Source organism: Lutra lutra, chromosome 1, assembly GCF_902655055.1.
Source record: "Lutra lutra chromosome 1, mLutLut1.2, whole genome shotgun sequence".
Lineage (NCBI taxonomy): Eukaryota > Metazoa > Chordata > Mammalia > Carnivora > Mustelidae > Lutra > Lutra lutra.
Genome location: NC_062278.1, coordinates 165,514,528 through 165,656,603, shown reverse-complemented (window position 1 = coordinate 165,656,603; position 142,076 = coordinate 165,514,528). Strand labels below are relative to the sequence as shown.

The 142,076-nt window shown below is 47.4% G+C and overlaps 4 protein-coding genes and 1 long non-coding RNA gene across 9 annotated transcripts; 1 reads left to right on the top strand and 4 right to left on the bottom strand.

Moving 5' to 3' along the window:
• Nucleotides 1-23,473: 23,473 nt before the first annotated feature.
• LOC125107949 (uncharacterized) lies at nucleotides 23,474-24,931 on the bottom strand. Its single transcript, XR_007129711.1, has 2 exons — nucleotides 24,196-24,931; nucleotides 23,474-24,139 (listed from the first exon to the last, which is right to left on the bottom strand). It is a non-coding gene; the product is annotated as an uncharacterized LOC125107949 (long non-coding RNA).
• A 5,426-nt stretch (nucleotides 24,932-30,357) lies between these two features.
• On the top strand, nucleotides 30,358-32,568 carry GP9 (glycoprotein IX platelet). Its single transcript, XM_047743463.1, has 3 exons — nucleotides 30,358-30,606; nucleotides 31,327-31,454; nucleotides 31,555-32,568. The coding sequence occupies exon 3, from the start codon at nucleotides 31,566-31,568 to the stop codon at nucleotides 32,097-32,099; it is 534 nt and encodes a 177-aa protein (XP_047599419.1). The 5' UTR covers nucleotides 30,358-30,606; nucleotides 31,327-31,454; nucleotides 31,555-31,565; the 3' UTR covers nucleotides 32,100-32,568.
• Nucleotides 32,569-43,750: 11,182 nt separating this feature from the next.
• RAB43 (RAB43, member RAS oncogene family) lies at nucleotides 43,751-80,513 on the bottom strand. Its single transcript, XM_047743454.1, has 3 exons — nucleotides 80,185-80,513; nucleotides 49,980-50,163; nucleotides 43,751-47,780 (listed from the first exon to the last, which is right to left on the bottom strand). The coding sequence occupies exons 1-3, from the start codon at nucleotides 80,386-80,388 to the stop codon at nucleotides 47,530-47,532; spliced, it is 639 nt and encodes a 212-aa protein (XP_047599410.1). The 5' UTR covers nucleotides 80,389-80,513; the 3' UTR covers nucleotides 43,751-47,529.
• Nucleotides 78,286-114,280, bottom strand: ISY1 (ISY1 splicing factor homolog). Of its 2 annotated transcripts, XR_007129707.1 has the most exons (13): nucleotides 114,139-114,280; nucleotides 112,036-112,058; nucleotides 110,910-110,961; nucleotides 110,091-110,156; nucleotides 108,811-108,853; nucleotides 105,992-106,104; nucleotides 99,062-99,179; nucleotides 93,827-93,949; nucleotides 92,931-93,052; nucleotides 88,346-88,432; nucleotides 87,769-87,955; nucleotides 84,071-84,076; nucleotides 78,286-78,311 (listed from the first exon to the last, which is right to left on the bottom strand). XR_007129707.1 is itself a non-coding variant. In XM_047743438.1 (11 exons), exons 1-11 carry the CDS (start codon nucleotides 114,139-114,141, stop codon nucleotides 87,848-87,850), a joined length of 858 nt encoding a protein of 285 aa, XP_047599394.1. In that variant the 5' UTR covers nucleotides 114,142-114,280; the 3' UTR covers nucleotides 87,227-87,847. The 2 variants fall into 2 exon arrangements, 1 of the variants encoding a protein (XP_047599394.1); XM_047743438.1 differs by lacking the exons at nucleotides 78,286-78,311; nucleotides 84,071-84,076 and having other exon boundaries at nucleotides 87,227-87,955.
• A 14,863-nt stretch (nucleotides 114,281-129,143) lies between these two features.
• On the bottom strand, nucleotides 129,144-141,664 carry CNBP (CCHC-type zinc finger nucleic acid binding protein). 4 transcript variants are annotated; one of them, XM_047743399.1, is made up of 5 exons: nucleotides 141,497-141,664; nucleotides 131,695-131,832; nucleotides 131,505-131,597; nucleotides 131,127-131,328; nucleotides 129,144-130,143 (listed from the first exon to the last, which is right to left on the bottom strand). In XM_047743399.1, the coding sequence occupies exons 2-5, from the start codon at nucleotides 131,816-131,818 to the stop codon at nucleotides 130,026-130,028; spliced, it is 537 nt and encodes a 178-aa protein (XP_047599355.1). In that variant the 5' UTR covers nucleotides 131,819-131,832; nucleotides 141,497-141,664; the 3' UTR covers nucleotides 129,144-130,025. The 4 variants fall into 4 exon arrangements, with proteins under 4 accessions (XP_047599355.1, XP_047599362.1, XP_047599372.1 ...); XM_047743406.1 differs by having other exon boundaries at nucleotides 131,127-131,325; XM_047743416.1 differs by having other exon boundaries at nucleotides 131,716-131,832.
• Between the last annotated feature and the right edge of the window lie 412 nt (nucleotides 141,665-142,076).

Sequence of the window (142,076 nt, the reverse complement as noted above, 5' to 3'; positions counted from 1 at the left end):
GCCCTCTACAATACCCACCACCTGGTGCCCCCAACCTCCCACCCCCCACCCCTTCAAAATTCTCAGATCGTTTTTCAGAGTCCATAGTCTCTCATGGTTCACCTCCCCTTCCAATTTCCCTCAACTCCCTCTCCTCTCCATCTCCCCTTGTCCTCCATGCTATTTGTTATGCTCCACAAATAAGTGAAACCATATGATAATTGACTCTCTCTGCTTGACTTATTTCACTCAGCATAATCTCTTCCAGTCCCGTCCATGTTGCTACAAAACTTGGGGATTCATCCTTTCTTTTTTCTTTTTTCTTTCTTTTTTTTTTTTTACAGCTTTATAAACATATATTTTTATCCCCAGGGGTACAGGTCTGCGAATCGCCAGGTTTACACACTTCACAGCACTCACCATAGCACATACCCTCCCCAATATCCATAACCCCACCCCCCCTCTCCCAACCCCCTCCCCCCATCAACCCTCAGTTTGTTTTGTGAGATTAAGAGTCACTTATGGTTTGTCTCCCTCCCAATCCCATCTTGTTTCATTTACTCTTCTCCTAGGTTAATTGTTTTTTAATACACATTAAAAATCAATGCTTAGCTGTTTAAAACACACACACGCTGCTGTTCATCTGGGCGCCATCTCAAATGGCCTCGAATGCTGGTGAAGGCAGGAGCTCCCCATGGTTGGAAGACATATGGAAATATAAAACTCCATTGTGAATATGGGCTAAGAAAATGTATTTGGATGGATAGATGTATGGATGGACAGATGGACGGACAGATAGGTCAGCAGATGAGCAGGCAGATGGCTAGGAAGACCTGCAGACTCGCTGGGACACGGCATAATGAAGGCCGGCGGACACAGGCATTCCTCCTCAGCCGGCCATCTTGTTTTTCTTCACGGGACTCAGGGCCCCTCTGTGTTTCCTGATGAGTGAATTGGAGAATGGAATGAAGGCTGGGGAGGGGGTCACACTGTAAAGCCACAGTCCTGTGGGGCACAACCCAGATTTGGCGGCTCCCCTGACCCCTCTCCAGCATGCCAGATCCCATGACAGATCCAGTGGGGAGTCTGTCCACTGGAGACCCGGAAGCCAAGGGCCAGAAGCTGCAGGACTGGAGGAAGGGAGAAAGGGCAACATCTGGCCTTTGTCAGATTATGCAAGCCGCTGGGCTGGTGGCCCGCTGTGGCCGTCAGCCTCTGACAGGAGGGAGACATTAGAGGTTCACCCCAGGCTCCAGGCAGTGCACAGATGTGACCAGCTGGAGACAACGCCCAACCGCACACAAGGACTCAGGCCCGTCTGGGAGTGAGTCTGCGAGGGGACAGTGGGCAGCCTCCAGGGCCCATCTTTTCCCACAGAACCTTCTCTAATGCCTGCTGAGTGACAGGCACCTCTACAGTCACAGGAGTCCCCTCTTCCCCCAGTTCCTCCATGGCTCCCAAAGGAGAATGGCACAGAGGCGCGGAAGGGCTCCCAGGCCAGGGAGGCATGGAGCCAGGGCGCTGGGCCTTCTCAGTCCTGGTTTGGAACGGGAGAATCTCTAGGTCCTCACAGGACTAACCCCCATTTTAAGGGAGAAATAACAGCTTCAGGGTTGGGAGCAGACAGAAAAGAAGGCCTCGCTACAACTGACTCACTTTGTTTTGTTGTTGTTTTACGTATTTTTCTGGTTACTTTCTATGCATGACAATATATTGGTTTTTCACTACTAGTAATAATGTTTCCTATTAAAGGAAATCCATACAGTAAGCAAGAGGGTCAGTGATCAAAAATGTCTGTGGTTGGGACACCTGGGTGGCTCAGTGGGTTAAGCCTCTGCCTTTGGCTCAGGTCATGATCTCGATCTCAGGGTCCTGGGATCAAGCTCTGCATCGGGCTCTCTGCTCAGCAGGGAGTCTGCTTCCCTCTCTCTCTCTCTGCCTCCCTCTCTGCCTACTTGTGATCTCACTCTCTCTGTCAAATAATGAATAAAATATTAAAAAAAAATGTCTGTGGTTTAGGAAACTTGACCTCATCCTTCCACTTTGAGGGTCCACTCCTCAGTGATGTGGGCAGGGAGGTTAGCCCCCGATCCACAGGTAAAGCTCATTGGAGCTGGGACTCCGCCTGGATCTTGTGGCTTCAAATTGAATGCTCTCCTCTCTGTCCTTTCTGGAACAATCTAAGATTGTTCCCCATCCAAGTGTTCCCCATCCCCCGGGATCCCCATCCAAGCTCTGGATTGGTCCAGGTCTTACCTGCCCTTCTTCCTCACCCCCACTATTATCAGTGGTTTCATTCAATCAGTTTTTACTGGACCCCTCTGTCCCTGTGCTGTACGCCCAGAGGAAACCCCATTCTGATGAGGGACACAGATCCTAACAGGACACCTGAGAGCATGTGAACTCTGGGAGTCCATTCAAGAGACAGGAGAGGATGTGGCATGTACATTAGAGAGGGGAGAGTGAAGGGCCAGTAGGATTTTCCAGACAGAGCTTCCTAAGCTGGGTGTACACCCTGAAGACAGAGGAATCTATGTGATCTGGGGCCAATTACTCTGTTCTCTGCACCTTAGTTTCCTCATCTGTAAAATGGCAGCAAGAAGAATCATTCCTCCTTAGAGTTGCTGGGAAGGCTAGATGAATTGGCACAAAAATACTCAGAACAGTACAGTGTCCGGCACATAGTAAGGCCATATAGGTGTTAGCTGTGCTTGTCATGTGCAAAGGCCCTGAGGCTGACACACAGGAGGTTTAGTGCACCTGGCTGCGCTGTGTCCAGTGGTCATCACCAGCGATCAGGCTGGAGGGGTGGGTCAGATCTCGGAGGACCTTCGGTGTTGTGTTAGGACACTGGAGTTCTTCCTATTGGCTGCAGAGAGCATTTTGAAAGAAGAGAGATAGGGCCAGAGCTGACCTCCACTCCCTTTGGCACCGCAGTGGGGATTGGAGGGGCAGCACTGGGGGTGGGAAGAGAGCAGAGGGACTTCTCTGCACCCACAGGGCCCTCCTGAATGAAATGTGTTCTTTCTTCCTTGGGATCTTTGCTTTGCAACTTCAGAAACTCCTCCATGGAGGGGCTGGAGTATCAGAGGATCTGGGCTTCTCTAGTTGGCCATGGGAAGCCACAGAGGGCTTTGGAGCAGGATTGGAGCTGTCTTCCAGAAAATGGCCATGGTAGCAAGTGCTGATGGCCCAGGAGTGGGGTAAGAGGAGAGATGTAACGTGATACAGCGTCAGCTCCGTGACCTTGGGGCTGATGTTTGTAAGGAGGCTGGATCTGCAGGTTACGAGATCATTCAGCAGGGCCACAGTGACCCTCTGCCCCATACCCAGGCAGTTCCATCTCCTCCCCCAACCCTCAGGGACCCATTCTTATGGGAAACCCTACTTAAACCTCTGGGCCATGTGGTCCAGTCTTAGGGCCGATAGCGGTCAGATTTCTAGGCCCAGAAAATCCTTTTCTCTTTTTCTTTAAGATTTTTATACCTAAGTAATCTCTACATCCAACAGGGGCCTCAAACTCACTACTCCAAGATCAAAAGTCACATGTTCCACCGACTAAGCAAGCCAGGCAGCCCTTAGGCCAGAAAATTCTAACAAAGCCTTTCACAAACCAGGATAATCACTCCTGAATCAAGAAACATTATACAAACATGTTCTATCGGATCAGATTGAACCATTTTAAATTCCCCTTTTGCAGGTCAAAAAGCAGCAAAAGCAATTCCATAGGGTTTAACCTAATACCTGCAAAGCTCCACTGGCTTCCACCATTTATAATATGTGGGACTTTCCAAGGCCTGGTGACACAAGGGATGGAGCAATAGAACAAGGTCAGGCTTTGGAAGAAAGACCCAGGTCCAGATCCCTGCTGGCCCCCCACCCTCTTTGACTTAACCTTCTCTTCCTTTGAGAGCTACCAGTCTCATAAGTCCAGGGGAAGAGCAGGACCCAAAATAGCACACAGAAGCCCAGCCCAAAGTTGGGGTACCCAACCAGGGTCTGTTCAGCCCCTTCTGACCTGCTGTAAATCCTCGTCTCTAGCCCTGCTGGCCCCCATCTGTCCCCAAACACACCTGCTGCCTTTACTCCTCCACTCAAACCTCTTTTATTCTACTCAACCCCAAGTCCCCAAGTCCTCTAGGACACCCTCCCTGCTCTGTGGACCCAGCGCCCTCCATGCCTATGTGAGGGTCTGGCCCTGAGTCTAGTGTGCATGGCCCTGAAGAGTGAAAACTCTGGGCTCCCTGCCACCCAGAGGTCCCCCGAGGGCAGGGGTGGCACTCCTTCTCCCCCCTTCCTCCTTCTCACTTCTGTCCACATCTGCACAAACCCAGGCAAGGGAGTGATCACAAAATAGCATGACACCACGGCCCTTTGCTGAGCAGCCTCCCCGCAGCACCCCTGGGCTGGCACTGAGTGATGGTCCAGACTGTCCGTTCTCACGTATGACCTCCACTTTGCGTGGCCAGGTGGGTGGTGGCGCTTTTCACTAAGGGGAAGCAGAAGGAGCAGACAAAGACATGGCGTCTGCAATGCCTGTGGGACATCCAGGTGGAGACCCCAAGGCAGCAGTTAAGCTGGGTGAGGTTGTCAGAACACTGGATCCCAGAAGCCAGGCCCGGAGGTACCTTTGGAAGTCATCAGCGCTTAAGGTCACAGCACTGGCTGAGACCCCTTATAGAGTGAATGGATAGAAAGAAGTTCTCAGGTGGAGTCTGAGGGCACAGCAGCCAGCAGAGAGGCATAGGGATGAAAAGGAGGAACTAGCAAAGTAGACAAGGAGGAGTGCCAGGGAGGGAGGCACTCCTAGAAGCCACGGGAAGAAAGTGACCAGGTGAGAGAGTCATTTAGAACTCACTGCTCTCTGTGTAGTAGTAGTCATGAAATATGCTCTAAGAAGTGTGCCCTGTGAAATGTACACTATGATGTGTGCACTCTGAAATGTACACTGTGAAATGTACACCATGAAATGTAGTGTTCACTTCACCAGCCAAAGGAGAGAAGCACTGAGAAGCCACCGTTGGGTCTAGTAGCACAGCAGGGATGGGTTTGACAAGCTGAGGTTGGAACAGCAATGTGTAGCAGAGGCAACTCTTTCAAGAAGCTCTGCTCTGTAGGAGACAGAGAAAGGGGTAGTAGCTGGGGGAAGCCGTATGGTGGGGAGGGTTATTTTGTTTGGTTGGGGTTTGGTTTTTGTATTATAGTAGAGACACTACAGCACATTTATGTGATTATGGGCATGGTCTTACAGATTGAATCAGCAGGGTAATGACAGACTCAGTTAAATACCAATTACTAGAGAAGTGTAGCACACCCTTTGTCTCCCTAGGGAAACTCTGTTTCCCTGCAGCCGCACTTTATTTCTTGGAACACTCCAAAGTATGTCCTCATCTGTCCCACTCTCCACATTCGGTTCTCAGTGGCTTCCTCTTCCTGACTTTTCCAAGATGTGCAGTTTCATTTTACACACCCTTTGTACTGGGGTTGTTACACCTGATAGTCTGAGAGAAATAAGGAATGAGAGATTCTGAAGAGATGAGAGAGATGTTGGTGCACAATGAGGGAGGAGGGAAGGACTAGTTTAACAAGCAGCTAGTTCATTGTGAATATTTTCATGTTATGACAGATTCGTTTTCATTTTTTCCTTGACTTTGTTACTGCAGTGACATGGAAAGTAAATATTCAAAAAGTGAGGACCTTACACTATCAAGAAAACAGATTGATGAGCAGTTTCTCCAAAGCCCAAAGAAGAGAGATACTTTAAATTTTGATGCAGTTAAAAGTAACTGAAACAATTAAGACTTTTTAAAAGATCTCACCCATAATAAGAAGTCCAGAGGTAGGTAACTCCAGGACTAGTAAATTCAGCAGCTGAAAGATGACAGGGCTCTTGTTTAAGTACTCTATAATTCTCTCAGCCATTTCCTCATGGTCTCAAGATGGCTGCCATAACCTCAAACATCATATCCACGTGACAATGTCCGAAGGCAGGAAGGAAGGGATTTGTTTGCTGATCTTCTTATTAGAAGAGACACAGATCCATTCCAGAGGCTCCTCAGACTTTGCCTTTAGTGCAAAAGGTGCTGAGAGAGTGAGTGTGTGTCATGGAAGGCTGACTCTAACATGCCAGGCCTAATGTGTTAGGGAGCTAGTAGGGTCAACCGCAGAGACTACCCAGTGTCTTCTTCAGGCCTATCATACACAGCTTACCCATGCAGTCTAAGCAGTGGAAGAGAGTGGGTCCACATCCCACACTCTCCTGCGGGAAGCCGGCCGAGTCCCCTCCTCTCTCTCAACACCTGTGTCTTCTCCCCTGCCCACAGGTCAGAGGGCACCCAACTCCCCATCTCATCACAAGCCAGCCCAGAGCCGGAAGCCAAGAGTGGTGACCCTCCAGACAATGGGACCAGAAACCCAGACAGCCCTCCAGAGGGAGCCTGGCAGTCAGACAGTGGTTCCGGTTCCGGGAGCAGACCCCTGGACGAAGGTTTGTCCCCGCCCCGCTCAGACTTGCTGCCGGGCTCACAACTGGTCGGCTGTGCCCAGTCCCAGTCCCATGGCCCTGTCGGCACTGAGGCTGCCATCTGGCCTCCAGACAGAACCCTTCTCTCCCTGCGTGCTGAGGCTGGGCTTCCCAAGTCCACAAGGGCTCCCTCCTCAGGCTGCAGAGCATAGACATCCAGTGGGAGAGCGTGGTTCCCAGGGACAGGCTCCAACTCAGTGTGCGAAAAAACTGTCTCCTTTTAGTCCCACGCAGGGATGGGTTGGGTGCCAAGGGAACTGAGGTGGAGTGAGCACCCCATCATCAGAGGTGTGTAAGCGGGGGCTGGATGGTTCCCCCCCTTAAGAAGACAACAAAGAAACCTGTTGTCTTAAGAACCTGGGCCTGGTGGGTGTGGAACCTTCATGTGGAAAGAGGAACCATGCTGGCTGAGAACGTGCCCGGTACACTCCGGGCTCAGTTATGGGCAGCTGTGGAGGTGCTACTGGGCGGTGTCCTTCCCATTCCTCTTCAGATCCCCTCACCTACCCCTGCCTGGGCCACCTGGACGGTGTTAATGACTGTGACAACAAGGATGCCACACACATACACACAAACACACGTGCACGTACACAACACAGGTACACACATGGTGTCAGGAAATTGCCAGGATGGAAAATGAATTGCCAATATTGGGAATGCAGCTCACACAACCAAAAAGTCAGGGACCAGTCCCTTCAACCCTGGTTCTGTTCGGTCTGTTACAGTTTCTACTGAAACAAAACAGAACGGCCCTGCGCCCACCCAGTCGGGGCTGTCAGGCTGGAGAGATGGGTGTCCCAAGTCAGGAGACCTGAGTCCATGGTTCCCAGACCTGCCAGGTGGCCAGGATCACCCTAAAGCCTCTTAAAAATACGGAGGCCCAGGCCCACCTCAGCTCTGCTGCTTAGGATTCTCCTCTCCCCCTGCAGGGGGAGGAAGACACAGTTTTGCTGCTCAGGGCACTATCTGTCCACAAGGATCAGGCTATTGTCACTGTCAGACTGGCTCAGATTAATTAAAAAGTCCAAGTCAGCTTCAGGCACAGCCAGGATGTCACGGAATGTCACCTCTTGCTGCCTTGCCTGCTTTCTCCCTGGGGTACCCATTGTGCAGAAGAAACTCCACTCAGACTGACCAGACAGCCCCCCACGAGCTCCAGACCCACACCCTCCACCTCCCGGGCCAGAAGAATGATGGCATTTCTCTTCCCTGGAGGTTTGACTCTGATTCTGGCCTGGCTCTCCTTAGCTCATGCTGGGTCCCCTGCCTTGGCAGAACTAGTCATAGTTCACACTAGGCTGAACTCGTGTGTCTCCTGGGCTAGGGTGGAGGGGGAGCAAAGGGAGGGCTGCCCCTCACCCTCCCCTAGACACAGAGCCTGATACTGGGCGGCACAACCCAACTGAGGTACCCCAACTAGACACGGGGGGTGGTCAATGTTGGCCCCAACCAGCCACACACAGGGTGTGTGTCACACAGGGTCACACATATGACAATCCTTCCTGTACATCCCCCAAACGGTAGAGGTGCGCAGCTCCCTGAGAGCTGAAAATTGGCTCACCCTGGTGCCCGTGCTGTGCAGAACCCTGACCCCAGCCCCTTGGCCTCCCTGGCTGGGACGGTCACACCCTAACATGGAAATAATATGCACCTCTGAGAGCGCAGACAGGCCCTGGCTGGTTGTGTCATCTTAGAAAGCAGAGAAGAGAAACGGCTTCTCGCTCCCCGGGACCCTGTATAAAACCCCAGGGAGGGGCTCCAGCTGGCCAGCTCAGGGCCTGGGCCACGCCCTGGGGATGGGCCCCATCAGCCTCGGTGGCCTCACTGGTCGGGACATGGAGAGGGTGGGAGTGCGGCTCTCTGGAAAAGGGGCGGATGGTGCCAGAGCCTGTCCCCTCTGTGCAGCCCACCCACACCTGCCCCTGGGGAGGGCTGCCCGGTTTCCCTCCCTTTGTTCCTGGTGCCTGAGCCCCTGCTTCTCTGGCAGTGGACGGGCAGCTGTTCCGCTCAGTGGAAGGCCAGGCCGCCTCCGATGAAGAAGAGGAAGGTGAGGAGAAGTGGCAGGAAGAGCGGAGCTCACTGGCAGAGATCAAGACACTGCTGGCGTGCCTCTCCAGCTGCAGGAGTGGGTATGTGTGCTGGGGCAGGGCAATCCGCGCTGGAGGCCCAGAGCCCCTTCCCAGAGCTTGACCTTGAGGACCAGATTCAAGTCCCGACTGGATCATCTCCAGTTCCCCAGACACTCTGGCCCCTGGTCCACAGGAGGAAAGTGAGATGATGAGCCCCCCAGCATATGCAGGGATGAAATGAGGTGACTGACAAAGGCACGGAGCTGCCGTTCCCACTGGTTCCCTCACACTCCCCTGGCCGCTATCCCAAGACGTGGCCCCAAGTTCTAGTGCTACTCCAGGACATATCAGATCCTTCCTTCCCCATTGCTCCTGTGAGAAACAGCGCTTACAATGCCTCCTCCAGCTGACCCCCTGGCTTATTGAATCCTCACACCCACCCTGGAGGGAAGAAAGATCCAGATGCCTGGGGCACGGCAGACAAGTCGCAGACTTCTCTGAGCCTCAGCCTTCTCATCTCTAAGATGGGCCAGCAACACTTGTCTGGCAGAGGTTTTTGAGGACTTGCTATCGCAGCTATAAAATGCCTAAAAGGTGCCTGATCCCCATTGGTTCACCCCCAAGAGCCAGCGCAGGCTTTAATTATATTGTACAGTGCTGTCAGTGTTCCAGGTGATTGTTATCCCCGACCCCTAAGTCAACAGCAAGCTTTTATGAAGCACCTACTACGTGCTGGGCAAATCTGGAGGCACCGAGAGAACAGCAATAAGCAAGACAGCACCATCCCGATAGCAGAGCCCCTATTCTAGTGAGTGGTGACAAGTGTGAGGAGAAAAGGTGAAGCATGGGGGAGGGACAGAGGGTGGTGCAGGAAGATGCTGGGAAGGTCACTCTAAGAAGGTGCCATGTGAGCAAAAACCTGAAGGACACAAGGGAAGGGCATTCTATAAAGAGGGAACAGCATGTGCAAAGGCCCTGAGGCATGCTCTAGGGGCAATGAGGGGGCTACTGAGGCTGGAGCACGGTGAGTGAAGATGAATGGGATGGAGGTCAGAGAGATTGCAGGGGCAGATTGGAGGGGGGGCTTTGGCTTTTCCTTGGAGTAAAAAGGGGAGCCACAGGAGGGTACTGGGCAGAGGGTACCATGGCCTGGCTTAGTTTTCAAGAGACAGGCTTGGCAGCAACACCCACATTCTGAGGCTGGACCAGACTCTGCAGAGCCACTCCACAGTGCTGGTGCTCTCCTTTGCCGCAGGTGTGATGACCAGACAGCCAAGAAGCTCACGACTTACTTCAGCCACATTGGCAGTGGTGACCATGCCTGCACACTGGGACAGCTGGAGACCCACATCACCACGCTGGTGGAGCAGCTGGGGACCCAGAGCTGCCGTGGCAAGGCCCTGGGGACACTTGGGGAGGAGGTAAGCTAAGCCCCAGAGGTCGAGGTCTGGATCAAAGCTAGAATCTCTTATAGCTGGAAGAACCCCAAGGGATGTCAGCCAAGTACTGGGCCCTGTTCACAGATGAGCAGACCAAGACTCAGAGAGGACATGCAACTTGCTTTGACTTAGATTTAATGAAGAATATTTTGGTTGCAAGTCAACAGAATTAACTCAGATTAGCTTCAGTGCAAAACTGGTATTTAATAGAATATGGAGCTGGCAAAAACAGCAGAGGAGATGAGATTCAGGAACAGTGGGATCCAGTGACTCAGACGAGATTGTCTCCATCTATCTTTGTCTGCTCGGTGTTTCCCAGGTCCTGGCCTCGTTTCCCCCTACTTCAGAAGGGCTTCCTCCATGTGGTGGTCAAAGGAAAGGCAGGACCACAGACAGCTCCAGGCTCCCATTGACCCACCCAGGGGAATTAAGAGCCTGATATATAAAATCTCAGGGAAGAACTCCAGCTGACCCAGTCTTGGTCATGTGCCCATCCCTGGCCCAGTCCCTGTGGTAGGCAGGCAATGTTCAGGGATTAGCAGCTCCATCAAAGTCAGACGACAGGGAGGAGGGACTTTTTTCTCCCCAGGAAAGTTACTGAGGGTTATGGGAGGGAGCTGGCAGGCAACACCAATAGCAGGGTGTCTCTGTTCCAATAGGAACACTTTGCATTTTTTTCCATCTCTCTACTCCATTCCCCAGTAATCAAGTACAGAGTGTTATTGAGAGTTACCATTTCACAAAGCCCTAGCCCACTGCACTTTTGCAAACTGTTGTATTGACCTAAGGAAGTTTTATATTTATATATCTGAAATTCAAAATCCGTACTGTTTGTGACATAGTTGTGGTCTGATGTGGTTCCAAAAGGCATGGCCACCACCCCTTTTCTAAGTAAATTCCAAGGAAGTGGGGGTTAGGAGAGTTACTGAGGTATGTGAGTGGTGTCCCCAAGCCCACCTTCCAGTCCTATCTGTGGTGGGCACCGGCACCATGCCTTCTCTGTCCTACCCAAAGCCCAGAGTGGACCCAGAGTGTCTGAGGATGCCACACCTTCAGCTGCTTCTCTTTCCCTCCATTGGTGCCAAGAATAGGGGCTGCCTCTCATCTGGCATCCCTGCTTTAAAAGGCAGATAGCCACATGATGCTCTGTGACTGCCCCCTGGTGAGTATCCTGGTAGGACCCATGGTCTCAGGGCTCAAGCTGGCCCAATCCAGGCCCTTCCTGGGGCTCTCTCTCTTGAGGGAAGTGGAAGAGTGGCTGGAGAGTGTCCTTCTCAGCTCTGAACTCTGGAGAAGAGGCTTGAGGCTGTCCTACCATCTCAACCCCCATTGTGGCCCTATCCCTGAGCTTCTCCAGCTGCCGGTCTGTTCTGGGAATGACCTAGAGCCTGCCAGTGAATTCTCTTTCTGTTTCTCTAGCCAGATAGTTTTCTGTTGCTTGCAACCAAAAAAAAAAAAAAAAAGAAGAAGAAGAAGAAGGGAAAAAAGTATTAAAAATAAAAGAAAGCAGATGAATATAGAAGAAGAAGGGAAAATGGAGTCCTCATCTAGAAAACGAAATATACATACTCTTACATTAACACCACTCACTATGTGACCTTAGGCCAGACATGTATCCTCTCTGGGCCTTGGTGCCCCCACTGGGAAGATGGGTGATTTTATCTGCTCAGTCCCCTGGCAGGTGCAGGGAGAGAGGGAAGATCGGAAGAGATGACCTCCGTGAAAAGGTCAAGGCAAGTCATGGGCCCTGCCTGGAGATGGAACAGTGAGTGCTGGGCAGAGGGCAGCAGGGTGAGTGCTGAGTCCCTGCTGGCCCCCACAGGCAGAGCTGCAGCAGAAGGTGGAAGAGATTGAGCACCTGAGGCTGGAGCTACAGATGGTGGAGACAGAGCGGGTGCGGCTGTCCCTGCTGGAGGAGAAGCTCATGGATGTGCTGCAGCTCCTGCAAAGGCTCCGGGACCTGGTAGGCTCATGGGCGCTGGCACACCCAGGGCAAAGGGAGGAGCTCTCACCAGCCTCTGCCAGGCACTTGGCCCGGAGTTTCCTCACGTTAGGCAGCTGTCAATTTCACTTTCCAGGTGCAGAAAAGGAGGCCCAGGGATGTTATAGTAAAAAGAAGGGAAGGCCAGTCTGTCCCGCCCAAGGTGGTGTTATTCACTTTCTAAAGCTGATCCAACTTTGATTTCAAAACCAGAGAAGGAGAAATATAAGAAAGGAAAATTATAAGCTAATGTAACATGGAAATGTGGATGCAAAATATTAAATAAGATATTCGCAAACCAAAATCCAGCAGTGTTCAAAGAAATGCAACATGACCACATTGAATTTAAAGTGATTTAAAGATCAGTGATTTAAAGATCATTTAAGATCAACAAATCTATTAACGACATATACACATTGTAGATTAAAGGACAAAAACGATATGCTCATCTCAATAGATGTAGAAAAGTCAAGAACAGTCTTCTTTTATCAGCGAATTAAGAACAGTAAGGACTTCCTTTACCAGATACAGAGTCTCAGCCAACTATCTCTCACAGGCTTCACACTTATTGGTGAAATGTTGGAAGGAATGCTTCTAAAGTCAGAGTCAAGACAGTGATGCCTGTCATCACTGTTTGTATGCCAACTAGAGAGTCTAGCCAATGCAGTAAGACAAGAAAAAGAAAGAAAAGTTGTAAGGATTAGACAGGAAGACAAAGCTACCGGTGATCATATATCATACTCATCTATACAGAATACCCAACAGAATCCAGAGGCAAATTATTGTCATTTCTTGGCCAGGTAAATACTAAAATGTCAGGACACAGAAATCAATTGTGTTCCTAAATAGCGTCAGAAAATCATTAAAAAACTTTGAGAAACCACTAAGCTGGGATTATAGCCACTGTAAGGTGGAAGGAGGATTTAAACCCAGGTTGCCGGCGTTTTAAGTGGGTTCTTGCCAATGCACCAGATTGCCTAGGACAGAACGACCAAGGCCAAAGCCAGGGCAGCAGAGCCTGAGAGAATGGCTGAGCGGCAGCCAACACCAGCAGAGAGTGAAGGCGGTGGTTATCACCACAGCTCCAGGCCGTACAACCTGGGGGTAGAAGCTGGTTCTCCCACCTCCTCTTAGCTGGGTGGCTTTAGGCAAATTTCTCATTTTTTCTCAGCACTGCTTTTCTTCACTGGTTAAAATGAGCCTAATAATAGGACTTGTTGCAAAGATTAAATGAGCCAATGCGTAAAAATGCGCTTATTTGTGTTTATTTCCTAAGTGCCAACTTTACTTTGGCACAGAAATGATAATCCATAAATATGTGATCTTTGAGGGAATGGATGCTGCAGCCCACACTATCCACCCACCAAAAGTCTTTGAGAAGCCCATCAAGCAGTGTGGCCAGGCTAAGGGTAGGGACCCAGGTAGGGATGGGGGGGATAGTGACTCTATGTGCCCCCCAGGGAGCCTTACAGAAGCTGTAGGGGCCATCAAGTCCTGCCTGCTGGACAAGGACACCGCAGCCACAGTGCAGTCCAGCCCTGTCTCCATTTCTTTTCAAGAACATATCGAAAAGAGCCCTGGGGAAGATTTTGCTGAACACACTGGATGCTTGCAAGGACGCCCCACCCGGTAGGAGAACTCCCCCATCTTTCAGAGCCTGGACAGTGTCTGGAGAGCAGCCTGACTCAGAACTCTCTGCCCTGAGTGTCTTGTCTACAAAATGCCACTGTCATGACTCCTCTGACTGCCTGTGATGTGCATAGTGCATAGTGAGGAACGAGCTTTAGAAAGTTGGAAAATGCTATTGGGTGTCCCAGGGAGAAGAGCTAAGCAGAAGCCAGCATGGTCAAACCTCCAAGGGCGCTAGGCAAGTTCAGTCACTGGGCTGAGTGTGGGCTCTGTGGAGGCATCCCATGTGGTTTTAATCCCCCAAGTCATGACAACAGCCTACTGGAGAAGGTGCTGTTATTGTACCCATTTCACAGATGGAGAGACCAAAGCAGAGAAAGGTCAAGTGCCAGCTGTACCCAAAGCCTTGGGTCTCTCCCTTAAGCAGTAAGCTAAGTGGCCCCCATTGTTTAGACAAAGTTCAGGGCAGTAGGATTTCATCAGTACCAGATTGCGGCTGGTGAAATCAAGAGTCAGGCCAAGCTCTCTCCTCAAAGGGCCTCCTATGCTAATGGGGCAACCAACTGGTGATGAGCCTTTGCTCACTGGCCTCACAAGGCATTCCAGGGCAAGGCTCGGGTAGGTCCAGTGCCCTGGATGGTCCCTGGAATTGAGAGGGAGGTTAGAAATTGTGTGCTAGAAGGCCCCTTCTCTGGGGCCCTCAGTGGGAGAGAAACAAGAGGGGGAGGTGGCTAGGCAGGACTGGGGAGGGCCCCAGAAAGGAGGAAGAGTGGCTATATAGGCCACAGTGAGCAAACTGAACTACCTTCCCTGTCCACTCTTTCCTTCCAGAGGGGCGATGTGGACCCGTGGCCATCCTGGATGCCCTGCGCCAAGCTTTGGCTGGCTGTGAGCTCCTGCAGAGAGAGCTCTCGGCACCAGCCTCCACAACTCCTGCACTAGCCAACCCCCTCCTCATCTCCTGCTGAGGTCACTGGCCCAGCCTAAGGGCACCTCGGTCAGCCTGACCTCCATCAGACCAGCCTCCAGATCAACCTGACTGTGACCAGACCAGTTTCCTTGACCAGCCTGACCACCATCGGATGAGCTTCCACGGCTACCCCAACCACCATCACATCCTCAGAACCCTAGAGACCCTGACTCCTGAGACTGGGCTCAACCCCAAAGCCTCCCACAATAGAGCCTGGCAGACATCATCTCCTTGAGTTCCTCCCAGGTTCCCTCACAGCCCCTGCATTCCTGGTGCCACAGTTCACATTCAAGTCCTGGGGCTGCTGGATCAGCCCATACCTGCTGTTGCCTCCCCTGCCCACTTTCTCACACAGCCCAGCCCAGGATCCCTTCCCTGGTCTCCTGGGGTCTTTCCCCCTCCCAGCACTGTCCCCTTCCTCTCACTGCTGCGCCCAACCTCCAGGCCACACCTGGCCCACTGGGGAATCCCCACACCCCCAGAAGTGCTGAAGACCAGGTAGGGCTGGGGGAAACACAAGGTGGGGATGATTACTGCAAGTTTCTGGACGGAGGCTGCCCTTGAACTAGCTGTAGAAGAGAGGTGGTATTTAGATGGACAGAGAAAGGATTACAGGACCTGGGATGCCTCTTTCCCAGGCAGATAGCGGGCACTGGATTTCACGGAGTCATGCGAAGGAGTAAGACAAGCTGTCTGGTCTCACCTACCTTAACGTCTCGTAGGAGAGAAAGATACATTGGCAAATAGTGTGACATGGGTGAAATCAGAGCCAGATCAAGGTAAAATATTTGCAAGAGTTCAACCAAGAGGGGGTCATCTGAGCCAAAGAGGACTGATGTACTACAGAGTGGAACCGTAGGGGTGAGGGCAGGTGCCCGGAAGGACAGTAGCAGGTCATAGGGGGACTTGATGGCAGATGACAGACTGGGACTTGCTCCCACAGGCAATCGGGAGCCATTGGAGGATTCTGAGCTGCCTCACAGAGGGTAGGTGGAGGGGACTGAAGAAGAGGCAACTGCAGGACTACAGGAGGAAGGCGGCACTAGGAGCCTGGAGCCAGAGCTATGGGACACAGGAGGGGATCGTGGGAGAAGGAGGATCAAGGGGTACCCAGTGGGGAGTCTGGGAGCAGCAGGCACTCCAGAGCAGGGTAGCAGGGATTGGAGACAAACAATGCCTGACTGGCATTCCTGACCTGTCTGGTCTCAGACACTCAGCAGCTTGGATGGGGCCAGGAGGCATCAGGGAGCCCCTCCTGGGAGTCCCTACCCAGTTTCCCTATGGATCCTCTGGGAATGGAATGAAAGAGGCCAAGGCCAGTGGCCACTCCTGAGGGGCCACCCTACCCTTGGTCCTGTAGGGTGGGCCAGGCTTTTTTGAGAAAGTCCTCAGGACTCCTCATGGGCCAGTGGGCAGGACTGGGCAAACACGAGTAGAACTGTGAGTTGAAATAGATGAATCCACTATTGTATCTGGAGACTTCAACTCCTCTCTAACAGAAATGGACAGATCCAGCAGGCAGAAAATTGGTAAAGACAGAGTTGAACTCAGCAGTGCCATCAACCAACGGGATTTAATTGACATCAATAGACGACTTCATCCAGCAATTGCACAGTGCACGTTTTTCTCAAGCTCACACGGACTATTCTAGGATACACCACATTCCAGGTCACAAAACACACCTCACAAATTTCAACATATTCTGTATGCTCTCAGACCATACTAGAATTAAACTAGAAGTCAATCAATAGAAATAGGTAGAAAATCCCAGAATATGTGGAAATTAAACAACACACTCGTAAATAACACATAGGTGAAAGAACAAATCTCAAGGGGGACTTAACAATACTTGGAACTAAATGAAAATGAAATACAGTCTACCAAAATTTGCGGGATACAGCATCAGATGCATATTGGAAAAGCAGAAGATCTAAAAAAAATCTAAGTTTCCACCTAGAAAAAGAAGAGCAAATTAAATCCAAAGTAAGCAGAAGAAAAGAAGTATTTTTTTTTTAATTAGAGCAGAAATCAATGAAATTGGAAATAGGAAAACAGAAAAACAATGAAACAAAAGCTAGTTCTTTGAAAAGGTCAACAGACTCAATAGGCCTCTTGCCAGGTTAATTGAGAAAAAGAGGGAGAAGACACACACTGCTAACATCAGAAATGAATGAGGAGATAGCACTATAGTTGAATATTATATGGATAATAAAGTAAAATTACAAATAATTCTAAGCCCTCAAATCAGATAACCTAGATGAAATGGATCAGTTCCTTGAAGGACACAATCAGCCAAAACCCACACAAGAAGAGATATGAATAGGCCTCTATCTATTAAAGAAACTGAATCAATAAGTAATAACCTTCCCGAAGAGAAAGCACCAGGCCTAGATGGGTTCACTGGTTAATTCTACCAAACATTTAAGGAAGAAATTCTTCCAATTTTCTGCAGTATCTTCCAGAAGATAGAAGCAGAGGCAATACTCCCTAACTCATTCTGAAGCTGGCATTACCCTAATCAAAACTAGACAAAGATATTATAAGCAAAGAGAACTACGGAGCTATCTCTATCATGAACACAGATACAAAAGTCATAAGAAAATTAACAATTTGAATCCAACAATATATAAAAAGAATTATACACCATAACCAAGTGGGATTCATCCCAGGTACGCAAGGCAAGCTCAACATTCAAAAATTAACTGTACTCTATCACATCCACAGGCTAAAGAAGAAAAATCATGTGTTTATATCAATAAATGCAGAAAAAACATTGGACAAAATCTAACACCTATCCTTGATAAAACAATAATAATAACCGTCAACAAACTAGGCATAGGGAACCTCCTAACTCGAAAAACCTAGAGCCTTGGGATGCCTGGGTGGCTCAGTTGGTTGGACGACTGCCTTCGGCTCAGGTCATGATCCTGGAGTCCCGGGATCGAGTCCTGCATTGGGCTCCCAGCTCCATGGGGAGTCTGCTTCTCCCTCTGACCTTCTCGCTCATGCTCTCTCTCACTGTCTCTCTCTCAAATAAATAAATAAAATCTTAAAAAAAAAAAAAACCTAGAGCCAACATCACACTTACGTGGAGAGAAACTAGGTACTTTCCCACTAAGATCAGGAACAGGGCAAGGATGTCCCCTCTCCCCACTCGTTTTCAGCATCTTGTTGGAAGTCCTAGCCAAGACAAGAGACAAGGAAAGGAACTACAAGGTGCTTTGGACTGAACATTTGTATCCCTTCAAAGTTCATATGTTGAAACCCTAATCCCCAATGGGATAGTAGCTGGAGCTGAGGCCTCTGGGTGGGGGGCAGGAAGAGGGGGATTGGGTCAGGAGGGTGGAGCTCTCATGATCATTAGTGCCCTTCTACATGAGACTGCTTGCTTCCCCCTCTCTCGGTCTCTGCCAGCAGAGGATACAAGACAGTGGTCATCTGTAAACAAGGAAGAGGGCCCCCACCAAGAACCCAAACACCCTGGCACACTGATCCAGCCTCCAGAACTGTGAGAAATAAATGTGTGTTGCTTAAGCCTCCCAGTCCATGGTGTTTTGTTGCAACAGCCCTGACTAAGTCAAAAGGTACACAGAATGGGAAGGAAGAAATACAACAGTCTGTGCACGGATGACATGATCATCTAAATAGAAATCCAAAAGATTTCTTTTGGAACAACAACAACAACAACAAAAATCCTGGAATAAGCAATTATAGCATAATTTCAAATATAAGGTTACTATACAACAGTCAACTCCTTTCCTATACACAAGCAATAACCAAGCCTGGGTGGCTCAGTGGGTTAAAGTCTCTGCTTCAGCTCAGGTCATGATCTCAGGGTCCAGGGATCGAGCCCTGCATTGGGCTCTCTGCTCAGCAGGGGGCCTGCTCCCCCATGCCTCACTCTCTGCCTGCCTCTTTTCCTACTTGTGATCTCTGTCAAAAAAATAAATAAAATCTTAAAAAAATACTCCACACCATTTACATTAGCACTCCCCAAAATGAAATATTTAGATATGAATCTAACAAAATATGTGCAAAATCTATATGAAGAAAATTATAAAACTCTGATAAAAGAAATCAAAGAACTAAATAAATGGAGGCATAGTTCATGTCCTCGGACAGGAAGACTCAGCATTATCAAGATATCAGTTCTTGGGACACCTGGGTGGCTCAGTCGGTTAAGCCACTGCCTTCGGCTCAGGTCACGATCCCAGCGTCCTGGGATCGAGTCCTGCATTGGGCTCCTTGCTCAGTGGGGAGCCTGCTTTTCTCTCTGCCTCTGCCTGCCACTCTGCCTGCTTGGGCTCTCTGTCTCTCTCTCTCTGACAAATAAATAAATAAAATTAAAAAAAAAAGATATCAGTTCTTCCGACTGATCTCCACTCTGTGCAGCCCCAACCCAAGTCCCAGCAAGTTATTCTGCAGGTATTGACAAACCAATTCTAAAGTTTCTATGGGGAGGCAAAAGACCCATAATAGCCAACATTATATTAAAGAGAACAACAAAGCTGGCGGACTGACACTACCTGAATTCAAGATTTGTCATAAAGCCACAGTAATCAAGATGTGTGGTGCTGGGATTCCTGGGCGGCTCAGTCGATTAAATGTCTGCCTTTGGCTCAGGTTATGATTCCAGGGTGCTGGGACTGAGTCCCACATCCAGCTCCTTGATCAGCGGAGAGCCTGTTCACGTACACTCACTTTCTCTCTCTGACACATCAGTCAATCAATCAATCTAAAAAAAAAAAAAAAAGACATGCGTTGCTGGCAAATACATCAGTGAAACAGAATAGAGAGGCCAGAAAGAGACCCACACAGATACAGTCAACTGATCTCTGACAAAGGCACAGAAGCAACACAAGACAAAAATAGACTTTTCAATAAATGGTGCTGTGACAAATGGACATCCACACGCAAAAAAAAAAAAAAATTAGACACAGACCTTACACCCTTCTCTAAAATTAACCCTTCACAAAAATTAAAGTGAGTTACAAACCTAAATACAAAACACAAACCTAAAAACTCCCAAAATATAACACAGGAGAAAACTTGAGGATTTTACGGCCTTTTAAAATACACCAAAGGCATAATCCCTCCAAGAATTAACTGATACCCTGGAATTTGTTAAAATTAAAATGTCCTGCTCTGAGAAAGATGATGTCAAGGGAGTGAGAAGAGAAGCCACAGACTGGGGGAAAATATTTGCAAAGGCACATCCGATAAAGGACTGTTATCCAGAAGAGACAAAGAGCTCATAGAACTCGATAATAAGAGAGTTAACAACCTGATTTCTTTTTCCACTGGGCAAAGGCCCTGAACAGACAAGTCACCAAAGATACAGAGATGGCAACTACATGAGTGAAAAGACGTTCCCCGACAGAAGTCACTGAGGAATCACAGATTAACACAAGGCGATGCTGCTCCACACCTCGCAGAATGGCCCAGCTCAGAAAGGCAGACAGCATCAAATGCTGGTGAGGATGTGGAGCAACAGGAACTCTTGTTCTTTGCTGACAAGAATTCCACACGGGGTACGGCCACTTGGGAAGACAGTGTGGCATCTTCTTAAAAACTAAACATGCTCTCACCACATGATCCAGCAGTCATGCTCCTTGGTTTTTACGCCAAAGAAGTTGAAATGTACATTCATACAAAAGCTTGCATGTGGATGTGTAAGAGCGGCTTTATTCACAGTTGCCAAAACTTGGAAGCAGTCACAATGTCCTTCAGTGGGGGAAATGGATACAGAAACTGGGGCAGGTCCAGACAAGGGAATACTAGTCAGCACTAAAAAGAAATGAGCTAGGGGCGCCTGGGTGGCTCAGTGGGTTAAAGCCTCTGCTTTCGGCTCAAGTCATGATCCTAGGGTCCTGGGATCGGGCCCCGTGTCGGGCTCTCTGCTCAGCAGGGAGCCTGCTTCCTCCTCTCTCTCTCTCTCTGCCTGCCTCTCTGCCTGCTTGTGATCTCTGTCAAATAAATAAATAAAATATTTTAAAAAATAAAATAAAATAAAAAGAAATGAGCTATTAAGCCCCCAACAAACATGAGGGAAATGTCAAATGTGTATTACTAAGTGAAAGAAACCAGTCTGAAAAGACTATATGCTGTACGAGTCCAGCTAGATCACGTTCTGGAAAACGCAAAATTATGGAGTAAAAATATCTGAGGTTGCCAGAGGTGGGTTGGCAGGGGAGGGATGACAGGGTGGAGCACAGAGGAATCTAGGGAAGAGAAACTATTTTGTATGAGACCCCAATAGGTATATTTGTCAAAACCCATAGAACATACACCCCGACAGTGGACCTTATTGTAAACTGTGGACTTTGGAAGATGATGGTGTGTCCATGTAGGTTTATTAGTTGTCATAAATGGACCACCCAGGTTTGGGCTGGTGATAGTGGGTATATGCTTACAAGCAGGGACAGGGAATATAGGGGAACTCTACACTTTCTGCTCAATTTTGCTGTTAAAAAATTAACTCCATTGGAAAAAAAAAAAAAAGGAGAATGGGCACAAAAGGTCTCTCAGCTGTGTTTGCACTTAGCCCTGGTGTCAGGGGCCTCCTGGCCCCTCACCTTTGCTGATTTGCCTCTCAGCGCCTGTTGAAGACACTCTCACATTCTCGCCCCACAAAAACTACGGGATAATAGATAAATATGTGTTTTTGCTGCAAGCTGCCCGTTGGGTCGATGATTTGTTACAGAGCAGGAAATAAGATAGATTACCTAATTTAAAAAAAAAAAAAGGCTTTATCAGAACACAGGATAATCCGGGTGTTTGGCTCTATTAGTCATCACTGTCATCAGAGGCCTGACAATAATCACTAGCAGGTTGCAAAGAGGACAAGGGGTCCCCAGGCCCAGACCTAGCTAACCCAACATCAAAATGCACGCTGGCCCCGAGGGGCAGCAGGAGAGGGTCTGGGGGACCAGTGGGGCAGGGGAGTAGGCAACCAAAAGTCAGGAGGGTGACAGGGAGTGTAGCATGCGTCAGGCAGGCTCCAAGGCCCCAGGGCATGCTCCATGGAACAAATTCAAAGTTAAGACAATTATGAATTTCAAGGCAGCAGCCACAGAGCATTACACCCCAATCGCAGGGCCTTTCAGTGTTCAGCTACACTGGTCACTGGTTGTGTGCCCTGAAGCTGGCGCCAGGTAAGCGGAGAAGCAAGGAGTAGCAAGCCTTCTAGAAAGACTTCTTTGGGATTGTTCAAATGGTCTGCAATTCGTTAAGGTTGCTTTTCTGGGGGAAAAATGTTTTTGTAGGAATTTAACACCCTCTCTCAACCTTCTGGCAACAAAATTTTTCTGTTGACCTGAAATTGCCCCCGCTGGTCCAACTATCCTGTAATTCCATATTCTTGCCACTAGGTGGCGAGCGCACTCATTGAATAGAGGAATAAACAGGCTTCAAAATCACCCCTAGCGCCAGGTCTTGTAAGTCCGGGATTGAACTCATTTGAACACCCCTCCCTGAGATATTCGCTATATCTTTGCACCAAGTGTGCTATTGCCGCCTCGATATTTTTTTTAGACTCAGTCCACTTTTTAAATTTATGGAAATGATTTTAGGAAGGAAAGTCGACATGCTCTCATTTAATTGAGAAAGCCATGCCACCTGCCATACAGAGAAGGTAACACTGCAGTCAGTTCACAGAAAATACAATGACCTGTTGACTTCCAACCAGACGCATTTGCTGAGCCTGAAGGGACAAGCAAGGGTCAACATCTCAGTGGTCAGGGGTGCCAAACTGGACTGTTCGACCCATTCAACCGAACCCTCTGACACCACAGACAGATCCAAGGGCGTCAGGCCCACGTTTCATGCCCTGGCGGCATCCAGGCAGACCCTCGCCGACAACTAGCTGACCCAGCACAGACCGTGCCAGGCTCCAAGCAACAGGCCTCAAGGGCCTCATACTCACTTAGCCTTCATGGCTTCCCAGGGAGGCAGGTTCTTTTATGCCTCCATTTTACAGACAAGGAAACTGAGGCAGAGAGAAGGCAGAGACTATTTCCCAAGATCACGGAGTTAGTAAGCCAGTCGTGCTACTCCACAGCCTGGCCCCTAACAGCTTTCTGGACAGACATGTGTATCCACATAGAACCAGCCAGCAGAGTTTCTGGTCCAAGGGGCCCCAGCAGCTGGGGCAGGAGGGACCCACTGACCCCTGGTCGTACACAGGCTAAAAATGCTAGGTAATAGTTTCCACTTCTTACTCTCCTCTGCTTCTCATCAGAAGAAAAAAAAATGTTTCAGGGGATAATGAAGGATCCTCCCCTCACCCCACGTGAAGGTTTCTGAGCAGATTCCTTTGTAATACAATGACCAGACCAAGGCCCCCTCCTTTGGGTCATGGAATGGGAAAGGAGTGGCTCTGTCCCTCGTGTGTCTCAGTATGTATGTCCGACGCATGTGTACCACCCGAAATCCCTTAAGAGACTCAACTGACCTTCGGTCACTCCACACTCTGTGAACCTCGTGAGTTACGCCACAATGACTGGGATCCCTGAGGAGCAGCTGGACTGGTGGGCAGACAAGCAAACAGCAGGGCCACTAACTCAGCTGGGGGAGCAGGTCAGGGAGGGCTTCCGGGAAGAGGTCATGCCCTAGGTGAATCTTAAAAGAGAGAGTGACAGGCAAAACTGTGGGGGTGGGGGTGGGGGGGCGGAGGAGTGGAGGGACTCCCAAAAGAGAAAAGTACAGAGAAGGAAACCAGCATGTGGGTGGTGAGTAGCGACAAAGATGACCTACCATGAAGCTTCAGGTCAGGAAGAGTAACAGGGGAGCCTGGAGTGAATGGCCAAGAAGAACTCTGCAGAGGAATTGGATTTCATCCCAAAGACACTGAGGAGCCATGAAAAGATGTTGAGCAGGCAAGTGTCAAAGTCAAAGCTTTTATCCAGGAGATAAAAGTCCTGGAAAGATATGGTCTGGCTGGAACCAGAGGAGAGATGGTCAGCAAAACTGACAAATGTGTATTATGCCCGGACTATGTGCTAGGCATAGGTGTGGTTACGAACAGCGGTTAACGGAACATAGACACTGTCCTCTTGAAGTTCACTTTCACTGAACACAAACATTTAAGAAATGCATAGAAATTTAGGGGCACCTGGCTGGCTCAGTCAGGGGAGCGTGTGACTCTTGATCTTGGGGTATCAAGATTGTGACTTTGAGCCCCACGTTAGGTATAGAGATTACTTAAATAAAAACCTTTTAAAAATCATGTTTTAAATGCATAAAAATTTAAAAACAAGATAATCCTAGGTCATGTTAAGTGCTGGGAAGAATTAAATGGAATACTATGGTGAATAATGGAGAATTTCCTCAGCTGGGGGGGGCACTTTGAGAAGGAGGTCACTTGACCTGAGACATGAATGATGATCAGGAGGAAGCCATGGTGGAGTTTGGGGGAAGGGTGCCACGGGCAGAGGGACCAGCAAGTGCAAAGACCCTGAGGCAGGAAGATACTGGAGTGATTGAGGGACAGAAAGAAGGTCCGTGTGGCTGTAGATTAGCAAGCAAAGAGGAGAGTGCATTACAAGGTCACTTGTATGCAGTTTCTCTTGCTGCATTACAAGGTCCCTTTATGCCTTGACCCCCACCTAGTGGTGGGGGTCAAGGCATAAAGGGCCTCATGAAACATGGAGGAGGTAGAGTTCATTGTGGTTGCAATGGGAAGCCAAGGCAGCTAAGAGAAGACTAGGGCGGTGGCAGAACAGGGGGTTAGTTCTGAATATATTTGGGGGGCTGAGACAACAGGAATTGCTGATGGGTTGGGTAGCAGGTAGAGCCAAATCTTTGGAGGAGTTTTGTGGTGGAGAGAGGCAGGAAAAGTAGTGGTAACTGGAGGAAAATGCAGAACTAAGAAGGGTTTTTTTAAAAGGACAATACTATAGGCCATTTTTAACCTAATGGGAATGATCCAGTAAAGGATAAATTCCATGATGCAGGAGAGTGGGTAGCTGTGGGAGCAACGTCCTTGAGAAAGTGAAAGAGGCTAACCTTAAAAATAAAACCACCGGTTTCCTTGCCAGCAAAAAACGGGTTGATTCGGGAATAGCACAGAACTGCAAGCCACACAACCAAAGTACTACAAAACCTTAACAAGTCCATATAATAGAGGAGAGGAAGGCTCCTTTATAGAGAAAGCGGTGGGGGGCGGGGCGGGGAGCTGGGAGGGGCTGTTAGAAACAAAAAGTCCATTGGAGTAAACTGGGAGCTCAAAGTGTAGTGGCTTTTCATTGGCTGAGTTGTGATGGTCTCCCATTGGCTGGGCTATTGCAGGGTGGGAGGAGAGGCGGGGGAAGAAACCTTCCTTCCACCTGCTGGGACAGTAAAGTAGCATCCAAGTGCAAGGTCCCTCTCTTCCTATCCGGTCTACCATTGACCAGAGAGGTAGGTGACCAGAGAGGTAGGGCACGAGCACTCTCCCTGCCAGCCTCCCCACTCCGTTCTACACTAGACTTCCTTTCGTTCGTTTTCACAAAGGGGACAGAAGGCTGAGCCCCAGAGCCGTTTGTCCTTCATACTGGTTTTCTCTTGCTGCTGTAAGAAATCACCGCACACTTAGAGGCTTACAGCAACACTCATTCCTTATCTCACAGTTTTCAAGGGGCATAAGTGGGCACAAAGTGGAGGTGGGTTCTCTGCCTGAGGTCTCGCCAGGCTGAAATGATGGTGCGCCAGCCGGGCCATCCTCCTTCCCAGAGGCTCCGGAGCAGAATCCACTCGCTGGCTTATTGCAGCTGTCGGCACCATCCAGCTCCTGCTTTCTAGAAGCTTCCAAGCAGCAATCACGCATCCAGTCCTTCCTGTTGTCGAAAACCGACCTCTATGGTCGGGAGCCGAAGTAGGACACGAAGACGGAGTTTGGGAATAAAGAGGAATGATGGTTTTATTTTACTTTGCCAGGTGAAGGAGGCTTCAGCCGGCTAAAACCGCAGACCCGCTAGGGGTAAAAGGCTGAGAGGGGTTTAATCGGAAAGTCCACGATATGGGAGGTTTTGCTAGAAGTCCGGTGCGTTTGCCCGCCACGCTTGTCATGTCTCCCACGCGGTCTGACACTTGGCGCTGGCACAGGCCGCGCGAGTCTCGTTACGAAGTGGCCATACTGAACGAAAGGATCCTCCAGAAACACAAGTGAGGAGGGGGCGGGCAAGAATGCGGAAGAGAAACCCTTGTTCCGTTGAAGTCGAGTTCCCTGCAGCATTAGCGTGCCAGTCTTCATTTCCACCCGCCTTCCCGTGTGTGCGGAGGGCCCATTCTCACGGTCCAGACCTCTCCGACTTCCCTTTCTGCGGCGTCTCTCTCACTTCCTCTTCTGCCGGCGGTCGCAGAGAGTTCTCTGCACTTAAGGGCTCACACGTCTAGATCAGGTCCTGCTGGAAAACCGCCCTTTTTAAAGGTCAGCTGAGCCGCAGAACACAGCACAGCCACAGCAGGGTTGTTTCTTCGGATTCACCAGTTCTGAGGACTAGCGTGAAGGATCTTGAGGGGACATTCCTAAGGCCTGTCTCATTGCAGCGGGTCGTTTTGGTGCGGTAGCAGGCGGGAAGGCAGAATGTGTGAGGACATGCCTCCACTGCAGGCCGACTGGCAGGTTTGCCCTCAGAGGAAGATGGGGGACAGTAACAGAAACCTGAAGACAGGCTTCACCGAGATAAAATTTTCTCTCTCTCTCCCTGGAAAAGTCCCAAGTAGGCATGCGTGAGCTGGATGGCAGTTCCAGAATCATTAAGGACCCAGGCTCCTTCTATCTTTTTGCTCTGCCATCCAAAATTCAGGGCTACGCCCCAAGAACCAAGATGGCTTTACCAGCCCCCACCTCCGCCGGGGGAAGCAGAACCATCACTTCTTCCTCTTTTCCTATTGGCCCACACTTGGTCACATGACTACATCTGAAGGCAAAGGAGGCTGGGAAATGTAGTCTTTAGCTTAAAGGCCACATGTTCAGCTAAAATTCTATTTGCGTGAAAGAAGGGAAGAGTGGACACTGAAGGACAGTGGTCATCCCTGGGTCAGCTTGTGAGGCCATGCCGTTGAAAGTATAAAAGTACTGTGATAAGGCCACCAGCCGGGAGGCCTCAATGGGGCTGGAGAAGGACCAGAGTGGGTAGGCTCAAGGACTTGTGCTGGAATGGGGAGGTGTAGTCCAGAGGTGGGGCACTTGTATCAAGACTTCGAGGAGGAGCAGTTGCTGATGATGACCAGTCTGGGGTAGGACCGTGAGGGTGAGTGGCTGTGGTAGACCTGAGGACAGGAGCACAGCTCCGGGAGAGGTCAACAGACTATGAGGCCAAGGTGACTAAGAGTCATCTGCATGAATGCTGGAATTACAGAGAGGGAGACAATGTTCATGGTGGACAGAAAGCCCTGTGCCCAAAGTGAGGGTCACCTAGAAGAGGAGTAACCAGGATGGGGAGCAGCAGGCAGGAGCAGGTGGCCAAGCAGACAACATGCATATCAAAAGAGCTGGGGTTTGAGTGAGGAAGAGAAATCCCAGGAAACAGCAAGAAGAGGCAAGAGGACAGGGTCCTGGGGGAGAGCTGGGTTCCCATTCTAGAAATGGAGGAAGATGTCAGAGGAGGAGTGAGGGGGTGAGGGTTACTTGAGAGAAGTGGAAGACAGGCCAGAGAAGGGGACATGGAGTGAGTAGAGAACCACCCCGAAGGGGACAAAGTCCACAGATATGCAGAAGACAGTTGGCCAACTTGGCGGTTCATGGGATTTGGCAGTGGGGGGAGGGAGGACATCCCTAATGGTGCCCCAGGTTTCCGGCTGGGTGACTGGGTGGTTGCAGGTGGCCCTCTCTAAGGTGGAAAACACTGAGGGGGGCTGGCTTTTGGGGGAAAGACACCCAGGTTTAGGCCATGGTGGGTATGAGCCTCCTGTAGAACACTCAGAGGGGATGTCCAGGTAGGACAGGATGTGCACGTCTGGGCTGGCATTGGAGATAGTTGGGCAAGCAGGGGCAGCTGTACTGGAAGCCAAGAGAGAATGTGCATGACTGAGATAGGACTTGGTGCCCTCGGGAAGTAGCAACTGTATCTGGGTTCGTTGTCAACCCAAGGGGCTGAGGGAAGAGAACAGGGAGCGTGCTGGGGTGTTCAAAACATGCACACACACATACACATGTGCACACACACACCAGATTTTTCCAGAATAAAGGAGGTCATAAGCATGTTTACAGACTGAGAGGATGGAGGGGGCAGGCAGAGTGGGCTTCCATAAATAGGGATTGGGGAGGTGACCTAGTAAGGAGCCTGAAGGGGCAGGAGTGGAGAATGCCTCAGTTTCTCCACAGGAAAAATGGCATAGGATACTGGGTCAGCTGACTTGGGCAGCCCTGGAAGAAGGAGCATCCCCACCTCAGGAAGCCCGAAGAGCTGCCCTTCTCCCACCCTCAGCCCCCACAAAGTCCTGTCTGACCGAGATAAGGAGAGCAAGGCACACTCTTCATGCCCAGAAATTCTTAAATAAAAGTTGCCATGTCCATACAATGGAACTATGGCAAACACTGGTGACATATGTGGGTGTATTCGCAGGTGGAAAAAGGAGGTTCCAGGAGAGCGTGGGTCCCAAGTGACCCAATTCAGGGTAAGAAAAGAAATACGCACTGGAAAAAATAAATAAATAAATAAAAGGCAGTCTTGCTTGATATTGGAATTGAGGGACATTTTACTGTTTTCTTCTTGCTCATCTGAACATTCAATTTTTCCACCACAAAAATGAGTTTTCATGTATGCTGCTTTTTGTTTGGCCTTTTTTTTTTAAGTTGTATATGCTAAAAAATAAGAGGGAAGTCTCAGAGGTCCAAGAGGAAGAGCGTGTGCCCAACTAGGTCAGGAAACACAACCTGGGGGCTGGGGGGCACCCACTCACCGGGACTCCTTCCCCACATGCTGTAAAGGCATGCAGGAAGATGAAGATGGGACAAGCCCAGGCGTCCACAAGTGGGAGAAGGGAAGGTCCGTGGAGGCTGAGGTTCCTGGTCTGGGGTCCAGGTTCTGATGAGAGTGGTCACCAAGTACCTGCCAGGTGACCCCAGTGACAGCGGTCATAACTCCAGGGGACCGAATGACACCTTCCCTCCCCGCCCTGATCTGGGCCAGGGATCAGAAGGTTGGGGAGGCTGGCCCTTTGGGCATCACAGGAAGGTCAATGCCCAGCGCCTTCTCTGGAGGGCAGAGCTGGGCCGAGTGGAGGGCGAGAATCCAAGCATCCTCCGGGGCCAGCAGGAGAGACCCCAGCCTTCTGGCCATGGGGGAGGACAGAGGCTAGCCTGAGAAGGGCACACAGTAAGAAATAAGGAGGCCCAAGTCATCCTGAGCAAGGACAGTTTATCACAGTTTGTTCTACCAGAACGGGGTATTACTTCATACTCTTGTGCATTTCACTCTTGCTGCTCAGCAACACAATGGAAATTCCTCCAACAACATGATTCATGTGGTTTTATTTCATTTAGTGTGATGTCTGTCTAATATCCCGTGGTGTGCATGACCGGTAACTGTTCCTTTCGTTTCCAGCTTTTTGCTGCCATTAACAATGCTGCAATGCACAGCCTTGGGTACTTAAAACCAAGCCCAGCCAATCCCAGGTGTCCTAGAAGCAGCAGGCCATGCATGGGGCCACGGGACCATGGGGGCAAAGGAGTCTCTCAGGGAGTCAGGCTTCCCCTCTGAGTGGTCTGCCGGCATCTGCACAACGAGGGGTCGGGTTAGAAGATTGGGGTCCTCCTGCTGATGGAATCTTTCAGAGTCAAATTGCTGGCTCACCCCGGCAATCAGCCGGCGCAGACTAAGGAAGGACCTGTGAGGTGCAGGCGCTGACCTCGGTGCATGGCTTGACCACGGACACAGCCCTCAGGGAGCTGCTGTGCTGTCGGGGAGAAGCAGATGACGGATACACTGATGAACGGGAGCATGCCTTGAAGCGAGCTCCAAGTTGCGAGATGCTAAAAAAAATAAAACACCCACACTCTGTGAACATAAGGCACGCTCGTGTGGGTCTAGAGTAGTGTGCAAACGGGGTGTTGAAAGCGCCCCTGAGGGGCGCCTGGCTGGCTCAGTCTGTTCAGCGTCTGCCCTCAGCTCAGGTCATGATCTCAGGGTCCTGGGATCGAGCCCCACGCCGGGCTCCCTGCTCAGTGGAGAGTCTGCTTCTCCCTCAGCCCTTCCTTGTGCTCCCTCTCTCTCTCTCTCTCTCTCTGTCTCAATTAAATAAACAAAATCTTTAAAAATAGATAAATAAACTGAAAATCCACTTATCTTTTAAAGAGAACTCTGTATCATTAACGAAAATGGAAAACTGATGTCACTACCCCGTAGTGACAGAAATAAATAAAATGCAGATTAAAAAACAATCTTAAAGTCTAGCTAGAGACCAATGACTGATGGAGACGAGCCATGGGCCTGCAGCATCCCATGAAAGAGAAAGATCAGGAGGTTATTAGAAAGTGCTGAAGATGCAGTGACACCAAAAAGTGACTTTCTCCTTGACCTATTCCGAAGAACCAAAGAAAATCCAAAATGACATTGTTCTCCCGCCATAGGATTCTCTGCCCACGGGAGCTGCCCCAGCCACATCCTGCATATGCAAGCAGGACAGGGATGATTGCTCCCATTTTACAGATAAGGAACTAGGAGATTTGGAGGCCTCCAAGGCCTCATCTTCCTGGAAGCCTTCCCCACCTCCTGAGACCTGATGAGGGGCCTCCTTGGTTCTCCCCCAGGCCCAGCGAGGCACTGGTAGTCCACGGTGATGACCTGTAGGACCCCCTTCTGTAAACAGGGGCTGACCTACCATTTAGGGCCCAACTCCCTGGGACCCCAAGGGCCCGCTGCCTCCGGAGACAGCCCCCCAGGGCTGCATGCGGGGGATAAGCCAGGCTATTTTCATCATTTCCTTCCTCCCACTCCAGCAGCGGCCACCAGCGGCTTTGCATAGAGCTGTCATCTCAGCCTCAACCAGGACAATTCAGGGCGCAGAAAGGAGTGCTGGCTGCAGGCCTACAAGTAAGTGGTACTCTTATTACCCAGGACCACCTCCCACAGCGCGCCCCCACCCGGGCGGGACGGTGGGAGAGGAGGCCAGCCACCGGCCCACCTCTGTCCCCCCTTCAACTTTCCCCTCCAGAAGACGGGCAGGGAGAGGGCACCGGCTCTGAGACACTGGCTCCTTGGTTGATTCAACTAATTTTCACAACCTGCTGTGGGCCAGGCCCTGAGGGGAGAGCCTGTCTTAGGAAGGCGAAGCAAGTCAGAGACCCAGGCAAGAGCCTGGAGCTCAGGAGGCCTGAGTTGGCCTCGGTTCTGTGACACAGACCGCCAGGTGACCCTGCACGGGTCGCACTCTGTCTCCAGGCCTCGATTTCCCCAACTCTGAGTGTTAGCCTCGATGCGTGGCTTTCCAGAGGGAGCCCCTTTGGGGGCTCCTCCTGGTCCCCATCTCAGTGTCTTCATCCTGCTGTTTTGTACATGGGTATCACCGAAGAGATCACCGGGCCACAGGCCAGCTGCGGACATCGATGGCGCAAGGTGCTCTGTGAAGTCTGCAGCACCAGCCTGTCCCCGGGCTTGGGCATGGGGGCTGCGAGCAGCCTGGGGGCCGGGAGTCGGGACTGGGAAGCATCTGGCAAGCATTTGCAACCCTCCCCACCCCACTGAGGAGGGGCTGGACCTCCTGGCTCCTTCCCAAGAGCCCTCTTACCCTCATTCCCCGCCCCCACCCCACAGCTACACTCACCATCCTGCCTTCTGAGTGTCCTGGGAGGCTCAGCGAGGCCTGGGTTGGGCACACTTCACCTCCTGCCGTCATTACCACCCCATTCCACAGAGGAGAAGGCTGAGGCCTGAGAAGGGAGGTGAGTTTTCCTTTGTCCCAGGTTGGTCCCACTGGCCGTTGGCTGGCAGGGGGTGTGGGCTGCCAGGCTCTCCGTCCCCTCACGGCCACTCTGCCCACAGCCAGCCTGCCAATGCCTGCCTGGGGGGCCCTGTTGCTGCTCTGGGCTGCCGCACAGGCTACCAACGACTGCCCCACCGAGTGTACCTGCCGGGCCCTGGAAACCATGGGGCTGTGGGTGGACTGTCAGGGACAGGGGCTCACGGCCCTGCCTGCGCTGCCTGTCCACACCCGTCACCTCCTGCTGGCTAATAACAGCCTGAGCTCTGTGCCCCCTGGCGCCTTCGACCACCTGCCCCAGCTGCAGATCCTCGACGTGACGCAGAACCCCTGGCACTGTGACTGCAGCCTCACCTACCTGCGTCTCTGGCTGGAGGACCACACACCCGAGGCCTTGCTGCATGTCCGCTGCGCCAGCCCCGAGCTTGCCACGGCCCGCCCCCTGGGCCAGCTCACGGGCTTTGAGCTGGGGAGCTGCGGCTGGCAGCTCCCAGAGTCCTGGACCTACCCAGGGCTCTGGTGGGATGTGCTGCTGATTGTTGTGGCCATGCTGGGCCTGGCTCTCCTGGCCGGCCTCCTGTGCACTGCTACAGAGATCTTTGACTGAGGCCATGTCCCCAGGGTCACCCTGAGTCCCTCCCCAGGCCCCGCCAGGCCTGGGCATCAGGGCCACCAGTAACTCAAAATAAACTGGCTGCTCGACCATTTTATCCAAGTTCAGAATTTTGGTTATTTTTCCTTTCAGCACCCAAGTCTGGCTCTTTCTGGAAAACTGGGTCCATTTTGTTATAACCAGATACCAACTGGGGCTTCTCTGTCCCCCAGTGCGGGGATTGTCCCATCTCCTCCACACCAGCTACCCTCCATCCCAGTCTGTGGACATCCCGAGCCCTTCCTCCGGGTCCCAGGCTGTCACAGTCCTCACGCTCTCCTCCATCCTGGCACCTACTTCCTGCATGGGCCACTCCAGAGGGGCCACGCAAATGTCACATCAGCGTTTAGCTCCTCTCTTAATTCCACAGAAAGTGTGCTCTCCCCCCACCACGGCAGCAAGCAGAGCAGGAGGCACGGAAGAACGTGGGTGGGGAGGAGGAGAGCCATTTCCTTCTCTGACAGACATAACCTTGAAAGGCACACACACCACTGTTTCCTTTTGGCCATGAAGACACCTGCTCACTTGGTCCCATCCTTCCTCGTCTTCTCTGATAAGCTTTCTCTCCTCTTCCTCTTCTCTAGCCCTCTTCTTCAGAAACAAAACAACAAATTCTTCCCTTTCTCATGGAAACTCCAGCGGCTGACACCAGACAGCCGCAAACTGGAGTCCTACTTCCATCCCCAGCAATGGCCACCAAATTCTTCAAATAAGACACTTCTCTCCCTCAGAGGAATTCTGATGCCAGCAGTTAAGCTAATAATCTTTTCTCCACCATGTGAGAGAATATTGCTGGGTCTGTTCTGGCCACCCCAAACCCCGATATAATTACACTGAGGCCCTTCCCTCGAGGAGACCCATGCAGTGGACCTGTGGCTCGGAGGGTCCCGCAGGGAAGGCCAGGTGGGCACAGAGCCGCAGAGTGGAGCAGGAGGCCCAATTTGGGGGTGGGGAGGGGCGTTAGGGAGAGGTGGATCCTGCGGCAAACCCGTGAGCGGGCGTTCTACCTAAGGCTCCCTACAGACTGTGGACCTGAGCACCAAGTCTTCCCAAGCTTCCAGGGAGGGTTGGAAATCTACATCTGTGTGGGACATCTCGGACTCAAGTGTTAGCAACTAAATCCAAAACCTGTTACGGAAATACCAACAGCACAAATAAAACCCAGTAATCGGCTGGATGGAGTCCACGGGCTGGGAGTCAGTGATTTCGGCAGTCGGATCAGCTGTCTCGTGAGAACGGGAAAAGCTGGCACTGAGGATGTGTGCGGCCCCGCATGAAGGACGGGCCGTGGGCCCTTCCTCTCGTACCCTGGGAGGAAGGTACTGCTCCCTCACACTGGCCAGAGGACACAAGCCCAGGACCTCTGACAGTCACTTCACAGGCCTGATCCCTGACAGCTCCCCTTTCACACCTGAAAAGTGCCACCTTGAAAGCTTCCTGAGACTAAGGACCTTCGGCCCCCCAGTCTCTGGGCGGGGTGCCCCTAAATTCTGCTCGTGCTCCTTCCTGAGCCCAACACCTGCAGACACAGGTCTGGGCACAATAGCGATCATAAGCCTTGATTCTTCCAACTGAGCGGCTGGTCCCGTGAGAACCTTCCAGGATCCCGAGGAGCACAGTATCCCCAGTGCCGAGAATGATGTCCCCGTGGGCATTGGGAGAGGGACTGTCAGCAGCTGGGCAGGCATCTCCCACGGTGAATGGAGGATTCAGACGAGAATCCCCAGGGAGATAGGTGCACTGGGAGATTCAATTTGCCACCTGCATTGTCCCAGTGGTCTTTGGCCCAGGCCAGCAAAGTGGCCACCACAGAGCCACGTACACAGTCCCTGCCCACTCCCCAGCCACCAAACCAGCAACCACAGATCCTACCACCACGACCAACCATCCCCCACTGGCCACCGCTGTCCCCTGCAGGACCGCAGTACCCCACTACTCCTGATGCCAGGAACACCAGCCCCAGCACAGCCACTATTGACGTCCATGTGGCCTGCCCGCAGGCCTCACATTTGGCTCCCCTCATCCTCTCCACCACGGCCACAGAACGTTCGCCCTGGAAGGTGACACTGTCTCCCACCACCAGCCCTCTGCCGCCTCCGTCACCACTAGCTCCACTGCATTTTCAAAATCAAGCCACATGGGAAGAATTTGCTGAGGCGACTTTGACCAGCTGCTGCCACCAGTCCCTCCTTGCCAGCCACTGACCCCTCCACTGACTGCACCAGGGGGGCTGTTCACCAGCAAGCCTTCTGCCCTGCTCCAGGCTCCCGCTCAGTTTGGCTCCCTGGGGCCCGCTGGGAGCCCCATGCTAGTCCTCTGCATTCCTCTGGCCAGTGGGCGAGCAGACAGAGTGAAGGGGAAAGCACGGATGTTCCTGGCCAGGCCTAGAAGTGGTAGCCATGGCTTTTGCAAGCAGTCATTGTCCAGAACCAGGAACCGGCCCCGCCCTAACCGCAGGGAGGCATGGCACAGTGCTCTTCCTGGGCGCCCAGCCATGGCAGCAGGTGGGCCTCTGGCTACCGCCCGCCCTAACAGGTCTATGTGAAGCTAATGGTGCTAGATCAGAAGGCGGACCCAGTGTCGAGAGGGTGTCTACAAAGGGTGGGCTCTCTGGGGGTTGGGGGAGCACACACTGAGTCCTGGCCCTGAGCCGCAGCCACACCCAGCCGCTGACACAGTTCCAGGGCGCACGTGTTTTGTATATACACTCAGCTGCACCTCCTGTGAGTGCATGCACGCAGTCTCCCAGCCAGGACCTTCACCATCTCCAGCCCCTGCAGATGACACGTCTAACAAGATGAGAGCTAATTCCTTGGTAAGCGAAGAAGAATGCGCTCCATCTCTTGAAAAGGGCCTGAGAGGGTACCCGGGTGGCTTAGCTGGCTGAGTGACTGCCTTCAGTTCAGGTCATGATCCTGGAATCATGGGATCGAGGTTTGCATCAGGCTCCCTGCTCGACAGGGAGTCTGCTTCTCCCTCTGACCTTACCCCTCTCATGCTCGCTTGCTTTCATTCTCTCTCTCTCTCTCAAATAAATAAATAAAATCTTTAAAAAGAGAGAAAACAAAACAAAACCTGAGCCCGCCTTGTGTGTGTGCCCGAGATGGCAGAATGTAGAAGACTCTTGTCCCTGCTCAGCTCTGCCCCTGCAAGGGAACAGTTGAGTCCGTGGCCTGGGGAATCTTTGAAGAACAGCATCCGAATCCAAAGACATCCCTGGGCCTCTGATTGGCAGCTTTCTAAACAGCTCCAGGGCTGGAATCCTCATTTTCAAACACTACAGGTGGTAGGCAGTGATGTCTTACACTTCAGACTTCGCGAAATGTCTCAAAATCTTGGGAAAGTCTTTTTTTAGCTAGATCTCTAATGAAGTGGGTTAAATTCAGAGAGGAAAGCTAAACTGTATTACCTTCTTAATTTAAAAAAATTAAAATACCTCAAGGTTGTCAGGGCAACCACACAGAAGGATCCAGATGGAGCCCTTGACAGCCCCAATGATCCTGTTTCTGTTCAGACTCTTACAGGGACAGAGATAAAAATCCTATTTCTTTCTTTTGGGTCTGCGTATCCCTACTAAGTAGAAAAAAATGTGAGGTTTACAAAGACATCATGAAAGGAGAAGTGGGGCGCTGAGGTTCAGCCAACCTGCTGGGTTCCTTATTGAAAGCTTCAGGGTGCCGACCTGTGAGTAAAAGCATGAACAGGAATGCAGGCACTTGATGCTTTCGGTTCTAAAAGGACTCCACGCACCTGCATCGCAACCTGAATAACTAGCTCTTACTTTGAGTTCAGAAAGTGTGGTTACCTTATAAAGTCTTTTAACCAAGTCTTTGTATATATATATATTTTTAAAGATTTTACTTATTTATTTATTTAACAGAGATCACAAGTAGGCAGAGAAGCAGGCAGAGAGAGGAGGAAGCAGGCTCCCTGCTGAGCAGACAGCCCAATGCGGGGCTCGATCCCAGAACCCTGGGATCATGACCTGAGCTGAAGGCAGAGGCTTTAACCCACTGAGCCACCCAGGTGCCCCAGTCTTTGTATATTTATGTAGGATCCTTCAACAAACGTGGATTGTTTTATTCTGTAACTGAAGCCACCCATTCATTTTGTCTTTAAAAGGTCAGAGTCGGGGGTGCCTGGGTGGCTCACTTGGTTGGGCGTTTGTCTTCGGCTCAGGTGGTGATCCTGGAGTCTCAGGATCGAGTCCCGCATCAGGCTCCCTGCTAGGCAGGGAGTCTGTTTCTCCCTCTGACCCTCCCCCTCCTCATGCTCTCTCTCTTATCCTCTCTTTCTCTCTCAAATAAATAAATAAAATCTTTTTTTTAAAAGTTTAAAAAAATGTCTGGAGTGGGGACTCGGGGGAATGGAGGGAATGGGGAGTTGTTGGACGAGTATGGAGCTTTAGTTTTGCAAGAACTAAGATTTCAAAGCTCTGGAGGTGGATGCTGGTGATGGTTCCCCAACCACTGAAATTGCTTAACACTACTGAACTGTACACTCAAAAATGCTGAAGACAGTAAATTTTATGTTATGTATATTTGATCAGAATGTTTTTAAAGTCTAGAGTGATGGTTCTCAAATGTTTTTAGCTGTGAGACGTATTTTCCCATGAACCCTTAAGCAGTACCTGGTATATGAAATAAAGTGGCTCATTCTGGTTGGAGGGGGGTCTAACCACTGCCTCTCCTCCTTCTCCATCCCTGCCCTTTGTGGGCTACTGAAAAGCTTCAAGACTCTTAAAAAGCCCCTTTATGAGACACCAAACTAGAGTATTAAAATTCAGTTTAAAAAAAAAAACAAGTATGAGAGGGGCGCTTGGGTGGCTCAGTGGTTTAAGCCTCTGCCTTTAGCTCGGGTCATGATCTCAGGTTCCTGGGATCGAGCCCCACATCAGGCTCTCTGCTCAGCGGGGAGCCTGCTTCCTCCTCTCTCTCTCTAGCCTCTCTGCCTACTTGTGATCTCTGTCAAATAAATAAATAAAATCTTTAAAAAAAAAAAGTATAACAAAGTGTCACCGAGGACATAAGGTCTGAAACATGAAAAGAGGTACCCATTTGTGAACAGCAAGATTCAGTCCTCCCAGATTAGTCTCTAAAGTCAATTTCACCCAGTCAAAATGCTGGCAATAGAACCTGACAAATCAGGGATGAGACCGAGACCACCTGAACCTCCTTAATCGATCTTCATGAGAGAGGTAAGCAGAAAGCCAGATAAAGCCAGAACTGCTGTTTGGAGAGGCATTGGTGGTGCATACAGAACCTTCCCGAGACTCTGCTTACACTGGGCATACTGACCACATGGGAAAGTCCCCGCTCCCTGCCCCAAGCCCCACCCAGATGATTGTAAAAAAGGGATAAACCCACAAGGACCAGGTTAATGAAGGAGACAACTGTAGGAAAGTGATGTCCACAAGCTTCTGTAAGATGGAGAGTAGGCAGAGGAACCTCAGCTGTCTGGGCAGGTGAGAAAAGCGCCCCCGCCACCTGCAGAGGGACCCCAAGGAGGGGCAGCCCCATCATCCCCCAGAACCCCCAGGAGGCTCTATGCTCCCTTTATGCAATTGGGATATGACTTTTATTCAGAAAGGAAACCAAAGAATTTTTTTTTTTAAGATTTTATTTATTTATTTGTCAGAGAGAGAGAGGGAGAGAGAGCAAGCACAGGCAGACAGAATGGCAGGCAGAGGCAGAGGGAGAAGCAGGCTCCCTGATGAGCAAGGAGCCCGATGTGGGACTCGATCCCAGGACGCTGGGATCATGACCTGAGCCGAAGGCAGCTGCTTAACCAACTGAGCCACCCAGGCGTCCCAAAACCAAAGAATTTTTTAAGGTCTGCAAGATGACACCACTTTACATTATTTTCATTTAAGATAACAAAATTAAAAAAAAAAGATAACAAAATTCAAATGTAACAAACTGCACCAATGAGCGAAACGACACTGATGACACGATACTCTAAAGCAGCAAGGGTGTGCCAAAGCCATCATGTAGATCCTAAAAATATTTCTGTTATGCCTCGTTTACAAGCTCTTGTACCAAAGCAATCGGAATAGTTCACATCCAGGAAAAACACACAGAACCTTTAAAATAGAATTTATCCTTTTATTAAACAACTTTGTAGAAAATCGTACATTAGGAAGTAAAAGTTTTTTGTAGCACCAACCACTTTATATTTTAAAAAGGTAACAATTTGTGCAAAGAGGAATTTGCTTTTATTTCTAGGTTACACAGATTTTAAGATCAGATCATGGGAGAGGCTAGGGGCTGAGAACCAAGCGCTGGCTGAAAATCAGGCTCAGAGCATTTGGAACCGGCAGGCGCCCTCTCCAACTTCCACCTCAACATGACCATCATTTTGCCCCAACCCTGCAGGAGAGAGGAGATGTGCTTTCAGAAGCACTGAGAAGAGACTCCAGGCCTGGAACCACAGGCAGGACCATCGATCCATGGGAGGAGACAGAGGATCCTTACTGCAAAAACAGAAAGGCCTGGGAGAAAAAACTTCTAGGCACAGACATCTGAGGACCCCTCCCTAGTGGAAAAGCCAGATTGGCCCCAATTACCTTATAGGAAGAAGCCACCCCATCGTGGGACCCACACATTCAGCTACGCTCCCCAGAAGCTTTCAATACAGGAGGGACAGTTAGGGGTGACCAGGCTGAGAAAAGCTTCCAGTGTGATCAAAACAAATGGCAGGAAGAAAAGAACACTGAGCAAAGAACAGGAGAACACTTGAAAACTTGTTTTGGAAACAGCAAAACACCCCGTGGCTCCTTGAAGTAATGAATGACTCTAGGTCTGGGCAGAAAACGCACGATATAGGCCAGAAAGCAAAGTAGCACTCAAGACCAATGCGCCATGGCAAAGAACTCGGGAGTCTGCTTGAAAGGAGTCTTGGTATCCAGAGATGGAATAAATAGAGCACTGAAAAGAACGATGACTTCAGTGGATTAACCCACTGAATGTGTTCCTTCACTGAAACACACACACAGGGTGCCTGGGTGGCTCAGTGGGTTAAACGTCTGCCTTCAGCTTGGGTCATGATCTCAGGGTCCTGGAATTGAGCCCCACATTGGGCTCTCTGCTCAGCGGGGAGCCTGCTTCCTCCTCTCTCTCCCTTTGCCTGCCTCTGCCTACTTGTTATCTCTGTCTGTCAAATAGATAAATAAAATCTTTAAAAAAAAAAAAAAGTGGTGTGCCTGGGTGGCTCAGTCAGTTAAAGCGGCCGCCTTTGGCTCGGGTCGTGATCCCAGGGACCTGGGACTGAGCCCTGCATCAGGCTCCCTGCTCAGTGAGAAGTCTGCTTCTCCCTCTCCCTCTGCCTGCCGCTCTGCCCATATGTGCTCTCTCTCTCTCTCCATCTCTCTGTCAAGTAAATAAATAGAATCTTAAAAAAAAAAAAAAAAAAAAAAGTAAGACCAAGGACCAAGGAAATAGTCTCTCTCCTTTAAAAAAAAAAGAAAAAGAAACACACACACACACACTCGGTATATTTTAATTCATTGAAGCCATATTGGCTCAAATAATTCCAGCTAGTGTACATGGAAGGGACGACTTTAATGGGAAAGTTGAACAGAAGGAGTTAGATGGTGCCATTTTTTTTAAAGATTTTTTTAAAGATTTAAAGATGACCTGAGCCAAAGGCAGAGGCTTTAGCCCACTGAGCCACCCAGGTGCCCCGATGGTGCCATTTTTGCGATCCCCTGATGAAAGGACTGAGTCAGGCAGCGATGGTTAACAGATAGTAAACAAATTAGGTGAAAGGCCAATGAGGAACCTTACGAGAAGGCCCGAGTGGGCACCATCTGACCCCCTTGATCAATCCTCAACACATTGAAAGGGGGACACCCTGCCCTTACGTGCTTCCTGGCATGATCAAAAGCACAAATCACATCACCCCTATTCTTGCCAAGAAGCCAACTGAACCACCCGTTTCCAGAAAGTACAGGAGAGAGAAAAACATACTAAAGAATCCCACAGGGGTGTAATCCGCCAAATTCAAAACGTGAGAGGGGATGCTACAGGCATATGACCCAGTTTCGCCAACGAGTGAGTGGCATGAAAAAAATAAAAAAGAAGGGAATGCTACTCTAGGTTAAAAAAGACCTAAAAAGAGATACACACCCAAATCTGATAACTAGCAACAACAACCAAAGTCAAAATTAGAAAACTTTTTTTTTTTTTTGAGCAATTGGTGAATTAGCATATGGACAGATCGAGAAGGACTTGGAATTATGATTACTTTTGTTGGGTGGGGTAATGGCCTTAAGGTTCTGCTTGTTTGCTTGTTTTTAGATTCACAGTGACCAGATTGGGTGAAATGCATCCCGTCTGTGACTGGCATCATGGTTTCGAATGTTACGTTGTTTTCATGACTTTTCTGAAGTACACTGTGCCCTTCTATGACAAGTGTAGTCGGTGTTGATCATAGAAGACTGGAAAGTGTGGAAAGGCAGAAGGAAGACCCAAGTTCCCCAGTCCTTCGCTGAGATTGTCCTCCACCTCCAACGCTCAGACATATGGTCTAAAATACTCCGCAGTGAGGGATGGCTGCCTCCCAGTTTCCCCTTGTATAGAAATAAGGCTGTTGTGGACATTCCTGTGCATAGAGGTTTTATTGTTTTTAAGATTCATTCCTGGAGATAAATCGCCGTAAGACTTCTATTATTTTCAGAAACGTCCACTTAGAATCGTGTCCCTTTTGTCAAATGCATACCTGTCAGTTCAGCCACATTCCCACCCCACGGAATCCAAGGGTCCCTCCCAGGACTTCAGGGGATTAAGGCACAACCCTCCGGAGGATGGAAAACACACTTCAGGGGTGAATGGGCAAGAACTTTCACGCCTTCTTTTCTAGGAAAAACCTAAAAACTTCTGAGACAGGAAGGCCTGCCCAGGGGCCACCAGTGGGCAGGCTGTGTAGACCAGCGTTCCTCCAACTATAACCTTACGGATCTTACTATAATCCAGATTCTGAATCAGGACCTCTGGCATGGACACTGAGATCGTGCCTTTCTAACCAGCTCCTGGAGGACACCGGGCTGCTGGACGACTACACGTCGAGCAGAAGCCTGGAGCATGCTGGCCCCACTTACCCAGCTTCCAGGACCTAACTCACCAGCCCCCGTTCACCCTCTCTCCTGACCTCCTCCGCCAGATCCGCATCGCCTGACATCCCCTCAGCACTGCACCAGACCCTCCAGCTCCCTTGTAAGTACTGTTGACCCTGCACTGATGAGTAAGCAGCTTTGAACTGGGAACTGGGAAGCTCCATGTCTGCAGCTAGCTAGTTCCCTGGAACCGCACTGAAGCAATGGTCGCAGCAGGATGCCAGGTGCAGAGTCCCCACTGGGGACAGAGGCCTGAAGCACAAGGCTGCCTCTCAGGGCAGAGGCTGGGGAGGCCCCCAAGGTGGCCTGGGTCAGAGCACACCACGGATGCCCAGGAAGCAACAGTCAGGGCCAAGCCTGCCCTCTGGGCTGGGTCTGCTCTTTCCAGTAGAGGATAGGACAGAGCAATCTCTGGGGCTGTGTGTGTGTCGGGGTAGGGGGCACTCCACGTACTCTGTAGGGATCCTGGGAGGGTCTGGGAGTCAGCGTCAGGACCAGGGGGCTGTCCTTTGGGTCTGGGCCCCAACTCAGACTGTGTGTCAAAGGGAGGCCCTGCTTGGGGAAGCCTGTGACACAGTGAGGAGTTGGGCTTTTTGGGCGGGTCTGGGGGTCTGCCTGTCAGGGGAGCAGCAGGGTCAGGGAACAGCAGAGCCCCATGTGGCTGGGGCTAGCCAAGTGTCAGGGGAGAGGCTAGCCAGGCCATGGCAGGCCAGGACAGGCCCCTTGAGGGAGCCTGAAGGCAGCAGGGAGCTATGCAGATCCAAGCAAGGAGCTGAGCTGAGCAGTATGTGACCTGCCTTAGGAAAGTGCATGGAGCCCGATGTAGAGACAGGAGGCAGGAGGCAGGGCAGGCAGAGGCTGGCTGGGGCGGAGGTGGGGGGTGGTGGGTGGGGGGTGGGGAGTGGCTGCATGGGAAAGGCAACGGAGGGTGAGGAGAGGGGTTGTGACTGGGGTGGGGGAACCTTGCCTCCTGGCTTCCCTCAAGGAAGGGCTGGCTTGTCCCCCCTCAGCTGAGCCCCTGGGTGAATGTGTGCAGGGAGCAAGGGGGAGATGGGGTTGCAGCTTTGGGAACCCCCAGGGGAGAGGCAGGGCCAGGCTCAGCTCTGGGACCTAGGCCCCTGGCCTTAGTTTCTCTGTTTTAAAGCCCAGGACTTTGTCCCAGGGTCCGGCAGTGCTACTGTGCAGGCAGAGGCAAGCGAGGGCCCTCATCACAGCCTCTTTGGGGTGTGTGGCGGCCTGGCTCAGACCACTCCCTCGGGGGTTTTTCTTCCAAGGGGCACTTGTAGGCTTGGGGGCTGCCCTGCATTCTAGGACAGCAGGAAATCCAAACCGCAGGCATTTCTTCTCCCTGGAAAAGGTGACTGGAAATGCCTGGAGTGTGACCCTTCTGGAAGGTCCAGGCTCCAGGGCTCCACCATCAGTCAGTGGAATTACCAGGCTTCTAACCCCTGGGACAGAGCCAGACACCGGGGCCCCTGCTCCAGCCCCACTGTGTCCAGAGCCTGTCCCAGCTGGGGTCTTACAGTGGCTTGCTGGGATGCAGCAGTACAGGAATGAGTGTCCCATATCTGAGGAAACCGAGGCCCAAGGCCCAAGGTCACGCAACTAGTCACAGCAGACCTGGGATTTGGCTGGAGGTTGGTCTGACCTCCACGATGTCCGTTTGTCATAAAGCGGGGCGTGACAGACCGAGTAGAGACCAAGTACAGTAGGACCTGGCCACAGTGAGCAGCCGCGCCATGCAATCTTTATCTGGTCCCCATGTCAGCAGAGACGCCCTTCTGAGAATGACCGGGAAGAGACCCCAGAGTACCTGGGTGGGCTATGAGTTCATGGACTTCCTGGTGCCAAGAGTCCAGTGAGGCACCACTCCCTACTATGTGCCTGAAACCATTCTCAGCCCTGAGAACATAACAGTGAGCAGGACCGGTCTGGCCCTCGAGGGGGCTCTGCTGACTAGGAATAAAAGTTCTGACTTGTTGTGGCTTCAATGCCGGGGCAAGGAACTCCCTAACCCCCGAGCCGGTTGGCTCATGTGCAAAGAACAAGGATAGTAACAACTTCCCACAGGGTTGTGGATCAGAGATCCCAGGCCTGGTGCCCCTGGTTATCGTTCAATCATACGCCTCAATCTGCCTCTGCAGCTCAAACCCGGCTGAAGGCATCTGAGGCCCAGAGAAGTGCAGTAACTTGCCCAAGGTCACACAGTTATATCCCTGGCAGAGGACTCAACCCAAGCTCCTTCCTGCCCCTAGGCACTCACTGCTTCTCTGCTAAAGGATCCCACATGGGTCTGGGGCAGAGAAGTCTTAACAGGACAACAGAAGGCCTGTAGGCAGTGCGTAGGCCCACCCCACCCCACCCTACCCTCACTCTGGGCCTGGAGACTAGTCAGGGAAGCCCGCTGGGCCAGTGGAACCATCTGTGGAGACATGGCCACCTGGGCCAGCTCTAGGCTCAGCAGTGGAGAGAACCAGTCTTGGGCACCATCGGCTCTTTGCAGAAATCTGTTTAATGGTTTAGGAATGTGTACATTCTGGCTCTGCCGTTTCCATAAAGGCAACTTTTCTATGTTTCAAAAAAAATAGATTTGCTATAAAGATTTATGTATCATAAATAGGAAATGTGAAAAATCCCCCCCCCCCCCAACGCAAACAGCATCCTTGGGCTTAGCGGAGGCCCTCCCCACGGCCCAGCGGTCCAGGCCAGCGGGGTGTGGAGCGTCCGAGGCCCCAGCCCTGGCAGCCCTCCTGGGAAAGAGTAACTGAATTCAATATGAATTAGGAGCTTCCTCCAGCTCCGTGCCTTCTGGGGCCTGATGTCCTCGAACCCCTCTTCTGGAAGGACAGGGCCCCACCTCTCCGGTTCGGTAATCATGATCCGTGTCCCTTGTCTTCTTGCTCTTCAGCCCGTGTCGCACTGGCCGCACCCCCGACCACAGAGGGTGCTCTCCCTGGGCCTGCTGGCTGCCAGGACACTTCCACACCCTCTGTCCCCTGCCTCCTCTCCCACACCCTACCCCCTGCCCCGACCTGTTCCTGCTCTTGGGTAATTTATAAACAGAGGAAGAGTTGAGGCTCTCTGGCCCCAGAAGCCCCAGGCCTGCTGCGGGAGGAAACCGAGGTGGGTTGTATTATTTCTCAACACTTCCCCACTTTCTCGTACCCAAGTCCGGGTCCCCATGTGACAAAAGATGGAGATCCAGGAGACGGTGAGGCCCCTGCCCGACAGGGCCCTACAGGCAGGCAGCCCAGCCGGTGTGCAGTCAAGGCCACACCAGGATTGGGCCCTGAGCACGAATGTTTGTATCTGGGCCTGAAGCTTGTAAATGGTCTATTTGAGCCTGTAGGAAATGGTTCCCGCTGAGGCAGAGGGTGACAAAGAACTCATTCTTTGCCAAGGGATACTGTGAGTAAGGGACCAGCTTGGGGTGGGGCCAGTTCTCAGAGGTGTCCAAGTGGGTCATTTGTGGGACTCTAAAAGACACAAATAAAGGCTGGGTGAGTGGGTGAGTGGGTGGGAAGGGGCAGCCTGGACAGAGGGTGCTCCTGGGGGACAGAGTGCTAGGGAGAAGCCAGGGCAGAGCTGTGGAGGCCATGGGCATCCAGATTGAGCCTGGACCGTATCCCGAGGGTCCCTGGTACCCCAAAAGGTGAGGGGACAGCATCAGTATGACCTTTTACTACTGCCACACTGAGTGCAGCAGGAGGGTGCCTCAGGCTGCCCAAGCTAGAAGCCCAGGGGCCCAGGAGGTCCATGAGGTGTGCTGGGGAGGCCGGGGCCTGTCCAGAGCAGAGGCGGGGGGCAGAGTGCAAGTGGGATCCTAGCACTGTGCTAGGGTAGGGAGAGAGAGTGAGGAACCTAAGACAACCCCTGGATTTCTAAGCTAAACCCCTGGAGGCCATAATGGCAAGACACCCTGGGACTGAGAAAGGCAGGAAAGGGAAGTGTTTTCAGTGTTGCTAGGTGAGCTAAAAGCTGCCAGTGGGCAGAAACCTCCCTGGTCCTAGCTGGGCCGGCTGCTCTCTTCCCTTCTCAACCAAGCCCCTGCAAGGTTTTGGCCTCTAACCCTGGGGTCTGGAGCAGGAGGATGGTTCATAGTCCAAGCCCCTGTGACCAGCCAGCTACCTGTTGCTGTGCCTCCCCAGGGCGTCCCTGTGAAGGATGTGGAATGGAAGGGCCTCCTGTGTTCCATAGCGATCCAGCCCTCAGGTGCAGAGAGACAGCAGGTAACAAGGGGCAGGATCCGTATCTGGGCTCAGCAGGAACTGAGGCTGCAAGTCAATCATGGGGGTAGGCCCAGACCTGCACTCCAAGGCCCCCTGCACCCTCGCCACCGCCCCCCGCAAAGCAGCAGGTCTTTGCAAGGTCAGGCTTCCTGAGATTTCTCTTCCAGCCTGCACAAACATCACCCCCCAAGCAGAGGTCATGGAGTGGAAGACCTCTGCCCTTGGCCTGAATGTGCATTAGTCACAGACACATTCTACTTTGCAGTTAGAGCCCAGGCACTGTGGTGAAGGGGCCCGGCAGACACCAGTTCTTCCTGCCAGCGGCTGAGCTCCAGGACTCACTCACCCCATCCCACTAGCAAGGCCACTGAGGATGGAAGCCAGGTGGCCTTCTTGCTCTCAGGTGCCACCCCACCCGGCCACCAGTGGGCTGGTTCCCCTCAGTGCAGGCCCCTGCTCAGTAGCTCCTGGCCCAACCAGACCACATCCTTCCTCTCCAGAACCAGGCTCAGCCAATCCCAGGGCTGCCTCCCTGCCTGAAAGGGAGTCACCAGCCCTGCTTGTCTTGGTCTCGGCCAGGGAAGCCTTCCATGCCCAATCCTGCTTCACCAGACTGCTGTGGGTCTGGCTGCTGCAGAAGGTCTGGCTTCTGGCTCTGCAGTCAGGCCTGCCTGTGAGAGGGGGTGACGACGGCCAAAGGACGGGAAGTGGAAGGCAAGGGAAGTCAGTTGGAGGCCTGTGACCCACCACTGGAGGGCCGGGGCTGGGCCCAGGGCGCTGCCTGGGCTCCACATCCACGGTGTGGGCTTGTGATATGCCAGATGGCTCTGATGGCAGTGTCCTTCCTGGGGCTCCATACAGAGGGGGACCTAAGGGACTAGACCGGGCTGACACGGAGGGCCTGGGTGGTACGGGAAGATCACCTGCCTCCCCCAGCTCAGTCTCTGTGATCCTCTGAACTACCCCCAGAGGCCGGTGTGCTTCCCAGAGCCCCCGGAGGAGGACATGGCCAGACCCAGAACTGCCAGGGCCTTGCCTTCTTTGTCCCAGAAACCACAAACTAGACTGGGAGCAGTGGGCGAGCTGTCACTCTACGGGTGGCAGGAAGAGCTTCTGCACAGGTCAGACTAGGGACCCCGAGGATCCCTCTCAGACCTTAGCCTCAGGGATGCCAGCTTTTACTTTTCCCTTAAATGTCCACATTCCTATTTCTTTCCCCCAACCCCCCAAGTTCTGAGAGTCGGTGCTGAACAATCAGCTGGTTTTGCAACCTGAGTGGCAAAACTTCGGGCCCCAGGTCAGCAGACAGTCCCTGCTTGGCTGCAGGCCCTCACCCCATGCTCATGCCGATGCAAACAAGAAGCTACACGGAAAACGAGAAAACTTGAGAGGTCTTGCTAAGGCAGCAAGCCAAACCCCAAGCTATCTCTGAGCTTAGAGCTGGCAGTGAAGAAAGGAAGATGGTTCCTTGCCCAGAAGGAGCTAGGGCTTCCCTGGGGCTCAGGAACCAAGTCTGTCGGCCTGGTTGCTCTCATGCTCTGAGGCTCACGCACAGAGGCCCTGGAATGACTCCGAAGAACGCAATGCACCAGCTGCATCCCTGGAGGCAGCCACCTGCCGCCATAGCCATAGCAAGATGCAAGGTGTGGAATGGTCAGAACCAGTCGGTGCTGAGCAGGGGAGGCACGTCCTGGCCCCTTCTCCTATGGTGGTCCACCCCAGCAGGCCCAGAGCCAGTCTTGGACTGTGAAGGACGCAGAGGGGACAGCCCCCAGCTGGTAGAATGGGCCCCACACCCGACACCCGGTATGATGCCAGGTCTCCCTCACAAGGTACCCGCTTCTTCCTTCCTCGAAGGTAGCCTTCCCATCAAGTACCCAGGCCACGGAATGGATCATTCCAGGACTTTATCTGGCTGCTCTAGAATCACTGGCGCCATAGAGGGCCAGCTCTGGAGGGGGGCCCGGCAGGCCAGAGAGAGACAGAGAGAAAGAGAAAGAGAGAGGAGGTGGGGAGGGCCCTGCCTGCCTGCCCTGTCCCCCGGTCAGCAGCCACAGCCCCAGCTCTCCCCGACGTCCTTGCTGTCCAGCTGGATGTGGTCGGTGCCCTTCTCGCTGAGCAGAGGGCCGCCGTGCCTGACGACCAGCTCCGTGGCCACCCTCACGAAGGCCTCCTCCACGTTGCTCGAGTCCTTGGCAGACGTCTCGATGGCACACAGGATGTCGTAGTGCTCTGCCAGGCTCTGCGCCTCGGCCAGAGGGACCTCCCGGAGCTCGCCCAGGTCCGACTTGTTCCCTGCAGGGAAAGGCCGGGAGCGGCTAGATGAGGCCCACAGGTGCCAGCAAGCCCTGTCCCCTCCCTGGCAGGGCCAAGCTGAGAGACCCCGGTGGCCCTGTCCGCCACCAACGAATACTGTTTTGTGTGACCATCTCTTTTTTTGTTTTTAAGAAAACAAACAAAAAAGACCTTGTTAAATTTTAAAGCGCTTATTTTAACCTTCCATCCCTCTTTTTTTTTTTTCTCCTTTTTCTCTTTGCCAGAGGCTCGCGTACTTTTTGCTTCCTCCTAACAAGTAGGAGCAGGAGAGTTTGGTGCACAGAACGTGGTACTTCAGAGCTGTGAGGAACTTCGGCTCCCCTGCCCTAGCTGTGTGACCCTCAGGTAAGTCACTCCATTCCTAAGAGTCAGTTTCCCCATCTCTGATGCCACCTTCAGCGAGGGAAGGGGACTGATGGTACATGGAGCAGGAAAACAGCTGGAGCTCACCAGGCACACCCTATGTGGCCGTGTTAACAAGGAGATCAAGCATTGCCAGGTCTGTTCTTTGCTAACATTTTGTTATGCTTATTATCTATTCTCTCCTATTTTCCTTTGGAACTCTCTCATTCACTGTAAGATCGTGGTTTTCGATTATTTTGCTTTTCTGCACACCTCTGGCTTCTCCTACAAGCTATCAGACGTTTCATTATGTTCCTCAAAATCTGGTCAACGGCTCCTTGACCCAATTTCTAGAAGAATTCTTTTACATGGTTGACTTTTGTAATGTGACTATATGGGGAGGACCAAACAAACAAACAAAACAGAGAACCATCTAGAAAGATCTAAACTTTCTTTCGTAGCCTGAAATGATGCAGTAACCGATTTCAGTGTGGGGAGCTTATCTGGATCCTGCTTTCAACAAACTGGAAAAAAAAAGTATGCGTGATATTTAGGAGCAATGATAAATCTGAACACTGATCAGCTACTGGATTGTATTATGAAAATATCAATATTTCTCAGATGTGAAAATGGGATTGTTGTTAGGTACTTTTTAAGTGTTTGTATCTTGTATCGATTCATGCTGGAATATTTATAGGTGAAATAGTTAACGGTGCTGGGATTCGCCCCAAAGCAAGACAAGGGAGGGGAAGAGACGAGGGTAGAGGAGAAACTGGCCATGGAGTTGCGCAGGCTGAAGCCAGGGGTTGGGTATTCGGGGTTCACTGCACTATTCTATTTTTCGTATTTGTATAAAACACCTCTAGGACAGGATGTTTTACTTTAAATGTTCTGGATAAAAGGGAAGTGTAAGGCCAGGTAAGGAGAACTCCACTCCGGCCTGGGGAGTCCAGCTCGGCCAAGCGCTCCCCCATCCCAGGCCAGGCAGGCTGGGTAGAACCAAGCACCACCCTTTCCCCAGATGGAGCGATGGTGAGGCCCCATCTGAACAACCTCATTTTGGAAGAAAATCAGCCTGACAGTTGGAAAGAGAACCCCAGGGACCACAAAAATGGTCCAAAGTTTCTTGGGCTCAGGTCTGGGAAGGTGATTTAGGAGGGAAAGGGAAAATGGCAGTAAGAGCAACGGAGGTTCTCAAAGTGGGGTCCCTCGGGCACAAACATGGCGCCACCTGGAAACCTGTGAGAAATGCACATTCAAGGGCCTGGCATCCATGTTTTCACAAACTGCAAAGTGATCGGGAAGCACAGAGATGGTTGAGAAGCCTTGCTCTGCAGTGCAGTGAGACAGCAAGTCACCGAATGATGATTGGCAGAGCTCAGGCTGCCTATTCATGAGCTCAAAGGCTGCATGGACTGGGATAAATTACTTCACTTTTTTGAGCCTCAGCTCTAGCCCCTGACAAACAAGGAGTTGCCGGGGTTATGGGAATCCAATAACCAAATAATAAATAATAAATCCAATGACATCTGTGAAGCTTTAACCGGTGTTACCCACCGTGGAGATACATGGTAACTGCAAAGTGAACATTAGCTCCCTTTCTTCCTCCAATTCCGATTTTGAATATAACTTATATTAAGTGATAGGCAGCATGAGAATTTGGAAGATCACTGTTCCAGTTCTGGCTTCCTTCCTGCCTGGCCAAGTTCAACCTCTCTCTGTGCTCCATGTGCTCTTTATTTAAAAAGGAGAAAGGACAGACAGAGAGACAGAGAGACAAGATCCGCGGTCCTGAGGAACCCTCCTGGACCTGCCCTGTTCCCTGCTCCAGCTCACCAATCAGCAGCTGCACGATGTTCGAGCCTGCATACTTCCTCACATCCTCGATCCAGTGAGGCACTGACAGAAAGGAGCTCCTCTTGGTAATGTCGTAAGCAAGGATGGCCCCGTTGGCACTGCGGTAGTAGCTCTGGGTGATGGTGCGGAATCGCTCCTGGCCAGCTGTGTCCCAGATCTGCAGCTAAAGAAACAGGGGACATCCTGTGAACCTGGTGGTGTGACCACGCGCAGGGGTTAGGGAGGGCAATTCCTACAGACCCATGCCCAAAGCACTGGTCCCATTGGGCAGGCCACCAGCCCACACCTTGGCAGGAATCACGCAAGTGGGGCTAGAAGGTGGACAGAGAGAGAAGGGACTTATGAGCTCTTAGGAAACAACCCAGTGGCCCAACTTTGGGGGGACAGAAGGATGCAGAGGGAAGGTGGGGAGCCCTCATCTCTGCTCTCTAGAGTCCCCAGGGAGAGGTGGTAAGGGGACATTCTGCACTGCAGTAGGAAGTACATATGACCCAGGGTCCTCTGTGTGCCTTTCTCCCCTACACACCGGGCTCACTACTGGGAACAATGAACCAGAGGAGCTCCAGCAGCTCATGGTTCCTTCCAGGTGGGCTATGATGCTGGCTGAGTGTGCACATCCTGTGCCTTCCCCTCTCTGAGCCTGTAAATGCACCACTGTACCCAGCCATGTGGAAAGTTCCTCCAGCATTAGGGTTCTCTACTTCTACCTCAGTGATGCCCAGGGGGAAGCAGTGGATAGGGTCCTCCCGCTGGGCCTTGACCACCAGCTGGCCCAGCTTGGCCAAAGGCAAGAAACTTGGGGTCTTTCCTTGCCATGTCTTCACTTAGCAAACATCCATTGGTGCCCATTGCCAAGCCCTCCTGGACACTGGCCATGGAGGAGAGGTGCCTGTGGGTAGTAGGAGCTCCCCTGGTTTCTGCAGAAGCAGAAGCCTGGCATGACAGACGCCAAATAGGGCAGGGGCAAGGGCTGCAAGCGGAGAAGACCTGGACCTGTGCTGTGCCCGGGCTGGGTGGAGATCATCAGCTCTGTGCCCGGAAGAGATGGGCTGTTGGGGGCCATCAGAGTGGGCAGATGCCAGGGTCCTTGGGGGCTCAGGGTTTGTCTTCTCTGCTCCACAAATCACAGGTTCTTGGGGCTCTCTGAAGGTGAACACAAGCCTTTGATCTCCACCGAGCTGTGGGTCCATCCATCCTCCTTCACGGGCACAGGCACTCTAGGGGCCTCTTTATCTAGTTCACAAGGTGTGGGAGGCCCCCTCGTCTGTCCAGGATAGGGAAAAAACCAGAGGCCTCAGACAGTTCCTGAGGCCAGGGCTGTGGAAGGGACTGCCTCTTCCCTAGGCGCCACCGACAGAAGTTTAAGAATTAACAAACTCTGGGCCACAACATGCCCAGTGGAACCCTCCAGTCCTGAGAGCTCCTATTTACTCCTCAACTATAAAAGGCTCCAAGGAAACCAGGTTCTGCTAGCTCACACATGGGGTGAAACCTGGAATCCAGATGACCAAGAAACTCATCTCCACACCCCAGAGGAGAGCACGTAAGAGAGGCCAAACGAACACAGAAGAAAAGTGACTTGGACCAAACAAAAACTACACAGAGGCCAAGTTTTGTTTACCAAAGACAAACATCAGTATTTTCAGAGATAGGAAAAGATCATAAAACAATAATAGAATACTATTTCTTAAAAACAAAACAAAACAAAAACAAAAAACCAGTTGAGGGAGTATTCAGAAAAAGAAAACAGAGGGGCACCTGGCTGGCTCAGTTTGAAGAGCATGCAACTCTTGATCTTAGGGTTGTGGGTTCAAGTCCCATACTGGATGTAGAGATTACTTAAAGATAAAATCTTAAAAGAAAAAAAAAAGAACTTTTGATAATTAAAAACAGAACATCAATGGAAAATGCAACCTAAGAGTTGGAACATAAAGTTGAAGAAATCCCACCAAAATAAAGACCAAAATAAATCCCTCAGAGAGGGAAAAAAATTGTAGAGCCACCCTAGGAGGTCCAATATGGGAATACTAAGCATTTCAGAAGAAAAGAATGGTAAAATCAAGGGGAGGAAATCAAAGAGAAACTTCCTCTGGGTTGAAAGAGCCCACAAAGCACCCACACAATGGAGGAAAACAAACCCCACAAAACACACCATGTGGGAATTCCACAACAGTGGGGAAGGGGAAAAGGTCCTAAAAGCTTCCAGAGAGGAAAAGAATAAGAAAAAAACAGGTTTTAACATTAAAGTTTGACAAAATCCACATGGCATTAGATACTCAATGAAAAAAATGCCTCAAATTGGGAGAGAAAATTATTTCCAACCTAGAATTCTCTACCCAATTAATCATCAGTCGAGTGTAATGGTTTACTAAACACATTTTCAGATATAGGGGCCTCAAAAAATTTATCTTCCTGCCACCCTTTCTCAGGAAGCCACTGATGGTTCCTCTAACTAAAGAAATCAACTGAAAAGAAGAAGATGTGGGATTCCCCAAAACAGAGAATTCAACTCAAAAGACAGGCATAGGGAACCCCAGGATGGTGGTCGAGGGAGATCCCAAGACAACAGCCAAGCAGCGAGCCTGGACATCAACCCATCTGCAGCAGGCCACCGGGTTCCAGGCACAGTTCTCAGCTCTGGCAGAGTAATTACTGGCAGCTGACCCCTCCCCCAACAAACAACCACTAGACTGAGAAAAATATGGGAGGTTGCTGCTGTTTTCAAAATGTAAACAACAAGCAGCAGGAGACAATAATCCTGAAAGACGCAAAACTTGTAAGTTGCGTCTCCCATCACCATGACTCTCTACCCGGCGATGGCTTCCTGACTGCCAGACAGTGGGCTAGAACCCAAGCAAAGCAGGCTGGTCCCATGTGGCCAGGAGGCAAACAGATTCTGGAGCAGCTGATGGGACTGGAACGAGGAGCGAAGCAGGAGTGGGAAAGCCGAAAGTCTGGGTGTGGTGTGGGAGTCTTTGGTGAGTCCTTCCCTGAGGGATCCATGCACACGGTGGGACTACCAGAATTTTACCAGAGAGTGACTCTGGCCGGGTTGAGAAAAGACCAGAGATAGAAGCTGAGCAGTGCTAAGGGAATGCTGGTTCCAATCCAGTCATAATGAAGAGGCGTCCCTAGCACCTTGTTCAAAGTAACCTAGATAGTAACTGGAGACATCAGAAAGGCTGTCACCTACGAGTGAAGACCATGACCAGACAAAGGCCTCCAGATACCTGCCCTAACAAAGCCTAAAACCAAACACCAACATGAGTTTCAGGTTTGGAGGCTGACTTCTGTCAAGACAGAGAGGCTAGAGAAACATCCTTGGACTTCTACCTATCTGCCCTAACAAAACATAAAAGCAAAGCTACACAGGTTCAAGGTGTTTGGACAGCAAACTGAATTGACTATTAGGTCATGAATCAGTGGGGGTGCCTGGGTGGCTCAGTCCATAAAGGGTCCACCTTTGGCTCAGGTCATGATCTCTGGGTCCCGGGATTAAGCCCCACATTGGGCTTCCTGCTCATTAAGGAGTCTGTTTCTTTCTCTCTCTCACCCTCTGCTTCTCCCCACCTTTGTTCTCTCTCAAATAAATAAATCTTTTACCAAAAAAATGTGGGGCGGACATGAATGAATACTCTTCAAAAGAAGAGAACAGAATCCAGACTCTCAATATAGCATCAACCATTATTTCTAGTATATAATAAAAAATTGCCAAACATGCAAAAAAACCCACAAAAAAAAAAACAAAAAAAACCTAAGAAAATTTGATTCACAAAGAAAAAAAACAGTCAGTAGAAAATGATGTCAAAATGATCAAAATATTGGATTTTAGTAGGCAAAAATATTAAGGCAGTTAAGTATGATCAGAGAATTAAAGGAAAATATGATTACAATGATTGGGCAAATAAGGAATATCAGCACAGAAATGGAAATTATTTTTTTAAACATACAAAAAAGAGTAGAAGTTCTAGAACTTAAAAGTACAATAAGTGAAGTAGAAAATTCATTCTGTGAGCTGAGCGGCAAAATGGAGATGGCAAACACACACACACAAAAAGAACTGGTGAACCTGAAGAAAAATCAGTAGAAATTATTCCCTCTGAAGAACAAAGAGAAAAAAAAATATTGAAGGAAAAGCAACGGAGGCACAGGGACCTGTAGGACAACATCATACACTTCCATAGTCACATAATTGCAGTCCCAGGAGGAGAAAATGCTGAGAATGTGGCAGAGCTAATGACTGAAAATTCCAAATTTAATGAAAACATCAATTTCATGATTTAAAAAAAAAAAAAACCCTCAGCAAAACCAAGCAGAATACAAAATGTACCATGGGAGACTACAGCCAAACTGATGAAAACAAATGTAAAAGAGAAAAAATTTAAAGGAATCAGAGAAAAAGATATATACAGGTAACAGTAACAAATGACAAATGACTTCTCTCCAGAAATAATGGATGTCAGAAGACAATGGTGAAAAGAGAAAAAAAAAAAAAAAAAGTACTGAAATAAAAACCTTTCAACATCAAAGTCTCTAACCAGGAACAAAATCTCTCTCAAAAATGAGAGTGAAATAAAGACAATTTCAGACAAATTAAAGTAGAATCTCCCTGGGAGACCTGCACAACAAGAAATGCGAAAATATGTTCTCCAGGCTGAAGAGGAATGATACTAAATGGAAACTCAGATGTACAAAAGGAATGAGAAGCACCAGAAATGGTAAATAGGTAGGTGTATTCAAAATCTGATTTTTGTTTCTTATAACTGCCATATAAGACAACTAACCAAAAAACTATAAATAATGACTGTAAAGTGGGGTTTATAATATATTAGAAATAAAGGGGGACCTGGGTGGCTCAGTGGGTTAAGCTTCTGCCTTTAGCTCAGGTCTTGATCACAGGGTCCTGGGATTGAGGCCTGCATCAGGCTCTCTGCCTGCCTCTCTGCCTACTTGTGATCTCTCTCTGTGTGTTAAATAAATAAAAATCACTGGGCGGGGAGCCTGCTTCCCCACTTCTCTCTCTGCCTACTTGTGATCTCTGCCTGTCAAATAAATAAATAAAAATATTTAATAAATAAATAAATATCTTTAAAAAAATAAAGAAATAAAAAGTATGACAATAATAGTGCACCAAAAAAGGAGGGCAGTTAAATGAAATCATACTATTGCAAGGTGAGCTACACTTGTGAGGTGTCAGAGGTGAAGTGAGAAATGAGAAGTGTTAAGTGTCAGTTGTAACATATGAAGTTATACAAAACTGACTCTAAAGAAACTTTATAAGTTTCTTTATAAAGAAAGTTTATAAGTCCTATCAGCTAATAAGAGAAATAGAAGGTCAATAGAGGAAATACAGTGGTATTCTTTAAAAAAAAAAAAAAAATCAACTAAACCAAAAGAAAGGAGGAAAGGAATAAAGGAATAAGAAATAGAAGAGGGAAAGAGAAAAGGAGGAGCAAATGGTAGATTTAAACTCAAACAGATCAGTAATTACATCAAATATAAATGGACTAATCACTCCAAGTAAAAGCCACAGCTTGTCAGACTGGAAAAAAGGCAAGACTATACGCTATCTCCCTTAAATATAAAGACAGAAATAGGTAGCAAAATAAATAAATAAATAAATATATATATATATATAGTACATGTTAAGTAAGCATAAGAAAGTATGACTCAAGTTATAGGAGTATGTTAGGCTTCCAAACAAAGAATTACAAGAGATAAAGAGAATTTTGTAATGGTAAGAGGCAATTATCAGAAAAGACATAATGATACTAAATATGTATCCACCTAACTGCAGAGTTTTAAATTTCATGAAGTTAAAACTGACATAACTAAAGGGAGAAACAAATCCACATATGTAGTTGGAGATTTTATTACCTCTTTCTCAGAAATTGATACAGTTGGTAGACACCCCCCCCCCAAAAAATCAGCATGGATAAAGAATATCTAAACAACACTATTGCTCAAAGTGACATTTCCAGAACATTAAACCCAATACTGCAGAACAGCACATTTTTTTTCAAGTGGACCTAAATATTCAACAAGGTAAACCATACATATGCTGGGCCTCAAAAGTCTCAATAAATTTCAAATGGCTGAATTCTTAGACTATTACTCTAATCACACACCCACACCCCCCCGACAACACACACATGCAAAACTAAAATAGAAATCAAGAAAGCTCTGAGAGATTTCTTCAAGAAGACAGAACTGAGAGGTGCCTGAGCCATGGGGGTTTTGAACCAATCAGGCTTACTAACTGACTTTCAATCAGTTAAGTGTCTGACTTCGGCTTAGGTCATGATCTCCCGTCCTGGGATCAGGCTGTGTCAGGCTCCCCGCTCAGTGGAGAGTCTACTTCTCTTTCTACCTCTCCCTCTGCCCCTTCCCCCACTCATGGTGACTCTCTCTCTCTCAAATAAATAAATAAAATCTTTTAAAAAACCAAAAACAAAAACAGAAGATGGATTTGAGAAAAGGCCATACATTGAGAGGCAAGGTATACAATACACTGGGCAGATAGGGAGGAAAGGTGTATCAATTAGGATCCCCCCTAACTGGGGAGATGAATTAATGGTAAATACATAGACACCTAAGCAAAACAAACATGATTACTACTTCCAGGAAAAACTGGTGACCATGGTAAATGAAAAATAATGGCAGTGCACCACATGGCTTAGAAGTGAACAGCACTTACTAATCATAAGGTCATTCACCCATTTCAGTAAGAACTTACTAGACACCTACTATGCGTTCCAGATACTGGAGTGGAGATACCAGGGCTGACAAAACAGATGCAAATTCCTATCCTCAAGCTTATAGTCTGGTGCAGGAGACAAATGCTAAGTAAGATCCTAAGTAATAAGGATTTATAGTTATTATAAAAAATACATATTTAGGGTGCCTGGGTGGCTCAGTGGGTTAAAGCCTCTGCCTCCAGCTCAGGTCATGATCCCAGGGTCCTGGGATCGAGCCCCACATCGGGCTCTCTGCTCAGCAGGGAGCCTGCTTCACCCTCTCTCTCTCTCTGCCTGCCTCTCTGCCTACTTGTGATCTCTCTCTGTCAAATAAATAAAATCTTAAAAAAAAAACATACATATTTATACCTACATATATAATATAAATTAAGATATTTATTATAAAATAGATAACAAAAATAATAAGTATGCTAGATAGTGAAAAGAGTGGAACAAATGAGCAGGGGAAGAAATTATAAAGCACAGTGAAGAATGAAGATTTAGCCAGGACAGTCACAGAAGGCTTCATTGAGATAATCATTGGTAATGATCTGGAAAGGGGTGCCTGGTTGGCTCAGTCGGTGGTGTTGGAGTCTTGATCTCGGTGTTGTAGTTTCAAGCCCCAGGCTGGATGTAGAAATTCTTAAAAATAAAATCTTTTAAAAAATAAATATACAGGGGTGCCTGGCTGGCATTGTCAGGAGAGTGTGCAACATTCAATCTCTGGGTGGTGAGATGGAGCCCCGTGCTGGGTGTAGAGATTACTAAAAAATAAACTTTAAAGAAATTCTCTTAAAAAAATAGGGGCGCCTGGGTGGCTCAGTTATTAGGCATCTGTCTTCGGCTCAGGTCATGACCCCAGGGTCCTGGGATTGAGCCCCTCATCGGGCTCCCTGCTCGGTGGGAAGCCTGCTTCTCCCTCTCCCACTCTCCTTGTGTTCCCTCTCCCTCTCTTGCTGTGTCTCTCTCTGTCAAATAAATAAATTAAATCTTCAGGGGCGCCTGGGTGGCTCAGTGGGTTAAGGCCTCTGCCTTCGGCTTGGGTCGTGGTCCCGGGGTCCTGGGATCGAGCCCCATATCGGGCTCTCTGCTCCGTGGGGAGCCTGCTTTCTAAAAAAATTAATTAATTAATTAATTAATTAAATCTTCAAATAAATAAATAAATAAATATGTGGAGGAAGTTAGCTAACTATGCAGATGTCTGGGAGACAAGCATTCCAGGAATAGAATAGAGCAAGTGCAAAGGCCCTGAGGCAGAGACAAAGCAAGCAAGAAGATTGGTGTGTTTGGAGCAGGTACAAAGGGAAAGAATAATAAGGGATGCCAGAGAAATATCAAGGGGCCCAGATCACACAGCGCCTTCTAGACCACAGTAAGAACTCTGGACTTGACTCTGAGTCAAAGTGGGAACCCATGGGGGTTTTGAACCAATCAGGCTTACTTTTTAACAGGATCTCTCTGGTTGCTGTACTGAGAAGAGATCAAAGACAGAAACAGGGAGACCAGTTAGGAGGCAATGGCCACAATCTGGGTAAAAGACAGTGGCTGGACCAGGGTGACAGGTAACAGTGGAGGAAGGGAGAAGTGAGCAAATTCTGGGAAGAGAGCTGAAAGGAATGTAGTCATGATCTAATCACTGTTGCCACACAGCTCTACTGGGAGAATGTAAAGTGTGTACGTGTGTGGTGGGGGCTGGGGCAGCACTGAGAGTTAGTTTACCATCACCTTCCAAAGTCAGAAGTCAACAAACTACGCCTTCAACTTGGGGGAAGAGGGGGTGGGTCACAATATAAGCAAAAGAAATAGAAAAATCCCATCAGCTGAAAAAGAACCGGAGGTGATTACCTCTCCTCCTGCCACTCCCCCACCAGGCTGCAGGTGGGGGTACCAGGAGACCTTTTTGTAACAAGCCTTGTTGAACCTAATGACTCTTTAAACCACACATATGTGTAACTCTGATAAAAATAAAAACTAAATTAAAAACCAACAAAATAGCTCCAGATTAAGGTATCTAGGTCAAGCAATTGGTGAAATCTGGGCAGCAATGGAGGAGATATTTCTGGAAAGTAGGTCCTTCCCATGACTGGTCATATTCTCATCCTACTCTCCCACGTTAGAGGAAGGGAAGGAAAAGAACAGTGTCAGTGCTCCAGGGTCCAACAGGCCTGAGAGCATAAGCCAGCTCCCATCACTTTCCAGCATGGTGTCTCTGAGCTACAACTTAATTGAGTTTCTCATCTGTTTCAAAAAAAAAAAAAAAAAAAAAGTACAGTAAGGGCCAAATGATAGATTCAGGGTGCATGGTACCTAACAGAGAAGGTGCTAGACAAATGCATCCATTTAGGGGCACCTGGGTGGCTCAGTCGGTTAAGTGTCTATCTTCGGCTCAGGTCATGATGCCGGGGTCCTGGGATCAACCCCTGCATCAGGCTCCCTACTCAGCGGGGAGCCTGCTTCTCCCTCTCGCTCTGCCTGCCGCTCCCCCTGTTTGTGCTCTATCAAATAGTCTTTTTAAAAAATCCATTTAACAATATTTACTGCGCTATTACAATTTTTGTCTAGTGTTTTAAATATAAGCAAAGGAGCTTTAATGCAAGGTAGAATACATAAAATGTCCAAAGAAAAATATATTGGCTGTATGCATGGGCCGATTGACTTGTTTGTCTGCTAAGTACTGTGTTTCTGCCATGGGCCCCCCCCTTGTTCCAGGAGCTGGGGAGACTGCAAACAAAACAGAGCTCACATCCCAGCGAAAGAAGACAGACAAGAAGAATGCAAATGGGATCATTGCAGAGAAGGATAATGAGCACTCTGCAGAAAATAAAGATAATAGGGGGAGACTGCCCAGGATAGGGGCCACCTGGGTGGTCCCAGAAGGTGGCCTAAGGATGAGAAGCCAGGCACGGGGACAGTGTTCAGGCAGAGGGAACAGTGTCACAGTGTCCAGAAGGACAAAGCTTGCCGTGTTGGGAGATACAGAAAGAGCAGTGTGGCCAGATAGCAGTGAAGCAGGCACATGTTAGGAGATGCAGTCAGGGGCAGTTGAAGCCAGAACATGCAGGATCTTACAGGCCGACGCTGAGTGTGGATTTTATTTTTATGACAACGGGAAGCCACTGGAGACTGTCCCAAGCAGGGAAATACGTATTAGAGGTCTCTTTTATCCCACCTCACATTATCTTAGCAGCCCACCCTGAACTCCAGCCCACTGCAGGCAACAACCAGCCCACACAGCATAACGGCCTCAGGAACTCTGCTGCCTTCCTTGGAGCCTCCCCAATTTCAAACCAGGAGACCTGCTGGAAACCACCAAGCATTCGTGCATTCGTGACCGGGAAGTAAGAAGGCCTTACCCCTCTACGGATCAACCCTTGGCCAACGGGGAACAAGGCATGCCTGGCCAAATCAAGCCCTACTTGCCCATGGGAGGGACCAACTTGAGGATGCAGCCTTGTAGCATTTCCTTCCTCCTCTGTTTTATTCTCTCTGGTACCCAGAACAAAGGAGCTACATGTAAGCCCGTGTCTCAGGCTCTTGTTTTCCAGAGGGAACGCAGGCTGAGAGGAGAGGAACTCTGACTGATGCTCATCAAGTGTCACCTGGGGGGCTGGGCAGAGCGGGGGTCCTACTGTGGGATCGCAGAGAAGGTTCAGTAAAAGAAGCTCAGTCTCCAGGCCCAGATGCCCTCTGTGTTCCAGAACAGGTGGGAGAAGCCAAGCCAGGTGAGGGCCTACTTTCCCAGCAGCCAAGCAAAGCTTCTCCGTTAGGCAGGGCCCCAATGGGGTCTGGGTGAAAAGTTTAATGAGTGCGATCAGCCGCCTTAGCTACTCAAGAGACAGGTGAGGATGGCCGCAGGCTCTGTTTCCCAGAAGCCAAAGCAGAAGGCACCTCATGGATGCTGTGGGGTCCTGAGGCAGCAGGCTGGGTCCGCTTAGGAGCCTGAGGGCAGAGACCACCAGCCCAGTGCACAGAGCAGAAGGGCAGGCTCCCACCATGCCGTGATTGGCCAAGGCATCAGAGCCTCATGCTGAGCCCACGCCCATCTGTCTATCTGTCTGTCTGCCTACTTCCCGGCTCCCCTTCTGTCCTCAGCAGAGCCCTGGGTGAGCAGCAATCATGGGCGCCGAGTCCTTTGCTGCTCCCTCCCCTCCACACCGGATGTCACCGAGCCTCACACCACAGCCGCAACCCTGCCCCAGGCTTCCACCCGCATTCGGTCCACTCTCCACATAGCAGCCTGGTGAAGCCCCGAAAAACACTCCTCAGAGCTCCACCCTGGAAAGGCCTAAATTTAGGACCTGCACAACCTGGACTTTATCTGCCTTCATGTAACTTCTCTTCAGCCGTATTTGCTCCTGGCCAGTCCCTTGAGCCCTCAGGGGTCTCTCTACAAAGACCCCCACCCTTGACATTCCCCTTCCTGAAGTATTCTACTCCCAGATCAGCACATGATGGCTGCCTCCCTTCACTCCACCTGCTTTCAAGTACCAAGGACACTCACAGGTCTTTCCTGATCCTCCTTTCTTAAAAGAGCAGCCCATCCTGTCCCTTCATCCTGATTTACTTTTCTCCTGGGGCAGCCCTCACACACATGCACTTTTTTAAATGTTGCCAGCCCTTGGCCACCTGGGTGGCTCAGTCGTTAAGCATCTGCCTTCCGCTCAGGTTGTGATCCCAGGGTCCTGGGATCGAGCCCCATGTCGGGCTCCCTGCTCAGCGAGAAGCCTGCTTCTCTGTCTCCCACTCCCCCTGCTTGTGTTATCTCTCTGGCTCTTTTTCTCTCTGCCAAAGAAAGAAAGAAAGAAATCTTGCCTGCTCTCTTTCATAGGAGTTTCACGAGGGCAGGGCCTGACTAGCTGGCTTTCCACATTATGTCCAGTACCCAGCATAGTGCCTGGCATGTTGAAGCTGCTCGATTAATACAGGCTAAACGGGTGAGTACCCTTCTTGCCCTTAGAGCCTGTCCCCCTGCTCTGCCGGGTCTCCATCTAGCAGCTGGGGCTGCAGGCCTTGGCTTAGGAAAGCAAACCTTCCAGTGTCTGCAGTCTAACGAGACTGAGTATCTGACATCAGTCTGAAACCAATGACAGCATCTGCCAGGTGGAAACCGCCACCCCACCCACCAGAAGTCCTTGGCCAGCACGCTCACTTGACAAATAGGCAGGGACTTTGGACTGTGGGTTATACCCCAGTCGGCCCTCCCTAACTCTCCCACTTGCCACCTGGCACGCCACCAGCCTCTCCTACTCTCCCCAAGCCAGGCCTTCTCATCTTACATCGGACTTCAGGGGAAATTTTCAGGGATTCTGATGTCTGCAGTGAAGTTCAGAAGCATCTGCTGAGCATGGAAGGTAGGAGTGAGGCCCAGTTAGGATGGAGAAGGGCTCCTAGAATATTTATTTACACTCAGAAGAGGAGAGCTGCAGAGGTCAGTCAGGTAGGTTTCAAATGGGTGGGGGTAGGGGCGGCTCCCCTCTTCTGTGGGCATTTCCAAGCTGTAAGGTCCTGGGTTTCGTTTGGGTCCTTCCTCTGCCCTGGTGATGGGAGGGCTCGGGCCCATGGACTGTTGCCTCAGTCTGGGAAGTATGATCTCAGGGTAAGAGATGAGGCCTGTTTTGTCTTCTAAGCCCCATAGTCAATGACTCCTTGTTTACACTGTCCCTCCGAGGCCCTACACCCGTGATGGCATATTCTTGTCTTTATCTTCCTTTCCTAGGAGAGATTGCATTCATCTTGATCTTTCGGTGAACTCCTACCTAACCTTCAAGACCCTAGTTCAAAAGTCACCTGGTCAGGAGAACTTTCCCTGACACACAGGCCCAAGCCCCGCCCAGGGCAGAATTCACTTCTTGCCCTCCTGCTCCCTAGCATCTGTGTTCTTTCCTCTGTAACAGCACACACTGCAGAGTACGCTCAACATTTAACTCAAGTGTCCCAAACTGAGATGCCTTTGGGGGCCAGGCAAGGAACATAAAATGCAGCAAGACAACAGAAAAGCTTATCTGGCCTAAAGCAAATCCAATTAAAAACAAAGCAGCAAATGACCATTCTGCAGGACCAAAAAAGAGGGTTTTTTTTTAGTGGGACTGGCCTAGGACTGTCTTCTTGGTTTGTAAGTCTCTCTTGCTCTCAAGAATGGACTCTTGAGGGGAGAGACCCCATCTTACTCCTTTATGCCACCAGCAACCAGGCACAGACCAGGTACTCAATAAAGGAACCCCTTCTGAAGGTAGAGCCTGGTAGTCAGGCCAGTGAGAGGGAACAAGAGGGAGACAAGAGGTACGGTGAGGCTAAAGCTGCTTTCCAGGGATTTGTGCCTGCTTGGCCCTAAGGAGTGACTTCCCATGTGCCCCAGTGGGAAATCAAGTCTGCTCATTAGCTTAAAAGCGCCGCTAGCGGGGTGGCTGCATGGCTCGGTCAATTAAGCGTCTGAGTCTTGATTTCAGCTCAGGTCATGATCTCAGGGTCATGAGTTGGAGCCCCCTGTCCGCCCACACTCAGTGCATAGTCTGCTTGGGATTCCGTCCCTCTCCTGCCCCTCCCACTAGTGCTCTCTTATTCTCTCTGATAGATAAATAAATCTTAATAATAACAAGCACGATTAGTGGTTCAGTTCCCAAAACCTACATCCAGCACCGTCTCCCCTGGTGGAAACAGAAGAGGATTTTACTCAGTCTTTCTCCAGCATGATGAAACAGACAGTAGAAAGTTCCTTGCTTCTTCATAGTAGAAAAAGACCTTGGAAAAATTAGTTCTGAGGACAAAACTCTGAAATCTGGTCAGACTGACCCAAATACGAGTTCCTGAGCTATTTTTCATTATGTCTTGGGATGTGGTGAGCTGAACCAGGAGGTGGAGTCTGCAGGCCACTCCTCTGGCCAGCCACTGTCACTTCTCCTATGTCACTTCTCCTATGTCCTCCAGGGAAGAGCCTGGCCTGGGACGTGGGGTGACAGACCCGGGGTGCACTCTTAGAAGCAGTAGCGAGAAGCTGCCAAACATCCGGTATGTTAGCTGAAGACACGCAGGCAGGTGGGCAGAGGCTGAGGGAGGGAGAACAGGGTAAAAACAGGCTGGGCTAGTGACACAGGGAGGGGCAAATGACATGGTCCTGAACACAGCCAGCTCCTCTGCAGTGGGCAGTAAGGGCTACGTGCGTCCTCCTGAGCTCAAAACGCCTCCTGCCCCCTCAACACAGCTGCTCAAGATCCCAGTATCACAGATGTCTCTTTGTCCCTTGTTACAAGGCAGCCCTCCTCGGCAGGTTATCCGCAGCTGGAAGGGAACAAGCAATCGGGAATCCCGGGTTTCCGTTCTACTCCATCAGAACAGGTGTCAAGGACAGTCCCAGTAGCTTCCTGGGGTCTGGAATTTCCTCACCGGGAACTTGGGAACAGCGGTGACTGGTCCCACTCCATAGGGCTGGCGGGAGCATGGGGTGCAGGAGGGGTTCTAATGTCCTTTGAGAACCTCCGGGTGCTGCCTGTGTTAGTGTTCCCCTCTGCCACCCAGTTTCTTTCTGCATGAGGGGTCACAGGGAAGTAGCAGCAGCAGAACTCTGTCTGACTCTAAAACCCCATGCCCTTTACTATGTACACAAGTTCCTCCAGAAACTTAAACTCTTTGTTTTGTTTTGTTCTGTTTCTTCTGAGAAACCTCAGTGATGATTCATACCTCCTGCAGGAATCCAACAAACCCCTTCCCTAACAGTCTTGGTGGGGAAAAGACAAGACGTGGGAAACGGACCAAAGCCTCTCACCAAGGAGTCTTGCCTTGGTGACTCGCAAAGGGCCACTGGCTCCCCAGGGATGCCCCTTCTCCCTCTCCCAGGGAAGCTGAGACCATCAAGCACAACCCAAGCCCCTTCCTCTGTGGCCCCCTTCCCTGCTGCCACCAAACCGCACTCACAGGCCCTCTTCAGCACTACGGGGAAACAGAGAGCTACCTGCCTGAAGCAGGGAGCTAGAAGCCCCTTCACCCCTGATGCGGTGGTCAGGCAGGCCTGCGAGGCTGGGAAGTGCCCATAAAAAACAGGTGGACTGCCAACTCCTTGTGGCAACAACCTATGCCCACCAGGAGAAGCTGAGAGCAAGTGATGGCATTTCCAAGGCCACGGCCACCGGCTCCAACTTCCTGGGTAAATGGTGTCATGGAGCCTTCACTGCTTCCACACTAATTCCCTTATACCCATCTGCCTCTTTTTCCAAAGCTCCTCTGAAGCAAGGACCTAACCAAGAGAGGAGTCAGATGCCCTATGTCCCAAAACGAGCTCTGCCTTCCCTCGAACTGTCCCTCCTGCGCCCCTGCCACTAGGGTTCATGGACAGTACGCCAGCCCGGAGTCCTGCTCAGCCTTGACCCCTTGGATGCCCCTCTGCTCAGTCAAGGCTGATGGTGCCTCCAGCCAGCATCAAACCTCCGGGACAAACAGTGGGTCTCCCACACACAGCTTCCCACAGCCCTCAGGACACAGTTGACGCACCTTCCATGATCAAAAGTCTGGTGCTGAGCCCCTTCCCTAGTCTCATCTCCCCGACACTCTAGCTCTGCTTGACTTGGACAAACACCCACACTTCCTCTCCCACACCTCCATGGCTTTGCACATAGATGGCTGTGGTAGCAAAGCCCCTTCTATCTTTCCTCCCTGGGAAATTCACATATCTTTCAGTAGCTTGAAACTCACTGCTCCCGTCACCCTGGGGAGGGCGGATTGCTGCCTCCTCTGTGCCTCTGTGGCGCTCAGAAGACATCCCTGTGACGGCCATGGCAACCACAGGGCCCTGCTTTGCAGGAACAGCCCTAATTTTCAATATTCAGTCTTGCTGTCGCCAAAATAAACATACACAAACTTGTCAGGCCATGTGTTTCCAACTCCTGGTTCAGAAACTGGCAACTCATTAACAGCACTGCACGCTAAGCTATCTGTTTGCACGTCTGTTCCCCCCAACCAGTTAGGAGCTCCTGAAGAATGGGGACTATCTCTTATTCACCTTTTTTTCTCGAGCTTAGAAGAATGCCTGGGAAAGGAGGTAGTTTCAAACGGACAGACCAACCGTCCACTATTTGCCATTTAATGATCTCCCCAATACACAGTTTATGTCTCAGGGTGTCAGATGGTCACATCTACCAACAACTATAATTAGGCTGGACAAAACACTTTCAAAGTTTCAGGCATTTTGCCCTTTGAATTCAATTGCATCCTGCTCCAGGCAGAAAAGGCCAGCTGAAGGTATGATTCTTGAGTGATACCCCAAGAAACAAAGTTAACAGAGCAAAAAGGCATCTTTTAATAATAAATGCAAATAGAGAAATCTGGTAGATGCTACCAAGTGATCAAACCAAGGCATCAACAGTACCAAAGCAGGAACCTGGCATCGTGTGCCACCTGCCACAGCAGCAAGGGGCAGCACACAATGTTACTTGTGATTCATTCTCACCAAAACCGTCCCACCCAAGTCGAATCTGGCCTCTCACTCAACCTCCAGCTACAGGAAATTCAGGAGACAAAGAAACAAGTGCAAAGACACCACAAGGGAACCATGAGACAAATCCAGGAACTGAATCTTTAAAAAATCAGTATCATTAACAACACCACCAACAAAAAGTCATTTAAAAAAAAAAAAAAAAAGCAAGGTGTTGTTCTGGACCAAACTATATTGGACTACGGTTCAAAGAGGAAAAACAAGGGACATCTGGGTGGCTTAGTCGGTTGAGCCTCTGCCTTCGGCTCAGGGCATGATCTCAGGGTCCTGGGATCAAGTCTTGCATCAGGCTCCTTGCTCAGCGGGGAACCTACTTCTCCTTCTCCCTCTGCCCTTCTCCCCGCTCATGTGTTCTCTCAAATAAAATCTTTCCAAAAAAGAACAAAAGACAAAGAGGAAAAACACTATAAAAAAACATTTGGGAGAAAGTTGGAAAAACTTAAAAATTGACTGGACAGGAGATGCTATTTGATAGAAATACCAGTTGACCCTTGAACAACATGGGGGTCAAGGGCACCAACCCCTGGGCAGTCAAAACTCTGTGTATACTTCTGACTCCCCAAAAATGTAACTACTAATAGCCTATTACCAATGGGAAGACTTGTAAATAACATACAGTCGATTTAAAACCTATTTTTGTACATTATATGTATTATATACTGTATTCTTACAATAAAATAAGCTAGAGAAAACCAATGTTATCAAGAAGAGAGGATACATTTACAGAACTGTACTATAAAAAAAATCCACATAGAAGTGTACCCAGTTGTTCGAGGGTCAACTGTACTGATTTACTTAGGCGTGTTAAAAGAATTGTTCTTACTCTTATTGGGGAAATAAAAATCAAAACCACAATGAGATGTTACCACCTGTCACCTGTCCCAATGGCTGTCACCCAAAATCTGTCAGAACAACTAAAATCAAAAAGACAAGAAATAGAAAGTGTTGGGGCGCCTGGGTGGCTCAATCAGTTAAGTATCTGCCTTTGGCTTGGTCATGATCCCAGGGTCCTGGGACTGAGCCCCACGTCAGACTCCTCACTCAGAGGGGAGTCTGTTCCTCTCCCCTGCTCACTCTTTCTCTCACTCTCCCTCTCAAGCAAATAAATAAAATCTTAAGAAAGAGAGAGAGAGAGACGGAGGGAGGAAGGGAAAAAGGAAGGGAGGAGGGAAGGAGGAAAGGAAAAGGGAGTGTTAGCAAGGATGTGGAGGAAAAGAAAGCCTTGCACACACCATTGGTGGGAACGCAAACTGGTGCAGCCACTATGGGAAAAAATATGGAGGCACCTCAAAAAATTAAAAACGGAACTACCCTATGATCCAATAATTCCACTCCTGGGTATTTACCCAAAGAAAATGAAAACACTGATTCTAAAAGCTATAGACACCCCTAGTTTACTGAAGCATTATTTACAATAGCTAAGATGTGGAAGAGACCCAACCACCCAACCACAGATGAATGGATAAAGACAATGTGGTAAATTATTCAATGGAGTATTACTCAGCCATTAAAAAAAAAAAAAAAAACCATGGGATCTTGGCATTTGCAACATGGACAGACCTAGAGGGTATAATGCTAAGTGAAGTAAGTCAGACAGAGAAAGACAAATCACTCATATGTGCAATTTAAGAAACAAAACAAAACAAAAAAGAAAACAAGTGAGCAAACAAAGGAAGAGACAAACAAAAAACAGCCTCTTAAATACAGAGAATAAGCTGGCGCTGGCCAGAAATGGGAGCGGAGATGGATGAAATAGATAAAGGGGGTTAAGAGCACACTCCTCAAGGGGCGCCTGGGTGGCTCAGTGGTTAAATGTCTGCCTTCGGCTTAGGTCATGATCACATAGTCCTGGGATCGAGTCCCACAGCATCAGGCTCCCTGCTCAGTGGGGAGCCTGCTTCTCCCACTCCCTCTGTCACTCCCCCTGCTTGTGTGCTCACTCTCTTTCTGCAAATAAGTAAGTAAAATTAAAAAAGTAAAAGAGTACCCTTACCATGAAGAGCACTGAGCAATGTACAGAACTGTTGTGTCACTATACTGTATACCTGAAACTAAAATAACACTGTATGCTAACTACACTGGGGTTTAAAGAATATTAAAAAAAATATCAAGCCGATTCTTAAAAGTTGTATTTGAGCTATGGATGATAGATCATGTTATCTGCAACCTACTTTCAGGTGGAAAAAAAAAAGTATATTACATCTACAGGAATACAAAGCAAACAGAGCAAAACAGGAACTGTCTAGGTGGAGGATAGGTTTGGGGTTTACTGTGCTCTTCTTTCAAGCATATTCAGCTTTTCTATATGCTTGAAAGTTTTCATAATAAAAAGTCAGGTGGAAAAAAAAAAGAAAAAAAAAAAGTCAGGTGGGGCAACTGGGTGGCTCAGTGGGTTAAGCCTCTGTCTTCAGCTCAGGTCATGATCTCAGGGTCCTGGGATTGAGCCCCACATCGGGCTCTCTGCTCAGCGGGGAGCCTCTTTCCTCCTCTCTGCCTGCCTCTCTGCCTACTTGTGATCTCTCTCTTGCTGTCAAATAAATAAATAAAATCTTAAAAAAAAAAAAGTCAGGAAAAAATAAGAGTATTAATACCCACAGAATGAAAATATTACTGATATGAAAAAGAACCAAGTGGAGATCTTGGAAACTAAAACTGTAATTGTCAAAATAAAGAAAACGAGATGGAATGAATGATCAGAACAGATACAGCTGTGGGACACCTGGGTGGCATAGCTGGTTAAAGTGCACAGCTCTCGATCTGGGCTCAGGTCACAATCTAGGGATGGAGCCTGGGGTCAAGTTCTGTACCCAACACAGAATTGGCTTGAGAATCTCTCTCCCTCTGTGTCTTCCCCTCCCACTCATGCTCTCTCTCTCTCTCTCAAATAAATCTTAAAAAAAAAAAAAAAAAAAAGAACGGACACAGTTGAAAAGGAAAACAGTGTGCTGGAAGGCAAAGCCCAGGGTTTGTCCAGAACACAGCACAATACAACACTATGCTATGAAGATGGAAAAGGTAAGGGATGTGGAGAACAGACCCTAAATTCCAGCTCCCGACCCCTATAAGCTCCAGAGGGGAGAAGAGGAGCTAATCAAAGACATTTTTTAAAAATTCCTTAGACCTATAGGGACGCCTGGGTGGTGCAGACAGCTAAGCACCCAACTCTTGCTTTTGGCTCGGGTCATGATCTCAGGGTCCTGAGATCGAGCCCCATGTCTACTCCGCGCTCACCGTAGAGTCTGCTTGGGTTTCCTTCTCTCTCTTCTTTTGCTCCTCCCTGCCCCATGCTTGCTGGCGTGCGCGCATGCTCTCTTTCTCTCTCTCAAATAAATAAATAAATCTTTTCAAAAAATCCTTAAGACTTTTAGAAATACAGGAATTTTCACTCTGATTATACCTACTGACTTCAGAGCAGGGTGAATGAAAAAAATATCCCACAATCTAGATACACTATGGTAAGATTTCAGAACATTAGAAATCAAGGGTCACTTGATTTCAAGAGTCCCTTAGGGATTCTTTCTGAAAGAATCACTTAAGGAACAATTCAGGCAAAATCCAAATGAACTAAAGTAATAGAAAAAAACAGTAAGCCAAAAATAAATCAATAAAACTTGGAATTAAAGTCTAAAATAACTATTGATGCAAAATGTAAAAAAAAAAAAAAATCAATAATGATCTGGCCTCAAATCCCAGATGATTTCAACATGGAAAGTGGCGGTGGGGAGGCAATGAGGAGGGAGGAAAAGTGCGCCACGGTTCTTGTCCTCTTAGGGTCAAAGAAATAAACACTAATTCTAGACCCCAGGTGGGAAAATATAAATTTGAATATATGGGATGAATAGAGACAGGACATATGTATTTCCAAATTACTAAGAGGGTGGCATGGGGGGAGAGATCTAACAGAAGCCAAGAGTACTTTGTGATGTGGAAAAATTCGGTCACTGAACAGTGAGGGCAGAAATCTTCATTAGTTCATTCAGCAACAACAGAGAGGGTGCGATGTTGAGTGCTGGGACACAGCAGAGCTCACACTCCCTCACCAGCATGGGAACAAACAAGTGAGCAAGACAAGGGCTGGGAGTAAGTGCTGGGAAGAAAAACACAGAGCAAGGCGAGTAAGGAAGACAACTCAGACATCAAAAACGTTATGCTTGGCGAAAGAACCCAGATGCAGGAAAACCCGCAGTATTGTAGGATTCCACTTATGTGGAACGTCTAGAACAGGCAACTTTATAGAGACAAAGTAAACCAGTAGTTGCCAGGGGTTCTGGGGAGGCAGGAAAATATCTAAAAAATGATTGTGGTGATGGTTATACAACTCTGTTAGTATATAACACCACACTGAACTGAACACTTTAAATAGGGGAGTTCTACGGCATATGGATTATATCTCAATAGATGTTTTTTTTAAGGAACTTGGTAGAGCGCTACTTTAGACAAAACAGTCAAGTAGGGTACACCTGGGCCGCTCAGTCAATTGAGCATCTTTTTTTTTTTTTTAAGATTTTATTTATTTATTTGAGAGAGAGAGAGAGAAAACATGAGAAGGGAGAGAGTCAGAGGGAGAAGCAGACTCCCTGCCAAGCAGGGAGCCCGATGCGGGACTCGATCCCAGGACCTTGAGACCATGACCCGAGCCGAAGGCAGTCGCTTAACCAACTGAGCCACCCAGGCGCCCTGAGCATCTGACTCTTAATTCTGGCTCAGGTCATGATCCTGGGGTTGTGGAATCGAGCCCCACGTCGGGTTCTGCGCTCAGCGCAGCATCTGCTGGGGATTCTCTTCTCCTTCCGTCCCTCCCCCAACTCACACTCTCGCTAAAATAAATTTTAAAAATCTTAAAAAAAAAAAGATAGTCAAAAACCATAAGAGACTCTTAATCTCACAAAACAAATTGAGGGTTGCCGGCGGGAGGGGGATAGGGAGAGGGTGATTGGGTTATGGACATTGGGGAAGGTATGTGCTATGGTGAGTGCTGTGAAGTGTGTAAACCTGGCGATTCACAGACCTGTACCCCTGGGGCTAATAATACATTATATGTTAATTAAAAAATTAAAAATTTTTTAAAAAAATAGTCAAATAAGGCCAACTCATGTAAAGCGAAACAACAATCTATCGATGTGTGTACACATGTATACACACAGAGCAAACTGCCCCAAAACATCTTAACACACAAAGGCCTTCCATCCATTATCACTGCTCAGAGGCAGGGGAATCCCTGAGTGGTAAAAAGAATCCAGCTGGAATTCTATAACTTGGAGTCCTTTTAATACTTAATGAGTTTTTCATGCTAGGCTTGAAAACACCAATCTTGACCATTTTGCCTCAAATTAGCCAAACTTTGCCAGTTAAATTTTAAGAGATTAAGCTTTTTAACAAACCAGTCTACAAAAATTTCCCCACCAACTTGGGCTATCGTGATCCTGTTTCTCAAAAGTCGTAAAACCAAACCAAACAAAACCAAACCCCCAAGTTCCTATAACGTCTCCCATTTTCACCTGACACTTCTCTCTCCTTGCTGGCTGGAAGCCCTTCAGCTCCTGCGTGAACCCAACCCTTCAAGCAGAGGTTCACTGATACCGTTTCCTGCTTAGAAGGCTCTCTTTTCTCTCCCTCCCTTTGTCTCTCTCTACTTGCTAGTTCATTCAGCCAACACTTACCAAAGGCTTATTCTGGGGAGAATAACCCCAAGAAAACACTACAGTTAGAGTCTACACTGAGGTATTTACCTTGTGATTTCAATAATAAAATAGATTTTTCTCTATGTATTTCAAAGAATTTTCCCATATTTTATAAAATTGATCTTTTTCTATGTAATTATCTATAATGTAAACATGGCAGATATTAACAATTCATAGCTAGTGAACTAAACTTTCTTCTGACAGCTAAGATCTATGTTTTCATCACAAAATCTTTCACTATTTGTGTACTCATGAGAGTTAAAACCCAAGAATAAAAAACAAGTTAAACGGGAAAAAAAAAAAAACCCACAAAGTTTTCCATTGGAAAATGTAAACAGAACATTTAAAAATTTTTTTTAAGTTTTTTTTTTTTAAAGATTTTATTTATTTATTTGACAGAGAGATCACAAGCAGGCAGAGAGGCAGGCAGAGAGAGAGGAGGAAGCAGGCTCCCTGCTGAGCAGAAAGCCCGATGCGGGGCTTGAACCCAGGACTTGGGATCATGACCTGAGCCGAAGGCAGCGGCTTAACCCACTGAGCCACCCAGGCACCCCTTGATATTTATTTCTTTAAGAGAGAGAGCGTGAGCACAAGTTGGGGGAGGGGCAAAAAGAGAGAATCCCAAGCAGACTCCGGGGTGAGCATGGAGCCTGGCGCGGGGCTCGATCTCACAACCCCCAAATCATGACCTGAGCCAAAATCAAGAGTTGGATGCTTACCTGACTGAGCCAACCAGGTGCCCCAAAATATTTTTCATTTTCAAAATACCTAATTTTTTACCCTTCTCAGGCATCAAAATGGCAGGAGTGGGGATTCCCTGGCTTGAAATTGGAAGAATTTCTTTTTTTCAGAGGGTTGGGATCCTTCAGTGATGAAATGATCCAACATCATCAGCATGAGCTAACCTAACCCACTAACCATAAGTTGTGAGCTGCAAGTCAACCTTTCAGGCCTCTCACATCAAGATGAACAGCGTCTCCTTCAAAAACAGTCACCTCAAGAGAGGACACACTCTAGTGACCTGTCACTGCCCAACACACATTGCAATTGCTGTCAGGGCCCTTGGACAAGCCCCCTGGCCTGACGTGAACCAGGATTCTGACTTTCTGGTTAGACCTCCCTTTGGAACAAAGAAAGCTACCACTATGGAATGTTCTCCAATACACCCCCCTGAACGACCTGCCAGGAGGAAGAGCTGCAGGCTCCGAAGAATGTGAATAAGGATCGTCACAGGACGCCTGGGTGACTCAGTGGGTTCTGTGACTCTGTCTTCAGCTCAGGTCATGGTCTCAAGGTCCTGGGATCGAGGCCCGCATCAGGCTCTCTGCTTAGCGGGGAGCCTGCTTCTCCCTCTCTCTCTTGCCTGCCTCTCTGCCTATTTGTGATCTCTCTCTCTCTCTCTGTCAAATAAATAAATAAAATATTAAAAAAAAAAAGTATCATCACAACTGATCAAACACCTGGGAAATCCGTGCACAATTTCTCAAGGAGACTATCCTGAAAGAGGGGAGCACCCAGGAACACATCGAGACACAAATTTTTTTTTAAACAAATCAGTCCCATTACATCTTAGTCACACTCCAAATCTGGGATGGTGTCACCTCAAACATGGATGAACAGGTGCGAAAATCTCGAAGAACTCACAATGTTTACACACCTCATGGAGGACTAAGTTCCTGTTTTTCTAGTCCAAGAAAGGGAGGCTTACAAGGCAGAGGAGTACAAGTCAGATCAGAGGAGTCCACATACATCATGGTATAGACATAGAAGCTATTAATGAGAAACGGTCCTTGCTTATCAATTTATCACAGCAGATTGGAGAGATCCTCTCTCTAACAGCAGTGGCTTGGGTTCTGTGGTTCCATGTTCAACAGAACAGCATTTTGTAAGCCGTTCTAGAAGATGGGCTTTTTCTTTTGTTCACAATAGCCATATGAACCAATTCACCCAATGCATCTGAATTAATAAGGATTTGTTTAACTAGAACTGGGCATTAGGATGCTGATACAGTATTGCTAATCAAAACACCAAAAAAACATAAAATGCAAGTGATATACGATGGCCCAGATATTAAACTCATCCCCCACACCCACATGTGTATGTGCAGTGTTTATGCACGTACTACCGGTGGGTGGTCTAGAATAAAGGCCTCCATGTCCTGCTCTGTAAGATGGGGATCCTTCTCACAGGGCGACCATGAGAAAACCCTGTGTGAGTAGGTGAGATAGGGATTCTCTCTGCAGCTCACTGACCGAGGAACAGATCACTGAAATGACTTGTACAAAGTCAGCTGGGCACCCGAACCGAGAAGCCAAGCTTCTGGACTCCCCATGCCACGCTCTCTTCCAGGTGATTTCCATACCAACATCAGTCCCCATTTACTGATGATCTGCAACAGGTCAGGTCGCTGAAGCTAAGAGGTCTCCAACTGAAGCAGATCAGGAAGGGTGACGTCACGTGCCTGGAGCGCTACGTGCAAAGTCAAGATTTTAAGGTGGTGCCTCATGGGTCTAACACTGGCCCTCCTTCCACCGTCTTTCCATGACATGTGCTACCTCAGGGCTGTCAGAAAGCTCGTGAGACAAAGTTTATTTGGCAACAGGATAGCTGTCATTGGCCTCAAGAGCAGATTTCAGACAACCAGCATGACCCAGAATTTCTTGCTTATTTAGCAGTCCTTTTGCTATTTTTTTTAAAGATTTTATTTATTTGATAGAGAGATCACAAGTAGGCAGAGAGGCAGGCAGAGAGAGAGGGGGAAGCAGGCTCCCTGCTCAGCAGAGAGCCCAATGTGGGGCTCGATCCCAGGACCCTGGGATCATGACCGGAGCCGAAGGCGGAGGCTTAACCCACTGAGCCACCCAGGCGCCCCCCTTTTGCTATTTCTGATCAAAACTGAAAAAGTCGGGGCTCCCGGGTGGCTCAGTGGGTTAAGCCTCTGCCTTCGGCTCGGGTCATGATCCCAGGGTCCTGGAATCGAGCCCTGCATCGGGTTTTCTGCTCAGCAGGAAACCTGCTTCCCCATCTCTCTCTCTACCTGCCTCTCTGCCTACTTGTGATCTCTGTCTGTCAAATAAATAAATTCTTTTTTTAAAATTTAAAAAAAAAAAAAAACCTGAAAAAGTCAAATCAATAACATCCATATCAGGAAGGCACCTGATCCAAATAGCAAAATCAGACCCCTGATTGGAAGGACCAAGGAAGCAAACTTTAAAACAAGGCAGTTCCTATTTCCTTGCCTGCCCCCTCCTTTGGAAGCCACTACAAAAACAAAGGTGACTTGTAGGGCCTAGAGAAGCTTTAGCGCCAAGGCCCAAGGGCATACACTTTACCTCTGTGAGGGAGAGATCTGGCAACATCCCCAACAAGGGGAAAGTGAACCTGACAGAGAGCCGAATAAAGGGGGTACAATTCGACAAGGCTAACCTCTGTGTGTGGACTTGAGGCCTGTGTCCCTAGCGATCTGTAAAATGAGTTTACATAACAGGCCTTTGTGTTGTCCCAGATAAGAGAGAGTAGAGGAGCGGTCAGAATGTTTTAAGGATTTAGAACCGGCTGAGATTTCCTGGGGGACAATGAGGTTGGGGGTGGCAGGGAGCAGGGGTGGAGCCAAGGATGGGGGGGGAAGGGTGAGTTAAGAAATCATCTGTCTGATCGAAGGAGGAAAACGGTTAACAAGGACCACAATAATTTAAGTCCTCATTTGTAATTCCTCGGTTTTATTCGCATTAGCACTTTCAGGATAGACAAGAAACTAGTAACACCGATTGCCTCTTCTTAGAAGGCAGTGTGGAGTTGGGGGACGAAGGTGGAAGGAAGCTGTTGTTTGTTTTTGTTTTTGTTTTTTTACTGTATGCCCTTTTACACTTTTGAAATTTTGAAATTCTGGACCATGTATTTGGATTATCTATTCAGAAATATATAAAGGGAATTTTTATACTAGTTTAAGCATGTCCATAGTTTTCCAACAACCCTAAGAAGCAGGCAGAGCAAAGATCATTAGTCCCAACTCCCAAATGAGGAAGCTGTGGGGTCTAAGAAGAACTAAGAAGGGAAAAAGAATTTCTAACATAACACAATTAAAAAAAAAAAGAAAGAAAGAACTGGCCACAGTTGTGGTGAGGCTGGAAATAAGACTCGGATCTTCAGAATCCTAAGCCAGTGCTCTCTTTCAGAGACCCCACAGTTTGAAAGATGCAGCCCGCCCCCGCATTCCCCTCATTCGGGGCACCCCCCCATTCGCTCTTGAAGTTCAACCTGCATAGCTAGAGCTGTGGGAATCCACATGGGGTATGGCACAGGAGCCCTATATGGAGCCTTACTAACCAGCACAGCAGGCTAGGTGAGCTGTTCAGAGCTGGCTAGATGTTTTGGGAGCAAATATCCTGAAACTTGCTAGGGTTTCAACCCTTATTACTGAAAAATCTATCAAATGCCCAAGTCCACGTTGTTTCTCAAAGTACAGTGGCTACAACTGCATTTTTACTAGATTCATTAACTTGCAGGCTCTCGGGGTCATCATTTTGAACTCAGAGGGACTCAGACGGGTGGTCAAGTGTAAAAATGAGCACTGGGCTTAGAATCCAGGCAGACCCTGGGTTCAAGTCCTGGTTTTGCACCTGATTTGGGTGTGGCCTTAGGTATGCTGGTCACTTCCTTTATTTTGGCCTCAGCTTCCCCTCTATTAATAAAAATCAATTCAGAGACATGTACTGTGCACCGTGTGTCTAACACTGCTGCGGGTGCGGGGCCTCACAGGCCCACAGAGCAGACTAGATCCCTGCACTTTCAAGGAGTGGACAGACCCTGTACAGGAGGAGATCAACACATGAGGTCATTTCCAGTCTGATGAGCTATGAACTTACTCCCTGAACTCACCCTGTAATGTGGAGAGAGGGTCCACATTTGCAGTGGGAGCCAAATGAGGAAGCAGGAGGGGGATGTAGGTAGGGACATTATATGACAGGCAGGGGGACAGATACAAAGAGCCCAAAGCAGGCATGTCTGAAGGGCATGTCTGAAGGACAGAAAGGGCTAGCGAGGCTAGAGAGCAGCAAGTGAGGGCAGAGGGAAGGAGATAAGACAGCCAAGGCAGACAGGGGGCCCATGGCTTCAGGTGAGGAGTCTGGATGCCATTCTGGTTGCAACAGGAAGTGATTATAGAAATAAAGAGGTTTAATTTGATCTGTGATGTTGCAAACTTTCTTATTTTTTTTAGCAGCAGAACTTTTCAGTCAAATAAAAACAAGTGGAACCTCAATATAGAACTGGATAAAAGTGGTTTTGCTCGGGCTGGGTGAGAAGCTAGTTAATTAAGGCCCTTCTGAACTTGTGGCCTCTTGGCCTTTCCCCTTTACCCCTGCGGCAGCTCCCAAGCACTGGAGCTCAGAGGAGCTGCAAAAACACCAGGTGATCTATCTCTGGGTTCTTCAAGCTCTAACAAAATCTGGCAGTACAGGGAGAGGAGGTATGGGGAATCATGGTGGATCCTTGCTGGGCCCCAGACAGTCCCTGGAAAGGTTTTAAATCCCTGAAGTGCAGGAACAATAACAATAAAATCTGGCTCATCAAAGGTTCCGGTTAGAGTGACATTGCTGAAACTATAGGGACAGAAAACAGATCGGTGATTGCCAGGGGCTAAGGTGAAGGGAGGACACTGACACAAAGGGAGGGACACAGGGCAACTTTCTGGGTTGCTGGAAGTATTGTATACTGTGACTGTGCTGGTGATTATGGGACTCTATACATTTCATCAGGATTTACAAAACTGTACACCTAAAATGGGTGAAGCTTAAGGAGAATAAATTTAACTTGAACAAACCTGATGTTAAAAAAAAAAAAAACAAGGGGCGCCTGGGTGGCTCAGTGGGTTAAGCCGCTGCCTTCGGCTCAGGTCATGATCTCAGGGTCCTGGGATCGAGCCCCGCATTGGGCTCTCTGCTCAGCAGGGAGCCTGCTTCCTCCTCTCTCTCTGCCTGCCTGTGATCTCTCTCTGTCAAATAAATAAATAAAATCTTAAAAAAAAAAAAACACAACAACAACAACAACATACAAAGACACCTCCGAGGTATTTTATAGATGGAGAAACAGACTTGGAGAGCAAAAATGACTTGCTCCTGCTGAGTCAGAAGAGCCCCCAAATGGCTGATTGAAGGGCTACCCCCACCCCCACGCCACTGCTCCTCAGTTTCAATCCCAAGCCTCTTTAGTACCTGGCCTCAGGTTTCTCTGACTTGCAAACTGAGGAGGTAGATACTTGCCAAAGACTTTCCCACTCCAAACAATCAGATTCTAAGAAGCAGGCTGGTGTAGGGGAAAGACCTCAATGTCAGAAACACTGGAAGAAAAATGACCACTTGTGTCAGTTATGAGCTGGGTACCCTGGGGCCAGCCTGTCCTATGCCAGGACAGGGTTAATAAGAACACATCTGTACATCAGCTGGCACACAACAGCCACCAAGAGGGGCAGCCATTATCACCCTTCTACCCCGACCGGATCCCAGTCCCTATCCCACCAGGCTGCTTCCTAAGAACAACGTGGAGGTAACCATAGGGAACAGAAATCGCCAACTCCCTGCCCTGCGTTGCATAACCTGTGCTCGGGTACACAGTACACCCTGGGCTCCACTGGGGCACAGGCTGTTATCTCGCCAGGTAAACAGGAACACCCCGCCCCCTCCTTGACCACCGTCAGCACCCAGCCACCACAAACACTCGGGGGTAGGAGAAGGCCGGCAGCGCACAGGAACACCAATGCTATTTATGCCTATATTTTGGGCACTCCACTTTCCCTGTGGCTGCTGGCATCATCGCAGGGCACAAACTCATCCACAGACACACTCCACCCATCCCACAGCCCTTCCCTCACCACCTGTTCCAAAGGGGTGGTCCCAAATAATGACTCAAAGCTGCCGGCCCCACCTTGCTTTTTTTTTTTTTCTCTCCAATGTAAGGCAACCAAAAACACACAGAAACCCAGAAGATTCTTTAAGACAAAACAAAACAAAAGCCTTCAGGCAAGGAGCTTCTGCTTCCGCTGGCACATCAAATCATGTAAAGTTTGTTGGCTTACTATTTCTCCACGGAGGAACAGGAGGTAGGCAACACCCAGAAATTATACCAATTTTGCAGAAACAAAGAGCTAAGTACCCTGGCTAAAGGCAAACATGAGCGGGGCTACAGTGGCCCAGGGACACAAAGCCCCAGAGCTTCAGGTCTCAAGGGACTCCCCCATACCTTGGCTCAACTTCTAGAAAACACAGAGATAACAGGAGATAACACTTGTCCTGTGCTGCCCCTGACCAGTGCTCTTAAGGACTGTCCTGGAGATCATGTGAACTGAAAGTGGTGAGAGAATGGAAAAGATTTCTGCAGAGCTCAGTTAAGTTACTGAGCAAAAACAATGCTTTGCCCCAGCCACGGTCTCCTCACTCTATGAGGGAGGCCTGGTAGCCAGGTTAAGAAACTGATTCATTAATCACAAATATTATTTATCAAAGCACTGCCAGGACATTGTGGCAACTACATCCTGCTGTTTCTCTTCAGAGTCATTGCCAAAGTTGTGTCCTCTCCCCCACCTTCCGGTATCTGTGAACTTTTCAGTTCTATCAAACTCCAGCTGGGGGAGGGGACCCAGGGCTGGCCCTCGTTGAGTAAAGTTCCACCACCAGGTCCACAAAGAGACTGCAGGGAGGCGTGGCCAGGCCGGAAATTCTGACAAAAAGTTTTGGCCCTCCGGTCCTAGAAACAACTACTTCCTGATCCTTCCTAGGCTTGGGGCGGTGTAGTTCTCTGGCCGGGTTCCCCCCACCAGGGCCGAGCTGGGGGCTTCGATCGAGGGTGGATGGGTCAGGCCAGCCAGGCGGCCTTCTGTCCCCCGCACCCCAAGCCGCTCTGCTGCCTTCCACTGGCTAAGTTATTTTGGAGCAAAAGTGCCCCCAGGGTGTGAGCTCCGGAGGGCAGGGCCTCTTCCCCCGCAGCATCCCCAAAACACACACACACACACAAACACACACCCCAAGGCCGATGTTCTGAGGACTGAACCGACCCAGACCCCAAGGCCCAGGCCTGCTCCAACAGGAGGAAGGGAAAGGGGGAATCGAAAGGGATTTGCCAGAAACCTCAGGACAATCCGGGGCGCTCGCAGCGGCCTGGGACCGCTTCCGCTGAGGGAGCGCTTTCTAGGGGTCCCGGTCAACTCCCGGTGCCCGTCGGAGAACGGGCTGCGCGGCAGTCAGAGAGGGCCAGGCCACCCCCGCCCGGCGACCCCAGGCTGGGCCTCCCACCTTGACCCGCTTGCCCTGGATCTCCAGCGTCTTCATGGTGAAGTCGACGCCGATGGTGCTGCCCTGGCGCTCCGAGAAAGCGCCGGTTTTGAAGCGCTGCACCACGCACGTCTTGCCCACGCTCGCGTCGCCCACCAGCACCAGCTTGAACAGGAAATCGTACTGCTCGTCCGGGTCCCCCGGGCCCGGGCCCGGCCCCGCCATGGCCGCGCGGGAGCCGAAGGGCCGGCGCTCCGGACGCTGAAGGAAGCCGGAGCTCACGGAAGCCGCGGACCGCCTGGCGACGTGGAACCGCCGCAACACCTGAAGAAGGGGTGCCGCTGTCTGCCGGCCCCGGCCCGGCCCCGGCCCGGCCCCGCCCCGGCCGGCCCCCCCGCCCCGCCCCCGGCCAGCCCGGAGCCCCGCGGGCCTCGGCTCAGCCCGGGACTCGCCTAGTCCCGCCTCCGCAAAGCTCGCGGCCGGCCCTCTGCCCCTTCCGGGCCAGTCCGGTCCTCGCGCTCGGCCTCAGCCCCGCCCCTGCCCCACTCAACCCTGAGCGCATTGGGCCCGCCCCATCCCCACTCCAACCTCAGCCCTTCGCGGGACAGACTCCGCCCTCAGCCACACCCCCAGTCAGACTCCGCCCCCGGACCCGCCCCAGCACCGCCCTGGCCGACTCCGCCCCCAGCGTCACTCTTGGCCCCGCCCCCAGCCCGACTCGCTGCCCTCGGCCCGCCGACAGTCAGCCTCTCAGCTCCGCCCCTAAACCCGCCCACAACCCAACTCCGCCCAAGGCACTGCCAGCACTCGCCACGCCCCCCGGCGCCGACGGCTAGGCTGCCTCACTGGAGCAATCAGGACTCGCCTCGAGGGTACGGTGGAGTCCCTGGGCCTGCAGGCGTGGGGGCCGATTAACCCAAACCTTGAACCCGGAATGACCTCCTCTAGAATGGATCACTGGGAAGGGGACAAGCGTGGCAGAATCCCTGCAACAGGGGATGTCTGTGTCTCCCACACAGACGGGAAAGGCGAAGGAACGAGAAGGCTTCAGTGAGACCAGAAATTAAGCCGGCTACAAAACGGGTGAAGACCAGAATCCTGGTGGGGAAAGGGACCCGAAGGCTGCCTGCTCAAGGTGACGCCCCCTTCAGGACTCTCGAGAGTAGGGAACTAGAGGGCCCATTTGGTGGATGGCAAGGCGGGAAGGAGGAGTTGGGAGATCACAACCCCCAGAGGCAGCCTAGCGTTTAAGCAGCTGTCCTAATGGCTCAGGGTGGGCTGGCTCAGTTGGGGTTATGGGTCCATTTGGGGAAACTGACCCAGCCAAACAGCACCAATGATTGGGCTGAGCAGAGGAGCATGGGAAGTTTGTGGGGAATTCTGTGGTAGGTCAGACAAGCTTTTGCCAAGATAATCCATAAACCAAGAGTCCTTGAAAATAGATCAAATGGAACCTATCCCCACAAAGGGCTTCCCAACTACCCAGCAGGGAGGGAATTGAGGACACTCCTGCCCTCTTCAGACTCCAGTTCTACTTGGTTCAATAAATTGTTATTAATACCTACTATAGGCCCTTGGAACACATCAGTGAACAAAGCAGACAAAAATCCATACCCTCCCCAGCAGAAAAGGGAAGAGGGCTTTCCCATAGCTTAAGGAGACCACGGAGGGCAAGTCCACCAGGACCAGTAGTACCCTGAGGATCCCCGACCTACCTTACTGGCTAAGTGGGGAAGAGACTGGATTATGAGGCAAAGACAGACCCATGGAGAAGATGGAACAACAACCTGTTCTGGAACCATGGAAGCTCTTCTCCCATGGGAAGTGCCCAACAGTGTTAGACAGGAACCCCCAAAGTGCTATGGAAAAGCAATTCGGGGAGCCCAGCTTTATTATATCAGACTGGAGGGGCAGGAAATAGCCTTCCATTCTGAAGTAGTAGGAGACAGAAGGACATGGGGTGGAAGACTTCCACAAGCTTGGGTTGGCTCTGAGGCATGTCAAAGCTCAGAACCCCAGAAAATAACATCTGTTCCAGCCCAGAGTGGCTCCTCACAGGCACTGGTGGAAAGAAGAAAGGAAAAGGTGAGCCCGGGGGCCGAGATGAGCCAAGACTCAGCTACTGGAAGCATGGAGAAAGGAACAAAGAGTATAGACATTCACAGGGTGGGGTGGACATGTGGCTGAATAACTGAACTGGCCTTTTTTTGCCTTGCCTGGAATTGGTTTAGAGTGGGACAAAGGCCCCTTGGTCTGGCTATGGATCTTGCCAGAAAGTCCAGCTACCACTTGTCTTTGTAGGTGATGGAAATGTTCTAAACCTAGACTGTCAGGGCACTTGGGTAGGTTCCGTTGGTTAAGTGTCTGCCTTTGGCTCAGGCATGATATCAGGGTCCTGGGATCGAGCCTCGCATTGGGCTCCCTGCTCAGTAGAGGAGTCTGCTTCTCCCTCTGCCCCTTAGCACTACCCCCCACCTCCTGCAAGCACGCCCTCTCTCTCTCCCTCAAATAAATAAAATCTTTTTTAAAAAAATAAAATAAAACTAGACTGTCGTGAGGGCTGCATGACACAGGAAATTTATTAAAATTTTTAAATTGTACACTTACAATGGGTGGAATTGATGGTGAGTAAATTATACCTCAATAAAGCTGTTAAAAAATATCTGCAATGGGGCGCCTGGGTGGCTCAGTGGGTTAAGCCGCTGCCTTCGGCTCAGGTCATGATCCCAGGTCCTGGGTTCGAGCCCCACATCGGGCTTTCTGCTCAGCAGGGAGCCCGCTTCCTCCTCTCTCTCTGCCTGCCTCTCTGCTTACTTGTGATTTCTCTCTGTCAAATAAATAAATAAAATCTTAAAAAAAAAAATCTGCATTTCCTCTCTTTTGGTGGTAAGTTTCTACGTAGCACAATGGCATTTTATCTGAAATCAAATTATGCTCATTTGAAACAGAGTGATTCAAATTCAAAAATGTTTATATCTCACTTAATGCCCCAGTTTTGAAACAATGCATATCCCAAATTTTTAAAATGTGCCAAGAATTTAACATTCTTGGGGCACTTGGGTACCTGGGTGGCTCTGACGGTTAACCAGCTGCCTTTGGGTCAGGTCGTGATCCCGGGGTTCTGGGATTGAGCCCCAGGTCTGGCTTCCTGCTCATCAAGGAGACGCTTTTCGCTCTGCCTCTGCCTGCCATTCCTCCTGCTTGTGCTCTCTCTCTCTCTTTCAAATAAATAAAATCTTTTTAAAAATGTTAAATTGTTTTTTTTTAAGATTTTATTTATTTATTTGACAGAGAGACACAGTGAAAGAGGGAACACAAGCAGGGGGAGTGGGAGAGCGCGAAGCAGGCTTCCTGATGCAGGACTCAATCCCAGGACCCTGGGATCATGACCTGAGCAGAGGGCAGATGCTCAACAACTGAGCCACCCAGGGGCCCCACAATTTAACATTCTTAAAGCTAGTGGTGGGTGGGCTGAGTTTTAACTGTGTTTGTACTGTTGCTACATGGGGGCACACCATCCCAGTTGATAAGCCAAAGTGCCCGTGGTCACCCCAACAGTCTGTGGATCAGAACTCCAATGCCATCTTTCTTGCCCTTCCTTGGAGCCTGATGTGGGACTTGATCCCAGAACCCTGGCATTTTGACCTGAGCAGAAGGCAGTCGCTTAACCAACTGAGCCACCCAGGCACCCTTCTTCCTCCTTTCTTTTTTCATCATTATTCTTTCTACCATCACCATGATTAAAATACACAACCTCTAACAATATCACCCGAGTTCTATTTCGCAGCGCCCAGACTTACTGCTAAAAATGTGCCTCCAAGAGACCCATCAGACACGAAGGTGAGAAAACACAGTAAGGAAGCGAAGACCAGACATCAACGATGATACCCTGCATTCTTAATATAGAAGAGTGCTTGCTACGCGACATTAGAATATAATGGCGCAGCAAGGAAGCAAAGCTATCTTACCAGAGCTATAGACGTGGGTACCTGGGCTGGTTGGTGCTGGCTGATGACTGGGAAGGCGCCCTCCCAGGGGCCAGCCCTCAGCCCAACTGGAGGCCAAAGAAATGCCAGCTATCCAACTCTCTCCCCACTCCCAGAACCCCAAAACATCATGAACACGGGGAAATGAACCCCAGTCCTGCCTGCTTCTGTTGATTCCATTTCATGCTTGAGGCTCTGCCTGAAAATAGAGGGATCAAATGGCTCTCAGCACCCCTACTTCTACCTCTGCCAGCTCCATGCTGTCCTCCCACCCCCACTGCCACCCTCCACCTGGCACAGTGCTCCCACCCAGGCCTATCCTGGCTTAACAGCCCCTCCTCCATACCACCCCCTCAGCATCAAGTTCCCACAGTTCCCCTCCCCCCACCCAAGGGGCTCTGTCAAGGCCACTCCCCTGCTCAAACTTCAGTGATAAGTCCCAGACCCTCTGAAACACAGTATTACACCTTATTCCTCCATCATCTGTGTCCCCCATCCCCGCCCTTTTTCCCAGACCCTCCAACTTGCCAGTTTGCATGGAGTCCTCCATGGCATAGCCAGAGGGACTGAGGGGGATCAAGTCCTGCTCTCCCCACTCCTCACCACACTGACTGGGATGGAAACCCAGGCTCTGAGATGTGCAGGAAATACCCTGTATGGGAACTCAGCACCCCTCAGCCCTGCAGGGAACTTCCCTCTACATTCTTTTTGGGAGGGGGGCTTGGGGGGGGTGTGCAACAGGAGGGGGACAGATATGAAAACGCCTGAAGGGGCGGGGTGCTGCCACTGGTCTCCCCAGGGTCCCGTCTGCTCATTAGTCGAGCGCTGCCTGCCCCATTAGGGAAGGCCTGATGTACCCAGATGGGGTCCTGCTGTCACCGCTTCACAGTTTCTGTGAGCAGGGGCTGAGACACCCCCACTGCATCCTTTCTTAGGGCTTTGGGAGGAGGCAGTGGGATGCTGATGTCTCTTCTCCAGTTCAGTTGTTAGAGGATGGGGGGGGGGGTGCTGTCTGTGTGGCCACACAACCGGAACCTTTGCTCCCCTGTGACCGGCCTGTCCCTCTCATCACTGCCCAAGGTATCCAGGGTCAGAGTAGAACATGTTCATCTCTTCCTTGTTTATAAATTGCTCAAGAGCCCGAACACAAGTGTCAGGGGGGTGAGAGTACAGGGCGGGTGGGGATGCATGGGGAGGAAGGCCAGCCTAAGGCCTGGATGGTGCTGGTCTGATGAATCTTAAAGCAAACCAAGAGGAAGACTGATGTTTTACTTGTAGGAAAACCAGTGGGGTGAGCAAAGGGGAGGGAAGTCTATGGAAATCTATCTATGGAGAGTCGCCTTTTTGGAAACTTCAGGCAAAGCCAAAGCTAATATAAACCACGAAACAGATTTTGTCAACAAACTCAAGGCTCCCAGGACTGGCTCTTTTGTCTCTGAGCAATGAAGTGGGCCAAGGAACCATATCCCCACCAGTGATGACACCTGCCCAGCAGATTCCTCTGCTGTTGCAGGTCCAGAATGGGAGCTCTGCAGAAATCTTCCCTCTGGGGCCCCTGGCAGGGCAAGTAGCCAGGGCCTCTGGGACAGGAAGAAGCCTGGGGTCAGGGCCATCTCTGCCAAGGACACCTGTAGGACATGGTGCTAGGTGCTTTCCCACCCAGCCTTGGTTTCCTCAGATATGGGACACTCATTCCTGTCCGCCTACGTCCCAGCAAGCCACTGTAAGACCCCAGCTGGGACAGGCTCTGGACACTGCGGGGCTGGAGCAGGGGCCCCGGTGTCTGGCTCTGTCCCAGGGGTTAGAAGCCTGGTAACTCCACTGACTGAGGGATGGAGGCCTGGAGCCTGAACCTTCCAGAAGGGTCACACTCCAGGCATTTCCAGTCACCTTTTCCAGGAAGAAGAAATGCCTGCGGTTTGGATTTCCTGCTGTCCTAGAATGCAGGGCAGCCCCCAAGCCTACAAGTGCCCCTTGGAAGAAAAACCCCCGAGGGAGTGGTCTGAGCCAGGCCGCCACACACCCCAAAGAGGCTGTGATGAGGGCCCTCGCTTGCCTCTGCCTGCACAGTAGCACTGCCGGACCCTGGGACAAAGTCCTGGGCTTTAAAACAGAGAAACTAAGGCCAGGGGCCTAGGTCCCAGAGCTGAGCCTGGCCCTGCCCCTCCCCTGGGGGTTCCTAAAGCTGCAACCCCATCTCCCCCCTGCTCCCTGCACACATTCACCCAGGGGCTCAGCTGAGGGGGGACAAGCCAGCCCTTCCTTGAGGGAAGCCAGGAGGCAAGGTTCCCCCACCCCAGTCACAACCCCTCTCCTCACCCTCCGTTGCCTTTCCCATGCAGCCACTCCCCACCCCCCACCCGCCACCCCCCCACCTCCGCCCCAGCCAGCCTCTGCCTGCCCTGCCTCCTGCCTCCTGTCTCCACATATAGCTCCACACACCTTCCTAAGGCAGGTCACACATTGCCTGGTTCAAACTCTTGCTAGGATCTGCACAGCTCCCTCAAGGGGCCTGTCTGGGCTGGCCATGGCCTGGCTAGCCTCTCCCCTGATACTCACCACCCCCAGCCACATGGGGATTTGGCGTTCCCTCACCCTGCTGCTCCCCTGACAGGCAGACCCCCAGACTTGCCCAAAGAGCCCAACTCCCCCATGTCACAGGCTTCCCCAAGCAGGGCCTCCTGTTGACACATAGTCCAAGTTGGGGCCCGGACCCAAAGGACAGCCCCCTGGTCCTGACACTGACTCCCAGACCCTCCCAGGATCCCTACAGAGTATGTGGAGCCCCCCCCCCAGCCCCAGAGATTGCTCTGTCCTATCTCTACTGGAAAGAGCAGACCCAGCCCAGAGGGCAGGCTTAGCCCTGACTGTTGCTTCCTGGGCATCCGTGGTGTGCTCTGACCAGGGCCACCTTGGGGGCCTCCCCAGCCTCTGCCCTGAGAGAGACCCCGGGATGGGTCCCATCCCTCCCGCACCCGGGCCATGTGCTTCGGGCCTCTGGCCCCAGCGGGGACTCTGCACCAGGCATCCCGCTGCACCTCAGTGTGCTTCCAGGGAACAAGCTGCAGACATGGAAGTTTCCCTTTCATATAAAAATCTTTAATAAAAATAGCTCTCTTCTGAACAAGTCGTAAGACAGAAGTAACAAACTGAAACTCCTGCCACCTGGGCAGAAGGGAATGAGGCAGGCTGAGTGGGCCACAGACAACTGGGAGCAGAACCTGACCCAAAAGGAACAGCCCTGGCTGGTGGCTGACATATGTGACTATGGGCCCAGGGTTGACACATTTTGTCATTTTTCAAGAGGAGGTAGCAATATGTCTTTTTAGGAAAAATTGCATCTTTTTAATGGCAGTCATAAACTGACCTCCCTCCCCAGCGATGACAGTAGAAAGCTAAGTAAAACACAGGCCGTCTGTGAGCAGCCTGTTTTACACACTCTGGATAAAAATAAGTGGGTTCCTACAATAGCAAAACATTTGTACAAAAGTGACAGCTGAACGGGTTCGGCACGCAGACAGCCTGCCAGGGAGGCCCAGGCAGCCCCTCCCTTCGCATCGGGAGATGGGGGTTAGGAAAGGTAGGGGAAGTAGCAGGAAGACTCGCAGCACTAGCCAGCCTGTGGGCTCACCAAGGGCCAGCGGGGGATGATGGTCTCCTGTCAGATTTTCAGACCCTGAGCAGGTCTCAGCTCAGCCCTAGTAGCCCAGAAGTCTCTTAGCCTCTTTGCTCTGGGCCTGCAGGGTCTCGCTAGCATACTTCTGGAGGAGTTCCATCTTCTTCCTCCGCACCAGGGCCTCCTCGATCTGTGGATGGCAAGAAGAAAGGGCTCATCCTTTACTCCTCCGAGAGGCCCTCCATGCCTTGCCGGAACCTGGCCAGGAGGGAGTGCTCAGGACAGAGGCCATTGAGGAGCCAAAACCCAGAGGCCTCTCTCCAAGCCTCACTCTTCCCCACCAGAAGCGTGGGAACACCGTGTGTCAGTATTCCCTAAAGCAGACGAGAGCCTGCCTCCTCAGGAGTCCACACTCTGTTGTGAGCATAGTGACCAGTGTGGTTGGAGTCAGAGCTGCCTCAATGGACAGGAAAGCCGAGGCAAACCCGCTCCCCCACTCCATGCAGTCTCCTTTAGAGGTGAGACCCCTGGTGCTGGGGAAGCCCCACCGGCAAGGGCAGCTCCCCCCACTCTGTCCTACCTCTTGCTGGGATGGCACTGGGACGTGGGCGATGAACTTCTGCTGCCCGTCTTCACCTCCTTTCTCCTGGCTGCCTTCCTCATCAGACTACAAACAGAACCTCCAAATAGTCAGTGAGCGGGAGCCTATTAAACACAGGCCAGTATCACTACAAAACTGGACATCTGTGCAGCTGCTTACAAGGAAGAAACAAAAGGAAAGAGGAAGCTCAAGGCTCAGAAAGACATGAAGAAGCACTACTGACTATTTATTTTAATTTTTTTTTTAAGATTTTATTTATTTATTTGACAGAGAGAGATCACAAGTAGACAGAGAGGCAGGCAGAGAGAGAGAGAGAGAGGGAAGCAGGCTCCCTGCTGAGCAGAGAGCCCGATGTGGGACTCGATCCCAGGACCCTGAGATCATGACCTGAGCCGAAGGCAGCGGCTTAACCCACTGAGCCACCCAGGCGCCCTATTTTAATTTTTTTAAAAGATTTTATTTATTTATTTGAGAGAGAGAGATCACAAGGAGGCAGAGAGGCAGGTAGAGAGAGAGGGAGAAGCAAGCTCCCCGCTCAGCAGAGAGCCCAATGTGGGGCTCAATCCCAGGACCCTGAGATCATGACCTGAGCCGAAGGCAGAGGTTTAACCCACTGAGCCACCCAGGCACCCTATTTTTACTTTTTTTGAAGATTTTATTTATTTGACAGAGAAAGAGACACAGCAAGAGAGGGAACACAAGCAGGGGGAGTGAGGGAGGGGGAAACAGGCTCCTCACTGAGCAGGGAGCCCGATGCAGGGCTCAATCCCAGGACCCTGGGATCATGACCTGAGCCAAAGGCAGATGCTTAACCCACTGAGCTACCCAGGCACCCCCACCATTACCTATTTAAAGAGCAATGAGGGGCGCCTGGGTGGCTCAGTGGGTTAAAGCCTCTGCCTTCGGCTCAGGTCATGATCCCAGGATCGAGCCCCGCATCCGGCTCTCTGCTCAGCAGGGAGCCTGCTTCCCCCCCCTCCCCGCCCCCTGCCTGCCTCTCTGCCTACTTGTGATTTCTGTCTGTCAAATAAATAAATAAAATATTTAAAAAAAAATAAAGAGCAACGAAGCTGTGTAAATGATGTCACCTTTTGTCTGAGGAAAGAAAACAGGAACAGAAACTAGCGAGAGCTCTGAGAACCAGGCACATCTCTGCACCAAGAGACCTACAGAATTTTTGTTGATCTTTATGTATTTTTTTTTTTTTGGCTTTTGAACCTCGTACATGTTCTCTATTTTGTTTAATGAAGATTTTAAAATGTACCACATAGAGAAAAAAAGGCCAACTCAGAGGCTGCACTTGAGTCAAGAGAGATTACTAATCACCTAAGGAAATACTGTGGCTTGGGAGACATGAGCACCAAGGACCCCTGGAAGGCCCTGGGTAGCCCACACCGGCCTCTCGGCACACCCGCTGCCCAGGGAAGCTGGCTGGAGACCCTTCAGCGGAACGTCTCGGATGCTGCTGGCAGGAGGGCAAACGGGCCCAGCACCCCAGGAAATGGTTCAGCCACATCTTCTGAAGCCCAGCATATGCCTTCCCTACAACCTGATAATTCTGCTCCTCCATGTACACGCAACATGAATGGCTCTCTGTGAACAAGGAAGGCCACGGCAGCTTCCTTTGGTACTGGACACTAAACAGATACCTGTGACCATGAGACACTAAAGAGTATGCATGATTCCACCAGCAAACGTCAAGTTCAGAACTAGGTAAGAGCTTAAGGGTTATCCGAGGTCAGGAGAGTAACACCCAGTGCAGCGGAAGCAAGTTTCTAGGGTGCTGGTCATGGTCATGTTCTGTTTCGTCACCAGGTATTTGCTCCATGGGGTTGTTCGCCTTGTGAAAATGCACTGACCTGCCCACTTACCACTCACATACTTCTCTCCACATGGAATCTACTCAGCAATAAAAGGGAATGAACTCTTGAATCCAACAACTCCGATGGATCTCAAGGGCATTGTGCTGAGTGTAGGAACCATCCTCAAAGGTGACATAAGGTATGATTTCATTTATGAAACATTCTCAAAATGACAGAATTATAAAGAAAGAGAACAGATTGGAGTTTGCCAGGGGTGAGGGATGGGGGAAGGAGGGAGGTGTGACTCTAAGGGAGCAGTGCAGAGAGGGAACAGCTCTGTATCTTGACTGAAATGGTGGTTATAGGGGCGCTTGGGTGGCACAGTCAGTTAAGTGACCAACTCCTGGTTTTGGCTCAGGTCCTGATCTCAGGTTTGTGAAATTGAGCCCCGCATTGGGCTCCGTGCTGAGCAGAGCATCTAAGACTCTCTCTCCCTTTCCCTCTGCCCTCCTCACCACACGTACTCTAATAAAGAAATCTTTAAAAAAGAGAGAGAGAGAGAGAGAAAGAAATGGTGGTTACACAAATCCACATGTGATAGAAGACACCAAACGCTATGCACTCATTACCCCAACTCTGTCCTGCAGCGTGGATATTGTACTCTAACTCTGGAAGATGTAACCATTGGGGAAAACTGGGTGAAGGATACATGGGACCCTCTGTGCTACCATTCCTGTCAACTATTTAAAACAACAACAACAACCAAAAAAAAAAAAAAAAAAAACACTTGGGGCGCCTGGATGGCTCAGTGAGTGAAGTGGCTGCCTTCGGCTGGGGTCATAATCTCAGGGTCCTGGGACTGAGTCCCACAACAGCCTCCCCCCTCAGCGGGAAGTCTGCTTCTCCCTCTCCCTCTGCCTCATGCTCCTTCTCTCCTCTCTCTCAAATAAATAAATAAAATCTTTAAAAAAAAAACAAAAAACCCACAACAACCTTTGGAGGCCTGCCACTGCTCTCCGGATAAAGGCAAAGCCTCCTCCCTATAGAGCTGGGGCGCTCACTTGTCCTGCCTTGCCCCTCTCTCCCGCCTCCTCTCCTCTCTCCACCAGCAGCCCACACTGTGCTTCAGCCACTCGGGCCTGTCCTCTGTCCCCCAACTCCCACAGTGTCTCTCAGTACATGCTGTTCCCTTCTGCCTGGAACACTCTTCCCTCACCGCCTCTCACTTGGTAAACTTCTCCTGATCTTCCAGGCCTCAGCTGAATGGGCTGCTCCCCAGGAAAGGCTTCAAGGGCTCTCCCCACCCTGTGTCACTGTCTCAGAGCTGCTGTGACAGCCACTGTTTTCCACTGACTGCCCACTGGACTGTCTCCCCACTGACTTTACGCTACAAGTAGAGCTCAGTTATTGCTGTGGCCCCAACATGGGCCCGGCTCCCAGTAGCCACTAATTAAGCCAACAGCTGCTAAAAGAACATATGAATGTTTGCAGCTGAAGAAGACCTTCCTAGGTAGGGGCTCCTGGGTGGCTCAGCTGGTTAAGCATCTGACCCTCAATCTCCACTCAGGTTTTCATTGCAGGGTCTTCAGTTCAAGCCCTGCGCTGGGTTCCGCTTAGGGGAAAAAAAAGGAAAAAGGAAGGGAGGCAGGAAGAAAAGAAAAAACAAGACAAGAGAAGAAAATACAAGACCAGACGAGACCTTCCTAGGGCATGCTGCCAGCCTACTTCAGTGTATCTGCGGCCGAAGCGAGCACATATGCCAGCTTATTTCAAATGCTTCACTGTTCCCACTGCTCATCAGCCAGACCTGCCCAGAAGCCTCCGGTCAGCTACATCCTGTGTGATGCCAACAAGTCGCTCACCTTCTCTGAGCTTGCTTCTTTGCCACCCGTGTCACAGCAAGCTCCTCATACAGGCCCTGACCTACCGCCCACACGGTAACGCCCCTCCCCTTCTCAGTCCAGCAAATCCACTTCATTCTCTCTGGATGTGTCAAGGAGTGAGGCCTACATGGCAGGCCCCTCAGGAGAGCCTGGAGCTAGAAGGCTCTGGCTGCGAGGCAGGACGACAGCTCCGCCCTTGAGGTGACCTTCTGCATCAAAGCCTTGTCTGCTCTGGATGGGTTTCTATCTCTACCCTGGGGGGTTGGGGGATGTTAAGATTGCAGCAGGGCTACTGGTACCGGCATCTAAAGAGAAATGACAAGACCTACTGCTGACACCTTGAGCTCAGACTTCCAGCTTCCAGAACACCGAGTAAACCCATTTCTGGCGTTTAAGCCTCACCATCTGTGGTACTTTGTAAAGTAAAAGCAACTAATGCAACAGATCTATAATTGTGCCTGAAAACACAGTAACAATAAATAAGTGAATAGATAAATAAGAAGGAAAAATGGGGGTAGGGGCTGTAACTCATATGGCTTCCCATGTGTTTAGAAGTCGGGTAGCAGTATATTCAGGGGGACCTACCTCTAAGAAGCAGGAAAGTAATTCTGGGTGTAAAGCACAGATTACAGAGTGCTCTCACACTCTCACAGCCATTCCCTTCTGGAACCCTCCCTGGGATGCGTGAGGTGATCCTCATACCCATCTTCCAGGTGAGGAAGAGGAGTTCCCAGCCAGAGAGCTGGGCTTTGACCCTGATCTCTCCCCAGTGAGCTGAGGCTTCCTACTGCCCCACTGATTCCCCCAAGGCCCAGTCTTGCGGGTGGCTCAGAGCAGAAGGCAGTGAGGACGAGGCCCCCCCACCCCCGCCCATAGTACCTCCTCCTCAGTGACAGCATATATGTTGATCTCTTCCTCCTCTTCCTCCTCCTCCTCCTTTTCTCCTCTCGCCAGCCGGGCCTCTCGCTCTGCTTTCCACTTTTCCACCAACCCGGCCCTGACTGCAGAAACAGGAGAGTCAGGCCTCTGAATGAGCTTTACCCACCAAGCCGGGCAAGGCCCCGTGTCCCCTCTGAAGAGGAGCGCCCTCCACTCTGCCCTGGCGGGCAGGAGAAGAATGTGAGAGAGTCTGGTCACACCACAGCTCTGGCCGGAAGTCACAAGAAGGCAGCTGTTTAGGGGACATTCCAAGATCCTCCCAAGTTCAGCAACCTGAGTGGCTTCAGGTTGACAAGGGAGACACAACCGTACATGCTGCTGGAAACAGGCTCAGACTCCCAACCAAAACCCTAGCTCCACACACCACTGGGAGATCAGCACTGACGATTCCTCACAGGGCCGTCATGAGGCTTCAGAACAGAGTCCAGAAAATAGTTAGCACAAGACTTGGCATGGAGGAAGTGCTCAGGGTCAGCCACCTTGCTCTGCACTGTTAATGTTAAAGCAGACTGAAAAGTCACTTAAATGGGCACCAGTTCCTGAGTTCAAGAAAGGCCAACGTGGGAAAGAATCCAGATGATGAATTACGGGTGGGTGGGGAACAGGTCCGATGTCGCCCTTGGGCTTCCCCCCATCTGCTGCTTCTGGCCCCACACAGCCCCAGATGGCATCGTAGTTAATGGAGGGTTCAGTCATGAGCAGACCACGGCTTCTGAAGACCATCAGCAATAAATAAACTCGCTTCTGACATATGGCACTATTTACAAACCCATTTTCTAAGGACAGAACGGAAACCAGATGCCATCTATAATGAAATGAGTTGCTCATAGACCTACATTTCTTCTCATAGTCCTGTTCCAAAGGCACGATGACACCATCATCTTCATCAAGGTAACCGTAGTATTCAAAATCGATTGCTTTCATGAGCTCCGCACGTGTCTTTCTTGGAGGAGGAAGAGCTAAAAGAAATAGCACCGACTTAACTAAATCACCACAATCACACTCGAGCCTGCATCCCATACAATGTTTCTCAGCCAAGGGAGTACGCTCAAGAAAACACCATGACGGGCGCCTGGGTGGCTCAGTGGGTTAAGCCTCTAACTTTGGCTCAGGGCATGGTCTCAGGGTCCTGGGATCGAGCCCCACATCGGGCTTCTGCCTAGTGGGGAGCCTGCTTCCTCTCTCTCTCTGCCTGTCTCTCTGCCTACTTGAGATCACTCTCTCTGTCAAATAAATAAATAAAATATTAAAAAAAAAAAAGAAAGAAAACACCACAACATAAGCACCTCCTATATTAGCCATAGAACTACCGTTAAGTGGTACAACCCACCCTTTTCTCAATCAGTTTTGAAACCTTTAACCCAATTAGCCTATTTAGAAGGAATTTATCCTAACTTAAAAAACAAAAACAAAGGCAGGCAAAGCTCTATGGACGGAAATGTGCATCGTTTACAGAGTTGTGAAAACCTGGAATAACTATGGCTGTGAACTACAGGATGTGTGGGGAATAGGGTTCCCTATGGCCCCCCATAGCTGTTTCACAAGGTGTTTTGATAATACAGGAAATGTCATGAGGTTTAATAAAAATGCGATGAAAAATCTTAAGTATATAGATAAGACAAAAGAAACTATAAACAAACCAAAAAGATAAATGAGAAAGTCTTGAAGAAAATATTTTCAGACTAAGGGTTAGTACTCAGAATATTTATGTAATTCTTAAAAATCGAAAGGGAGGGGGGCCCTGCCTGGCTCAGTCAATGGAGTGTTCAACTCTCTATCTCAAGGTCATGAGTTCCAGTCCCATGTTGAGTGCAGAGATTACTTAAAAATAAAAAATCTTAGGGGCACCTAAGTGGCTCAGTCGCTTACGTGTCTGCCTTCGGCTCAGGTCATGATCTCAGGGTCCTGGGATCCAGCCCCACATCGGGCTCCTTTGCCCTTTGGCCCTCTCCCACACTTGTGCTCGCTTGCTCTCTCTCAAATAAAGTATTTAAAAATTTTTTTCAGACAAACCATAAAAGACTCAATCTCAAAAAATAGACTAAGGGTTGCTGGGGGGAGTGGGGACAGTATAGGGTGGTGGGGATATGGACATTGGGGAGGGTATGTGCTATGATGAGTACTGTGAAATGTGTAAACCTGGCGAGTCACAGACCTGTAGCCCTGGGGATAAAAACACACTATATGTTTATTTAAAAATTTAAAAATAGGGCGCCTGGGTGGCTCAGTGGGTTAAGCCGCTGCCTTCGGCTCAGGTCATGATCTCAGGGTCCTGGGATCGAGTCCCGAATCGGGCTCTCTGCTCAGCAGGGAGCATGCTTCCCTTCCTCTCTCTCTGCCTGCCTCTCTGTCTACTTGTGATCTCTCTCTCTGTCAAATAAATAAATAAAATCTTAAAAAAAAAAAATTTTTTAAATAAAAATTTTTAAAAATTTTTTTTCAAAAATTAAAAAAATAAAAAATATTTTTAAAAAATCAAAAGGGGTGGCGCCTAAGTGGTTCAGTAGGTTAAAGCTTCTGCCTTTGGCTCAGGTCATAATCCCAGGGTCTTGGGATCAAGCCCCGCATCAGGCTCTCTGCTCGGCAGGGAGCCTGCTTCCCTTTCTCTCTCTCTCTCTGCCTGCCTCTCTGCCTACTTGTGATCTCTGTCGGTCAAATAAATAAATAAAAATCTTTAAAAAAAAAATCAAAGGGGAAATGATAACCCAACAGGTGAAAGAGTAAAAGCTGATCATTTCAGAAGAAAAATTTTGCGTGTATAAAAATTTCAATTAGGGGGCGCCTGGGTGGCTCAGTGGGTTAAGGCCTCTGCCTTCAGCTCAGGTCATGATCCCAGGGTCCTGGGATCGAGCCCCGCATCGGGCTTTCTGCTCAGCAGAGAGCCTGCTTCCTCCTCTCTCCTCTCTCTCTGCCTGCCTCTCTGCCTACTTGTGATCTCTGTCTGTCAAATAAATAAAATCTTGAAAAAAAAAATTTCAATTAGTAACTGAATTCAATTTCATTAGTAAATCAAGGAAATAAAAAGTAAAAATAATAAATTTTTAACCATCAGATCCGCAAAAATTTTACAATTATGGGAAACTAGAAATAGCTAAAGGTCTACAAATGAATGGTTACATAATGTACGGCTAATTCATATCCTCTGTGCTTTAATCCTTCACATCCACTCACAGAGTTCTAAGCAGAACGATGGGAGGATATCAACACAGAACATGGCACAACAGGTATGGGAGTGCCACTGGGTCTTGGCAGGCCTCCACCCATCACCCTGACGCTGGTGACGGCAAGTCTGTCCAACCCTGCACCACTCTTGGTCCCTGTCCTGTGACAATTCTGGCTGCACCCAGGACAGGGTACAGGGCTAAAACCTGGCTGGCTCAGAACATTGCATCCCTCCCATCACAGGGGCTGGTTCACAGATGGACCTAGGATCAGATCCAAGCCAACCAGAGCAATTCTAGGAGTTTTGCTTTAACCACTTCAGGGCGAGGAAAAATCTCTAGCTGAGAGAGGACAAAGCATAAACTGATTATGGACCACTTGCCACCACAAGCAGAGAGCTAAAGAGAGAAACAAGCTCACAGACTGGAAGTCAAAACTACAACATGGAGGAAATGTGACCCGGTATCAGCCTTTCCTGAAGACAAACCACCCGTGGGCTTTTCAGTTATGTGAGTCAATAAATTCACTTTTCTGCCTAAACAGAACTGGGGTTGAGTCATCTGTCACTTATAATGATGAAATTTAGCTGATGAAATAAGCACGTAAGTGTATTAAAAAAAAAAAGCCTGGAAGGGAATGTACCAAATCAGATAATTATGATTACCAGTTATCCAGGGGCACAGGGATGGGGGGGCACCCAGGGGACAGTGCTATTTGAATTATACTCATTAAGACTGACTTAAGCACTTACAGGGTGCCTGGGTGGCTCAGTTGGTTAACTGTCTGCCTTCAGCTCAGATCATAATCTCAGGGTTCTGGGGCGGAGCACCCTGCTGCTTATCCCTCTACCTGCTGTTCCTCCTGCTTGTGCACTCTCTCTCTCTCTCATAAATAATCTTTAAAAAAAAAAAAGACCAAAGCACTTGCCTTTTTAAAAAAAAATCTTCAACTGATTTTTTTAGAAAAATGCAAATTTAAAAAAGTAATATGTCCAGTATAACCTCAGTATAGGAGCCCCCTCCACATACGTATTTTCATTCACATGAATTTTTCCTTCTTAAATTATTAGCTTTGATTCTTTGACCAATATGTTGGGTTGTCATTTCCCTTTAAAAACTGAAGAAAATATGCCCCAACATGTCAACAACTGTCATCTATAAGATGTGAAAATATGGACAGGTTTTTTTCTGATTTTTCTGTATTCTGCAACTTCTCCTAATAAAATTATATTAATTTCATAATGAACAGCATGATACTTAAACTCTGAATTATTTTTTCAAAGTTTTTTTTAAGACTTTATTTTTAAATAATCTCTACACCCAACATGGGGCTCAAACTCACAAGAGTCCCACACTCCACCTACTGAGCCAGCCAAGCACCCCCTAAATTGTTATTATTATTTTTAAAGATTATTTTTTAGAGGGGGGAGGGGCAGAGGAAGAGGGAGAGAGAGAATCCCAAGCAGACTCCCCACTAAGCACAGAGCCTGACACAGGACTCAACCTCATGACCTTGAGATCATGACCTGGGCCAAAATCAAGAGTCAGGTGTTTAGCCAATTAAGCCACCCAGGTGCACTGCCCCCTGAGTTGTTTTTAAGTGTTGTTAATAACACAGGCAAAACAGTTTGGGCATAATTAATTTAAAAAGAAGGGCTTAATATAGGTAGAACTGTATTTTTATTTGTTTGTGTTTTTTTATTTTTTATTTTTTTTTAAAGATTTTATTTATTTCACACAGAGAGATCACAAATAGGCAGAGAGGCAGGCAGAGAGAGAGAGAGAGAGAGAGGAGGAAGCAGGTTCTCCGCTGAGCAGAAAGCCCGATGCGGGACTCGATCCCAGGACCCTGAGATCATGACCCGAGCCGAAGGCAGCGGCCTAACCCACTGAGCCACCCAGGCGCCCCTGTTTGTGTTTTTTTAAAGATTTTATTTATTTATTTGGCAGAGAGAGACACAGCAAAAGGGGGAACACAAGCAGGGGAGTGGTAGAGGGAGAAGCAGGCTTCCTGCTTAGCGACCCAGGTGCCCCTAGGTAGAATTATATTTTTAAACAAACAGAAAAACTGACTGGAAGGAAATGGGGCAGAATCCCAATAGCGGTGAGAATACTAGGGTCTTTTCTGCTATTCATACTTCTTTGTATAAAGAGTTCAGACTACTTTCCTAAAAGGCAAAATTAAAATCCACAAACACTCCAGGCTAGTGGTTTCCAAGTGCATTTTGGAAGGCCAAGGTTTGGCTGACACTCCCCAGGGCCACAGAGAGAGAAGGCAGGTCAGGTGAGGGGACCAGTAGCGGAAGTCCACACACAGCCTTTCCACTTTTCTCCATTTATACCTCCTGGGGTTTGGCCCAAGGTTGTACGTCTTCTTCAGGTAGGGCTTTTCAACTAATAAGTAACTGAAACAGGAACCTGTTTCAATGAACATCAGAGTCTGTCCTGATAATCTAAGGAAACCTCAAACAGGGAAATATTTAGGCTGAGAGACTGGCATGTGCCAAGGGTGAGAATTTGGTGCCAGTCAATTCTGGATCCACCTCCCAGCCCCATCTGTGCGCCCTGGGCCTACAACTTCAACTACTAGTACTTACAGTTTCTCATTTGAAATCTGGGGACAATAAGAGTCACCTGGGTGGTTCAGTGGGTTAAGCCTCTGCCTTCAGCTCAGGTCATGATCCCAGGGTCCTGGGATCAAGCCCCGCATCAAGGCTCTCTGCAGAGAGCCTGCTTCCCTTCCTCTCAAATCTGGGGACAATAATTCTGACACCACTGCGGAGCATCTGAGGAACAATACAGGAAGAGCACCTAGCCTACAGATGTGTTATCATGATCACTAGCAATCAGAGGCTAAAACCTACATTAGCATCATCACAAACTACATCACAAACATTAGCAGTTACTTACGCTCTTTTTCAAAAAGCTCTCTGACACCAGGCAAATCTTTAGCTGCTCCAAAGTACTTGTAACCTCGATTTCCTGGGACTTCTTTCCCTTCATGATCCAGCATTTTAGGGCCAACTTTCTTATTGGGAAGGAAAAAGAGAAAATGGATCTGATCTTTTAGTTCACATGTTTGCAAATATACTTTAAGATAATAACATGAATGTGGGAAAACACTGATGTACAGAGAAAAAATATTTAGGTCCATTTTTTTTCATAAATTAAAATCAGCCTAAATAAAAATAAAATAAAATAAAATCAGCCTAAATACCTAGCAGCAGGAGGACGATTTAAGTAAATTTCAGCATACTCAAGGATGGAAAATATCCTATGCCTTAAAAATGATGATTCTTATGAAACTTTCGTATCACCTTAGGATAATACTTATGATATGACCCAAGAGACAAAAGCTTAAAGAAACAATTGCAAACAACTTCAATGACAAGCAGTAAAAGACAAATGAGATACATCCTGAAGATGATCAAAGATGATCATATCAACAGCTACATGTAGTATGTGACCCTGGACTAGGTCCTGTCTTAGAGGGGCAAATGTTAAAAAGGAGATTACTGGGAAAATCAGTGAAACAGCCAAGAAGGATGGATAAAATGATTGTATCAAAGGTAAATGTCTTGGGGCGACTGGGTGGCTCAGTCGGTTAAGTGTCTACCTTCAGCTCAGGTCATGATCCCAGAGTCCTGGGATCAAGCTCCACATCAGGCTCCCTGCTCGGCAGGAAGCCTGCTTCTCCCTCTCCTGTTCCCCCAGCTTGTGCTCTCTCTCTCAAAAAAAAAAATCTTAAAAAAAAAAGTTAAATGTCTTACACTTGATAATTCTACCATAGTTATGTAAGGAGAACATTCTTACTCTTAGAAAATACGCAGAGAGGGGCGCCTGAGTGGCTCAGTCAGTTAAGCATCTGCCTTCGCTCAGGTCATGATCCCAGGGTCCTGGGATCGAGCCCTGTGTCTGTTCCCTGCTCCGTGGGGAGCCTGCTTCTCCCTCTCTCTCTGCAGCTCCTCCTGCTTGTGTGCTTACACACACGCTCTCTCTCTAATAATTAAATAAAATCTTAAAAAAATAAAATACAGACAGAGTGAGGAAAAAAGAAAATATATACAGAGATATTAAGTACTAAGGGATAAGGAAGCATGATGTATTTAAGCTTCAAATGGTTCAGAAAAAATAAATCTGAAGGGACACACAGAAAATGACAAAATCTGGCAAAGTATCAAAAACTGGTAAATCTGTATGAATGGTATATAAGAATTCTCTGTACTAATTTTCCAACTTTCTCAAAAATGCTTTTTAAAATAGTGATACAGGGGGCGCCTGGGTGGCTCAGTGGGTTAAGCCTCTCTGCCTTCAGCTCAGGTCATGATCTCAGGGTTCTGGGATCGAGTCCTGCATCAGGCTCTCTGCTCACAGGGAGCCTGCTTCCCTTCCTCTCTCTCTGCCTGCCTCTCTGCCTACTTGTGATCTCTTTCTGTCAAATAAATAAATAAAATCTTAAAAAAAAAAAAATAGTGATACAGGGGCGCCTGGGTGGCTCAGTGGGTTAAAGCCTCTGCCTTCGGTTCAGGTCATGATCTCAGGGTCCTGGGATCGAGCCCCGCATCGGCTCCCAGCTCCATGGGGAGTCTGCTTCCTCCTCTCTCTCTCTCTCTGCCTGCTTCTCTGCCTACTTGTGATCTGTCTGTCAAATAAATAAAATCTTTAAAAAAAAAAATTAAAAAAAAGAAAATAGTGATACAAATGATTATTGATATGTAAATATGTCGCTGATACACTGTTAAGTGAACAAAGCACATGGTTAGAATAAGAAATAATCTCTGTAGGGGCGCCTGGGTGGCTCAGGGGATTAAAGCCTCTGCCTTCGGCTCAGGTCATGATCCCAGGGTCCTGGGATCGAGTCCCGCATCGGGCTCTCTGCTCAGCAGGGAGCCTGCTCCCTCCTCTCTCTCTGCCTGCCTCTCTGCCTACTTGTGTTCTCTGTCAAATGAATAAATAAAAATCTTTAAAAAAAAAAAAAGAGAAAGAATCTCTGTAAAAATGAACATTCATAGGATAAAAGTTAGATAAATAGAAAATGTCAGCAGCAGCTCTGTGGGCTAGAAAAATATACTCTATATCATGCACAGAACATAACAAATTTTTAAATATTGTATAATTTTTATATTTTCTCTCTCACTCTTTTTTTTTTGTTTTTTGTTTGCTTTTGCACAGAACTATGTAGTATCTACATAACCAATGCTACCATTTTGGAAAGAAGCATAAATGCTACAACCAAGTTGTACAGTAAGACAGTAAGTGCGATCTCAGTCATTGGCATTCACAGAAGAACAACGGAAGGAACTATTCAGGTTGCATCCAGGTAACGGCATTCTGACTGAATGCTCTGCTTCTTTATGCTTTTCTGACCTTGATGATAATGTACTACTTTTTCTTTTCTTTTTTATTGTGGTAAAATATAGGTAACAAAACGTACCGTCTTAACCCGTTAGTGGATAGTCCAGTGACATAAAATACGTTCATAACTATCATGTAACCCTCACAACCATTCATCTCCAGAACTCCCCTCATCTTGTGAAACTAAGACTCTAAATGTATTACTTTTACACATAGAAAATGGAAATAGAATTGGTAAGCATTAAAAAACTCTAGAAAGAGGGGCACCTGGCATGCTGAATCGGTACAGCATGCAACTCTTGACCTCAGGGTTGTAAGTTCAACCCCCATGTTGGGTGTAGAGATTACTTAAAGATAAAATCTTTAAAAAACTCTAAAAAGAAATACATTAAAACACTGATGTTGAGGGGCGCCTGGGTGGCTCAGTGGGTTAGGCCTCTGCCTTCGGCTCAGGTCATGATCTCAGGGTTCTGGGATCGAGTCCCACATCGGGCTCTCTGCTCAGCAGGGAGCCTGCTTCCCTCTCTCTCTCTCTCTCTCTCTGCCTGCCTCTCCGTCTACTTGTGATCTCTCTCTGTCAAATAAATAAATAAAATCTTTAAAAAACAACAACAACAAAAAAACACTGATGTTGAATTGCGGCAAAAATTATAAAATACCTAGGAATCGACTTACCCAAGGAAGTCAAAGACTTATACTCTGAAACTATAAAACATTGATAAAAAAAAATTGAAGATTTGGGGCACCTGGGTGGCTCAGTGGGTTAAGCATCTGCCTTCATCTCAGGTCATGATCGCAGGGTCCTAGGATCGAGCCCTGCATCGGGCTCTCTGCTCAGTGGGGCGCCTGCTTCCCCCTCTCTCTCTGCCTGCCTCTCTGCCTACTTGTGATCTCTCTGTCAAATAAATAAAATCTTATTAAAAAAAAAAAAGAAATTGAAGGAGACAAATGAAAAAAACATTTCACACTCATGTACAAGAAGAATTAATATTGTTAAAATGTCCACATTACCCAACACAATCTGCAGATTTAATGCAATCCCTATCAAAATACCAGCAATGTTTTTCAAAACACTAGAACAAATAATTACAAAACTTATTTAGATCCACAAAAACCCTGAATAGCCAAAGCAATCTTAAGAAAAACGAAGCCAAATTCCATATTTCAAGATATACTACAAAACTATAATAAATCAAAACAGTAGGGCTGTGACAAAAAACAGATGCATAGATCAATGGAACACAATAGAGAGCCCAGAAATAAACCTAGGATTGTACGGTCAATTAATGCATGACAAAGGAAGCAAGAATATCCAGCGGAAAAAAGACAGTCTCTTCAACAAACGGTGTTTGGAAAACTGGACAGTCACATGCAGAAGAATGAAACTGGACTGCTTTCTTACACCATACATAAAAATAAACTCAAAATGGGTTAATGACCTAAAAGTGAGACCTGAAACCATAAAGTCCCAGAAGAGAGCACAGGCAGTAATATCTCTGACATCAGCCATACCAACATTTTTCTAGATAGGGCTCCTGAAGCAAAGGAAATAAAAGCAAAAACAAACTACTGGGTCTACATCAAAATAAAAGCTTATGCACAGCAAAGGAAACAATCAACAAAACTAAAAGACAATCTACTGAATGGGAGAAGATATCTGCAAATGATATATCCAATAAGAGGTTAATATCCAAATTAAAAAAGAGGTTAATATCCAAAATATTAGAAATTAACAACACCAGGGGCACCTGGGTGGCTCAGTGGGTTAAAGCCTCTGCCTTCGGGTCCTGGGATCGAGCCCAGCATCAGGCTCTCTGCTCAGCAGGGAGCCTGCTTCCTCCTCTCTCTCTCTGCCTTCCTCTCTGCCTACTTGTGATCTCTGTCTGTCAAATAAATAAATAAATAAATCTTAAAAAGAAAAAAGAAATTAACAACACCCAAAAAAAATAAAAATTAAAATTTTTAATTTTTAATTTTTTAATTTTCCAATTAAAAAATGGGCAGAGGACAGGAACATTCTCCAAAGACATAAAGATGGCCAACAGACACACTGAAAAGATGCTCAACATCACACATAATCAGGGAAATATAAGTCAAAACCACAGTGTGTGATATTACCTCACACCTGTCAGAATGGCTAATATCAAAAACACAAAAAACAACAACTGTTGGCAAAGATGTGGAGAAAAAGGAACCTCTCACATGCTAGTGGGAATTCACACTATGGTATAGCCACTGTGGAAAACAGTACAGAGGTTCCTAAAAAAATTAAAAATAGAATTACCATATGTTTCAGTCATGGCACTACTGGATATTTACTCAAAGAAACGAAAACACTGATTTGAAAAGATATATGCACTCTTATGTTTATTGTAGCACTATTCATAGTGGCCAAGATATAGAAGCAACCCAAGGGTTCACTGACTGTTAAAGTGATAAGGAAGACATGGGATACACAAACACACACACACACACACATATATATATAAAGAATTATATATAAATATAAATATATATATATATACACAATGGACTATTACTCAGCCATAAAAATGAAAGAAATATTCCCATGTTTAACAACACGGATGGATCTGTAGGGTATCATGATAAGTAAAATAAGTCAATTAGAGGGGAAAAAATGCCGTGACTTTCCCCATGTGTGGAATTTAAGAAACAAATGAACAAACTAAAAAAAGAAACAAACAAAAACCAGACTCTTAAATATTGAGAACACACTGAGGGTCACTAGAGGGGAGCTGGGAGGGAGAATGGGTGAAACAGGTGAGGGGGATTAAGAGTACACTTATCATGATGAGCACTGAGTAATGTACAGAACTGTGGAGTCACTGTATTATGCACCTGAAACTAATTATACTGGAATTTTTTAATCAATTTTTTCAAGAAATCTAGTCAATAATATAATAACTGTGTAGTGACAGATGGTTAACAACGCTCATTGCATAATGTATGTACAAGAATTGCTGAATCACTATGTGGTACACCTGAAATAAATGTCATATTATGTGTCAACTATATTTCAGTAAAAAATAACACTGAAAATTTTAAGAAAATTAATGTTGACTTTGGGTGGTGGCAGTTAAGAATATCTTACATAGTAATTTTTTACTGCTTCTGAGGTCACTTTTCCGGGAGGGTTAGCAAACCTCTGCATTTCTTTAAAGCTGTCCGACAGGACACATAAGATCACCATCACCGAACTGCTCAAGAGTTAAGTGAGACAGTTCCTCACACGGTGCCAAGAACAAAACCAGGGGTCAAGAAACATGAATGCCTCTTCTTCATTTGCACATCAGGTACTTAAGTGAGAATTAGGTGTTAAAGTTTCAGAAAAATGAGAATACCAGCAGGTTAGAAAAACTTCACCTACTTCCTGCATAACACATTACAACTCGTTGAACAGGTCAAATAACCTGAGGTAGACCTCTTCACAAACGAATCAATGGGGTGGGCTCTGGGCTAGTATTTTTTAAAGTTGAGACCCAGGAGTGGGTCATGAAATCATTTAAGGGGGTCACAATCATCAATTTTTTTAAGTCAAAATATAACAGAATAGGGACGCCTGGGTGGCTCAGTTGGTTGGACGACTGCCTTCGGCTCAGGTCATGATCCCGGAGTCCCGGGATCGAGTCCCACATCGGGCTCCCAGCTCCACGGGGAGTCTGCTTCTCTCTCTGACCTTCTCCTTGCTCATGCTCTCTCTCACTGTCTCTCTCTCAAATAAATAAATAAATCTTAAAAAAAAAAAAAAAGAGAAAAAAAAAATATAACAGAATAGAAAAATCTCAACATGCATCAACACAAATTTTTTCGGTACATTTTTGTGTGTATCGGGTTTTGACAGAGTTTGTATTATGTGTGTGTTTTATAATGGGTCATGGTCCTAAAAACTTGACAGCCAGTCTAGGCGACTGCATTTATGAGTGTCCAAAGAAAGGAAAAAATGGAGGGCCCTCAAAGCCCCCTCCAGGAAAGAACCCAACAATGGCTGCCCCGACTCCCAAGAGGCTCAGAGATGATGTAAAGGGACCATGGTCATTTTTGTTTTTTTAAGACTTTTATTCTTTTAAGTTATCTCTACACCCAACACGGGGCTCAAACTCACAACCCCAAGATCAAGAGTCACATGCTCCCCTGACTGAGCCAGCCAGGTGCCCCAAGACTAGGGTCATTTTAAACAAAAGGCCCAGAGAGATTAAGTGGCTTACTCAAGAACATCTGGGCACTAAACTCAGGTGCCTTGTCTGCTCTGAGGGCTGTGCTATAGGGTCTTTAAGGATTATCCTACCCATGCTTCCTGTCCACATCCAACAGGCACTTTCCAAGCCTTCTTTCATTCCTTCATTCCTCAAGTGCCTACTCTGTGGCAGACATGGGCCAGGGGCTATAGGGGATTCAAAGCTACCCAGCTGCCCAAAAAGCTCGCTGGCTTACCCCCAAGATCCTCTGAGACCACTGCTTACTTACTCCATAATCAGGACCTCCCAGCTCCTTTATCCGGACTTCCCAGTGTCCCTTCTCTCTTAGCAGTTTGTTAATTTCATCATTCAGGTCACGAATTCGGAATTCACCTAAACCGGCTAGAAAACAAAAAACATTAATATCATTTCTTCAAAATAGCACTCAATGTTATACTCTTAAAAATGAACATGGGGCGCCTGGGTGGCTCAGTGGTTAAAGCCTCTGCCTTCGGCTCAGGTCATGATCCCAGGGTCCTGGGATCGAGCCTCGAATCGGGCTCTCTGCTCGGCGGGGAGCCTGCCTCTTCCTCCTCTCTCTCTCTCTGCCTGCCTCTCTGCCTACTTGTGTTCTGTCAAATAAATAAAAATCTTTAAAAAAAAAAAAATGAATGTCAACACTTACAAAGGTATCCGGAACAAAAATACTCATTTTTTTTTAAAACATTTTATTTATTTATTTGAGAGAGAGAGAGACAGTGAGAGAGAGCATAAGCGAGGAGAAGGTCAGAGGGAGAAGCAGACTCCCCGTGGAGCTGGGAGCCCGATGCGGGACTCGATCCTGGGACTCCAGGATCATGACCTGAGCTGAAGGCAGTTGCTTAACCAACTGAGCCACCCAGGAGCCCCAAAAATACTCATTTAAATTTATAAGAAAAACCATCAACACCCAAATAAAGGAAAAACAAGGATTAGTAACAGAGTTCTCACGAGCACAGGGGGAAAAAAATCCTTGAAAAACAACTTCCTCCTTGTAACTGAAGCAATCCTGCAGTTCCATTTATCCACCTATTAAAACGTCTGAGTAGGGGCGCCTGGGTGGCTCAGTGGGTTAAAGCCTCGGTCTTCAGCTCAGGTAATGATCTCAGGGTCCTGGGATCGAGTCCCGCATCAGGCTCTCTGCTTGGCAGGGAGCCTGCTTCCCCCTCTCTCTCTGCCTATCTCTCTGCCTACTTGTGATCTCTGTCTCTCAAATAAAAAAATAAAATCTTTTAAAAAAAAAATGTAGAAAAGAATCTGGTAACCTATTCACAAAGAAAAAAAAATCCTGTTGGGATTTCGTCAATGTTTTATGCTGAGGCTTCCCATCTATGAATGTTGTGTATCTCTCCATGTGCTGGGGTCATCTCTGATTTCCTTTACCAGTGTTTTGTAGTTTCAAGCATACAGATTACAGGGGTGCCTGGGTAGCTCAGTCAGTTAAGCGTCTGCCTTTGGCTTGGGTCATGATCCCAGGGTCCTGGGTTTGAGCCCCAAGTGGGGCTCCCAGCTCAGCGGGGAGCCTGCTTCTCCCTCTCCTCCCAACTTGTGCTCTCTCTCACCATCCCTCTCTCTCTCTCTCTCTCAAGAAAATAAATAAAATTAAAAAAAAATATGCATACAGATTGCACATATGTTTTGTTAGATTTATACCCAAGTATTTATTGTGTTTTGGTGCTTCTGTAAATAGCACTTTTTAAAAAGTTCTAGTACCAATTTTTCAGTGCTATAAAAATAGAATTGATTTTTGTGTATTGACCTTCTAGTCTGTGACCTTGCTATACTCACTTATTCATTTTAGAAATCTTTCTATAGCTTTGTTGGGATCTTCTACAGGGAAAATTACATGATCTGAGAACAGAGAATTATAGTTCTTCCCCTTCCAGTCTGTGTGCCTTTTATTTCCTTTTCTTGCTTTACTGCACTGACCAGGAACTCCAGTATGACCTAGAATATAAGTGGTTAGAACAGGTATCTGCCTCATTCCTGCCCCTAGGAGGAAAGCATGCAATCTTTCACTATTAATTATGATATTAGTGATAGGTCTTTTGGTAGGGTTAAAAAAAAAATTTTCCTCTTATTCCCAGTCAGTGGAGTTTTCATCACGAGTGAAGGTTAAATTCTGCCAAATATTTTTTCAGTATCTACTGAGAAGGGCATGTGGTTTCTCAACTTTAGAATGGTGATTAAGTGAATTACGTTAATTTTTGAATGCTGAACCAGCAATGCATGCATTCCCAGGATAAATCCCACTTGGTTGTGATTTATTACCCTTTTTATAAATTGCTGGATTTGGTTTGCTAATATTCTGTTGAAGATTTTTACATCTACATGCATGTGGAATATTGATTGGCAGTTTTTTTCTATCCACATAATGTCGTTTTTTAAATTTTAGTATCATGATAATGCTAATACTAAAATTTATAAAATGAATGAGGAAGTATTCCTTCTCCTTCCCCTTCAATTTTCTGGAAGAAACTATGTTGAATTGGTATTATTTCTTCCTTAAAGGTTTGGTAGAACTGACCAGGGCCTGGAGATTTCTTTGCTGGAAGGCTTTAACGATGAATTCAGTTTCGTTAACAGATACAGGGGTGCCTGGCTGACTTAGTCAGTAGAGGATGCAACTCTTCATCTTGGGGTCATGAGCTCAAGCCTCACACTGGGCACAGAGTTTACTTAGAAAAAGAAATTTTTTTATTATTTTTTAATAGATATAGGGCTACTCAGCTTTCAATTTCCTTTTGAGCTGTGTTTCTAAACAGTGGCACTATTGAGATTTTGGGTCAAAAATTCTTTGTAGGAGGCACTGGAGGATACTTAGCGGCATCCCTGGCTTTATCCACTAGATGCCAGTAGCAACCCAAGTTGTAAAAATCGAAATTTCTCCAGATCCTGACAAATGTCTCCTGGAGTGTTTTATGAATGTCAAATTGATTAACACTATTGTTCAGTTCTTCTATGTCCTTATTGATTTTCTATCTACTTGTTCTACTGAGAGAAGTGCTGAAATCCCCACGTCTAATTGTGGATTTGAGAATCAACACTTTAAAAGGCAGGTTACCTTACCATTCTGAATTTGAGCCACTTTTTTTGAGATTTCTCCAATGATCTGTGAAAAAAAAATAAAAGGTAATTCTCATGACTTTTGAACATGTCTGAAAGCACAGAAAAAATGTAATCCAAAATCAGTAATTAAAAATACCTAGGGGGTGCCTGGGTGGCTCAGTGGGTTAAAGCCTCTGCCTTCAGCTCAGGTCATGATCCCAGGGTCCTGGGATCGAGCCCTGCATCAGGCTCTCTGCTCAGCAGGGAGCCTGCTTCCCTTCCTCTCTCTCTGCCTACCTGTGATCTCTGTCTGTCAAAATAAATAAATAAAAATCTTTAAAAAAAAATTTTTTTTAATAAAATAAAAAAATATTTTAAAAAACCCCTTAGAATCCTGGTAATGAACCATTCAGATAATAAGAAACAACAGAATACAAAATCAAAACCACAATGAGGTATCACCTTACACTTGCCAGAATGGCTAGAATCAAAAAGACAAGTAATAACAAGTGCTGGCAAGGATGTGGAGAAAAGAGAACCCTTGTTCTCTTTTCTTTTTCCCTCTGTTAGAGGGAATATAGACTGGTGCAGCCACCTTGGAAAACAGTATGGAGGTTCCTTAAAAATAAAAATAGAAATACTATATGATCCAATATTTCCACTACTGAGTATTTACCCAAAGAAAATGAAAACACTGATTTGAAAAAAATGTATGTTAACTGTAGTACTATTTACAATACCCAAGATATGGAAGCTCTGTCCAGGGACAGAAGAATGGATAAGGAAGATGTGGTGGGTATATACAATGGAATATTACTTGGCCATAAAAAAGAATGGCATCTTCCCATTTGCAACAACATGGATGGACCTAGAAGGTGTTATGCTAAGTGAAATAAGTCAGACAAAGACAAACACCACGTGATTTCACATATATATAGAATAAAAAAAACAAATGAATAAACAAACAAAAAAGTAGAAACAGACCCATAAATACAGAGAACCAACTCATGCTTGTCAGAGGGGCGAGGTTGGGGGATGGGCAAAATGGATGAAGGGGAGTGGGAGGTACAGGCTTTCAATTATAGAATGATAAGTCACAGTGTGGGGAAAGGTAGAGCAGAGGGCATATAGTCAGTGGTATTATAATTGGGTTTATGGTAACAGATGGTAGCTATGTTTGTGGTGTCACCAAGCTTTACACCTGAACCAATGTAACATTCTGTATCAATTACACCTCAATCCAAAAAGAAGCAATTAGAGACTTGTTACTTCTACTAAGACCAGATTCACCCAGAACATACTTGTCGTCTCCACTTCTCAGCTTTGGGCAGCTCAGTACATTCTGAGGCAAGGAAGGGTCTTCGTTCCTAAGAAGAAGCAAAATACACATGTTGCCACTGTCCTAGTTGCCAGCTTTATACAGCAACCACAACTGATTCAGCCCTGAAGACTAAACGTCTAAATGTTCAAATACATTTGAAGCTTCAGTTTCAGATGATCTTCAAGCCTTACATTTCACTCTCCAGTCTCTACTTAGGAAAGAAGTATACATACAGAAACATACATACAGAGGCTGCATTGTATCTAGTAGAATGAACCACTGGAAACCACTTAAAATTCCAGAGAGATGGCCAAGTAAGCTAGGTTATATCCATTTCATGGCATATTCATATTATCTTGAGAAATAATGGCTTCAGTGTTTAGAACAAACATATATGTGTATACATGTACATGTGTGTAAGCACTTATGTGTATAATTTAAAAAATAGATATATATTGAAAGAATGGCACATATTATTCCTAACCTGACTGAGCCTCCATGAATTGAGATCACTCACCGGCTGCAGCTTCAGAGCTGCTCTCGATGGCACTTCCTGTATTAGACAGAGCTGGGATAATATGGGAAGCCAATTATCATAATACAAAGGAGGCGGAAGAACAAGCGGCTAGATCGTCACACTGCCCCAGCTAGAGGGAGGTACACGTAGAATTCATGGGTACAGACTCATAAGAATGTCAGCAAGCACAGACAAGGAACAGGAAATCTAGCCTGCTCAGAAGGGAGTTTTACCACATTTGTTCTTGAGACTTTACAATTCACAAGGAAGCTTTACACCAACCTTCACTTTTCCCTCTTCCAGCTGAGCTTGGCGAAATCTTGCTAAGGCCGTCCTATCAGGAAGAGAGAAAACTCTGTAAGATACTGCTCCCAGAGTTGTCATCCAAGTTCCTAGATGGGGTAGATCTGCTCATGACCATCATGTAAGGTATTCATTAATATGACTCATATATATATTATTATATACTTTTTTTTTAACTGTCCAAAGTATTTGTTGGTTGTTTATTTATCAAGGCAAACTATTCCATAACCCAATATTCACGCTTCATAGTTCAGGAACACAGGTCGGTGACAAACTTCAATTGAACTCAACCCAGAGAAATTCTTTACATTCCAAAATCACTTTGCACTCTGAAAGATACCAGCCTTCTTCATCTCCTCAAAATCTTTCATGGAATCATAATTTCTGTAGAAATCTGCACATGCCTTCTTTCCTGGTTCGGCCACAGCAAACTTATAGAAAGCTGCAACCCCCAGGGATACAACGAAGGCTCCAACAACATGAAATCGCAGACACTTGGCCAGAAGGCCTCGCACCTGACATTCCATCAAAGCACTGGAAGTCATGGTAGTTATTCTCCTCAACACCAACCTCAAACCTAACGTCCTTCCTAACTGATAAAGAAATGGACCTATTATATACTTTTTCATAATACTTATTCATTAAAAAAAAAGAGAGCACACACGAGCATGTGAAAGAGATTAAGTCACCACAGAGAAGTTATGGGTTTCCATGTTCCAACAGTGAGGGACTTAAAAAAGCCATTGGTGTTCCTGAACATCCAAGTAACTATTTTACTTACACTGGGTGTAAACACTGTGGGGAACTCCAAGCATCAGACCATTGTGGTGAGCAACACATCCAGATGTTAAAAGACTAATATCATGGGGTGCCCAGTTGTCACTCTCACACACCCTGCACCATCCCCAAGTGAACTAATGTTTATCCAGTATAAGTTCTGGGATCTGTCAGAAAACACTAGTGGGGAAAACAAACAGCAAATATGGGAATACTATTTTAACACATGTAGAGAAAGAAACATACCAAAAGGACCAAACACAAAAAGAGCTCTGTGGTGATAATTAAGCAATATAAAATTTACAAACAAAATTAAGCCGATACTTACATGGCCTTTTCTGCATTTCGGGCCTAAGAGAGAAGGGAAGAAAAATGCCCATGTTTAAAATACCCTTTTTTTCATGTACTATTTAGAGAAAAGTATCACAAGGACAGTCACAAACAAAGTTTGAACTAGTATATGTACACTGTAACGACAACAGCAAAAAATGAACAGATGTCCAAATCCTGTGACGTGACTTACATTGCTCCCTCCACCTAAAATCTTTACCTCTCCACTACCCCACCCCCTTGGATCTGGCTAACTCCTATCCATCCTTCAAAATGTATCATCTGTGTCATCACCATCCCAGAAAGTTCTTCTGTAGCCCGTTCTTCCCAACGGGGCTGCTACCTTTAGTTTGGGTTTATAACTACTGTGGTCCTTTCCACCCAGCATCCCAATTGTCTGTTTCCTGCCAGCAGAATTTGAGAAAGAAAAGGCTGGCTTTTCCAAACTGAGTTTTATGTAAGTATTGTCATACTAGTGTCAAGACAATTGTCCCTGAAACACAGTGTCAAGCACAGAACATGTTTTCTGGGTTGTAGTATAAGTATTTCTGCTTATACTTGTACTTGTTGAGTCAGGGACTTGAATTTTACTCTCAGCTTACCATCCCTGAGAAGCAGTCTCTGTTTCCCCATCTTTACAATAGGGATCATACCTCTTATCTCATAGAGATGTCATGATGACTTGATGAGAAAAATACATGAAAACATCAGGTATGCAGTTTGTACTCAGCAAAAGCGAGCTCAATTTAAGTATCCTTTCTGGTCCTCCCTTTCAATGACCACAGGAAAAAACTTGGCGAAAGCTGGGTAGATACATGAACACATTATCTATTAAGGAATAAAACAGCGCAGCTTTCCCAGGGGAAACCATCATCTTGAAGGCTGAGGCAGTGTCCTAGCTATTTCATTAAATCCTAGAGATTCTGAATATTTAATTGAATGTTTCTCAATGCTTACTCCACCTTAAAATACCACGGTAGGTGCTAGCAATTGAGCCATGGATCTTCTTCTTGAGGGGACTTCTTGGAACTCCCCCACCCCAAAACAATGAATAAATGTGATAAGGGAATAAATATATCCAGGATAATGTAGGCCCACAAATACAAATGTGTGATGATTAGAGTGTTATAAAATAACCAACAACTCCTGTACCCAGAAATATCCAGGCCCAGGGAGCCCTCTCCCCTGCTAGGGAATGGAGAGATGGATTCCCTATGCTTGCTAGAGTTCAGAAAGGAAGAGCCTCAAGGCTGAGCAGAGCAGTATGAAGCAGTAATTTGGGGCATATTCTCCCACAGAAAGGGCTGCTTCTAGCCCTCTGGTTTCTCCTCTTCTTCGGATCTTGGGCTCATTAATCTACAAGAGCTTGCAATAAATACATCTACAACCTTATTACTGCGTCGTGTGGTTCTTACGGGGGCTTCACTTAATGAAAATATTATGGTTACCAAGATATATGAGCAACTTTTTCGTACCAGCGCGATGTGCATTCTCACGTTTACTTGTCGTGAGCGCTGCTGAACGAATGGAGAAGCCAACAGACCACTCCAGACCACAGAGATCACACCCTCACGCAATAACACTATGTCATCCGTTCGATCGTTACTGAACACCACAACGTGCCAGACGCCGTTTTAGACATTAAGAAAGCAATGGTGACTTCGTGAAGTTTGTATCTCGTGGGGGAGACCGAGGACCCATAAATCAAATAACCCAGAAACATATTGTCACAACCGCTGTTCATCTCCCATATGAGACTTGGGGACAAACAAGTGGGCCCACGCCGGGCACCGTGACTTGGGGCCGGTCCTTGCGCCTCTCTGTGCCTTACTTTTCCCGAGCGGTAACTTAAAGCGCTTGATCGACATGAAAACACTGTCGGAGAAGCTAACTCCTCCGCTCCCGAGGTTCCCGTTTCCTCCCCCAACTTCTGACAACTGAAGCAAGAAGGAAAAAGAACCCAATTTACAGGTAGCCCAGGAGCCTGAAGCCTGCAGTGATGCCCGGCTGCGCGAGCCTACACCACGAGCACCCCGAATGGGGCCGGGAGCCCTCACAGCCCGCCCGCTCGCCCCCTCCATCACGCACCCACCCAACTCACCATGGTTGAGCAAGGGTGCCGCCTTGGGGCCGCGCGGCCCCAGCCCCCGGAGCTTCACCGCCTCCCGAGAGGGAGATCCTAGCGGGAACAGAAATACCCTAGGCGACCGCACCGCCTATTTTTCTGTCGGAAGGACAAATGGGAAGGACCGGAAGTGGGGAGCCGGAAGTGAAGTTGAAGAATTGACAACGGGAGGAGGAAACGTGAGCGCGCGCCTGTAAGGCTGGTCCTCCCTAGGCGTCTGGAGGTTGCACCAATACACGCGTACGAAGGATGGGCGGGGCGGGTGTTGGCAAAATTGCGCTTGCGTAGTGAGACTGATATGTTTGGCTTAGCCCCCTGGTTTTGATCTCGCGATAGCAAATTTTCTCGCATTAATTATTGGTATTGCGGAAGCTGGCGATACCTGCTGCTGTTGAGACTGAGCTGTTTGGCGTCACGGTTGATACTGTAGGTCGCATCTCTCCGTCCCCCTTTCTGCTTCTTCTGGTGAGAGCAAGCGTGCCCTTGTGGAAATCGCTCATCCTCATGCCTCCGAACGAAGTCGTCCCAGCCTGCGCAAAAGAGGCCAGGCAGCTCCAGAAGTGGAAGGCGCAGACTCCAGCTAGCGGGCGCTGAAACGCCTCTTTGGGCAGAGCAGAGCGAGTGCTCTCCAGGAGCTCGAACTGGCCAGGCTTCGTTAATTCCTTCGCGTTTTCCTGTCATTTGCGTGGGGCCTTTTTCCGAGCTCTTCTGGAATCCCGGGCCTTATCAGAGCTGGACCGGTACTTGAAATCACTTTCTTTTAAAGTAAAAAATGTAAGGACCGGGGAAGAAAAAGCTACCTACTCGGAGGAGGAGGTTGGTTAGAGAGGTAGTATGTGTAGCACTACCAGAGAGATGCGGTCAGTGTGTGATGAGCTTACTGCTAGGATAAGATGATCGTTAGACAAGGACCCAGGAACACGGGAGAGGCCACTTGATGGGTGGGTATGGTTCTGGGGGCTCCTCCCGTATGGTGTCCAGAGCTGTGGTGTAAAATTCAGGCGAAGGACGGTAGCAAATTAAGCCAGTAACAGCAGCTCTCCCTTTTCAGTGCCTACCTCTGCCAGAAGACCTAACCAGTGGTGAGCCCTTCGGCTCCAACCTGAGACACAAGTCCGCGGGGGGAGGCGGGGGGGAAGGCAGCTGACTTGTGGTTCAGGATCAGGCAGGACAAGTACTTGGAAGAGTGACACCAGAATCTCATGCCTGAACCATGGTAAGGACAAGTTGTCTCCTTAAAAGTTTCAGGTGGGCATTTGGCCACCCAACTAGACTCCATCTTCCCAGGTTTCTAGCAGCTAGTTATGGGTTTGTGATTATATAATAGTCAATGGGAACTGAATGAGAGGAATATGTGCCACTTTGGCAGTGTCATGAAAAGTATGGACATGCCTTTCCCTTTGCCCTTTCCCTTCCCTGCTGAGAGGCGAGTATGGCAACAGCCACCTTGAACTCAGAAATGGAAGAATTGTGAGGATGCCAGAGCCACCTCCCAGCTGTGGAATATCTAGCTCTGTAGAATGAGAGAAAAATAAATATCATCTTGTTTAAGCTGCTGCATTTGGGGGTCTTTTATTGCCTTTATTAATCTTTACCATAAGTAACACATAACAAAGCTTGTTGATCCCAAACAAGCAAGGTCATTCCTCACTCAAATGAGTTTTTCTGAGACAGAAGTTTCTCAGACTTCTGTATCTTTATCCATTAAATCCCTGACACTAGGATGCAGAGGTCATATGAAACAGGATTCTTAAGTCATTACCTATATTGATTGTCCTTCCAGCATTCGTTATGCCTACCCTCTTACCTGAACTCCATTTGGGAATCTTAGGGCTCAGGGGAAGGGAACTACATTCCCAGCTTTAAGAACAGAATAAGAAAGCTAGGTTAAGCTAAACAATCCATGTCATCTCCCTATGAATATTGATTGAGTGGTGGGCTTAAGACCCAGGCTGACCCAGAGTGAGTCTCCAGACTTTGCTTGCAGGGCTGGGTGGATGTCAGAACAAACGTAATAAACAGAAGCTGCTGTCAGCCACTCTAGGACTCCAAGACAAGACTCAGTATTTGGGGACCTAAGTGAGTTGCTGAATAAGGCCTCAAGCCCACTGCTCAGTCTTCACTTATATAGACCAATAAACTCTCTTTAGTGTAGAAACCAGTAAGAGTCAGACTTACCGTAAACTAAGAGCATCCTGATGATACCATTCATCCTGCCACAGTCTGCTAATGTCCTTTCTTTCTCTGTGCACACTGGTCCTGTCTTTGCCCATACTGTTCCTTCTGCCCGCAGCACCCTTTCTTCATTTTGCTACCCAACTAATCCCGTTTATGCCTTCCTCATTTGAGACAATTTAGACAGCCTTAGATGACTTAACTTCTGTGTTTAATTTCTAGTCTGTGAAATTGCCATAATAGTATTTACCTTTCTATTTTCATTTTTCCTCATTCATGATATTGGGACATTTGCTTTAGAGTTGTTAAAAGAGGAAACTACATATAAGGTGCTCAGAACAGATCTATGTAAAGTACTCAATTATTTTAAAACCAAAAACCCCATGATCTGCAAGTCACATCTATTATGTGGCCTTACCCAAGTCTATGTAGTCAGCTGGTCCAGCCTCAGGGACTCTGTAAAAGCTCTTTTGGGCTTTTTTTTTTTTTTTTTTTTTTAAGAATCTATTTGTCAGAGAGAGTGAGCATAAGCATGGGGAAATGGGAGAGGGAGAAGCAGGCTCCTAGCTGAGCAGGGAGCCTGCTGTGGGGCTGGATCCCAGGACCCTAGGATCATGACCTGAGCTGAAGGCAGACACTTAACCAACTGAGCCACCCAGGCGTCCCTCTGATGACCTTTAAATAATCGAATTTTAGATTTACAGGCTTTGCCCTACTGGAATCTTACCTTGTTTTGTTTTTTTATCTCTGCCCCATAGGTCTGGCTCGTGAGATAGGATGAGTAAATGAGTAAAGCAACAGAGACACTAGCACTGTACTGCCTTTTTTGGTGTGCCAACAGCCCCAACTTACGCTGTTTCTCAGCCACCCTGTAAATCTGAACAGCCTGTTGTATTGCTAAGATTTTCTGTACTTACATCCCAGTGTCAATCCTAAATATCTTACTTATCTATGCATCCACAATTGTGACCTATCATTAGATCCCATTACTAATCTACAGAACAACTATAAACTGACCAGCAGGCTGAATTTGGCCTACAGAGTTGGTTTTGACTTCTGTCGTGAAGAACCGGAAAATCTCACACAGAAATCCTGATATGAGGCAACACTAAACCCTTCTTCCTGCATGGTAACTGTCAATACAGGTGAAAACCCTGGGTGGCTGAGTTGGTTAAGCACCTAGCTCTTCATCTCAGGGTCTTGAGTTCAAGCCCTGCATTGGGCTCCACGCTGAGTGTGGAGCCTACTTAAAGAAAAATGCAAGTAAAACATCCTAATGTTAGGGGCGCCTAATGTTAGGGGCTCAGTCATTAAGCGTTTGCATTCCGCTCAGTTCATGGTCCCAGGGGCCCAGGAATGAGCCCCACATCGGGCTCCCGGCTCCCCAGGAAGCTTGGTTCTCCCTCTCCCACTCCCCCTGCTTGTGTTCCCTCTCTCGCTGTTCTCTGTCAAATAAATAAATAAAATCTTTATTAAAAAATCCTAATGTTAGGGGCGACTGGGTGGCTCAGTGGGTTAAAGCCTCTGCCTTCAGCTCAGGTCATGATCTCGGGGTTCTGGGATCGAGCCCCGAATCGGGCTCTCTGCTCGGCAGGGAGCCTGCTTCCCCCTGCCCCCCCACCCCACCTGTCTCTCTGTCTACTTGTGATCTGTCAAATTAAAAAAAAAAAAAATCTTAAAAAAAAATCCTAATGTTAGGTCAGTGCATGTTAAAATCTACAAGTGGTTTGGAACTGGGCAATTGACAAAGGCTGGAGGGATTATGGGGATGATAGAAAAACCTAGAATGCTTTCTGCAAATTGTTAGTACAAACATGGATAATAACAACTCTGCTAGTGAGGACTCAGAAGGAAGTGAGGAGCTCAACAGAGAAAATCTGTGTTGTAGAGAATACATAAATAGAAATATGGACACTAAAAGCACTGCTGGTGAGGGCTCAGAAGGAATTGGGAATGTTATCAGAAATTGGAAAAGGGGCGCCTGGGTGGCTCAGTGGGTTAAAGACCCTGCCTTCAGCTCAGGTCATGATCCCAGGGTCCTGGGATCAAGCCCCGCATCAGGCTTTCTGCTCGGCAGGGAGCCTGCTTTCTCCTCTCCATCTCTGCCTGCCTCTGTGCCTACTTGTGATCTCTGTCTGTCAAATAAATAAATAAAATCTTAAAAAAAAAAAAAAGACTGCCTTCAGCTCAGGTCATGACCTGGGATGGAGCCCCACATCAGGCTCTCTGCTCAGTGGGGAGCCTGCTTCCCCCTCTCTCTCTGCCTGCCTCTCTGCTTACTTGTGATCTCTGTCAAATGAATAAATAAAATCTTTTTTAAAAACTGGAAAAAAGGGAAATCCTTATATGATAGAAACGTAGCTGAGTTGTAGCCTAGTTATGTGGCAGGTGGAATTTGTATATGACAAACTTGGATATTTAGCTAAGAGGGGTTTTGTTTTGTTTTTTTTTTAAAGATTTTATTTATTTGTCAGAGAGAGAGAGGGAGAGAGAGCAAGCACAGGCAGACAGAATGGCAGGCAGAGGCAGAGGGAGAAGCAGGCTCCCTGATGAGCAAGGAGCCCGATGTGGGACTCGATCCCAGGACGCTGGGATCATGACCTGAGCCGAAGGCAGCGGCTTAACCAACTGAGCCACCCAGGCGTCCCTTGGTTTCTTTTTTGATGCTTATAGTAAAATGCAAGAGCAAAGAGATAACCTAAGGAAGTACTGTTAAAACAGATCCTGAACTTGATGATTTGAGAAAATCTTAGCCTATCCATACTACAAAAGATGCTAAAATTAGGAGATTCACTGGAAAGTGTGCTCTGGAGAAAAAGCTAAGGGTATGGTTGAACCACCTTTTTCTAGTGCCTCAGAATGATCAAAAGGTCAGAATATTCATCCACTTTGAAGATAGGGTAAGAGATTAGGTGTGTGACTCCTGAATCCTTTCAATCATTGCAGCAGAACCCAGGACAGAGATGGAATTATCCAGGAAAGTTCTGTGGAGGATCCTCTTGTCTAATGAATTGAATTCCCATGACAAACACAGAAGACCCATAAGGTTGTACTGCCAGCTTGGACTCCAATGGACAGGGAAAAAAAAAAAAAGAAAAAAGGCTCTTGAATTCCCAAAATTTCATATGGAGGAAACAAGCTGATAAATCTACTCTGCTATACTGGGACGCCTGGGTGGCTCAGTCAGTTAAGCATCTACCCTTGGCTCAGCATCTACCATTGGCTCAGGTCATGATCCTGGGGTCCTGGGATCTAGTCCCGCATTGGGCTCCTAGCTCAGCACAGAGCCTGCTTCTCCCTCTGCCTGCTGCTCCCCCTGCTTGTGTTCATTCTGTTTAAAAAAAAAAAAAAGAAAGAAAAAGGAAAGAAGAAAGAAAGAAAAAGAAATAAAGGAAAGGGGTTGGCTCCTGGGAGGTCAGCTTGAGCCTGGAGAATATCCTCAACCATTAAACCTGATACTGTTTGCCCAGCTAGATTTTTTTAATTGAGACCAGTGACTCCCTTTTCCCTTCTAGTTCCTCCCATTTTAAAGGGCCATATGTTACTAATGTCCTATACCTTTATTACCATTGACTTTTGGGAGAAGATAACTTAAAACCAAACCACAGATGGGGAGGAATTTCACCCCAGAATAGATCATATCTAGCTCTCACCTATACCTGATTGATTGGATTTATTTTTGTAAAGATTTATTTACCCAGCAGAGATCACATGTAGGCAGAGAGGCAGGCAGAGAGAGGTGGGGGGAAGCAGGCTCCCCACCAAGCAGAAAGCCCGATGAGGGGCTCGAACCCAGGACCCTGGGATCACGACCTGAGCCAAAGGCAGAGGCTTTAACCCACTGAGCAACCCAGGCGCCCCTCACCTATACCTGATTTAAGACAATGAGACTTGGGACTTTGGATCCAAGACAGAAATGTTGCTTTGGTGGTGTGTAGTGGTCGGCACCTGGGGTGACACTGGGATGAATGAATGCATTCTGCATGTGAGATGGCTGTGAAATCTTTAGGGGCCAGAGTCCAGACTGAGGAAGAATAATACCCTGCCAAAGTATATATGTACTAATTCCCACCACCTGTGAATGTTACTATACATGGCCAAGGTTCTTTTGGGATGTGATGAAGTTACATCAACAGGTAACTAACACAGTGATTGATTCCTTGTCCAGGGGCAAGAAAACCCTTGAATGGATCCTGTAGAATTCTGTCCTTAGCAGAAAATAAGATGTGACAATATGAGCATAAAATAGTAAAAATGAGGGGTGCCTGGGTGGCGTAGTCGGGTGACCCTCGGACTCCTGGTTTCACCTCAGGCCATGATATCAGGGTTTTAAGATCAAGCCCGACCTTGGGCTCCCCACTCAGCTTGAGATTCTCTCTCCCTCTCCCACTGGCCCTTCCCCCACCCTGTAATAAGTAAAATCTTAAAAAAAAAAAAAGAGGAATTTGCAAAAGCCCATGAGTTCATACTTTTGCTAAGAAAAGTTAAAAGTTAGTTAAAAATTAGTTGCAAAGATATAAACATGAAGGAGTTCTGCTAAGGGAACTTCTTGTTACACAGAAGTATTTATTATATAGATGTATTTTTTTTTAAGATTTTATTTGTCAGAGAGCATAAGCAGGGGAGCAGCAGGCAAAGCAGGCAGAGGGAGAAGTAGGCTCCCCACTGAGCAGGGAGCCCAATGTGGAACTTGATCCCAGGACCCTGGGATCATGACCTGAGGCGAAGGCAGACACTCAACCAACTGAGCCACCCAGGCATCCCCAGATTATTCTTAGTAAGTGTACTTTTTACCTGCAAAAAATTGAAAAATGTCCATTTTATATGAGCTGCCAAAGTGAGCATGAATAAAAATGTCCAAAATCAGCTAAACAATCCAGAAAATTTATAAACTATACAAAGAATGGAAAGGTCCGATCAACACCTGCAGCCTAATAAAAAAATATTTCAAGGGGCACCTGGGTGGCTCAGTGGGTTAAAGCCTCTGCCTTCGGCTCAGGTCATGATCCCAGGGTCCTGGGATCGAGCCCCAAGTCGGGCTCTCTGCTCAGCGGGGAGCCTGCTTCCTGCTCTCTCTCTCTGCCTGCCTCTCCGCCTACTGTGATCTCTGTCAAATAAATAAATAAAATCTTAAAAAAATGTATTTCAAGAACACTTTGTTTCTAGAAGAAAGGGTCCAAACATTTTTTTTTTTTTAAGATTTTATTTATTCATTTGACAGAGAGAGATCACAAGTAGGCAGAGAGGCAGGCAGAGAGAGAGGAAGAAGCAGGCTTCTGAGCAGAGAGCCCGATGCGGGGCTCGATCCCAGGACCCTGAGATCATGACCTGAGCCGAAGGCAGCGGCTTAACCCGCTGAGCCACCCAGGCGCCCCAGGGTCCAAACATTTTTAAATGTGCTTAAAATATAGGGATTGGGAGACCTGTTCTAAATGACTATACTAGGAGAAACTGTTACAAAAGAGGATTCAAGCTCACTTGCAACATCTCAGACTTTAATCACCTTTGGACTTCTGTGTCCTAATCTAGGGCTAACCAGCCCAAAATACCAGAAACTGCCATGCTGATAACCTGAAATGAGATGGTATCCTTTTTCTCTTGGGTCTGAGAGTGTTTACACTCCAGACCAAGTATAAAAATGGAATATGGTAGAATTATAAAATCCTGGGGTACCTAATCATTAGGATGGCGTATGATTGGAACATCACAAAGGCAGAACATTCTAAAAAGTTATAAACAAAATTTTAAACCACTGTATTTGTAGTGTTTCCAATTTTCAAAGCCAGATTAAATTTGTAATCAAAGTTTAAATTTAGAACAAATTTAGAATCAAGATCAAAATGCCTAAGGAAAACGGATTTTCAAAATGTTCCTCAGGTTTCACAGAGTATGCATTACACAAAGTTCAAAATAGTAGACTGCTCCTCCATGCACGAAAGCATTAGACAATCTCTCAATTAAGAGAAGCCAAGTAGCTATCAGAGGGACGTGGTAGTAGTCCCTCAGAGGGACGTGGGCTCTTCTCCAGTTCTCTATAGCACCACCTCCTCCATCTCCCAGCTGACCAGTTTCATTCACATCACCATCTGTGGCCTTCCAAAGGCTCTGGAGTTAATGGCATGCATTAAAGGTATCCCTGAACTGGTTCAACCAGGCCTTATCTCAGACTTGCTGAACATACTGAGAGGTATTCCTCTCAAGGTGGCATACAATCTGGTGGCACTGTAGGAAGTTTGCATAAAACAGTTAAGTACCATTTATTATTCCAGTTAAGTGGTAGGCCCTTTATGAATAACATTTTGTGTAATCCATCACGGTGATCCCACAAAATACAAGTTTTGGGTTTTTTTCCCTTCACTTTGTATTTGAGGAAACCCGAGCTTAGAAATGCTTGCTGTTTCAAATTGGAACAGACATTCCAGTCAAGACTGACATCACAGCCTATAATGGTTGCATGATGCTATGGTCCCTAAAATGGGCAAGGCCCTGCAGCTAAAATCAGGTTTTTGGAGGCCCAGGTACTGCAGTACCAATAGACCTTGGGAGTAAAGTGAAATATAACTTGGCCAGCATTTAGAAGTCATACCCATTAATTCCTGAGGTCTTCTATCCTGGGCTTGCATTTTTAAGGATTTAAGGTCCTTTAACTATTTGTTCTTTATAACTGAAGTATTGGTAGAGATCTATTTATCATCCGTGGCTGCTAAACCCATGAGGTGCAAGGCTATTGGAAGACTTTATAATAGAAAACGCTGAAATCACAACCTACTGATCAAGACTAGTATCACCAGAAGTAAGGCAACCTGACATTATGTCCCTCCTGATGTGATGCAACAGGACATACAAAACCCCCTATGATGTACCTAGCCTAAAAAAAATAATCAAAATGTAATCACGCTTCTAGACTTGACTACCACTAAACTCTGGGAGGTAAAACCATATGAGACAATACTATAGGGATACAACCAACCAAATGCAGGTCATTAGAGATTCTTCAACTTGTTTTTTCCAAAAAGGACGGGCAACTTAAAGATTTAAGAGATATTACCAGATGCAATATGTAGAGAGCACTGGATCCTGACCCAGCAGGAAAAAGTTAAATGAAATCAAATTTGTGTTTCCTTCATACATTACCACTTACCATTTTGCAAATATTCTAATTCCAAGGCATTTTTTCGCCTGATCTGATTCAGAAACCCGTTAATGAAGCAATTTTGTACAAAGTCGATATAAACTTGGCAGCTAGAACTGTGATCTAATTCTGAAATTTGGCACAAAACCCACTAGAGTGAATTGACTTTCTCTTCCATTCACAACAGAGAATCAGCAAAGATTTGAAAGTCAGTGACAAGTAACTTTTTGCTTCTGTTTTCAGCCCTCAGCTGTATGGTTTAAAAATGTAAAAAAAAAAAAAAAGCAAAAATCTTGCCTCTAAATTTTTGTCCTACTCGAAAAAACAATCTGTGACTATAAACTCTGACCTCTTGCCCTATCAGTTCAGGTTCACTGTGTGTAAACTATCACCCAAAAACATTAGCAGACAAGCAAACAGCAATAGCCTGAAGAGTGTCATTTTGTCTGTGTTACACGATAAAATTTGCACAGTTTCTGACTTTTCCAAATTAAAAATACCACCCAGAAGCACTGAATGAATGCCATTCCTCTAAGGAGCTTTTTATACCTAAATCAGCCAAAAGCCTTCTGACTTTAAACCACTCAACCAGGTATGATCAATTCTTGATTAGAAAGCTCCTGAGAGGGGCACCTGGGTAGCTCAGTGGGTTAAAGCCTCTGCCTTCGGCTCAGGTTATGATCCCAGAGTCCTGGGATTGAGCCCCACATCGGGCTCTCTGTTCGGCAGGGAGCCTGCTTCCCCCTCCCTGCTCTCTGCCTACTTGTGATTGCTCTCTGTCAAATAAATAAATCTTTAAAAAAGCAAGCAAGCAAGCTCCTAAGAGCTCTAACATAGGACTGCCTCAGAAATGTTAGGTGCAGTCAACTAAGCATCAGACATCAAGTACATGTGCCTATGGCCTACAGCTTTGTGGCCTGATCCAAGAAGTATAAATGTAGTAGACAGAAGGACTGGAGTTCCCCATTCTCCTTCCAGGTAACTGCCCCCCCCCGCACCCCCCACCCCGTTTCATCCCACTTGCATCCACTTTGAGGGCCCATTGTCACAACACGTCTCCAGTGACTTTCATTATTGGGGGCACAAGAGGACATACTAACTGCAACTAAGAATATTTGAAATGAACCTAAGGGCAAAGGATGGTTGTTCTGTGAAAGCAAAGCAATGAAGGAGCCAGACTGAGGAAAGAAGTCCATCCCAGTCAAGTGGTCATTCACTGAATGACCTCTGACACCAAATTATTTCTGCCCAAGTTTGGTCAGTTAGCAATGTTCTCTGGGGAGACAAGAGTAGGCAGGTTCTAGGCCCTGGTTCGTGGGCCATGCTGCAGAGTAACCTCAATGAGAACTTCAATGCTGGAAACCAAAACTAGGAAGGATCAAGATGAAAACACATCCAAACTACTTGAAATTGATCTCTTCAGGCCCATTTAGGAAAGGATGTTTTTTACAAGTGAAAGGAATTAAGTAAAAAAAGGCTTGTTATTTTTAAGAAAACACTACCACCATCCTTGCCTTCGGATATGTACCAGCTACCTTATGAGGTAAAACACTTTAGCTTGCTATCAGAACATTCACTTTAAGATTACAGATAGCAGCTAAGTTCCTTGTAAAGGTTTGTTGTGTGGTTGAAAATGGACAGAAGGGAAGCAGTTACGTGTAATGAATGTTCTTTCCATTATAAAGCAAGCAAGAAAGGATAATTACACACAAATCAGTGTAATTAAGAGCATAAGCACAGGACTAGTTCTCGAATTACAACTGCACCACCAGGGCTATGACCTTGGTTACTTACATCAATGGTTTTCAATCCAGGGGTACCTGAGAATCATCTGGAAGGTTATAAAATAGTGATAGCTCAGGACCCACCTAGACAAATTAGAGTCAAATGGCTGCATGTCTAATTCTAGAGGTTACTAGCTCCCAGCCATTAAGCCTGTTGCTAAGATTCACACTTCTCCGCTGATTCAGCAGTTACCTGCTCTTCATATCAAGCACACAAGACTCACAACAGGAACCCCCAATACTTCAGGTTACACACATGAAATGCAATGTTTAATGCTTACTATGACATACCGAGTCTACCACAAAAACGTGCCCCCAATCTTCTAAAGAATTTTCAGTATCATGGAGGTTTAACTTGGATGATCACAACAAATACTCATACATACTAAGGCAAACACATCCAAAATAGATAAAGCTGGTTACGCACTATAAACTTTACTCCCCTCAAACCTCAAGGTTTTACCTCTGGCACTTTAAGTAGACAAGGTTACAAGTGAACCTGAACCAGATACCATAATCTAAATGTTTTCTGGCAGCCAACTACCCCAAAGTTCTATGCTACGCATCAAAAACATGTTCGTACATTGTAGTACAGTGCAGCAGTGAACTCCCAAAGTAAAACCAGTGTCACTACATTAACACCATTGCTGTTAATTCTTCATTGCAACACAGCACATTGATTGGGTAGGGAAGAGAATTTTTTACTATCTACTGTAAAGAAAGGAAGGAAATCTTTTCAGTTGTCTTTTAAGTGTCAAAGCAGGGGGGCACCTGGGTGGTCCAGTCAGTTAAGTATCCAACTTTTGATTCCGACTCAGGTCATGATCTGGGGTTTTGTGCTCAGTGGGGAGTCTGCTTGAGAGTCTCACTGACCCTACCTTTGCTCACTCTACATCTTCAATAAAATAAAGTTTCAAAGATCACTGAAATTAACATTTTAAACTACTACTTAATAGGAGCACCTGGATGGCTCAGTTGCTTAAGTGTCTGCCTTCAGCTCAGGTCACTATCCCAGGGTTCTAGAATGAGGCCTGCACTGGGTTCCCCTGCACAGCGGGGAGTCTGCCTCTCCCCTAGCTCACGTTCTCTCTCAAATAAAGTCTTTTAAAAAGCCAACTTAATAATGTAGCTTTGGTATGCACATCTACGTTAGATGGAATGCTCAATTTGAGTATTTTGAGAGTGTATGCATGAGCAGTGGGGTGGGGATGGGGACAGAGGTAGAGAATTTTTTTTTTTTTAAAGATTTTATTTATTTATTTGACAGACAGAGATCACAAGCAGGCAGAGAGAGAGGAAGGGAAGCAGGCTCCCCGCCGAGCAGAGAGCCCGACGCGGAGGTCGATCCCAGGACCCCGGGATCATGACCTGAGCCGAAGGCAGCGGCCTTAACCCACTGAGCTACCCAAGCGCCCGAGGTAGAGAATTTTTTAAAAAGATTTTATTTGACAGAAATCACAAGTAGGCAGAGAGGCAGGCAGAGAGGGGAAAGCAGGTTCCCCACTGAGCAGAGAGCCCAACGTGGGGCTCAATCCCAGCACCCTGGAATCATGACCTGAGCTGAAGGCAGAGACTTTAACCCACTGAGCCACCCAGGCACCCTGAGGTAGAGAATTTTAAGCAGGCTCCATGCCCAGTGCAGAGCAGGACGCAGGGCTTAATCTTAGGACCCCAAGAGCATGACCTATTTTTTTTTAAATGTAACCTCCAGGGATGCCTGGGTAGCTTAGTTGGTTAAGCCACAGCCTTCGGCTCAGGTCATGACCCCAGGGCCCTGGGATCGAGTCCCATATCGGGCCCCTTGCTCAGCAGGGAGCCTGCTTCTCTCTCTGCCACTCTGCCTGCTTGTGCGTGCACTCTGAAAAGTAGAATCTTTCAAAAAAAAAAAAAAAAAAAGTAACCCCCGAAGCCCAATGTGGGGCTTGAACTCAAGACCCCAACATCAACAGTTGCATGCTCTACTGAGCCAGCCAGGCATCCTTCAATGTATGGATTATTTTAACTATTCTTTATTAGATTCTTCAAGGTAAGTTTGTAGGCAAGAATTCCATCTGATCCACTCCTATTGAAGCAGCTTCAAGAGGCTGAGAAATTAGTCTAGAAGCAAGCAAAAAGGCAGCAAAACTTAACAGGGATGCAAAGATGAAAATGTTAGACAATGTAGAATTCCTTGCAGCACCTCCACTTATCCTTCAATCATCCCCTCAACCCTTGTTAGGAGAAATCCTTGCCCTTTTATCGACCTTGCAGGCATAGGACTCTCAGACCTTAAGAAATGGGGGATTGGTTTCTTACCCAAAGTGAAAGCTGCGAAACCCCAAACAAACCCCCCTTTTGACAGAGCTTGCCTATCAAGGCAATATACTACTTACTATCTGAAAATGATTTTTGAAAAGTTGCTTAAAACCAAGGCTCCTAGGTGGCTCAGTTGGTTGTTGGGTGTTCAACTCTTGGGACTGAGCTCAGTGTCAGCCTCCACACTGAGGAGTCTGCTTGAGAATTCTCTCCCTCTGCCCCCTCCAATAAATAAAATAATCATTTAAAAAAGTTACAACAAATCCATCCTTGCTACAGGAACTTCTCATTGGCTCTCAGCAATTAGTTTGAATTCCCTAGAATACACGTATTTTCATGTTGTACTTGCTCAGTCATCAAGATCAATGCAACTAAATGCAACCTTATGAAAGAACACTTATGTGGCATGTGAATAGGCCCTCAGTTATGCGTATCAAAGGGCTTTAAACAAAAGGCTCCTAGGTACTACAAATGCAGGACAAAGAGCAGTTGTGTAAAGCAAAATGGTTCTAAATATCTCACAGCTAGGTTTTCCAACTTAAGGCTGGAAAACCTGGGGGGGGGGGGGGGAGGTGGAATAACCCCATGCGTACCACCCCCAAACCTGAATCTACATTTAACAATGATGCCTTTGAAAACAGGTCTTCCTTTATGCTATCTTTTCCTTGCAACAGAAATAAAAATTATCAAGACATTTAACATGTCTAATTAACATCTGATATATATCATTTACTCAATACAAATATCAAAGGAGATAGAAACTTGTTAGCTTGTATTCATGAGTGAAAGGACCTACATGCCAGGGCTTCACACTTTTTTACTTTGCCTCCTTTTGACTATTAATGAGACCAAGTAGGAATTGGCACAGCACAGCTCAGACACCAACATCTTAACCTTGCAATGGTATAGATAAAAAAATTGACTACCTGGGGAAAACAATATATATCCAATGTGAAGAACCACATGGCAGTGAAGGGAAAAGAATAAACTAAGTCGGGAAAGCATAAACCACTAACTATAGTTAGTTTAACTGGGGGGGGGGGGGACAAAAAAAAGAGAACATAGGGTGGGGGAGGTATACTTGTGTAGGTTCTAGACTCTAGGTAGCTGTACATTTCTCAAACAAGTTAAGCTTCCACTTATGTATGCTTATATAAGTCTGAACTCATTTATAAAGTGAGTTCGTTCATTAAACCAAGTAATTTCTAAGGTTTGTCTCAACTCTAGAACAAATCTTAAGAGAAACAAGAAATGAAAAACATTTCACATCCTTGTGATGCCCAGGAAAAATATCACGTTAAAACATAACAATGGCATTAAAACTATCAAGAATGAACATAGAGGTAAAGGGCAGCATTGTAATGGGTTACAAAGGGAATTTTTTCTATCCCTGCATAACAGGACACCAAAGGATCTAAAGCCTATACTTCCTTATAATAGCTGTTTTTCATTACTGAAGACATGACTGGGTTAGTACACAAAGAAAAGTCCAAACTGTCAGCTTTTAGTCCTCCACATTCCCCTCTTTAATATGGCATTTTGCACTATATACATTAATGAAAATTTGAAACAAACAAAAAGAACTTTAGTCAAACTCCCCTTCCTCCTCCAGCTTTATTGGATAGTTTAAAATTACATTTCTATTTTCTAGGACTTCAGTTGCTTTTTCCATCTGACTTTTTAAAAACTGATTACAGCAAATGAAACACAGTTGTCTAAGTGATATAGTATACAAAAATAACATCTTGATTTCTGTGAAAATGCATTTCTCTGCAATTCCTGAATAACTCCAAATTATGCTAACTCTGAGCATAGATGTTTACTCTGGGTTTTAGATTTAGTCTTTGAAATAATGTGTTCTAAACCTTTGCCATCACCTTATGTATATCCAGCATCAATGCTGTGATGAAGTTGTTCCTGTTTAGGCCTTTATCCCGATTTTTCTCGCACAGCCATTAACACACGTTTGTCTTTTTATTTTGTTTACTCCCACTCAACTGTATGTTCTATGTAGGGCCTGATACAGATGTTACTTGATGTTATTTAATAGCTACTGAGGTCAGACAATCCAAGGCCATCATTATGCTAAAATTAAAGTTATTTATGGAAGCTCATAAATACTTCCAGAATTGGTTTTACCTCCTACATGGGAACATATCCAAGAAACCCAGAACGGGCTTACTGGTCTGACTCAACTCTTCCCATTCCTCAATCCCTATTCACCAGTGGCGCGGAAAGGGGGTTCTTTAACAAAGCATTATACATAACACCTCTACCAAACTAAACATAAACTTTTTTTTTTTGTAGTTAAATGCAGAAAGTCGATTTTTTTCCACCCCTTTCCTCCTTTTACACGGCAAGTAAAGCTCACTGGCCTGGGAGTAGCCTCTATCTGCCAACCTTTGGCCAGTGAAGAGGATTCAGAGAAAATAATACAACCATCAATCAGAAAAAGGAGGGGCGACAAAGGAAAATAATTAAGCTGTGGCTTCAATTGTGCATTCCCGTGCAAGGTGCCCTGACTCGCCACAGCGGTAACAGTTGACTTCACTTGTCTTGCTGCAGTTGATGGCTACGTGACCAGTTTCACCACACCTTAAAAAAAGAGAGAGAGTCTTCACAATGTACTCAGAAAATGCAAAACTGTACTGGAGCAATAGTAACTGAGGAACTAAAAGCAATAGTAACGAAGCAATACATTTTTTTCCCTCAAGAATCTCATTAACCCCTAAATTAAGAGCAGGAAGCAGGAATTAAGTAACAAAGCACTCAATTATGCAGCCTAAGGCATAAAATTAGAATTTTCACCATAACAGATCCACCAAAAACACCAAAACACCAAAAACAGGGGCACCTGGGTGGCTCAGTTGGTTAACCGACTGACTTTTAATTTCAGCCCAGGTCATGAGCTCACAGTCATGATATCGAGCCCCAAGCCCCATTCTGTGCTGGGCATGGAACCTGCTTGGGATTCTCTCTCCCTCCAAAATGCTAAAATGAATGACACTGGCCAAGATGTACCTTCTTCTTAAGTTTTATTTAAGTAATCTCTAAACCCAGGTAGGACTCAAAATCATATCCCCAAGATCAAGAGTTGCACTCTCCTCTGAATGAGCCAGCCAGGTGTCCCAAGATGTACCTTTATACAAATTAATCTCTAAGATTTCACCGGGAGATACTTATCAAAACTTTCCAAATTTTATACCTTAAATATGTACATTTTATTGTATGTTTCATCCACAAAGATTTCTGGTTGCAGGACAGAATATTTGTGTATGGGAATTACAGTTTTCTACAATGCCTCTGAAAACTCCAAATTACAGCAGAAGAGTTCTTATTTTTAAATCTTTAAAAGTTCCGAAGTTGTGTAAGTTGTCCAGCTGCCATAAGCCACAAGCCTTGATGGCAGAACAGTGACTGATGTACAGACAGGATGCTGGTTACATATGCTGAAAATTATCATCATCTGGTCACAGCCAACTTTCAATAAATGGTCCCCAAGTCCCTTCCATTTATACCTAACTCACTTCTAAAATAATCTCTGCCACAAGCCTTCCTCTAGCAACACTCTAACTTACCTATAGCACTTCACTTTGGTGCAGTCTTTCTGAATGTGTCCAAATTCTCCGCAAGAATAGCACTTCTGCTCATCCGCATGGTCACAGTCACGAGCCAGATGGCCTGGTTTGCCACAGTTGTAGCAGCATTGCTCTCGCTCTCTCTTGGGCTCCTTGCAGTCCTTGGCAATGTGGCCACCTCTACCGCAGTTATAGCAGGCTTCAACAATAAGGAAAAGAAGCAGACCAAGACTATAAAACCTTTATAAAACATTGCTTTAAGCCATACAACACAAAGCCTCAAAGGTATTAAGTCTTTCCCAATGCTATGTGCATTAGTAGTACCTGCTCACCTCTCCAAATTCTACAAGGGTATGAAAAGAAGTGTTAAATACTTACCATCCTCTTGAAGATCACAATCCTTGGCAAGATGACCAGACTCACCACAGCGATAACAGATGTCTGGAAGAGATGAGGAAACAAACTGGAAACCTATTTTGGGCAAAAACAAAAGAATTTGGCTAATTAGACCAGTCTTGATACTAATAAACACTGAAGTGCTTCAAAATTTTTTATTCGACAAAAATACCTCTATCCGAGGTAAAACCACCTCTGCCACGGCTTCTCATTCCACGACCACGGCCTCCACCAGTAGGGCATTCCCGGGCCCAATGGCCAGATCGTCCACACTTGAAACACTCATTGCTGCTCATGGCTGCAGTTAGATCTTCGAAATATTAAAAATGACATTGTTAAACTACTTGAAATTACTTTTAGCTTTTACTGCCCTTTTAGTGTATTTTTGGATAATTATTCTGAGGGAAGAAGCCAGCATATATACTGGTTAGAAAAAGGGCCACACAACTATGTACTTAGGCATCGTATGCCTATTAAGAAATACAGTAAAACTGAAAAAATGTAAAACGTTTTGATATAATTTGATTTTTAAAACCATTTAAAACCATTAAATTATGAATATGTGGATTAATACAAATGTTATTCAGTTATTAATGGGGTGATAGAATGCACAGAGTATCAATGCACATCCATTATTAGAAATAATAGTATCTCTTTCCAGGTCTAATTTAATGGCCACATTTTCAGGGTTACAAGCCAGTCAACTTTATTTTGGGCAACTGGTTATTTAATGGTCATAAAATCAGAATAGCTCAAAACAACAGAACCATAGTATGTACTTTGAGAGTGCGGGGTAGCTAAAGAGAAACTTTCTAACTTTAGCATCTAACAGTGCCTGGTTAACTGCAGCACTTGTCTGCAGACTCTTTATAGCAGACATGTTAAAAAAAAATGCAGGATATAAATTTTCTCTAGAGGATACAATATGTTAAAAATATTAGAAAAACAACAAAAGGGTACACCAAAGTATCAAAACCATCTAAAGCCCAGGACCTTTTTTTTTCTTTTATTCTCTTCTTTCTCAATTTTCCTGTAACTCATTTAAAACAAGGCGATTTGGAATGTTACAACGGATTCCTTTATTGGGTATTATTTACAAGGGGGGCCAAAACTCCCACTAAAGCAAATGAATTTTATACTTCTTATGTAACAATCTAAAAATAAACAGGAACTATTCCTGGAATAGAATGGAACTCCTAGGAAAGTGGTTTTTAAAAAACAAACTAGCTCAGAACAATGCAGCGTAGTAACTTCTACATCTCAATATTTTTACCCTATTTCCAGTGTCAACCCACGGTACACCAAGTTTTTTAACTACCCTCTCAAAGATAAGCATCATGATCTAGCAAAACAACTAAGACTGGGGTGCCTGGGTGCCTCAGTGGGTTAAGCCTCTGCCTTCGGCTCAGGTCATGATCTCAGGGTCCTGGGATCGAGCCCTGCATCGGGCTCTCTGCTCAGCAGTGAGCCTGCTTCCCCCTCTCTGCCTGCCTCTCTGCCTACTTGTGATCTCTCTCTCTGTCAAATAAACAAATAAAATCTTTAAAAAAAAAAAAAAACAAAAGAACTACTATGACTGGAGAGTGGAATTATCCAAGTCAACCACAGTACCAAAACTCAAGTGACAGTGAAATGCTAAAGTCCCCCCTCCCTGCCACCCTTTCAGTAACCAGTTCATTGCTAAGTTATAGAGAATCCACTAACTAAAAATTAAGCTGAAGTTCACTTTCAGACGTTTCCATTGTCAAACATTCAAAAGAACTCAATACTTACCCCAAGTCTCTACAATCAGATTCAGGGTAAGTTTTCAAAGGGATCTTTTTATCAATTCCTGCCACTTGCCATATAAACACATTACCAAAAATGGGGGTGGGGGGGAAGGACAGGCAGGGACCAGCATGGGATACTTAAGAGTTAGTGGTTTCAGGGGTACCTGAGTGGCTCAGTCAATTAGGTGTCCAACTTGTGATTTAAACTGACTCAGGTCATGATCTCATGGGCAGATCAGCAGAGAATCTGCTTAAGATTCTCTCTCCCTCCCCCACCCCTCAAATAAATCTTAAAAAAAAAAAAAAAAAAAGTTAGTGGTTTCAGGATACATAATGCACATTTCTAGTCAGAAGAAAACAGCCAGGGGTACCTGGGTGGCTCAGTGGGTTAAAGCCTCCGGCTTCGGCTCAGGTTATGATCCCAGGATCCTGGGATCAAGCCCCACATCGGGCTCTCTGCTCAGTAGGGAGCCTGCTTCCCTTCCTCTCTCTCTGCCTGCCTCTCTGCCTAATGTGATCTCTGTCAAATACATAAAATCTTAAAAAAAAAGAAAACAGCCAATAAAGATTAAAAATGTGTTTTTGCAAAGCATGAGATTACTTTTTCTTTCTTTTACTAGTATTTGCCTTTTAAGTCATATAAAGTACTGGTTACCACCAGAGAGAAGAGTTAGGATAAAAAAATAATAAAAAATAAAAAGATCACAGAAAAGAGCTGCTTATGGTACTTTGCACCCTCCTTTTCATTTTGCATCTTCTCCAGTTTCTTAATAGCCAGACCAGTTTAAGCACATTTAACTATTGCTGTCAATGAATTCTTTGCACAGAAATGATCACTTCCTTTTATAAGGTAATACAGGCAATTTGACAAGTCCTGAGTATTTTATCATTTAATATTTAAACAAGAGGGGCTCCTGGCTGGCTCAGTCAGTTCAGTGTCCAACTCTTGATTTTGGCTCAGGTCATGATCTCAGGGTTGTGAGGTCAAGCCCTGTGTCAGGCTCCTCCTACAGCAGGGAATCTGCTGGAGGTTCTCTCCCCTGCCCCCCACACTCACTCTCAAATAAACGAATCATAAAAATTATGTATGTATAGGGCTCCTGGTTGGCTCAGTCAGTTAAGTGTCTGCTTAGGCTCAGGTATGATCTCTGGGTCCTGGGACGGAGCGCTGCTGGTCTGCAGGGAGTCTGCTTCTCCCTCTCCCGCTTGTTCATGCTCTAATAAGATCTTTTAAAAAATTATATTTACCAATAAATGTGTAAACAAGATTAACTTGTCTTTTAAAAATATCATAATCAGGGACGCCTGGGTGGCTCAGTTGGTTAAGCAGCTGCCTTCGGCTCAGGTCATGATCCCAGCGTCCTGGGTTCGAGTCCCACATCGGGCTCCTTGCTCAGCAGGGAGCCTGCTCCTCCCTCTGCCTCTGCCTGCCACTCTGTCTGCCTGTGCTTGCTCTCTCTCCCTCTCTCTCTCTGACAAATAAATAAATAAAATCTTAAAAAAAAAATCATAATCATATTCAACACGCATTTCTTTCTTTCTTTTCAACACGCATTTCTATAGTTAGTTTCAATCACCCCTTTAGACTGATGCTTTAAAAGGACACTTTATTTCATAATAAACTACAAAAGAAATATGTTACAATGAATCATCATGTATATAAAGTAGGTTTACTTTCAGCAAAGAAATGCGAGTTTAAAGAAACTACTTAAGAACTGATTTCTCGGGGCGCCTGGGTGGCTCAGTGGGTTAAAGCCTCTGCCTTTGGCTCAGGTCCTGATCCTGGGGTCCTGGGATCGGGCCCCGCACCGGGCTCTCTGCTCAGCAGGGAGCCTGCTTCCTCCTTTCTCTCCGCCTGCCTCTCTGCCTACTTGTGATCTCTGTCAAATAAAATAAATACAATCTTTAAAAAAAAAAAAAGAACTGATTTCTCTGGGTGCCTGGGTGGCTCAGTGAAGCACCTACCCTTCTACCCTTCAGCTTGGGCCATGATCCCAGGGTCCTGAGATGGAGCCCCGCATCTGGCTCCTTACTCAGGGAGCCTGCTTCTCCCTCTCTGTCAAATAAGTAAAAAGAAGATACCACCCCCCCCCCCAAAAATTGATTCATCTATGTGTACATTTTTTCATGAATTGTTTCTCCATTTTGTCATATCTCTATGCACAGGCCCAGATCCAAAATGAACAGGAAGAAAAAGAAATCACAGGAAAAGTACTTCTGGAAAGAAGACAATTAGTTAAAATAACATTTAAAGATTAAACACTACACTCTACTTCTTCTCCTCACCCTAATTCCTAATTGAAATTTGGTTAAAGTGTAATCATTTCTATATGAACCATAAATTATTTAAGGAAAGCAATACTTCTCCATTTAGACAGTAATTAAACGACTCTACTAAACAGGCAACTTTATACACTTTAACTAGTTTTAGATATTTGCTTTGCTATCAACAAATTTTAGTCTCACATAATTTTGTTTACTGGAATAAACACAGGTCAAAAAAAAAAATACGAAGTCTTAAAGGGAAAGAAACATTTCATTAACATCCCAAAGACCCATCATCAGTAGGCCACATGCTTTCTAGAAGATCTTCCCAGTGGGCTTAGGTAATGTATATGCAATCTGCCTTCTCCCCCTTTGGTCAAGCCAATCACAGTCAATTAGCTGTTCTATATTTTCACTGAGTCTCCTGTGACAGATTTATCTCATCAGTAACATTAAACCAACCGATTCCCACTATGTTTTAGAGACCAATCACTTATCCTAGAAGAAGGTCCCCATCCTAATATTCATCTTATATGCAAAATGTAGTTAATTAAAAGGTCTTTATAGAGAATTATATACTATTCCCTATGAAAAGAGGCAGTAAGGTAAGACCGTAGAGAATTATGGTTCTGTGATTCTCACTGCCTATGACTACTCCTGGCTGGAATTTTGCTGCACTGTGCTGCCTCTGCCCCCTCCACCTGTCACAACCTTTTCCAACCTTCAATGGCCAACGCAAATGCCAACTCTTATAAAAGCATCTGACCACATCTCCTAGACTGGAACTCTCCTTCCTAGTAATGCTGACAGTACTTTATTGGTATCTGTCTGATGACACTACTATATTGACTTTTATCATATTCCTGAGGGCAGAGACCAAGTAATTCACCTTTCAATCACAACACCCCATACAATTATCCTTTTAGTAGCAGTTACACTCAGTACTTTAACTGCTTGCGGGGAGGGGACAATTAATAATCATTTGCCGAATGAAACAAACTGTTTCTTGTACAGACTCAACCCAATCTAACCAAGTACTAACACCTAAATTCTTATTATCACAAGAGTTACTGCACCATTAATTTAAAGTAACAATGCAGGGGCACCTGCGTGGCTCAGTCAGTTGGGCATTTGCTTTCAGCTCATGATCCCAGGGTCATGGGACAGAACTGCAAGTTGGGCTCCCTGCTCAGTGGGAAGTCTGCTGCTTCCTCTCCCTGGGAAGTCTGCCCTTCCTGCCCGTTTCTGTGCTGTGTCATAAAATCTTTAAAAAAAGAAAAAAAAAGTAAAAAAAGGTTATGTATTTTTAAATTATGTACTCATTGAGGATGTACTATCACTCTCAAAAAATGTTTATTTCGGATTATCTAATAAAATTCTATTACTCCAGGAATTCACAATCTACTAGACCTCTAGTATTTGATGGAATGCTACGAGACATATCTACTAATATAAAGATAAAAGACAAAACGCTGTATTTTCACTGTTGCCAGGCAGAAGGAGAGCATGTATTTCCTTCTTTTTGCTGCTAAAAATCATTGCTTGTATCTACATGGATTATCACTGTCACACAGTAAAGATCTGGGGACTCTCTTAACAGGTAAGCCTGGGTAACACCTGCTGTGTTACCTCAGACAATTTAAAGTCTGTCCTTTTCAGGAAAAAAGATGATAAAACTGATCTGTGATAAGGACTGTTACCAGGGGTCTTGTCCTTAACAGGTGCTCAACTTAAAAACTTTATGGGTTTATGTCCCCCGTTTAGTCTTTCTACTCTTCCCTCAGTTAAGTTAGACTGCTTACAGGTGGATTAGAACCCAGTGCAATGCCTACAGAGCAGGTTTACAACAGGGCAAACTCTGCGTATACTCAAGTTTCCCATCTCGAAGTCTACTTCCTAAATGGAATGAAGAGGTAAGAAAAATTGGGTAATAATGCCAAACGACTTTATATTTCCAACAACAGAAACCAGTTATTTAGTTTCTACCTCAAGTTTTCATGACACAAACCAACTTAAAGAAATGCAGGAGGGGGGGCGCCTGGGTGGCTCAGTGGGTTAAGCCGCTGCCTTCGGCTCAGGTCATGATCTCAGGGTCCTGGGATCAAGTCCCACATCGAGCTCTCTGCTCAGCAAGAAGCCTGCTTCCCTCTCTCTCTCTCTCTCTCTGCCTGCCTCTCCGTCTACTTGTGATCTCTGTCAAATAAATAAATAAAATCTTTAAAAAAAAAAAAAAAAAGAAAAGAAAGAAAAAGAAATGCAGGAGGGGCGGGCGCCTGGGCGGCTCAGTGGTTGAGTGAATGTCTTCTGCTCAGGTCATGATCCCAGGGTCCTGGGATGGAGTCCTGCATCAGGCTCCCTGCTTGGCAGGGGGCCTGCTTCTCCCTCTCCCACTCCCCCTGCTTGTGTTCCCTCTCTCACTGTGTCCCCGTCAAATAGATAAAATTTAAAAATCTTAAAAGAAAAAAGAAATGCAGGAGAATAGGGCATGCCAGGCAGCAGTAAGGCAGTCAAGACATCACTCGAAAAGACTGGAAATTCACTGAGACCATATATAATTAAGAGGTCCGACTATTTTATACTCATCTAGGCTTAAATTCTGGAATTGATACCAAAACATTATTGATTATACTAACTTGTCTTTATCAATGTAGTTTTCCACCATTTCTGATACTAAGAACAAAGCTAGTAAACTACTTAAATCTTAACAGCACACTATCAAGACTAACAATGTGAATCCCAGTAAGACCCTAACTCTGGCTACAAATATATTTAAATAAGTAGTGACAGGCAAGTGGTGGGGGACGCATGACAATTTTTGTGTGGCTCTGGCTATCTTTATTGCTTTACATGGTTTTCGTAACATAGCTGTGTGTATCCACATTTACTGTATCTCCAGTTATTTCCCTTAAGTGTAGGGTTATCCCTGATTCATTCATGTTGCTGACCTAACTATATCCAGATCATAGGGGAGCTTTTGCCCCTCTGAAGGTACTCATCATTATGCTCTAATAAATCAGTTTGGTGTTCCAACATGGTACTGAAACACTTCAGACTCTTGTAAGGTAGATAAACTACAGACAGAAAGGAAGGAAACAAGTTACGCTGTACACTGCCTGCATTCTGGCCAGAATAAAGGAGACCAGAGTTTAATACTGGGAGTGATTCTGGGTTTTCACCCTGGTTCCTGCCCTGATTACCCCAAAGGGTTTTAATAACTAAGTATTTACTATGACTCAAAGGTTAATGAACATATTATCTGTAATCCTTACAACCGTGCAAGTTAGGTATTCTTGTTCCCATTTCACTGATAAGGAGACTGAAGATCTGAGACTATGTAAAACATGTTAATTTGTAATGCCAAAAATATTCTCTTTAGGTAAATTGAAACTAGAACTCATCAACCTTTTAAAAACCCACTGCCATGTATTAATTTATTCACAGTATACCATCACACAGCTTTCTGAATTTTAAGCCAAGACAGATTTTCTCAACCTTCTTTGTGGTAGAACTTAAGAGTGTCACCACAGAACCAAAGACTGGCAACCTGATTTCACCATTTAACAGCCTCATTTTTAATTATGAAGCCACTCCAGGTGAGCACTATACTACACTCTCATACTACTGCTTAACAGATTCTACCTACTTACAACTTAAATTTTGGTGGCCGCAAGCTCTCACTTTATTATTCCAGCAGTTCTTCACAACACAAAAATGATGCACAGCTTACTGAATTCTCACGAGCATGCCCTTACTGCAGCAGCAACTGACACTGCCAGAATAGGAGTTCTATTAAGTCAGACAGTAGGGAAAGAGCATTCTCCACATAGCAGGCCAGGATGCCTTGGCATCAGTCTTCTGGCTCTCCACTTACTGTCAGAAGGCTAGGAAGAGGAAAGAAGCCAACAATTTTTTAAAACTCTCACTCTCGCAAGAGGGGGAAAAAAAAAAAAAAAAAACAACAAAACTGCAAAATCTCTCTTGTGGTCAAGTGCTTAGCCAACAGACCATTCCAATGATTCAAACTGTGGTTCTATCGCTTTTAAGCACCAATCTGGTAACTTCCCATATACATACCACATATTTTTATTAGATTTTTTCTTAAAAGGCAAAATAATCCAAAGTCATATAACCATCTACAAAACCCATTTATAATACCTTAAAGAAGAGATCCAGTTGTTCAAATGCTAGTGTAATAAATGCCCTTTGGTCTTCCACTGATTTGGCTCAAAATATTTTACAGAAACTCCACATCTGTTTGAAACACATTACCTCCTATCAGTATGAAAACGTGGACCTTTAGGCTGCTAAGACTTACCCAAGTGTTCCAATGTGACACATGCAGATAAGTACACAAACATATGCTGTTAGCTTAAAAAAAAAACCCTGAGGCCAAGAGTTGTGATTTGGAAAAAATTTTAAGTCCTTAATTCAGCCCTTGGGAATCTAATATTCTTTTTCTATGCCAGGACAGAGAGCTCCTTGTAGACAAGAATCAGGCTCAACAAGCTAAACACAGCGTGTACCTATGTACGTCGCTTTTGTAGGGGTTTGATTAAACCATGATCAGAGTGATTTTTTAAGCATTTGAAAATGACTGCTTTGCAGAAGGAAAAAAAAGCCTAAGAGGTAAGAATTTCATCTCATACATCTTTTAAAAGCCCTCAAAATGGTACATGCAATTTATAGTGTTTGGGCAAGAGTAACAAAGTTGCTATCTTAATTTATGGTAACTCCTCCATGCAGAAATTAACTGGTTATATTTCTTTCAAAAATGAGATCCAACAATAGGAAAGAAGGAAACTTTTTCTTTTTTTTTTTAATTTGTATACTCTGGGGTATGATGAGGATGTAGGATGTAAATTAATCCAGACTCCTGGCTTCTTACCCTCTCTATGGCTCTTTCTGGATAATGACTGAAACACACTATCCCAAGTCACAGAGGACTACTGAGCAGTATTTGCTTTTTCTAAGACCTCCAAGACCAGATGTAGTCACTTCCTTCGGAAGTGCCCTGTGGCTGAGACCATGTGGTTAACATGTGGCAACAAGCATACGCCTTACCCATAATAAAATCAACACCCAAACCCAAATGTGGGCAATTATGTGGTCCTAAAATAGGTTTTCACATTTCGAATATCTAGATGGGGGCTGGTTCATCAACTTTCACGTCTCAATTTCAAATTAAGTTGTATTTGTTTAACCCATGAAATGGTTGGATTTCGTTGATTCACGGAAATGGAGACCTAAATCTGCCTCTTTTTCGAATTGCAATGTTAAGAGAAGTAACCTAGCATTTGAACCACGATAAAAATTCAAGTATGGAGAGTACGAATTTCGAAGATTCTCGGGCCTTCTGGCGGAGTATTCCACCACTCTAAACCCAAGCGCGTCTCCAGTGACCCTTTTCTTAGCCCATCACAACCCTTGGCACATGGCCCGCCAGGCCCACTACCCCAGCACATGGCCTGCATAAATACCCAAACCCATCCCCCCCTCCAACCTCACCAGGGTCCTTTTCCAACCACACAGCCTCCTTCCAGTAAGTTCCCGCCAAATCGACCCTCCGTCCGGAATTCCGCGACCCTCGAAGTCTCAGGGCCTCAGTCCCAAGGGCGCACAGGCTGGGGCCTCCTTTGCTGTGAGGCTGCGGCCTGGGGTGCGGCCTTGGCCCTTGAAGAGGCCCCGAGGCGCGGCGACCCAGCTTCCCAAGACGGAAGGAAGGGCGGCAGGGACGCCCGACTGCGGCAGGCCGGAAACCTGGACATGAGGTGGCGGTGGCAGCCGAGTTTCCCGCCTGACGCAGCAGCAGAGCAGGCCAGAGTGCGGCGGCCAGAGTGCGGCCGCCATCGCCGCCTCACCGCTCCCAACCTCTCCGTCCGCCTCGGCCAGGGCCCGCACCGCGACTTCCCCCCAACCCCAGGCCCCGCTCTAGGCCCTCACCTTCAGCGTCTGAGCGGGCCCGCAGCTGCGGAGACTCGGACGCAGGCCCGGGAGAGGCGGCTCACAAGGTAGCGGCTGTTTATTTTCAGGGTCCTTGCCTGCGCCACACGCGGGTCTGCACACGGCCCCACACACGCCGCTGCGCACGGCTCTCCTCCGCCTCGCCCACGCGGCCAATCAGCACGCGGAGCTCCGCCGTCCAATCAGAGCCGCCCCAGAGGAGGGCCGCCCAGCTTGAGCGCGGCGCGGGGCGGGGCGGGCTTCTACCTCCGCGCGCCACGGCCTTTCCCGGCGTGCCCTGCGCGCGGCCTTTCCCGCCCGGAACCCCAGGTCCCGACCTTTCTTGGGCCCTTTCCGCTTATTCCAGGCTCCTCCCCACCCGGGGGGAATTTGGGTGTCCAGTGTTGTGATCTCTCGCGGCGCCTGGCGACAAGGGATGCTAGAGGGCGGGTCTCAGTGAAATGGCTGTGATTAGCGTGGGATCAGGGAAAATCCCTATCCCTTTTGGGGCTCAGAAAAAAGGGTCTGCTCGGAGACCTCTGGTTGGGATTTTCAGAGCTAGTACCCGTTTCCTAAAACA

Bases quoted from the DNA above. Each gene is read 5' to 3' on its own strand.
- GP9 (XM_047743463.1), top strand. From the start codon at position 31,566: ATGCCTGCCTGGGGGGCCCTGTTGCTGCTCTGGGCTGCCGCACAGGCT.
- RAB43 (XM_047743454.1), bottom strand. From the start codon at position 80,388: ATGGCGGGGCCGGGCCCGGGCCCGGGGGACCCGGACGAGCAGTACGAT. The intron at 50,164-80,184 runs GTGGGAGGCCCA...CTGTTTCTTTAG, and splicing joins TCCAGGGCAAGCGGGTCAAG to CTGCAGATCTGGGACACAGC. The intron at 47,781-49,979 runs GTGAGCTGGAGC...CTTTCCCTGCAG, and splicing joins CATCGTGCAGCTGCTGATTG to GGAACAAGTCGGACCTGGGC.
- ISY1 (XM_047743438.1), bottom strand. The intron at 99,180-105,991 runs GTAAGTAAGCAG...CTTCCCAATAAG, and splicing joins TGGGAGGTCCTGATTATGGA to AAAGTTGGCCCTAAAATGCT. The intron at 93,053-93,826 runs GTAGGTCTATGA...CTGTTTCTGCAG, and splicing joins ACAGGACTATGAGAAGAAAT to TCAGGGCCGGGTTGGTGGAA.
- CNBP (XM_047743399.1), bottom strand. From the start codon at position 131,818: ATGAGCAGCAATGAGTGTTTCAAGTGTGGACGATCTGGCCATTGGGCC. The intron at 131,329-131,504 runs GTAAGTATTTAA...TCCTTATTGTTG, and splicing joins TTGTGATCTTCAAGAGGATG to AAGCCTGCTATAACTGCGGT. The intron at 130,144-131,126 runs GTAAGTTAGAGT...TCTTTTTTTAAG, and splicing joins ACCAAAGTGAAGTGCTATAG to GTGTGGTGAAACTGGTCACG.